The sequence below is a fragment of the Pinus tabuliformis genome, chromosome X (assembly GCF_031772625.1).
Source record: "Pinus tabuliformis cultivar Carrire ecotype Pingquan chromosome X, CPIR1, whole genome shotgun sequence".
Classification (NCBI taxonomy): Eukaryota; Viridiplantae; Streptophyta; class Pinopsida; order Pinales; family Pinaceae; genus Pinus; species Pinus tabuliformis.
The window spans coordinates 543867358-544011536 of record NC_142308.1 but is presented as its reverse complement, the minus strand read 5'-3'; the positions used below and the strand labels follow the sequence as shown (position 1 = coordinate 544011536).

The 144179-nt window shown below is 37.3% G+C and overlaps 1 pseudogene; it reads left to right on the top strand.

Annotated features, from left to right (window-relative positions):
• The first annotated feature begins 135336 nt into the window (after nucleotides 1-135336).
• Nucleotides 135337-136793, top strand: LOC149141139 (protein BIIDXI-like; annotated as a pseudogene).
• Nucleotides 136794-144179: the final 7386 nt, after the last annotated feature.

The window sequence follows — 144179 nt, the reverse complement described above, 5'->3', positions numbered from 1 at the left end:
TTAACTAGTCTCTCTGGTGATTAGGATCTAGGGTGTAACTCAGCTTAGCAATGACGTCCTTAAATCTTTCATTAACTCCCACGCAGTTTCACCTTCCTTTTGCTTCATTTCCCATAGCTCTGATAGCCCTTGTTGGTCAGTCTGAGGTACTTTGAATTCTTGTACAAACCCCCTATTGATTTCATATACTGTGGGATTCTGGTTTTGTTCCACCCATTTTATAAACCAACGCAGGGCTCTCTCCCTTAGCGTAGTTTGGAACTGTTTGGAGTCTGTTGCACTCTCCATATAGCTTCGTAGAGATACCAGTGTTGTTCTATGTCTTCATTTCCCCTACCCGTAAACTCTGGGTATCTAGTTAAAGATCCTGCCATGTTTAGTTGAGTATGCACCAATAACACAAATTCCTTAGTTCCAAGCTATTGAGATCCTTGCAGTCCAAAGTTACGAATACCTCTAATTCCCCTAGTGTTTACCGTATTGAAACTGACCTTATATGTCTTGTGCATGTTGTGTACCCATATTGCTTTAGCTAATTTAATAACAAAAATTTTCAGATTATAGTAAGGTACCAGGGGAAGGTCAGGAGGAATACTACCTGTACCTTGGGGGCATTGTGGCTGATTCCTTGGGGATTCTTCTTCTTAGGAAAATAACCTTCTCATGACATTGCCCATTTCCTCTTCCCTTTCCTCTTCACAACTACTCAACATTTGTTCCTCTGCTATCCTTCCCACAACCTGTAACGAAGGATCCTCTTTATCCTCTTGGCTTCCGTCTTTCCACCCACTAGTCCTGGTTTTTTTGACATCTCCCTTTTCTCTCCCTTCCTCTTGGGGTTTCCCTAGCACTGCTCCTACTTGGTGAGGTCCCATATTTCTCTTCTTCAAAATCTAAACTACTCTTGCTTTCCACTTGTCAGCTAACAACGCTCTCCCCTGCGCTCTAACATCTCTAGATTTCTGTAACCCTTCTACATCCATTCCTTCAGCAACATTTCTATTCCCCAACCAATAGCATTCTCCCCTTAGGTCCTTCCCTAGGTACTGGGGTTTTACGCTACCATCTCTGTGGCTGGTGAGGGCAGTAGTCCTTCTTCTACCATGAACATTTTAATCCACAATGACACTTCCTTCACCAACCTTCCTCTTAGCTCGAACCCGAACACCACTTCTGCCCTTGAAAAATATTGATAACTTTATGCAGAAAACTCGACTATATACTCCTCCATGGTAATCTTTATCCGAAAGTCAAATGCTCTAGTTAGATCGCTATCTACCTACTATAGGAATATAAGATCTGAGGAAGTCCAACTACTATTGGTTGGCATTATCCCTCTCAATCAATTCTGCGCTTTCAACCTTCTTAACAAATTTTACAAGTATTCTGGGAATTTGCACCACATGATCTCGTATTGGTCACTATCACTCTCAGCATGCAACGTCTCTTCGTTTACTTTGGAAACTAGTTTTCCTCTTTCAGTATCGTGTTCCGCTATAAATTGATCTACTCTGTTATCCCACCAATCTTTAATCTCCTTCTTGAATATCCTCGACACCATGTTCCGAACCAATTCTTGTAACTTCTGGTCCCAACAACGGAACCATTTGTTGGCACGAAAGAGTCATCAGGGGGAGACCCTGGGTTTAGGCGCAGAGGGCCAACAATGGCTCATTGTAGTCTAGGACAATGCTAGCATTTTCACCTTACCCAAAAGATAAGGAGTCTCACCCGAGGCGTGCCGCGACCAGAATGAAGAAGGGTTCATCATGGGGTCAAGGGTATGTCAAACATTAATATATAACCATCATCATACACCCAACTAATACAACAACATATTGTTTAATCACCGTGAAGCCACTACATGCCTATACTTGTAGAATAATTTAAAATTTAAGTGGGTCCATACATCATAAGCAATCATGTATATTGTATCAAGAAACCAATCTAGATCTTACTTCATATTAAGTCCAAGGAAGACAATACATAATAGACTGGGCTTAGCCACATATGATTACAAGGAATAATCAGTTATAGACTCTCTCTGCCTATGCCAGATTCAGAGGTTAAATCTTTATTCCAGACGCCTTCTCGCCTTCATCTCGACGCTCCTGTTCTATCACTCCGCAACCAACGAACCCACCAGCAACAACAACCTTTCTCCTTATGGGTTTCTCCTTTTGTATTTCCTCCGCCACTTGGATTGCTATTTCCTACTCAATTTTTCCTTCCCTTCGCTGCCTCTCCATTCGTCTTTTCCACTTGGCTGCCTCTACCTTCTGCTGAAACTTTGCCGCAACCACCCCGCAATTGCTTGTTCCTGCTTCCCACTGCAGTTGTCTTCACCGCAACCTTATCGTTGTTGCTGCCACCTGTTCCCTCTCTATTCTATGGAAAGCCAAAATACTCAAAATCTTTTACTATGCCCCAACAATTAAATTGATTATATAAAGACAATGTCATATGAAGAAGTGTCATATGAAATGGGTTATGTTTTTTTTGGGCATGTGATATTGATAAGCCATGATATTGGTCCATGGGATTATAACAAATCCTATTTACAAATATGGAAAAGTAAGTGTGAATATCCATGGTCAAGAATCTGGTTACATGTTTTTTTTAAATGTATATATGTTGAACTTATATATTAATTCTTTATATGATAATATTAATAAATTTATAATTTAGTTTATTTTTCCGATTTTTTTTTTTTTTTTTTTTTTTTTTAGCAACATGAGATGTATCATGAAGTAAGTGTTTTGATGTGTATCATGGATTGATGTCTATTAGGTATTTAACTTATATGGTTTCACTACTTATATTCATAATATAAAAGCCAACCAATCTTGAGAGATTTATGGTGATTTCAAATTTGTTGCAAATCTTAGCTATGTTTGAAGCATCTGAATTGAAGGGGATTTTGAAAGAATCATGTATCTCTTATGAAGACACATGACATTATTTTATCATCCCAAAAAGGAGTACATCACTAGAAGAATTCCCTCCTTAACTAAGCATCTATTATTTTATTTTTTTAAGTAGTTAAGGAGAGATTATTTAGAAGGGAGTGTTTATCCTAAAAGGTCCTATAGCAATCTATTTATTCAAAAAGAGAAGCATATTCAAGATATTTTTCATGTCGAAGAGGAAAAATGGCATTTCCAAACCCTTTTCCTAATCTTTTATTAATACTTCTTGGAGAAAAGATGATCTAATACCCTCTAATTTTTTCTAAATAATATTTTATTGTAAAATTAATTGAGGAGAAAAAGTTACAAATGATAAACTCTCTATTGTAGCGGCTACAACCACCCTCCAAAAGTTTGGCTTGCACTGATTTCAGAGCCTCCCTTGAAGAGTTGCACCTGATGACTACACACACTCGGGTTCACTTCATGAGCTCGTGTGGGTCTTTACATTTGGCTTGCTTGTCTATTCCACTCAAGTCTCTACATGTTGATGTCTAAGTCATGCTTGCAACCATGTTCTGGTTATGTTCAAAGTCTTCACTTCGTATGTGATTGTTGTGTTCTCCATGAAATCATTTGTCACACTCACACATAGAGTCACATTCACTGTCACACAAGCGTCATCTCGACCATGAACGATCAATCATGAGTGTCACGCTTGTCACTCGCACCGTCGATCAGCCATGTTGAACATGTGTGTGTGGATGGTTTGGTCATTTCGTCATCAAGTTATGCGAGTCTGTGTTCGTATGATCACCTATGCATCTTTCGATTGTTCACACACTTATTCATTTTTTCTGAAGTTCAAACAACTAAACTCCTCACTGATAGCCAGACCATCACCCTCCTTTCGACTTGATCGACTGCCAACTAGAATAGTGCAGAAACGCCAAGCTAGTTCTTTGAAGTTGCACTGCCCGCAAGCAGCTCAAGTAACACTCATGCTAGCCACCCGGACAACCAACCGGCTGTTCATCTAAAAAATTGCACAGTTCTCATGAGCAGGTCTCCCGCTTCCCATCAGTTAGCTCAACTCAAAAATTGTGCAGAGATGATCAGCAGGTTGGCCTCCCAGCCTTAGGGAACTTTTTCCAACCAATAGCCCATAGCAGCTGACTGCATGTTCTCTCCAGGAATTGCACAGTTTCTACAAGCAGTTATTCAGCATCTAACTGGCAGTTCCCTATGGGAATTGCACAGTTTCTACTAGTAGTTACTGAGCATCTAACTGGCAGTTACCTATGGGAATTGCATAGTTCTAGCTGCCAGTGACCCCAAAATCCACTCATAGTTCCCTCTTGGAACTGCACAGATCTGGCTGGTAGTGACCCCAGTAGCCAAATGGCAGTTCCGTTTGGGAATTGCGCATATTTGGCTGCTAGTCTCCCAAGCAGTTCCTTAGAAAAATTGTGCAATCCCTATCTTCTGAACCCTCATGCAGTCTAGCCCATTTCTCTAGAATTTTGCGTAAATTTGGTTGTCTAGCCCATGCTGACCATTTTTTCTGGAAAATGCGCAGAGCATGCCTGCCTTGCCTTTCAATAGCCCGGACTGTCCCTCCCGAAATTTGCGCAATGTTTTCTCCCTGCCGAGATAGACCTTGCTGTCAGTCAATGTCGACTTAGATTGTCCATCTCCATCCTTTAGTTACTCTTGCACAATTTTCGTCAGCAGTTTCCTGGAGCCATCATCCCGCATCATAACCCTGTTGCCTCTTCCAGTCACTTGCATCCCAATGATCATGTGTCATGGTAGACTAGGAGGTTTTGGATTTGATGTCGTCTTGTCATGAGTGTCTATAGATACAGGTCTACCAACAAACATGTCAAGATGACAAACATGATGAATGAAGGGAGCACATGCATATGGACAGGTTCACCAACGGACGAACAAACAAAGCATGTGAAGTAGACGGACGAACGAACAAAGCATGAAAAGCGGATAGATGCGATGAACATGCATCTTCACGAACAAGTGAACCTGTCAAGCCTTCCAACATGAAAGCAATGACCAACATGCTAGAGCTTCATCAAGCAAACCAAGGACCATCGAAGACTCTGTGCACTTCGCCATGCGAAGGTGAAGCTATGATACGCAATGAAGACATCCATCACTCAATAGCACTGTAGCTTGACATGCACTCCAACAGCAACATGAATGTACTAACATTGCCATGTCAAGTTATGTCGAGTCAAGTCATGAGTCATGTTGCCCACATCTCCAATATGGGCCTGTTTTCAATCAATGTGATGTAACGTGGAAGTCCAAGAGACCCAATTGTTGAACATAGAGTCATGTAAGTCAGAAAGTCATGGAAGTCAAATGGTCATGAGGGTAGTCGAACAACCACAAGGGTTAGTTTCACCCTTGGCTATAAATACCCCCCTCATTTGTACATGAGAGGACTTTTCACCTTAGTTCCTCCCACCTAGCCAAGAGAGTCTGTAATATTTTCTTTGAGGAGTAACTAGTGGCTCCAATGCCCCACTGACGGGGTTAGTGATGTATGGTGTGACGATGTGTCTTCGAACTTTCGCTTAATTCAAAAACCTGTTAACGGGCCAACACGTTTTCATACATGTATTGTATTTTTTGTAAGACTGGTCTTTAACACTTGTAATGCATGTTTCTTTAACCATGTGTTCTTGTTTTGGGAATATTTAGTGTTCTTGGATAAACGCCTAACCCTCTAGATCTAGTAGCAGATCTAGAAAAAATAGACAAAGTAATCTTAACCTTTTCTATAATCAATAGATAAAACAAGAGAGAAGAGAAACCTACTTGTAGTTTCGCTAGCTCCTTGTCTCCCTTGACCGATCTTGCTGCTCCTTCCCATACTTAAGTCACTTGGAAAGTACCTGCACAATCACAGAAACAAAAACCAATCAAAGCATAATGATCTATTGCTTATAAATAACATGGAATCGAAAACATGATATACATATGAATGCATTAACATATAACATAAGCATAAGAAAAAAGTATTGAAAAGTTTATTCATAAGAGGAAAGATTACAACCCATATGAGCTTGATCCAGTGTCATCCTTCCAATTCAATCCTTCATCACCTCATGAAAAGCAAGACACTTCAACAATATAATAATACTTACACTCAATTCTAATCTCATATCACCAGCATCTCCTTACTATTCAACAATTTCCAGCCCCCTGATCTCTTAGATGAGTGATCTATTTATAGGTGAGTGAAGGAGGTTATGCCATCAATGTTGATGATGAATGCCTCTCTAAATTTAGAAATCAATTCCATGGAAGAAGGGATAGGAGATTTATGTTACCTAATTCCCTTTCTCATCCAAAAGCAAGCTCAAAGGTGTAGGTGGCATTTGAGAAACTTCTAGAGGCTTCCAATGGATAAGGAATCTTCAAACCCTCATGGAAATTTGCCCAAATTCTCTCAGCATAGGTGACCAAGTGAGCTGCATAGCACCCTGACAGTGTATGGTTTGCAATGTAGTGCACCCTAATGAAGGCCTACCTGCGCTGATCTTCTTAGAGGTAGTTTTTGGATGTTTTCAGTGATGGAACTTCTTGGGAAGTAAGGCATTCTGATGATAACTTCTTTAGGGCATGTAAAAACTGCACTAGGGGTTGATGGGCCCTAATAGTATCGATTTGTAATTTGGGGTTGATGTGCCCAAATGGTTCCGCAACAGTGGTCCCCTAAAGCATGAAGTCGTAAATGTATATGTCAAGTGAAATGATTTATCACGAGGAGAGGAGGTTTCGACCGGAAGGTGACCTTCATCAATTACAATACATATATCATTATAATTTGATTTTTCTCATGAACTAGATGAGGGAGGCATACCCATGCTCAGCTTATACACTTTCATTACATATATGGTCCTCTACAGATATAGACCCACGAATGGTTGACCATAAATGTAAGGCCATTGTACATTTGATTTAGTACTCCTGAAAATATCGCAACCTGGATGGATGAAACTAGATCTGGGGTCTTCAATCTCGTCCAATCTTTCGTTCAAGTAAAAATCTAACCATGTGAATAGATGTTCTGAATTCGAACATGGAAAGACATCGTCTGATTACCAACCAATGATGTAAGTTGTTAACAGACGTGAGAGGAATCACCGATAATGATGATGACCCTCAAGGTACTACAGTACATTTCACATGGTGTGAATAAATGATTTGATGTCGAACACCATAAAAAGTCTTTTGGTCGAAGGCCATTGATGTCAACCTATCGCCGGAAGTGAGAAACTTGCCATATATGTATGCAAGCCTCAAGGTACTGAAGGGGTGTTTCTAAGTTAACTTCTTGGATGATGTGCTGATGTCGACAAGAAGCAACTCGTCGCAGGAGGGCCTTGATGAATCCCACATATACGACACGAAACAAGGTAAATGATTTTGGAGATGAGAATCGACTGACGACACAAGGTTCAGGAATGGCGGTCATGAAAACGAAGGTTTACGGTATTGCAAAGGATGAAGTTCGAACTGAATGACTTCTCTTGAACATATCGATGACACTGAATGAATTGGTAGCATTGACTCAAAACTAAGTAATCGATGGTATGATAGACCAATGCTGTGATAACCATCAAGCAGATAACCCAACCCAAATAGTCATGAAGATGAAGTGAAGGTGTAATGTTCAAGAGTGACTTGCTACCATAAAGTTTTCTCGACTTTTTCCTTTTTCCCTAGTCATTGTTGACCAGCACCTCTTTATTTTTTATCAAGCTTGAGGAGGATAACATATGCTTGTTGTATAATTCACCCTTCGGGTGAACCCATCGCTATTTGATGCTTTAACGAGTCTAGAGAAGGTGAAACTCAGTCTTGTCTAGATGGAAAAGTTTGTCACTATTTGATGTTTTTAACAAGTTTAACGACAAAGACAACTCAGTCCTTTTCATATTTAGAGAGTTTGAAAAGGGACGAAAAGGAAACTCCATAAGTTATTTTTTGTAAAATAATCTCTCAAGTCTGAAAAAGCATAAAATAATACAAGAGAGATATCGTTTCCAATCCTTTAACGAGCTGGAATGGACAAGCGCTCGACAATCTTTTCATTTTTAGAGAGTCTGAAGAGAGTTTAAAGGAGACTCTACTTTGAGGAACGAGTGGTGTCTAGGGTAGCAATTGGTTCCAGTGATGTTGGAACTTCTCAAAACATGTTGATTTATGTGAAGAAGCTGGCTAACAAGACCACTCATTGCAATTGTTCCTCAAAAAGGGTAAACATCCAAGTGAAAGCGTATAATCGGCCAAAGAGATGGTGGTGATGGGATGAAAGCAACCAAGGCTCATCTGATGAAAGAGGCCGATAGAATGGCAATCACGAGGGTTAAAATGGAAAATGGGTTCATTTTTACACAAGCTTGAACAATAGGGAATTATGCTTGGGTTCAGTTTCTTGTTTACACAAGCTTGAAATGAAAAACTATGCTTGAAATTAGTTTACATGCCCCTAGCATAATGAAAGGGAGAGTCTTATGTAACCAGATAGAAGTCACTGCGGTGAAGCAGGACGGTTATCCAACACCTCTTTGGCTTTGTCTAGATAGGGACAAAGGTGAATGGGGTGATTCCCTTCACATAACCTACAGGGAAACTTAACATTACCACTAGGTGCATGCCCCCCAAGCTTCATTACATTCACCTAAGTAGACTACTCGTGGCTATCAGGTGGATGGATGGAATGAAAGACTCGACTGAGATTTTATGAGATCTGATCAAAGACTTGACTTGGAACTTGAGACCTTGTTTCATTTTTTAATGAGCTTGACACAAGACAAGGAATTCTGCTCAGATTCCTTGTTTCACTTTTCAATGAGCTTGACACAAGACAAGGAACTATGCTCATATTCCTTGTTTCATTTTTTAACGAGGTTGACACAAGACAAGGAACTATCATCATGGGATCTGTTTCATTTTTTAATGAGGTTCACACAGTAAAAGAATTATCCTCATATTCTTTGTTTCATTTTTTCACGAGGTTGACACAAGATAAGGAACTATCCTCATGGACCTGTTTCATTTTTTAACGAGGTTGACACAAGACAAGGAACTATCCTCATAGGCCTGTTTCACCTTTTAATGAGGTTCACACAGTGAAAGAACTATCCTCACATTCCTTGTTTCATATTTTAATGAGGTTGACACAAGACAATGAACTATCCTCGTACCCTTGGTTTCATTTTTGAACGAGGTTGACACAAGTCCAGGAACTGTCCTCATACTCCTTGTTTCATTTTTTAACAAGGTTGACACAAGACCAGGAACTATCCTCATACTCCTTATTTCATTTTTTAACGAGGTTGAGACAAGACCAAGAACTATCCTCATTTTCCTTGGTTTCATTTTTTAATGAGGTTGACACAAGACCAAGAACTATCCTCATACTCTTTGTTTCATTTTTTTAACGAGGTTGACACAAGACAAGGAACTATCCTCGAAACTACTTGTTTCATTTTTTAACGAGGTTGACACAAGACAAAGAACTATCCTCATACTCCTTTCAATCACACTCATAAAAGGTCATGAAGGAGAGATCTGGTTCCATTGCCCCCAGTACGTGATGTACAACATCACTGAATTGATCGTCAGTTGATGTAGGTATGGAATAGGTTGCCACATAATTAACCCGTGGCAGGGATGATACCATTGGTACAAAAGGACCATTTAGGGAAGATGGTTGATTGGGAGCCATATTTGGACCGAGAAATGAAAGCTAGTCAACGGTGACAATTCTACCTTCATGCAGGAAACAAATCACTCGAAAGAGTGTTGAAACAATAGCTCCCATGTCATAAACATAGTCACACCCTAGAAGTAAATTGTAATATAATGGGCTTGGGACTACCATCACGTTCAGATAAATGAATTTTCCTCCCAAAGTAATAGGTAACTGAGGGAAGATCCCTAATGGTCGACTAGTTCCTCTATTAAAAGCCAACATATTTTGGGTAATAGGCACAAGCTGCGGTGAACCAAGCACTTGCCAAGCAGTTGAGGAAAGGATACTCACAGATGCACCTTCATCTATAATAGTACCAGATACAATCATATTACAAACATGTACTATGATCTGGAAAGGCACATAAGGAAGACAGAATCCTGCTAGTTGGTTCCAATCAAAGGAAGTGACTAGACTACTTGGAGGGGGTACCGTAGAAATGGGAGAATTAACCCCTTGGATTATAAGAACTGGAGGATTTTCCTCCTGTTTTGATGGAATAGGAGGACTACCCTCAAGATCATTTGAATTGGAAGAAACAAAAAGAACTTGAGTGGTATCATATTCACTCTCTTTGGGAAAGGAACGATTAGCTGAAGGTGATATCGGGTCAATTGTTACCTCGACCTGTTGATTTGGGTCAGGTATAGACTCACGGGATTCACTTCCAGAGAGAGTGGGTTTGACCGACGGATGATTTTGGTCAGTCAATTCATCAACTAGTGAAGGATTAAGGGATAGTCTCCTGTAACCAGATGGAAATCGATGTGGTGAAGCAGGACCGTTATCCAACACTTTTTGGGCTTCATCTAGATAGGGACAAAGGTGAATGGGGTGATTCCCTTCACATAAATTATGGGGAAACTTAACTTTACCCTTGTTTACATGAACTTTACTACCACTAGTTGATGGTGTGTCACCAGCATGATCTCCAGAAGTTGATGACATAGGATGATGTGAACGGGAAGACCATTCTTCTAAGATCTGAGGAATATCAGGACAATTTCGAAGAATATGGTCTCCCGCACAAAGTTTGCATGGATATCGAACTTTGTGAGGCTTGATGGATGATTTCTCATCAGATGTTGCATTCAAAGAAATGGTTGCTTGGTTGCCCCTTTGCTGAATTTGCTTCTTCTTCTTCTTCTTCCCTTTCTTCTTCTTCTTAGCCACCTGGTTACTAGTACCAATACTTTCATCGGGTGAAGAGGAAGAAGGGGAGGAAGAAACAAATGAGGAAGAAGGCAAAGGGTAAACTTTAGGATCAACTGGAGGTTGATTTTGTCCAGTTGGAGGTGTACTCGATTGCGGAGAAATCACGACATTTTGAACCAAGGAGGTTGAAAACAACCATACTGGCAAGCCAATGGTAAATCTTGGAAGGGACAATGTAGCCATATAAGGAGTACCAATATTTCCGAAAGGAGGAAAAGGACTAGGATTCCCATCAAAAGGGATTCTTGATCAGTGGACTCTAGATTTGTCACCATATGTTTCAACCTAAGATCAACTAAGGAGCGAGCGTGGAGGATGTTATCTGTGGTCAATTAATTTTATTTTAATCAAAGTAACATAACAAAACAAAAGAGGGATAATCTAGGCAAAAGGTTTACCAAGCAACTGTAAACTGTAGAATAACTCTTGGTGAACCAAGAAGTACGGGCAGACAATCTCCCCGAATGTTGTGTTCGGTGTATCACAGTTTACAAGGCGTCCGACTCAGTTACTTAAGGATTGATAACAAAGAGTTTTCCTCCCATATATACCCAAAGGTACGTGGAGGTCCAGTCCATATAAGCACTGTTTAATGCAAAACCGCACAGTGAGAGCATTCCCATATACTTTATGTATTGTAACACCGCCCTATATACCGGAAGGTACGTGGAAAAGCTAAGATATACTCAAGTACGTGGAATGAGGTATCACACTTGGAATGTATTGCAGACAAGTTAGCGACAACTGCTTTGTTTTACAACGTCGAAACACGTCTCTAGCCTAGACCTCTAAATGTTCTTCGTTATGTGACAATGCTCCATTAGGTAAATTCAGATAAATTTTAAGTTGATCTTCTTTAGAATTTTCCTTTCAAGGTTCACCATGTGATGTATGTTTTCAATTCCTAAAATGCAACTAATATGATAAGCATTCTTTCCATTCAATTTAACAATGAAAATCCTGGCTACTAGGGATACATCAAACAAGTACTTTTTATCAATAAAAAAATAGCACAAACTATATGCAATTCCCTAAACCATTCCTTTCAAGCATTCACAAACTTTAATATGCACAATGCATGTTTTTATTTTCAAATCCATTAATGCTATGATGAACAAAAAGGAAATATGCACAATCGATCAAAAAATCTCTTTTCATAAAAATGACAATTTTGCAATTTCTTTTCAGGGAAAGGAAGAATTTATGACACTTTCGATTTCAAAGAAATGATGAATTACAACAATTTCAATGAAAATACTAATCATATGCACATATAAATCAATTGATCTTTTATGAATGAAGACTTTACGACAATTCAGTTTTCGAAGGAAAAGACGAATTTACGACACTTTCTTTCGACAAAGATCAATTGATCAAAAACTAACTTTGACTATAGACTGATAATGAAAAAGAAAACATTAAAGAAACATTAATTAATCCAATCAAAGTAGGGCTAGCTAAGGAGATGAAGAGACTATTTTCAGAGATAAGATATCATTCATATTCAACAACTAATTCAAACAAGAGAAAATTGCAAAAACTTTCAGTTCCTAGATGGGAAACTGACCCTCAAGGGATCAGCACAGGCAATAGTTAGAGACAATGCGTTGAATCACTCTGTATCTATGTAGGAAGTGCACTAGAACATTATGTGTCCTTCATTAGACTGCGTTGGTGACAGTGAGCCATTTTGAAGGCGATTTTGACACAGTTTTGACTCAATTTTAAATGAAAGAAGACTGAAATTCAATGAACGATCACAAGTACAGTATGTAGAAATGTCTTAAGAGGTTGATAATCTACTAAGATGGATAATCTGGTCCCCAGTATGGTCACCAATTTGTTTCTGGATTATTTAGTGTTCTTGGATAAACACCTAACCCTCTAGATCTAGTAGCGGATCTAGAAACAACAGACAAAGTAATATTAACCTTTTCTATAATCAACAGATAAAATAAGAGAGAAGAGAAACCTACTTGTAGTTTTCACTAGCTCCTTGTCTCCCTTGACCGATCTTACTGCTCCTTCCCGTACTTAAGTCGCTTGGAAAGAACCTGCACAATCACAGAAACAAAACCAATCAAAGCATAATGATCTATTTCTTATAAATAACATGGAAATGAAAACATGATATACATATGAATGCATTAGCATATAACACAAGCATAAAGAAAATGTCTTGAAAACTTTATTGATAAGAGGAAAGATTACAACCCATATGAGCTCAATCCAATGTCATCCTTCTAATTCAATCCTTCATCACCTCATGAAAAGCAAGACACTTCAATAGTATAACAATATTTACACTCAGTTCTAATCTCATATCACCAGCATCTGCTTACTATTCAACAATTTCCAGCCCCGTGATCTCCTAGATGAGTGATCTATTTATAGGTGAGTGAAGGAGTTTATACCATCAATGGTGATGAATGCCTTTCTAAATTTAGAAATCAGTTCCATGGAAGAAGGGATAGGAGATTGATGTTACCTAATTCCATTTCTTAGCCAATAGCTAGCACAAAGGTGTAGGTGGCATTTGAGAAACTTCTAGAGGCTTCCAATGGATAAGGAATCTTCAAACCCTCACGGAAATTTGCCCAAATTCGCTCAGTGTAGGTTAAAGAGGGACCAAGTGCACTGCATAGCACCCTGACAGTGTATGGTTTGAAATGCAGTGCACCCTAATGAAGGCCTACTTGTGCTGATCTTCTTAGAGGTAGTTTTTGGATGTTTTCAGTGATGGAACTTCTTGGGAAGTAAGGCATTCTGATGACTAACTTCTTTAGGGTATGTAAAAATTGCACTAGGGGTTGATGGGCCCTAATAGTATCGATCTGTAATTTGGGGTTGATGTGCCCAAATGGATCTGTAACAGTGCTACATCTGAACTGATTCATTTTTTGTAATGCATCATCAATTGACGGAAATGTGTTGTATATGTTGTTGATGTTGTCTCGTCTGTGTCGACTGCTTTGCCGGACATCAGACAGGCCTTTCATATGAACCTTGCTGCAACAATTGTCGCACTCATCTCAGATTGATCCGTGAGTGTTGTACGTGTTATCTTACCTTGTATGTTGTGACAGATGCATCCGAGTGGACTACTCCACCAGAAGTTGTGCATGTCCTTTTGTGTTGTGTGTTCCTAGCCGAGTTGGGACTATTCCCTTTCAACCTGGAACTCACCTTCACCCTCTTCCCCTCACAGCGAAAGAACCATTGACACAAGTACACTTACACTCACTAGGCAAGTGAACCTCACTTATTGAAGACAAAGCGAACCACTATCCTGTGACGACAAGAAAGTTGAGGAAAATCCTAAAGACAATGGCAACTAGGCCATCACACCGGATGGGACTTCCACACCAAATGGTGTGAGGTCTAGTTGGGAATTCATACCGGGGTGATCCACTGAATTTTGGTGGGTCCAGCACCATCAAAATTTTTTGCACTAGGAGGGAAGCCAGTTTTACATGGCTGAAATTCCCCTCACACTCACTCATCAACCATCTGGTCAAGGCAGTAACTCCCAACCCTCTCTCACAACTCTGCAGTTGTTTACTCCTCACCTCCTAGAATCGAACATGAAATTTCATATCAACACCTTTTCTTTGTCTATCCCATCACTCGCTAGTTCACTAAAGCAGTTGGACTGATCCCAGGCATACAATATCTTCCACATGCATCTAAGAAGCTGAAGGCCACTCCCACAGGAGTGGTTGTATCATCGGTGGAAGACGCAGCCCTTGCTACTCTTGAAGGGTTAGAAGAAGCTATTGAAGACGGAGAGGAACCTCCAATCTTCTTTGAAGATGAACAAGGCACTCTTGTGGTCTTGGGATCGAACATCAATGTAGGAGGTGGAGGGGAAGTTAGCAGAGGAAGTGGAGGTGGAGACGAAGCAACAGACTCAGATTCGGAACCATCAGATTCAGACAGAGAGGAAGAAGATGAAGAGGACAAAGAAGAAGAAGAGATGGCTGAACCAAATCTTGAATGTATGACTCAAGGACCATTGGATCTCTCGGATGTTCTGCACAAGATGCCGAAGCGAGCGGAGAGGATGAAAATCAAGTTTAACCCTGACAGAGTGGTGAAGGGAAAAGACCACTTAGACAACTTCTACCTACAGCTGCAGACCTTTGAGGTATGTTATGAGGATGTAGCATGTAGACTGTTTTGATGTACCTTGGATGGTCAGGCAGTTGGTTGGTATCACAACCTTCCACCCAACTCCATATTGGTATCACAGCCTTCCACCCAACTCCATAAAGAACTGGGGTCTTTTCAAATGTGTGTTCCTTGAAAAGTTCACTGGTGACAAGATCCTAGCCATGCTACTCAAAAAACTGGGAAGCCTCAAGATGGAGGGAAAAGAGAAAGTGAAATATTTCAATCAGAGGTTTACACGTATCTTGAACAAGTTTGTAGCAGACACCAAACGTCATGACTCCATCACTGTCGACTATTACACATCTGCACTGCTAACCACCATTGTGCAGTTCGTCAAGTGAGCTGCAAAGCCAAAACTGTTAGAAAGCTACGAAGAGGCTATTGTTGTTGAAAAGGACTTGTGCACTAGTGGAGTTATCAAGGATGACGAATCAACGAAAGACTCGAAGGATGCGAGCAGAAATCCCCAAGAAACAGCAAGCAAGGGTAGAGACAAGGAAGCAATTGATATTGAGACCCTTACCCACCTTGTCAAGAACTTGACCAAAAAGATGTCCGAACTCAAGCAACGGAAGACAGACACATTCGTGAATAGTCACCTGCCTAGATAGAGGCAGGAAAGTAGATCATCAACCGGCTCATCAAGAAACAACCAGTTCAGCTTTAGATCTGCGCAGAAGCTTATGTTCCAACTCGATCAATGCGTTGATCCTAAGTATTGTTCCCTCCATGAAGAATTTCATCTCGAAAATTCTTGTTCAAATTGGATGCGAGTTGTTACCTTTGTCTATACTCATACACTCAATGCAGATGGCGACATACAAGAGCAACTGGAAGACACCGATAATAATGAAGAGGTTGTGCCTAATGAAGCACCAAGTTTTGGGCATGTGTTGAACGCATATCAATGCTCGCAAATAGTCTCGAAGACGAACACCGAGAAGCAGCCCCAAAAGAAAAATTATTGATACAATCTTAGGAGTAAAGGGGCTCCCTTGACACTTAAGGAGATGCAAGAGAAAGTGAGATGGCTGATAAAGAAGGATGATCCACCAGCTACCTCAAAGCAACAAACATAAAGCAAATCCGGAACGACAGCGGTGGATAAGAACACATCTGTGAGAAGCAAGTTGCAGAATAGTCCGCCAGATAGCACGAGCCTTCATTCCACCCCAGACACATCGGTGACTCTAACACCTCTAGATTACAACATAGTCGATGACATGAAGAAAACTCAAGCGAAAATCAATTTGTTTGAGTTAGCCAAAGTCCAGAGCCAACAATATATCCTGTTGTGCACATTGGGACAAACAGAAATAGACAGCGCAACCTCTACCAGCAAGGGAGCATGCACACCTCCAGGATCACTATCCACTATGCTCAATACACTCCGAATGGAAGAAGAAAACTCCGGTTTCCCCCCATTTCTGCTTTGATTCGAAGTTTTCAACTACAATTTCCACAACTATTTGGTTGATTCTAGCGCGACAGCCAATGTCATGCCACTCTCCATTGCCAATAAGATCAATGCACAATGGAGTGAAACATCCACATGAATCATTGAACTTGATAGAACATCAGTACCAACCATTGGTGAACTACGAGATGTGATCATCCAACTATCCCATGATAGTCGAGTCCACCAGTGCATCAACATAATTGTTGTGGACATACCAGAAGCATATGGTCTACTGCTCAGCAAAGACTGGTCTAGAAATCTAGATGGGTACTTTGCTAAGACTGGTCTCACTTGTGGCTTCTGTACAAAGGAAAAAGAAACCAAATTTGGGTGTTATTCGAGAGGTATATGAAACACAATTTCATTCCTATTGATGGCGAGAACAAATCGTTGGCCTTCGCAAAACTCATGTTTGGAAATTACTTCCTGGAAAAGACATTGGAGTGTTATCTTATTCAGCCAACCCCAACCCCATCAGACAAGCAGTTGGGATTCCTTCCTCGCCCAATTGATGATAATGAAACTTGTATAGTTTCTTTTTCTATTAGTGTCAGTAGTAGCAACAACGGTAGTAGCAACAATACTAGCACGCCACACAATTCATGTACAGACAAGTTGTGGACCATGAGTCTTGATAAATCAGGTACACATGACGACTCAAGGACCGAGTGCATATCATTCATCCAAAACAATGAAAAATGCATGATTTCAAGCTGTTTGAAGTTCGGAGTCACAAACAAGGATGTTGAAGCACTCATGTTGAACATAAGGAGGACCAACGCTATGAACGAATAGAGCAACTTGGGAATCCACCATGATCTGAAGGTGGCTAATATTAGTACAAGTTTCACACTACAGTAGCACCCAATCATTGACCGCTTGATCGAACAATACCAAGATGGGCTTACATGAGTAGATGATGTCCTAAGTACCCACTACATGTGAACAATCCAACATGAGGTTCTAGGTAAAGGATAAGACAAGCCATTAAAACAAAGACCAGGAAACACATATATGTTGTTTGCACTCCTCTCACCAAATAGATTGACTAATATTTTAAGTGGTTGAATTACTTGCAAAATTTGTCATAACATTTGGTGTTCTGATGTAAATCCTGCACATGATAAATATGGGAATATCCTCTTATGCATTGATTTCAAAAACTTAAACCCTTCTCGGAATAAAAACAACTACCCCGTGCCATCATCTGAGCCCATGTTTCACACAGCTGTTGAAACAGTTGTGTTGTATCCACTTGAAGGTCTTCCAGAATGCCACCAGGTTCTAGTAGTGGAGTTCGGTGGACCGGCACTGGTCCACGAGAAACTTGGCTCACACACCTATCATTTGCAATCACTTGATGGGAGGATTGATAATCATCCTATCAAAGGCCAAGTCCTCAAACATTAGTTCAGTAAGTTCGGCCACACCCGTGCCTTGTACATAGATTGCTTGCTGCTTGTTGTTTAATTTGGTTTGTTTTGCTCATTATCGTTGCTTTTTCTTTGTTGTACTTACTATTTTTTTTCACGTGCATTTCGTTTGTTTGATATATTACTATTTTTGTTTCTGGAAATAAGTCCTGCCAACTACTATGTTCTGGCTTTTGAATAGAGTATGTGGCTGAAATTTCAAGAGACTTGTGACACTGCAGCACTTGGCTAGTCTTGTGTCCATTTTCTCTGTGCTTGGTTACAACCTTTGGATGATGAAGTCATGACAGAAAATACAAACCATCTGTAAGGGAAGCTTTGGTCAAACCGTGAACCTTTGTCCACACTGGGAAGCCCCCTGCGTGTACTCAGCCTTCTGGGAAAAATCTAAATGAGAAAACCTATGTTAGAGGTCCTACATGCTTCTCTAAAGGAATAACATCTTCTACTCTCAATAAGTTAGGATCCCTCTTCTACACCAAAAAGAAATAAGTGCCTATGCACAGTTCTCCTAAAACATACAAAGGCGAAAGAAGAGAAAGGCTTCCTGTGTAGAGAGCTGAAGCATGCAACTCCACCAGGGTACTGATCAAGCTTGTTGGCAGTGGAGCAATGTGTGTGGTCCTTCGTGAATCCATCGGGGTACTGTCTAGGTTTGCTAGAAGCAGAGCAACACCAGAGATGAAAAATTATACTATGAAAATCTTCAACTCGCGAGCTAAACTACCCTTCCCGGATTCAAAACACTGATATCTAAGCTGAAATTTTGATTGTGTTTGACTGAGTTGGAAAAGGGTGAACCATGTATGTCCATGGGGTAAGTGGGGAAACTAAAGTAACCTACACAGCGATTCAATACTCCCTAAAGGACCAAGGCCGTGTGCTAGAAATGAACTAAAATAAAGACGCTGGAGTTCTACCAGCGTGTCACCAGGTGTTGTAGCGGCTACGACAACCCTCCAAAATTTTGGCCTGCACCAATTTTGGAGCCTCCTTGAAGATTTTTGCTTGATGATTGTACACTCTCGGGTTCACTCCATGAGCTAGTGTGGTACTTTACATTCGCCTTGCTTATCTATTGCACTCAAGCCTCTATGTGTTGATGTCTAAGTCATGCTTGCAACCATGTTCTAGTAATGCTCAAAGTCTTTGCTTCTACGTGATTGTTGTGTTTGCCATGAAAGCATCAGTCACTTTCACTATTACACAAGCGTCATCTTGATCATGAGTGATCATGAACGAGTTTCGCACTTGTCGCTCGCGCCATCAATCAACCATGTTGAACATGTGTGTTTGGATGGTTTGGTTGTTTCTTCGTCAAGTCATGCGAGGGTGTGTTCATATGATCACCTATGCATATTTCGACTATTCACACAGTTAGTCATTTTTTTTGAAGTTCTGATGACTAGACTCCTCACTAACAGCGAGACCATCACCCTACTTTCAACTTGATCGACTGTAAACCAGAACAACACAAAAACACCAATCTAGTTCTTTCAAGCTGCTCTGCCCGCAAGCAGCTCAAGTAACACTCATGTTGGCCACCCGGACAACCGACCCACTGTTCATCTCAAAAATTTCACAGTGCTCATGAGCAAGTCTCCCGCTGCCCATTAGTCAGCTCAAATAAGAAATTGTGCAGAGATGATCAGCATGGTGGCCTCGTAGCCTTAGTGCATTTTTCCACCCAGCAGCTCCTAGCAGTAGACAACCTGTTCCCTCCAGGAATTGTGTAGTTTCCATTGCCAGTGACTGAGCAGTCAATTGGTGGTTCCCTATGGGAATTAAGAAGTTCTGGCTGCTAGGGACCCCAGAAGCCAACTTGCAGTTCCCTCTAGGAATTGAATAGATCTGGCTACTAGTGACCCCAGCAACCAACTGGCAGTTCCCTCTAGGAATTGTGCAGATCTGGCTACCAGTCTCCCAGGCAGTTCCCCAGAAATATTACGCAATCCCTACCTCCCGACCCCTCATGCAGCCTAGCCCGTTCCTCTGGATATTTGTGAAAATCTGGCTATTTAGCCCCTGCTAACGTTCGTTCCAGAAAATGCGCAAAGCATGCCTGCCTTACCTTCCAGTAACCCAGACTGTCCCTCCTGAAATTTGCGCAATGTTGCCTCCTAGCCGAGCTAGAACTTACAGTCAGTCACTGTCGACTCAGATTAATGTCTGTCTCCATCCTTCAGTGACTCTTGCGCAGTTTTCATTAACAGTTGCCTGGAGCCATCATCCCACATCACATCCCTGCTGCCTCTCCTGGTCACCCACATCCGAATGATCATGTGTCATGGTAGACTAGGAGGTTTTGGATTTGATGTCGTCTCGTCATGAGTGGCTGTAGGTACAGATACACCAATAAACATGTCAATATGACGAACAAGATGAACAAAGGGAGCACATGCAGATGGACAGGTTCAATAATGGACGAATGAATGAAGCATGCGAAGTGGATGAACAAACGAAGCATACGAAGCGAACAAATGCGACGAACATGCACCTTCGCGAACAAGTGAACCTATCAAGCCTTCCAACATGAAAGCAAGGAATAACATGCTAGAGCTTCATTAAGTGAACCAAGGATCATCGAAGACTCTATGAAATTCGCCATGTAGAGGTGAAGCTATGATACACCATGAAGACATCCGTCACTCAACAACACTGTAGCTCGACATGCACTCTAGCAGTAACACGAATGTACTAGCATTGTCATGTCAAGTTGTTGGGTTGTGTTATATTATTTCCACAACTAGTCCATGTAGTTAACCGAGGGTTAGAGGGGGGGTAGAGCCCCCCATTCATTGCACCGATTGCATAGCAGAGGGGTCATAGGGGGTTTGAGGGGTGCAGGTAACCCCACTCTATGGGATCCGGGGCAGTGCCCTGGAAAATTTTGGTTTTGGAACCTATGTTAGGTTGGGCGGACCCACCTATGGTTTTGTGCATGATTTTTGCACATGTTTTTGGACGCGATGGTTTTCGGTCCATGGTTTTGGATGCGATGGTTTTCAGTCCATCGTATTGGATGCTTCAGAATGTATATATATGTATTGTAACTTTGAAAGGAACATGATGAAAAATCAAGCTGGTAGTCCCGATTTTGGGATCTAGGGGAAAATCTCTGTGTATATGTTTTTTATGTGTTATGCTCTTGCATTGTTTATTTTCCTTTTTTTAGAATTCATATGCAGGTAATTTCTGTATGGGGTTAAAACCTACACAAGTCATGTCGAGTCAAGTCATGAGTCATGTTTCCCACATCTCCATTATGGGCTTGCTGTCAATAAATGTGATGTAACGTGGAAGTCGAAGAGACCCACTTATTGAACATAGAGTCATGTAAGTCGGAAATTCATGGAGGTCAAACGGTCATGAGGGTAGTCAAACAACCACAAGGGTCAGTTTCACCCTTGGCTATAAATACCCCCCTCATTTGTACATGAGAGGACTTTTCACCTTAGCTCCTCCCACCTAGCTAAGAGATTTTGTAATCTTTTCTTTGAGGCGTAAGTAGTGGCTCCAACGCCTCGCTGATGGGGTTAGTGATGTATGGCGTAACAATGTGTCTTCGAACTTTCGCTTAATTTAGAAGCCTGTTAACAGGCTAGCACGTTTTCATACATATATTGTATTTGTTGTAAGACTGATCTTTAACACTTGTAATGCATGTTGCTTTAACCATGTGCTCTACATATGAACTAATTCATTTGTTGTAATGCATCATCTATTAATGGAAATGTGTTGTATATGTTTCTAATGTTGTCCTGTACATGTCAACCACTCTATCAGACATCAGATAGACCTTTCACCTAAACCTTGCTGCAACAACTGTCGCACTAATATCAGACAGATCCATGAGTGTTGTACGTCTTATCTTACCTTGTATGTTGTGACAGCCGCATCCGAGTGGACTGCTCCACCGGAAGCTGTGCATGTCCTTTTGTGTTGTGTGTTCCTAGTCGAGTTGGGATTGCTCCCTTTCAACCTGGAACTCACCTTCACTCTCTTCCCCTCATAATGAAAGAACCATTGACACAAGTACACTTACACTCACTAGGCACGTGAACCTAACTTCTCGAAGACAAAGCAAACCATTCTCCTATGCTGACAAGCAAGAGTTGAGTCAAATCCTTAAGACAATGGAAACCGAGCCATCACACTGGATGGGACTCCCACACCAAACGTGTTAGGTCTAGTTGGGACTTCATACCAGGGTGATCCCTTGAATGTTGGTGGGTCTAGCACCGTCAACACTCTCCTATTTGAAAATCAAAAGATCAAGAAAAAAAAATTCTCCTCTAGAAAGTTAAGGGTATCGTGAATTCATTTGTTGAAGAGGAAAGACATTGGTGAATTATGTCATAAATCACAAGACTTTGGGAATAAATCATATTTGATGTTAAGTATTTTATATCAATTTTTTTTCATACATATCTCTATTTTCACATTAGTTACACATTTTTTATGGATTGTTTTGATGTTAAGGGGATTTTTTAAAGAAAAAATCACTCTTTATATTCCTTGATGCACTTACTAGTACAATCACATTAGTAAATGTGGTTGATATACATCGTTTGGCATATAAAATGTGGAATATGATTATGATGTGTATATCAACCACATTTACTAATGTACTTTTGCTAGTGGATGACTGGCATGCATGGGGAGAAATAGTAGATGATGGTTGACTATAGTTGACTATGGCTATATTAATATTAATATTAATAGTAATAGTAATATTATTATACTATGGTCACCTTATATAGTTAACCTTAGTATTATTATTGTTGTTGTTATTATTATTAGTATTAGTCAACTTTATTAAACCTTATTCATAAAACCTAATATTAATATTATTAACATTCATACTACTAATATTAATATTATTAATAGTAATAGTAATACAAATATTATTATTGTTAATATTATTAATAATATGTCCAATCACATAATAATAATAATAATAATAATAATAATATAGTCAATCCTAATATTAATATTACTATTGTTATTATTATTATTAATAATAACCAACGTTATTAATATTAATATTATTATTCTTAAACATTTTTAAACCTTAACTATCACCAACTAAGGTTGAACGTGGTTGACTAAGGTTGACCTTGGTTGACTAAGGCTGAATTTGGTAAATCATGGTTGACTACAATTGAATATGGCCGAGTTACGTTGACAGAGGAAAACTATGAGTGAACAAGGTTGACTATTGTTAAATATGGTAAACATAGGGTTGACCAAGTTGGATCATGGTTAAGTATTTAAACATTGACTATGTAACGTACCCAACCTCTTCTTTCCAATTGAAGGAATGGGGTAATTTTATTTTTTATTTTCTTTCCTGTAACTCATGGAGATCTCAAAATTACCATGTGACCACTGGCTAAGCCTATTGGTTCTTAACCTTCTTAAGCCATTCATGGGTTGATTTCCCTTTGCTAATAGCTCGGCACCATTCCCCTTATTTCCACATGAAACGACCAAAGGTCAGGTGCTAATGCCCGAGCTCCCAAGCCTATTCTTATTCCACCACACCCCTAGTCCATTTCTACAATAAATGACCAAGTGTTAGGGCTTAACCCATATCCCTTCTATCTCGAACATGATCAATGGTTCAGAGTAGTTCTCCTGACATGTAAACAATGTCCGGGACCTCACCACTCATCGTACTTTAATGACTGGAATGCCCTTGGAAAATAGTTTGATTAAGATGCTCACCTCTAAATTGATGGCTCAAATCTATTTCGGGGGGGGTTCATCACTTGTTGTACTATAATGAGTATGGTTCCCCATAAGGTAGTTTGATAAGCCGACCATCCCTTAATCGACAACTCATATCTATTATGGGGTACCAACCCACTCAGGACCCACATGTTGTTGAATTTGTCGATCAACTAATCATCAGATCCACGTCATCCTAATGTGTCCCTCTATGTGCTTGGTTACCTATCGGCTATATGCACTGGGCTTACATGGAAAACGAGCCCCTCTGTGGGTCCTCCCTCCACCAATGAGAGCTTTTTCGAGCTTGCGTGGATGACCACGTAGTCATTCTTAATCATCTTGGTCAGTCCCTTATGGCACACTACCGAAATTACCCTTTACTTCCCATCAGGTTTCACTTACCAGGCTTGCGTGGATGGTGGGGCTATATGGCCTCTTCTCTGTTGGTATGACACAACCATATCATGCCACCTCATCCCACTTCCTTTACCCCGATGCCTCCCTTGTAGCTCCTCTTCTATTTTTTTCTGGGATCATATCTTTAGGTTGACCTAGAAAGTGGGCTAGTCCCTGACCAATGGCACTATGAAAATGGTGTGGGCCTAACCACGTACCTCATTTACGTCATCCTGCCAAGATTTACATGACATTTTCCACTGTGCCCTCTTTTCATGCTTTTGGGTTATTTGTCCGGGCTTATGTGGGTTGTGAGCCAACCCACCAGACAATAGCAACACCACCGGGCACACATCATCCTACCTCATCATCCCATCACTTTCATCTTGAATCCCCCTTGCTTGCGCCTTAAAGACATTCCGAGGATAAATCTCCAGGCTCCCACCTTCGGGCCAGATCGGTTACCTCACGACCAATCGCACACTGCCACCTGTCCACCTTGGAATCCTCAATCTTGGATCTCAACTCTCCAACTAAATTCCAATTCACATTTGGCTACGATATTACAAGATTCTAACCTCCCAGAACCTTTGACATCAGTTCCTCTTATGGGATCCATACGGTGACGATACCCCATCCATCAAGTGACAGACATCATGATGACTGATTAATTTAGCTTATGGGATTCAACCTGTCTGGGACTTTTATACCACATCTTCATTCTCTTGACCAATCATGTGGAAGGAAGATTTCGCCCCTCCAATAGGAAGCCTTCCCCCCTAAAGTTCCGATCTATAAAGGATAAGGTCATCCAACCTTTTATGTTATGAAAACAACTCACAAACAGATAGAAAAGATAGATCAATTACTTAAAAATTAGTCTCTTCGAGGTGGCAACCTCCTTTACATTACACAAATGAACAATGGATGATACAAATGACAAGACCTCCTTTCTATATATAGGAGTCTAAGGGGTCATAATATAATCACAGCCGACATAACAATAATAATGTAAGGGCACAACAATAACAATAGTGGGCTTCTATGTGGCACAATAATAACAATATGGGGACTACATGGGCACAACAATATAATAAGGGGGTTTCACTAATAACAATAAGGGGTTACACTAGTAGTATAGGGACTTAACATGCCCCTCTCCTTCAAAAATTTTTGTCCTCAACGCTTGAGTATTTTTGGATGCTTATGTATAAATTTTCATCCTCCCATGTGGAATCTTCAGCAGGTAAGTTCTTCCACTTGATGAGGTACTCTGAAATTGATCGATTTCGTAGCTGTCGGGTCCTTATTTCCATGAGTGCTTCAGGTTCCAATATGATTTTTCCTTCCTCGTCAAGTTTCGACAATATTGTTTGAACTGGGAGCTTGTCACCTATAACCTTTTTTAAGCATGAAACATGGAAAACTAGGTGCACTTGGGAAGATGCAGGAAGCTCCAATTTGTATGCCATAGTACCAATCTTTTGCAACACCTTGTAAGGACCATAGTGCTTTGGTGATAATTTATTATCCTTCTTATCTTTCTTGAGGGACATTTGTTTGTATGGTTGTATTTGTAAAACAACCCAGTCACCAATATAAAAACTTCTTTCGCTGCAATGTTGGTCTGCCTGTTGTTTCATTCGATTCCACGCAAAAGTGAGGTTATCCTTATTCTTCTTGATATTTCCTTCTATCTTGAGCGTTTGAGGAGTGGTAATTCCTACCAATGCATTACAAGATATGGTCGGATTCATTTCTTCTTTCTCTGGGTTTGGTTCTTGGTGTATCTCCTCTTCTTTTGATGTCTCTTGATCCTTTTCTTCCTCCTCTTCACAATCAAAGTAAAATAATTTCTTCTCAGCACACTTGTGACCTAATTTAGTGTATTTTCTATCACAACTGTAACAAATCCCTTTTGCTCTTTTTTCTTCCAATTGTTGTGGTGTCAACCTTGTAGGTTGTGGAAGGCTAGGGGCAACAACACTTCCATCTTTATAGTTGTGAGTGGTACTCTTCCTTCTTGCCCTAATTTTGCTTTCCATTTTTCTTGCCAACCTGAATGACTTCTCCAATGAATCAGGTTCCCGAAGGTGAACCTCATGTTCGATCTTATCCTTTAAATTCCCTATGAACACATCAATCCTATGCTACTCTAGAATATCATTTACCCTTATATTCAATTTTTTGGCAGTCCTCAAAGTGCTCTGCCATTGAACCCTTTTGTTTGAGATTTATCAATTGGCTAAAAAAGGTGTTGCTCTTTGTATCCTCATAATGTGCTATCATTTCCTCCATGAAAATTGACCAAGTGACAAGTGGCTTACGAGAAAAAAGCCCTTTATACCATAAAAATTGATTCGGTTCTAAATATAAAGATGCAATACGTACCTTTTGTAGCAGTTGCACATCATGTAGATCAAAACATTTCTCCATCTGTAGTATCCATGTTATGGGATCCTTGCCATCAAACTTCCTCATATCGATCTTTCGAATATGGTGGGTCTTCAATCCAATGTTATATTCTACGAAATCGTGATTAACATTTATTTTTTTCTCATCACGAGTTTCCTCTACTACCTTTTCGTCATTAGGAGTCCTTTCTTGTAGCATCTTTGTCCCACCTTCTTCAAACCTTCCATGTATTTCTTCAAATATTCCATGCCTTTCTTAAAATCTGCTTCCATGGCACATACAAAACTATTTGTCTTGTCTTCTATCACATTATTCAAATCATCCATCCAATTTTTCTTACTAGGTGTTTCTATTTTCTCTTTTCAAGCCATTATTTTTCTTTCTTTTAGGATCTCGATCTTGAATCTGTTGTATCTCTGAAATTTCGGATGTCCAAGGTCTGAAATTGTGATTTGCGGTAGCCCTCTACATCCTCTTTCCAATGCCACCAATCTGATCAATGTTGGATTCTTCAATAAAGAGTTATGCTAAATCTCATACGATGACTTGATTTTAGATTAGTTCAGGAAACCGAACTTGTACGACCTGCCACATGTCATTGTTTTGACCTTCAAACCTGAAAATTATACACAGAAAAGTACAGTCCATCTTTTTTCTGTAAATTCTTACGAAATTTCAATCTAATGCTGAGAGAGAAAGTTATGACGGTTTTCCCAAGGTCACCTGTTTGGAATGTAATTTGGGAGTTTGCCAAAACCCTAAATTTCTTGGACCATATCTTTGAAAATATAGCGAAACAATATCTTAAATTCGGGCCCGAGCTTCATCAAGATTTCGGCTCAAATGGCTTTTGATTTTTGATTTTGAAATGTCGCAGAAAAAAAGTTATCATGAAAATTCCATGATGATGTGTTTGGAGCAGTGAAACCCTAGAAGCCAAAGCTCTAATACCAAATGTTGTGAAACTAGCTCACAAAAAGATAGAAAATATAGATCAACGACTTAAAAATCAGCCTTTTCGAGCGGGAAACCTCCTTTTCATTTCAAAAATGAACAATTCTTGAATGATACAAATGAAAAGACCTCCTTTCTATTTGTAGGAGTCTAAGGGGTCATAATATAATCAGAGCTGACATAACAATAATAATGTAAGGGCACAACAATAACAATAGTGGGCTTTTATGTGGAACAATAATAACAATATGGGGACTACATGGGCACAAAAATATAATAAGGGGGTTGCACTAACAACAATAAGGGGTTACACTAGTAGTATAGGGACCTAACATTTTCTGTAATATTGGAGCTTCGTTCCTCTATGCTACAACGAAGTTCTTTTTATCCTTACCATTCTGCCATATCTCGGTTAAGTAACTTCGACTCTACCTCATGTAATATATTAGACAAATATCTCTGTAATCTCCCCGAAGACAAGCTCTACCACTACACTGGCTTCCTTGAGCTAGTCTTTTCAATTGTTTCTTTATCTCAGAGGTCTGGTAGACCTCCCGATATTCTTAAATATCTCACCATTCTGATAATTTCCAACTACATCATTCCACAACATTACCCCTCCTGAGCTTGGGTGTTAGGTATAATGAGGGATTTATAGCCTATGGGCCTTCCCTGCCCTCGAGTAGGGAATTCCCCACATGGCGATGTAGGTGATCCTATGACTATTGTTGGCCATGGGCTTAGCATGAGATTTCGAGAGGTTCCCACCTCATCTATCGCAAGCAAACAGTTCCAAAGTCTATGTTGACTCTGCAAGTAGCTCCGTTGTGCTACTCAAGAGTTTATGGGGCATTTGACTACTCTCAGGGATATGCAGCCCTCGTCACTTAATTCCCTATGGCGGAATGGAGGCTGCTACAAATTAAAGGTTGTAGGATTCGAATTGCCCCGAGAAAACTCCCCTTAACATTCATACACTACTTCCCTTCCAACATAACAGTTTGTAAGTGAATGCATAACTTGTAAATAATTATTGACTCTACTAGCCAAGAGTCCTCCATGTAATTTATAAATTAATACAAGGGTCTTATAACCCACTATTTAAAAAGGTTCAAATTAGGGTCCCTCGGCCTTGGTTATGGCCTAAATCATATAATGAAGTTCTTTCACTTTCATTATTGTATTATTCTAAGCATAGTTAAGAATTTTATCTAGATTAAGATTCAACCTTCGATCTATAGCTTAAATGTCATTGTTATGTGGTTTAATGCACCTCTTGTGCATTAGATACTTTGTGTTTTCTGTCAACCGGTTATAACACACATTTTGCTTCCAAATCAAACCACAAACACACACACACACACACAAATATTTCTCTCTCTCTCTCTATATATACTCAACACAACATACATATTAAGAGAATATCCCCTCAAAGATGCATCCCATACACAAACACTAACAACACCAATGCAGTCCATGATTTCCATAACCATTATGAACAACAATGCAACATGATCCATTAAGTGTAAATGAACATTCACATATACTTATCTTTAATTTTGTAGGGAAACTGAGTCTGGGACAAGGACTATCCACCCAACCTTAGGAAGCTACAGTCGCTTTTACTTGCAGCTACCACCCCTGAGCCAGATTCTAGAGTCCGAGGGGGAAATGTTTGCTTCCATGATTCCACACTAACTCCCAACTGAAACAGGGCACCATATGACCTCCTTCCTCAATCCTACCAGCTGATTACTTCTTTCTTTGTCAACACAAGGAGTCCAAAGGTGCCCCACCTCACCCCCAAGTGCACACATAGTGATTCACCCCATTATAGGGAGTCCAAAATCCACTATACCAGTAGGGAAATATACAAAAGTATTTGATCAAGTCTTCCTCTGCTTTTTCTTTAGAATGTTCTCTTCCAAAGTTCTTATAGGGCTCCAGAGTAGCTATCTCAACCCACACCTTCCATGGGACTCAAGATGTTACAAGGCTCTAGAGATTTCATCCTAACCCACAACCTCTAGTGACCCAAGCTATTACAGGTCTCAAGATACCTCTGTCTTAACCGACATCTTCCAGGGACCCAAGTTGTTACAGGGCTCCAGGGATACTATCTCAACCCATAGCCTCTAGGGACCCTAAGTTGTTACAAGGCTCCAGAGACTAACACTCAAACCACAGCCTCCAGGGAGAGAGAAATGATCCCCTTCTCTTCTCTCCTCTTCTCTTCAGCGCTTCTTGTTGAAAGTCTCTATTGGAGGCTTGATTCTAGTCCCTTCTTGGTCTACCTCCAAAAAACAAGGCTCTTCTCCCTTGCTACGATGGGTTTGATTACCTCTGTTGTTTGAAAAATGATTCCTCTGAATCGTGCCTTATCCTCCTGTTTGAATGCTCTCTTCAATGCCTCCTCCCTAGCCTATATGTATGTCACATTGTTTACTGTTGCATCCATCATGCTTTGCATCCCTTCATAAAAAAAATTCCTCCTTGCTTGTAGTGTTTTTTCAAGAAAGCATGGGTCTGAGTGATTTTCCTCAGCTCATTAATTTTAGTAACTAGTTCATTAACTTCATGTACCATCCAACCTTCAATGGCTATCCTAAATTCAGGTTTCTTCTTTGCACAAGAAACCACAACATCCCAAGAAACAATTCTCCTCCCCCAACTTTGGAATTTGTGTCCCTTTGACTCAGTCCCCTTTTCCTTTTTATTTCAAACATTGCAAAATATTTGCATCATAATTACAATGTGGTTCATATGAGAACCTTGGGTGGGGGTGTTACATTCCCCTCCCCCTTGAGGGAATTTTTCCCTTGGTGTTCATTTACGCATATACAACGCCAGAATCAAAGTAAGACACATACTATTTCATGAAGCCTTATACACAAATCTCTATACAATATTTACAATTATACATACTTGCTTTAATCATCAAACAAGAAATGATAATTAATCTTCATGGCATAAGCCATTTCCCATTTGGCCTCCTCTAGCCCAAAGTGCCTCCACTGCACCTTGAATTTCTCTATGGATCAATTCCATAGCATGAGACTCCTTCGGTCTAGAATTCACATTAGTTCTGGTTGGAACTCTCCCTCTGGTTCCACCTGTAGCACAAACCAATAAATCATGTGATTATAATCATGACCATACTTTTTAAGTAAAGGAACATGGAAAACATCATGAACTCTAACTAAAGGAGGTAATGCCAACCTATATTCTATTGGTCTAATCCTCTCAAGAATTTCAAATGGCCCACAAAATCGTGGTGCCAACTTGGCACATGTCCCCATCCTTAAGGAACTTTTCTTGGGTTTAATTCTCAAGTAAACATGTTCCCCCACTTGGAACTCTTTCTTCACCCTACGCTTATCATCATAGTGTTTATGTCTATCTTGTGCCACATTCAATTTTTTCTTTATGATCTGAACTTGTTGTTCCATGTCCTTTAGCATATCAGATCCTACATGAAATTTGTTAAATAGATCACTCCAGCTAATAGGAGTATTACAACTCCTACCATACAAGTGTCAAAGAGACTCATCTTGATGGACTCTTGGTGTCCGTTATTGTATGAAAATTCCACAAGTGGAAGATATTGTTTCCATTTCTTGGGTTGTTGCATTACATACATCCTTACCGTGGCCTTAAAGATCTGATTGATCCTCTCTATTTTCCCATCTGTTTGTGGATGATAGGTTGTAATAAATAACAATTTTGTTCCAAGTCCTACAAACAATATCTTCCAAAACTTGGAAGTGAATTTAACATCTTTGTCTGACACAATCTTCTTGGAAAACCCATGTAGTCTCACAATATCCCTGTCATACGGAAAGAGTCGTTAGTGCGGACACAACCGACCTCCCTAGAAGCCTAAGACTTTCTAGTGACAAACAAGACAAATAAGAGCAATCCTTCACTAAATATGCCTTTACAATATGAGAAATCAAGTGTTTAGATCCTACCTGTAATCTAACGCTGTTGTAGTAGTCCAGCTTCGTTGATCCGGATGAGCTCCTCCTTCCCTTCGAAACCTGCATTCACTAACAATCAAACGATTAAATAGCACCTGAATATCACATAAAATAAAACATATTTAACATATAGACCAAGGAGTATATGAAACAACTCATAAATAACAAATTGTTGAGAAGAATGGAATAATTTGTATTAAAAGGTAACAAAAGGAACCATTACAACCTGAGCCTTGGTGTTGTGAAAGTCCCTCCCAGGGTCCACAAGAGTTCTCCTTTACTCTGATTAGCTCACCCACTTCCAAATGAAACAAGCAAAGATGGTAATCTCTCCTCACAAGCTTCTACAAGGAAGTCCTAATTCCAGCAGCATCTACCCTTAGGAATGTTCAGCTTTCAACCTCTCCTCCCTGTGGCCCAATGCCTGTATTTATAGTGCTCTAGAGGAAGTTATTCAGGTCCACCATCAATGGGATAAGCCCCTCTTTGGATGGGATAGCTCCCCTCTTGATGGGATAAGTTCCTCTTTGGTAGGGATACATGAACCATCTGGAGGCGCTTCATACACGTCAAACAAGCTTCTAGAATGCCCTAGAAATGACCACAAGTAACTTTTTGGGAGTGAAACTTGCGCCTTTTGACCTTTACAGGAGTACGCACCCATTGCTTTACATACAGAGCGTACAAGTACGCAGGTATTGTGAACTTGGAGTGCGTACACGCAGGTAAGGCTAAGAGAAACTGCGTACCCAGAGATATATAGATTTTTAATGACTTTCTCTCTTTCTTGGAGTTTGACATGGAGAGCAGAGGTATGAGGCTTGCCAAGGAGGATAGTATGACAGTTGATGGAGCCATACTAACTGCAAATAGTCATGGTGACAAATTTTAGTGTAACAGATTGCCCCCTAAAGTGCGAAGCCTGTAGTAGATTAGGGTTTCATATCATCTAGGAAGGGTGAAGTACTTTATCATTTCAAGGATTATCTTGTGGAGAGCCCAGTCGGAACCTGCAAGTATTCAACACAAAATGCATATATATGATCATATCATCGCTGAGGTAGGCAGTCCCATACTCAGATTGAAAACTTTAACTAATTGACTATCTACTGCTCTGATACAGGAATGATTCTGCAGTACATCATAATCATAGACTTTTGTAGACACAGTATGGACGCAGCCATCTTTTTATGATTAGTCTACTGTATAATGAATACAAAACTCCTCGCAGCTTGGATGGTGGAAACTAGATCCAGGGTCTTCATTTCTACTTCCCGAACAGGTACGATTCTAACCATGCGAATAAATGAGTTGATGTCGAACATGGTAGAAACCACTTGATTACCAGTCAATGATGTAAACTGTTAACAAGCGTGAGAGAGACCACCAGTGATGTCAATGGTTCTCAAAGTACCCAGTACAATCCATGAGATGTGAATGAATGAGTTGATGTTGAGCATTTCACGGAATCCTTCGATCGAAAGTCAATGATGTAAACTATCGTCAAAGGCGAGAAACCTGCCATTGATGCATGCAGACTTCAAGGTACTGACGATTCCTAGGTCATCTTTCTAGATAATGTGCTGATGTCGATAGAAAGCGACCCGTTGCAGGCAAGCCCACAACACGAAATCATAGATCAAGTTGAAGAAATATAGCTGTAAGGACTGACTCAGGGATGGTCAAGATGGATGACGGGTATTTTGCAGATGAATGGTTTATTTGCAGAGACCTCTTGAAAACATAACGACACAACAGATGGCTTGGTGACATTTGACCCAAAGTTAATACCCGGCTGAAGACTTTCAATGTGGTTTGATCAACTGTGAGGCAAAGGATTTCCCAACCCAGGTGAATGCAAAGTGTCATGTTCAAGAGTGGTAATAAGGTTTCTTCTGAGACAAAGGATAACAAATGGGCTCATTTTTCTCTCTTTTCCCCCACCATTTCTGGCAAGTACCTCTTTATTTTTTACAAGCTTGAGGAGGATAACATATGCTTGATTATAAGCTCATCCTTCGGATGAGTCCAACTTAGTTTTGATTCGAACCCTAAGAAGGAGTGGTCCGGTCTTGTTTGTAATCGAACAGGTCCTTTACTGTGAAATTTTAACGAGTCCAGTATAGGAGAAACTCGGCGTTTTTCAATTTTAGCGAGTCTGAAAAACTTAAGAAGACTCCAGGGTTGAACTTTTTCGTAAATTTGTGTCCCTCAAGCCCGAAAAAGTATAAAATAATACTTGAGAGAACTGCTTGGTTTTTTACGACCAAGGAGTACTTTCATGATTAGTGTCTTTGACCTGAAAAGTAAAAAGCGATCAAGGACACGTCATTTTATTTCCAGTTTCGAATTTGAAACGACAAAAATCCGACAATCTTTTCCTGTTTTTATGGTCAGAAAAGGGTTATAAGGGGACCGTCTTTTAATTCCGTTTTAACGAGTGTAAAAGAAATGCTCGACAATCTTTTCATGTTTTAGGAGTCAGAAAAGGGCTTAAAAGATGACTCTGAGGTTTCACTTTTTCGTAAGTTTTAACGAGTTCAAAAAAATGATAAAAATGTACTCATATGGCCGACTTTCAATTTAATTTACGAGCAGGAAAAGACGGAAAGAACTCGACATTTTCATTTGTTTTACGAGAATGAAAGATAGCAAAATATTCTCGGGATTTTCATGAGTTTAACGAGTCTTGAAAATAACTGAAATTGACTCGATATAGGTTTCATTTTTACAAAAGCTTGAAACAGATAAAAACTATGCTTCAAAATAGTTTCATTTTTACACAAGCTTGAAACAGAGATAAAACTGTGCTTGTTGCCCCCTAAGCGTAACTGCTAGAGCGCATGCCCCCCAGCTTCATTTCATTCAACCAGTTGGATGAAATGAAGGTTGAGTTACGAGATCATTTGTAAGACTCGACCTAAGACTGTAAGAAAATTATGCAAAAAACTGAAATAACTAACCTAAATATACAACTTAACATTTATGAGATCTAGTCAAACTCTCGACTCAATTAGGGGGGATTTGTTTCATTTTTAACGAGCTTGACACAGGAAAAGAACTATAATCGGATTCGGTTTCATGTTTACGCAAGCTTGAAACGAAAAACTATGCTTGTTATAAGTTCACATGCCCCCAGCATAATGACGCAAAACGAGGTACATGCCCCCCAAGCTTCATTGCATTCAATGAGGTGGATGGAATGAAGCTTTACTTTCAAGATCTTGGAAAGACTCATGGGAGATGTTTCATTTTTTAGTGAGGTTGACACAGGAAAAGAACTATCCTCAAAACCCTTGTTTCATTTTTTAAACGAGCTTGACACAAGATAAGGAACTATGCTCATAACTACTCTACAATCTACCTAACAAAAAACGCTACTCTAAAAACCTTGATTCATTTTTTAATGAGCTTGACACAAGACAAGGAACTATGCTCTAAAAACCTTGATTCATTTTTTAACGAGCTTGACACAAGACAAGGAACTATGCTCATAAAATCCTTGATTCATTTTTTAACGAGCTTGACACAAGACAAGGAACTATGCTCATAACTTCTCTCTACAATCTACCTACTTAACCTACCCTTGTTTCATTTTTTAAAGAGCTTGACACATGACAAGGAACTATGCTCAAGACTCCATGTTTCATTTTTTAACGAGCTTGACACAAGACAAGGAACTATGCTCCAGAAGTTCGCATGCCCCCAGCATAACGATGCAAAGCGAGGTACATGCCCCCCAGGCTTCATTGCATTCAACCAGATGGATGGAATGAAGGTTTACTTTCAATATTTAACTTGAAAAGGGAGTTGTTTCATTTTTAAGGAGGTTGACACAAGAAAAGAACTATCCTCATACCTGATTCATTTTTTAATGAGGTTGACCCAGTAACAGGAACTGTCCTCATACCTGATTCATTTTTTAACGAGGTTGACTCAGTAACAGGAACTATCCTCATGCTAGCCTGTTTCATTTTTTAACGAGGTTGATACAGGAAAAAACTATCCTCGTACACGCTGATTCATTTTTTAACGAGGTTGACACAGTAAAAGGAACTTTCCTCACAAACACTGATTCATTTTTTAACGAGGTTGACACAGTAAAAGGAACTTTCCTCACGAACACCTGTTTCATTTTTTAACGAGGTTGGCACAGGAAAAGAACTATCCTCGCAGCATCCAGTTTCATTTTTTAACGAGGTTGAGACGGGAACAAACTATCCTCAGACTCACTGATTCATTTTTTAACGAGGTTGACACAGTAAAAGGAACTTTCCTCACGCTCACTGATTCATTTTTTAACGAGGTTGACTCAGTAACAGGAACTATCCTCGTACACACTGATTCATTTTTTAACGAGGTTGACACAGTAAAAGGAACTTTCCTCGAAACCTTTGATCATGGCTTCCAACTGGAAGAAAGACATGTCAATGGACACACCTTAATCATGGCTTCCAAGAGGTCTTCATCAGAAGGAAGAATACTTCTCTGGAAGAAACACATGTCAAGGGACTCAAAAGGGATAAGAACATCGTGTTCAAGTAATCCCATAGAGTTTTCCATGTCAATTACCGGATCTAAGTCAAAGGAAGATGAGCAAATAGTGGGAGGCTCACTTACATCGGTAACTGAAAACATGGGACCAGTTGCCACATAATTAACCCGTAGTAGGGTAGATACCACTTTAGAATCAGGAACATTTAGGGGTGTCATATTATTGGTAGTTGAACAAAGACTAGGGAACGAAAACTGGTCTACAGTCACAATATTTCCATTGTGAGGGAAAGACATCACGCGAAAGAGTGTCGATACGACAGCTTTCATTGCATAAACATAATCTCACCCAAGGAGTAAATTGAAATCCAAGGGACCTCGGACTACCATAAGATCAATACAGACAGTTTTACCTTCCAAGGTAATAGAAAACTTAGGAAGGATCCCTAAAGGTTCACTAATGGTTCTGTTAAAAGCTTTCAGATTTTGTGTAATGGGTGCAAGCTGAGGGGAACCCAAAGCTTTCCAAACAGTTGAGGATAAAATACTAACAGAAGCACCTTCATCTACCTGAGTACGATGTATGTCCCTACTACCAGCCTTGACAATGATTTGGAAAGGGATGGAGGAAGGAAGACGAGGTTCTGTCAGTCTATTCCAATCAAAGGAAAAGACCTCAGTACTTGGAGGGGGTTCTGTAGAAACAGGTGAAATGCCCCCCGGCATAGAAGAATCTGATGTAACAAGAAGAACCTGAGTGGTATGAAGTTCACTCTCTAAATGGAAAGTGGGATCGACTGAATGTGAAATTGAATCGACCACTTGATCAACTAATGGATCATCAACCTGAGTGACATGAGTTTCACTCTCCAATGGAAGAGTGTGATTGACTGTACTTGAATTTAGATCAATCAATCCGTCAGTTGACGGTAGGTTGGGAGAAAGTTTACGGTAACCAGTTGGAAATTCTTGCTGTGGAATAGTAAGGTTTTCCAACAATGTTGAGGCTTCATCCATGTGAGGGCAAATGTGAGTTTGATGACTCCCTTTGCATAACTTACAAGGAAACCTAACTTTACCCTTTTTCCCAGGAACCTGACTATCACTGGTTGATGGATCAATGGAGAGTTGATGAGATTTTGATGACCATACTTCCAAGACCTTTGGAATACCAGGACAATTGACAAGGAAGTGGTCACCCTTACAAAGCCTGCAAGGGTATTTGGGTTTACGATGCATGTCAGAGTTTTCCTCAACACAAGTAACACTTACAGTCGTGGTTGGTTGGTTGACTTCTTTCTTATCTTGCTTCTTCTTCTTCTTCTTCTTCTTCCCTTTCTTCTTCTTCTTAGCCTCCTGGTTACTATCTTCGAGGCTTTTACCAGGCGAAGAGGAAGAAATGGAGGAAGAAAAATTAGGCGAAGAAGGTAAAGGGTCAACAGAAGGTTGGTGATGTTGAGATGGTGAACTCTGTTGAGGTGAAGCATCCGGTTGAGATGGAACAATTGGAGTATTTTGGGCCAACGAAGTTGAAAATAACCATATCGGTAAACCTATTGTAAATCTAGGTAATGACAAAGTAGCCATATAAGGAGGACCAACATTTCCAAAGTAAGGAAAAGTACTAGGATTCTCGTTAGGAGGGGTTCCTAGGTTGATAAATTCCGGAACATTTGCCATTATATTCAACTTCAGTGAATTTTATTAACAATTTTAAAACTAAAATTAACAATTCACAATTCACACCTAACAATTAAAATTCACAATTCACACCTATGGTCTCTAAAAGTAAAAACAAACAAATTAACACGCGCTATCAAATCTAGGAGTCAAACCACACACAAACAGTAGCCTTCCGGACCGAAAACACTAGTTGGTGATGAAATCCAACATCGCAGAATTTAGTACAGAAATGGCGGGTGGAACAGTTACCCCGGCAACCTGCTTAATGAATAGACTGGACCAAGTTCCTCCACTTTAACCGTCTCGAGTGAAGTGAACCCCCCAGAAAATCCAAGTGAGTCTAGCCGACGTCTGCTCCAGGTACAGTGGGATCTTCCCTCCACCGTCACCTTGGGTAGAACCCTAAAGATAATGGTCACTAAGGTCACCAACAGCAACAAATACACCTGGGGGAACAGTCTACGATCCGATAGCACGCAAGGGCAGAGTATCAAGCTCAATCCCCTTGCCGGCTCCTTGACAATAATCCAAGGTTTACCGACAAGTGACCCCAGGCTCCTCGACAATGGTTAATCCGAGGTTTACCGTTTGTAGTACGTGCGTATCTGGCGTCGTTCCCAATGAAGGAGGATTGATCCCCTCATTGGTTCGGACACGATCGCGTGCTTCTCCTTTAAGAGGAGCTTTCCCAGAGTATAAATGTAACAGTTGGATTTATCCTATCGCAAGATAAGCTACTTGTTTGGTTTTACTGTCTTGGAGAGTTAATTACTCTCCTACTCCAAGACACTAGCCTAAGCTATGTTGGTGTATCAGAGCCCTAGAAATGTAAAAATTACTAGATGAATTTTAATTAAGCGCTGTGTTATTTAGGCTGTTATTACTCAAAGGGGTAAATGGATATGAAACCAATGGTGTTATGACCCGACTCAACTGAATGCAATCGAATATGATAATGTAATCTTTTCAATTCGATGAATCCTAACTAAAGTAAGGAGAGAGTTTCCATTCACTTCCAACAATGCAAAAAAATTGATCACTAAGAGAAAATATAACAAATTCTCTAATGCACTAATTTCATCAAGAAAAACTAATGCAAATCAATTCCAAACCATTTTTTTATTTTTATTTTTGTGTAAATTCAAATCAAAGAAAACTGATCTAAATCTACGATTGATTTTTCAGAATGTAAACTATGCAATTGTAATCTATGCACAATTCACTTGAAAAGTATGCAAATGTAATCTATGCACATTTTTCATTCATATTCTGAAAATGAGAATTCTAATTATGCAAATGTGATCTATGCAAGAGAATTCTAAAAAACAAGACGATTCTAATGTAATCTAAGAACCAATCAAGTGCAAGTCGAGAAAATTGGGTGAGAGTTCCAAAGATCAAAACATAAAAACACTCAAAGGCGATTAACACTCATACACAATTTAGCCCCCCCCGGCGAATGAGGGGGAATTTTTTTTTGCAAAAACAAAAGCAAAAAGATGCAAAATTGTGAAAAGACTGAGACAAACCTCCAAGTAATGACCAAAGGAAATCAAATCAAGAATTTCTCAAAAAAGAGACTCAAAACACCCAATTGATGAAAGCTTAGAGAAGGAATGCCAGTGAAATTAGCCAAGATGAAAGCTTCTGACAGGTGAACAGTGGATCTGGGCAGCAAAAATAAGCTATAAACAAAATCTAATAGGAGAAAAAGGAAAAAATGGAAATTTTCTAAGCTTTTGACAGGGGTACGCAGGCAGCCTGTTTGCACAGGTGCGTGTATGCTCTGTGCACAAAGCTACAGTGCGTACAAGTACGCACTGTGCTTAACGCAGAGGCTGTGTACTTCTAGCAAAAACCAAGAAAAGTAAAATCTAACTTAACCCTAAGCTATTCCACCCAAATTCACAGTCAATCAGTCAAAAACCAGAAAACAAACGACTTTTCTCAAATCAAAGTTTCACACAAAGGAAAAATCATTCACATCAATGGAGTTCCCTAGTATGGTCGCCATTTTGTCATACGGAAAGAGTCGTTAGTGTGGACACAACCGACCTCCCTAGAAGCCTAAGACTTTCTAGTGACAAACAAGACAAATAAGAGCAATCCTTCACTAAATATGCCTTTACAATATGAGAAATCAAGTGTTTAGATCCTACCTGTAATCCAACGCTGTTGTAGTAGTCCAGCTTCGTTGATCCGGATGAGCTCCTCCTTCCCTTCGAAACCTGCATTCACTAACAATCAAACGATTAAATAGCACCTGAATATCACATAAATTAAAACATATTTAACATATAGACCAAGGAGTATATGAAACAACTCATAAATAACAAATTTTTGAGAAGAATGGACTAATTTGTATTAAAATGTAACAAAAGGAACCATTACAACCTGCGCCTTGGTGTTGTGCAAGTCCCTCCCAGGGTCCACAAGAGTTCTCCTTTACTCTGATCAGCTCACCCACTTCCAAATGAAACAAGCAAAGATGGTAATCTCTCCTCACAAGCTTCTACAAGGAAGTCCTAATTCCAGTAGCATCTACCCTTAGGAATGTTCAGCTTTCAACCTCTCCTCCCTATGGCCCAATGCCTGTATTTATAGTGCTCTAGAGGAAGTTATTTAGGTCCACCATCAATGGGATAAGCCCCTCTTTGGATGGGATAGCTCCCCTCTTGATGGGATAAGTTCCTCTTTGGTAGGGATACATGAACCATCTGGAGGCGCTTCATACACATCAAACAAGCTTCTAGAATGCTCTAGAAATGACCACAAGTAACTTTTTGGGAGTGAAACTTGCACCTTTTGACCTTTACAGGAGTACGCACCCATTGCTTTACATACAGAGCGTACAAGTACGCAGGTATTGTGAACTTGGAGTGCGTACACGCAAGTAAGGCTAAGAGAAACTGCGTACCCAGAGATATATAGATTTTTAATGACTTTCTCTCTTTCTTGGAGTTTGACATGGAGAGCAGAGGTATGAGGCTTGCCAAGGAGGATAGTATGATAGTTGATGGAGCCATACTAACTGCAAATAGTCATGGTGACAAATTTTAGTGTAACAATCCCTTATGAATATTTGTGCTATATCACTAGCAGAATTGGTGGATTTCACTGCCACAAAATGAGCTACTTTACTAAGTTTATCCACCACTACCATGATTGCGTCATGTTGCTTTGATGTTTTGGGAAATCTTGTAATGAAATCCATAGATACTACCTCCCACTTCCATTCCGGAACAGGGATAGGCTGCATCAATCCTACCAGATGTTTACATTCGACCTTTACTTGCTAGCATTCTATTCATATTGCTACAAAATATACCACTTCTCTCTTCATATTTGGCCAGTGATATTAGTTTCAAATGGCTATGAGGGTATTTTGATACCCTGGGTGGCTTGAATAAGGCTTAACATGGAATTATTTCATTATTAGCCTCTTCATTTCATCACAATTATGCACATAAATTCCGCCTTTAAATTTGACTAAGTCATCTTCAGTGAGATTATACCCTTCATCCTCACCATTTTGCTGCAAATTTTCTTTCAGTTGTTGATATTTTTCATCCTGTTGTCCAATGCTTTTGATTCTTTCTTCTAGATCTGTTGCATACAAACTTACCATTGCCAAGTGATTTACTTGGATTCTTCTGCTCAAGGCATAAGCCACCTTGTTTTTCTTACCTTTTATATACTTAATCTCAAAGTCAAACTCGTTGAGTGTGTCCAACCATCTTGCTTTTCCTAACATTCAAATTCGGCTATCTGAACAAATATTTGAGTCCACTATGCTCTAACATGAGCTTGAACTTCCTGCCAAGGAGATAGCGCCTCCACATTTTTAAATCATGAATTATAGAAGCCAATTCTAAATCATGTGTCGCATAATTTTCCTCATGCTTATTCAACTTTATGGACTCATAACACACTACTTACCCTTCCTACATTAAGACCCAACCAATTCCTTCTTTGCATGAATCTATACACACCACGAAATCCTTGTCAGGATCTATAATTCTCAGCACTGCCACATTGGTGGGAAATTATTTTAACTTCTCAAAGCTTTTTGCACATTGTGTAGTCCACTCAATTTTTTTCCCTTTTTCTTGCAAATATGTAATGGGATGGCAGATTTTGGAGAAATTCCAAATAAATCTCCTATAGTATCCTTCCAATCCCATGAATGATCTAACCTCATACACGTTCTTTGGGGTTGTCCATTCCCTTATGGCTTTGATATTTTCAGGGTCAACTAATACGCCTTCCTTAGAGACGATGTTCCATAGGTAATGTTTCTATGACTAGAAGAAGTCACAATTTCTAATATTTTCATAGAGCTTATGTTCCCTCAACAGTTGTAGCATTTCAGCCAAATGCTTTTCATGTTCTTCTTATGTTTTTGAATAAACTAGTATGTCATCAATAAACACTATGACAAAATTATCTAGGTAAGGACATAGTACTCTGTTAATCAAACATGTGAATGTGGAAGGGGCATTGGTAAGACCAAAAGGTACCACTACAAATTCATAGTGCCCATATCTCGTTCTTAAAGCATTTTATGGATATCGTCCTACTGGATTCTCACTTCATGGTAGCCTGAGCTCAAGTCAATTTTGGAGAAAAGTGTTGCTGCTTTTAACTAGTCAAAGAGGTCATTGATCCTTGGTAATGGGTACTTGTTCTTGATGGTTACCTTATTCAGATGTCGATAATCAATGTACAATCTAAGGGTTCCATCTTTCTTCTTCACAAATAATATGGGTGCTCCCCAAGGAGACACACTTGGCCTTATATAACCCTTGTCAAACATTTCTTTTAGCTATAATTTTAGCTCAACCAACTCTAGGGTGCTCATCGTATATGGACCCTTCTCTTGGTACCATATCGATAGAGAAATCTATTTCCCTGTGAGGAGGTAATCCAGGAACCTCCATTAGAAAAAAAAATTGCATAATGTTGCAAAATAGGGTACTTTGAAGTAATTCAACTTCCTTATCTTCTATTTCTCTACTAGATTCCTCATTCATGGAAACTCGTATTGCAAACAAAATGCATCCTTTTCTGTTATTGCGTTTGGCCTGTATAGTAGTGATCAATCTCACTGATACATGCTTTTTCTTTCCTTGCAACACTCTTTTTCCTCCCTACTCATCCAGGCATTCTATCACTTTTTCATATCAATCTACCTTGGTCTAGTGTAAGTACAACCAATCCATGCCCAATAATATTCCATACCCACCCATTGGCAAGACATTCAAGTGGGATTTTGTGTGCATGCCACTGAACTCAATTGCACATGACTTTACCCATGGTTGATCCTTCTCCTTCTGCCTATTTCCAATTGAACTAGCCAAGTTTCTTCATGCAAGTCCTTGCCCAATCTACACTTCTCAACAAGCTCTGGGTTGATATAGCTATAATTAGAACCTAGGTAAATTAAAATAGAAATTACTTGTTTTTGTAGCTTACCATCCATGTCAATGATGGATGCTTGGTGATCTGCTTGGTGATTATCCACCACTGGATAAATCCTTAATATACTCCAGGCTACTTCACCCACTATACTTGCCCCTTGAGCATTGTAAATATTTGGTCCAATATTCTGTTGATGTGGGTAGTTTTTTCTTCCGTGGTTCCCACCATATGTCCAACACTTGAGTGGTTCTCTGCCTTCAACCTTGGGTTGTGCTGACGTTGGTTGCTAAACATTTTTCTTGAAAACAGTATTGGGTCTTTGTTGAAACTATTGTGCCCAAGATGGGTGCTTCGCTTCCTTCCCATCTATGTTTTTCTTGGGCCAATTATTATTATGTCTATCATTTCTCTTGGCCTTCGAGTTACTCCTAGCTTCAGGTCTGTGCTTTACTTGTTCATAGAAGTGCTCTAATTTCTTGGTAGCATCCTTCAGGGTTTGGGGTTCCAACAATTCGATTTTATCCCTGAATGAATAAGCAGCTCACTAATGAATATATGAATCTTTGCTTTCTTGTCCTTGAGGTATGGTACATAACTCAATGGTTCCAAGAACTTGGTGACATACTCATCACTGGTTAACTGACCCATTTTTACTTCATAAAACTCTTTTATTTTATTATCATACCATTGTTCAGACATGTATTGTTCTTTGAAGAGCTTCTCAAACTCCTCCCATATCAATTCCATCTCAATAATGGCTCTAACATTATTCAGGTCTTCCCACCTAATGTTGACTTTCCCTTTTAAGTTGTATGAGGAAACTCTATCCTTCATATTCTCAGAACAGTCATGTATTCTAAAAAAATTCTTCATTCCTAGTAACTACGCTTTTGCATCCTTTGTCTTCTTCATATCCCCATCAAACATAGGTGGATTTTCCTTCTTAAATTCTCCAGGCATGTGCTCCTTTTCTTTGATTGTTATGATGGTGATGGCGAGAATGGTGATGCCTCTGGGTAGCTGAATTAGATGGTTTGCTTGAATAGTTCACTTGCGTGCTAGTTCCTCCTCCTAGAGTGCTCAAAGGTTCACCTCCTTGCATAGTGTCCTCACTCTCTTTCCTGTGCCTCTTTTTATACCTACCATCATATGTTCCATTGGTGTTTTCTTTAGTTTCCCGAAGGATTTTCCTATCTCTATGACTCACCCTCCTCTCAGATTACCTTTGCCTCTACCAATCCGAGAGACTTTGCAGGATGATTGCATTGATATATGCTTGCCTTTCTTGGGCTCTTACCATCCTCTCATTGTCATCCTTAATATTCTCACCTCATCCCTTAGGCTTCTCAAGGTGTCCATCCAGTTTGGGGAATGATCCCCCCCCCCCTTGGCCAACTGATCTCTCTTCTTAATTGCTTGGACCCCATCACTTCCATGTTGTGACTAATCAAAATTGTATTCAACCATTCTGGTCCTCATCAGTGTAGTGTTTGTTTCTTTATGATTCTTGTGATGTGTTGTCAATCACACTCATTATTAGGCATTTCAAAATAATAAATCCAAAACTCAGGGTCATGATTTAGAAGGAGATTATGTTGTGACAAAAAAATATTGTGAGTGTGCCAATAGATTTCCAAATCATATGCATCAATATTTCAATCCCTTCATCATGATAATCAAAACAAACATCATATTTATGACCTATGCCCATTAAACCAAATAGAACAACCATGGTCCTATTCTCAGACAGCTTTCATTAATGTTGGTTACTCACAACACAGGGATCAGTAGATTAACTCGACTTTTAACACTAGATAGTTAATTAGTCTAAATTATTTTCTCCATTTTTTTTATTATCACTTGTTCGTGATGTAGCCCATCTAGTCCAGTTTTGAACATGGATAACTCTGATACCACTATGTAACGTACGCAACCTCTTCTTTCTAGTCAAAGGAATGGGGTATTTTTTTCCTCTTTCCTGCAGCTCATGGAGATCTCAGAATTACCATGTGACCATTGGATAAGCCTATAAGCGCTTAGCCTACTTAAGCCCTTCACAGACTGATTTCCCCTTCTTAATGGCTCAACAATGTTGGCATTTTTTCCACATGAGATGACCAAAGGTCAGGCACTAAGGTTGGAGCTCCCAAGTCCCTTCTTATTCCACCGCACCCCTGGTCCATTTCTACACGAAATGACAAAGGGTTAGGGCTTCACCCGCAACCCTTTTATCCCGAACATGATCGATGGTTCGAAGTAGTTCCCATGCCATCTAAATGGTGTCTAGGACCTCACCACTCATTGCACTCTAATGAGTGGGATGCCCCCGGAAAGCAGTTTGATTAAGTCACACACCTTTAAATCGACAACTCAAATATATTTCGGGGGTGTTCATCACTTGTTGTACTATAATGAGTGAGGTGCCCCGAAAGGAAGTTTGATAAGTCGCTCATCCCTTGATCGACAACTCAGATCTATTACGAGGCACCAACCCAATCGAGACCCATGTGATGCTGACTCTACCGATCAACTACTCATCAGCTCCACATCATCCCACTGGGTCCCTATAAGCACTTGGTTACCCATCAGCTTCTTGCATTGGGCTTACGTGAACAACGGACCCCTCTATGGGTCCTCCTCCACCAATAAGAGTTTTTATAGGCTTGCAGAGATGAACACGCAGTCGTTCCTCATCATCCCATTCATTCCCTTATAGCGCTCTACCCAAAAGGCCCTTTGCTCCCCATTGGGTTTCACTTACTGGGCATGTGTGGATGGTGGGGCCATATGGTCTCTCCCTCATTAGTCAGTGACAACCATCTCATGCCACCTCATTCCGCTTCCTTTACCCCCATGCCTCCCTTGCAGATCCTCTTTTATTTCTTTCCAGGATCATATTGTCGGGATAACTTGGAAAGTGGGCCAATCCCTAACCAATGGTGTTATGAAAACAATGTAGGCCCAACCACTTACCTCATTTATGTCATCCCGCCGGGCTTTGCCCAAAATTTTCCATTACACCCTCTTTTCATCTTTTTGGGTTATGTGTTCAGGCTTATGTGGGTTGTGGGCCAACCCACCAGCCAATAGAAGCACCACTAGACACATGTCATCCTGTCGTGCCATCTCGGCGCTTTCATCCCAGCTCTCCCTCTCTTGCCCCCGAGTAGCGAATTCCCCACATCGCAATGTAGGTGCTCATGTTACTATTGCTAGCCATGAGCTTGGCACGAGCTTCTGAGAGGTTCCCACCTCTCCTTCCACACACCAACATTTCTAGACTCTACGTTGACTCTGCAAGAAACTCCCTGGTGCCACTCAAAGGTTTTCGGGGCATTTGGCTACTCTCAGGGACATGTAGCCCTCATCGCCAAATTCCTTGTGGTGGGAATGGAGGTTGCTACAAATGCAAGGTTGGAGGACATTTAGGTAAAGCCGCAGGGCTCAACTAGCCCTAGGAAGACGCCCTTAACATTCATACACTGGTTGTTCGCTGTCAGAACAACTTGTAAACGAATTCATAACTTGTAAACATTTACCAATTTTTCCAATAGAGGGTCTTCCATGTAATTTATATATTAATACAAGGGTCTCAAAACCCATTGTTTAACAAGGTTCAAATCAGGCTCCCTCGTCCTTGGCTATGGCCTGAATCATATCATGAAGTTATTTCACTTTCATTACTGTATTATTCTGATCATAGTTAAGCATTTTATCTATATTAAGATTCAACCTCAGCTCTATAGCTTAAACATCATTATTATGTGGTTTATTACACCTATTATGCATCTGATACTCTATGTTTTCTATCAACCAGTTATCACACAATTTTTTCTTCCAAATCCAAGAAACACACACACACACACGTATATTCAACATACATATGAGGAGAATATCTCCTCAAAGATGCACCACATACACAAACACCAACAACACCAATACAGTCCCTGATTTCCAAGATCATTATGAACAACAATTCAACATTACCCATTAAGTGTAAACAGAGATTAAAAGATAATTATCTTCAAGTTTACAGGGAAACTAAGTTTGGGACAAGGAATCTCCACCCAACTTAGGAAACTACAACCAATTTTACATGCAACTACCACCCCCGATCCAGATTCTAGAGACTGAGGGGGAAATGCTTGCTTCTAGGACTGCACATAAACTGCCAACTGAAACATGGAATCCATAGGACCTCCTTCCTTAATCCTACCAGTTGATTGCTTCTTTCTTTGCCAACACAAGGAGTCCAGAATCAACTATACCAACATCACAATATCCAAAAGTCTTTGATCAAGTCTTCCTCTGCTTCAGGATGGTCTCTTCCCAAGCTATTACAGGGATCCTAAGTAAGTATCTCAGCCCACAACCTCCAGGGGACCCAAGCTATTACAGGGCTCTAGTGATTTCATCCCAACCCACAACCTCAAGGGGACCCAAGCTATTACAAGGCTCTAATGATTTCATCCCAACCCACAACCTCCACGGACCTAATTTGTTACAGTGCTTCAAAGATCTCTGTCTCAACCCACAACCTCAAGGGACCCAAGCTATTATAGGGCTCTAGGGATCTTATCTAAACCCATAGCCTCTAGGGACCCCAAGCTGGTACAGGACTCCAGAGACTATCACTAAACCAACAACCTCTAGGGAGAGAGAATTGATCCCCTTCTCTTCAAAGCCGCCCACTAAAATGTTTTGCTGGAGGCTTGATTCCAGTCCCTTCTTGGTCTGCCTCTAAAAAAAAGGCTATGATCCCTTGCTGCGATGATTTTTATTGCCTCTGTTGTTCAAAAAATGATTCCTATGAATCACGCCTTCTTCTACTATTCGAATTCTCTCTTCAATGCCTCCTCCCTAGCCTATATTTCTGTCACATTATTTATTATTGTGTCCTTCTTGTTTTGCAACCCTCATAAATTTTTTTCCTCCTTTCTTGTAATGTTTTTTCAAGAAATAATGGACCTGAGGGATTTTCCTCAACCCATTAATTTTAGTAACCAGTTCATTAACTTCATGTACGAACAAACCTTCAATGGTTGTCTTGAATTCAAGTTTCTTCTTTGCACAAGAAACCACAACATTCGAAGCAACAAAACTCCTCCCCCAACTTTGGAATCCATGTCCCTTTGACACAATCCCCTTTTCCTTTTTATTTCAAACATTGCAAAATATTTACATCATATTTACAATGTGGCTCATGTGAGAACCTTGGGTGGAGCTATTACAAACTATAAAGGTTGACTCTGTTTGTCTAATGTGGTTGGCTATGTTTGATTACTGATATTAATAGGAAATTATGTTTGACTGAAGATGAAGATTGTTGACTATCAAACATAGTAAAACACGCTCAACCATATTAGTAAATGTGGGTGACTTGTTTTGTAATGTCACATTGCTATGTTGGATAAATTACAACGTAATGTGACATTGTGACAACGTTTGTCACAAATGCAATGTTGGATAGATTTATATAATATTTCGACATTACAACATGTTTTAGTATTAATATTAATCAATAATACTAATAGGCAATTATGTTAATTGAAGTTGAAGAGTGTTTCCTATCAAACATAGTTGAACATAGTCAACCACATTTAATAATGTGGTTTATTAATTTCATAATGTCGCATTGCAACGTTGTATAAATAAGAAATCTAATGTAACATTGTGACAGTGTTTGTCACATTGCAATGTTCGATAGATCTCTGTACCATTTCGATGTCACAATATTAATATTATTATTATTATTAGTCGACTTATTAATATTAATATTGTTATTATTAAACGTTTTTAAAATCTTGGTTTTTGATTGACCAAGGATGACCTTAGTTGACTAAGGTTGACAATGTTTGGCTTTGACCAACCATCATTAAATATAATTGAATATGGTTGATTTATGTTGATTGATGACAACTATGAGTGAACAAGGTTGACTATTGCTAAATATAGTAAACATAGGGTTGACCAAATTTGATCATGGTCAACTATTTAAACATTGCCTATAAAGGTTGACTTTGTTTGACTATGTTTGACTAATGTTGTTGATTATGTTTGAGAATTAATATTAATCAATAAAACCATAGGTGATTATGTTTGACTAAATTTGAAGAGTGTTGACTATCAAACATTGTCAACCATAGTTAAACATAATTGAATAGAGTCAAACTTAGTCAACCATATTAGTAAACCAAAATGTTTTAAATAATAATATTATTAATATTATTAAATATTTTTAAACATTGACTATGGGTGATCATGGTGTAACTATGAGTGAACATGGCTTGGCTAAGTTCACCATGGGTGAACATGGTTTGACTAATTTGACCATGGTTGACCATAGTTTTCTATGATAAATTATGGTTGTCTACATTGATCACAAATGGCTATGGTTGATTGTGTTTTACCATGGTGGCCTAGGTTGACCATATTTGACCATATTAACCATTGTTGGTGATGTTCAACATGGGTTGACCATGGTTTTCAAAGGTTGATTATGGCGACTATGGCTGACCAAAGATCACCATGATTGACCATGTTTGACCTAGGTTGCCCATAGTTCAACATGACTGACCATGGTTGATAATGGTCAACCATGCTGAATAGAGTCAACTATGGTTGACCATGGTAACCATTGTTAACTATGGTCATAATGAACCATAGTCAACCATGGTGATGATAGTTGATGATGGTTGAACATGGCTAGACTATGGTTGACCATGTGTCACTATTGTTAAATATTGCTATGTCTTGACTAGGTTAATAATTTTTTGACTATGATTGACCATGGTTGATTATGATTTTCCAGGTTGACACTATTTAAACATCACAACCTACATTTTGACTATGAATGGCTATGTTTAATAATTGTTTCACTATGGTTGACCATGGTTGACTATAGTTATTCATTTTCACCATGTTTAAACATCATTGACTATGTTTTGACTATGAATGACTATGGTTAACAATTGTATGCTTATGGTTGACTGTGGTTTGACTATGGTTGATTATGATTAAATATGGTTGAACATGGTTTGACTATGATTGACAATTTTTTGACCATGTTTTGACTATGTTCAAACACAATTGAATATGGCTAATTATAATTGACCATGGTTTGAATACGACTTGACTATGGTTGACCATATTTTGACTATGGCTTGTCTATAGTTGACCATGATTTGACTATGGTTACCATTGTAATGGTAGTTGTTAATAGTTAACCATGGTCTAACTATGGTCAACGTGTTATTCATACTATTAAATTTATTAATGTTAACATATTAACATGTTTTCCTTACCATTATACTATTTCGGAATCTTTTGCATTTACAATTTGCTGTCTATTTAAGATAAATTTAATAATATTTTGTAGCGCAGTGCGTCAAAAGGTTTGTTTATTTATTTTAAATTTTATTACACTGCGATTTAAGAATTTTGTATAAAGATATTAGTTGTAAATGACTTGATTCAAAAGAAATTTAGTAATAGTTTCCATGATAAGTGTGTGTATACATATATTTCCTATTTAGAATATGTATAGTATTCCCCCATTTTCATTTAAGATTGGATGCATTGTTTATGATTACTTGTTCTCCTAATAAGTGAGGGAAGAATTTAACACAATATTTCATCTCCCTAAGTGAAGGGTTATTACTTACCTGATTTATTTCATTATGCATAATTATGCTTTATTATAAATGCAGTTGATTTGGTTGGCTTAACAACAACAGTTGATTCAGTTGGGTCAGTTGAAGCACCACCTGTATAAGCATATGTATAAGTACTTGTAGAAGCACCTCCACTAGCTTCGATAACACCCCCACTAGTTTCATTAGTAGTTTTCGTACTAGTTCCACTAGAGTGAGATCCAGCCCTTTCTATAGATCCAGCAACATCACTGGCATATAGAGTAGAATGAGTAGAAGCACCAGGAGCACAACAAGATTCTTCCTCAAGAGCATCTTTCTCACTAGTGATTTAGAGGCATAGATATACTCCAGCTTCTCCCACATCTCTTGTGCTTCAGATGCTTCAGAGACATTTAGAATCACTTGATTTTCTAGACACGATTGAATAGCAAAGATAACCTTTCTATCTATTTTATTCAACTCATTTTGTGTCATTCCAGCTGGTCTCCCTATAATTGTTGTCCAAATATCTCTATCAAGATCCATCTTCTTTTGAAAAATAAATAGAATACGGTGTACAATTTGTAATCACCAAGTGATAGGGAAAATTTTAAGGATGGAAATTTATTTTAAAGTTTAGAAACCTTGGTGAATCTTATTATTCCCTAATAAGAAAATTGTAAAATGTTTGGTGATATTTTTACAAAAACATTCAAATTTCAAATGATTTTATATAGCCTTTATAAAGTTTTGGTGATAGTTTCAATAAAGTTTTGGTGATAATTTTAATAAAGTTTTGGCGATTTTTAACGTAAAATGACTTTATCCTATAAAATTTTGGTGAATCAATTTTAGGAAAAATGGAAATTGGCGAATGTTTTTTTTTGGAAAAAACATGGAAAATTAGCCCATCTGTGAATATGAGCTCCTAAAATTTTCCATGGCGAGTGACAAGAGAATTCTTTCCATCACTACTAAATGGGATGGGTGTTTTGGTTCGTTGCTTCAAAGTGTGCGCATTAGAGAGTTATTGAAATTGTAGCTTGTCATAGGACTTTGGAAGTATCAAATATGGATGATGGGTGACAGAGCTGTTAATCACTTAGTAATGATCGAAATAGGGTAAACTGTGCTTTCAAAATCCATTAAACTATGCTTTAAATTTGCATAGGTTCCTTGACATACGATAAGATAAAAATCATTCATATATATATATATATATATATATATGAATTTACAAAATTGTAAATTTCTCTTTAATTATTGTAATTTAAGAGACCATTTCTCTATAATCAACATTTTATATCAATGATGTTTTGCAATATGTAATTGGTGTGTCATAGAGGATTATTTCCATCACTGATTGGAAGTATCAAATATGGATGATGGGTAAAAGAGACCGTAATCACTTAGTAATGATCAAAATAAGGTAAATTGTGCTTTCAAAATCCATGAAACTATGCTTTAAATTTGCATAGGTTCCTTGGCATATGAAAAGATAAAAATTATATATATATATATATATATATATATATATATATATATATATATATATATATATATATATATATATATATATATATAGATATCAAAATTTTAAATTTCTCTTTAATTATTGTAATTTAGGAGGTCATTTCTCTATAATCAAAATTTAATATCAATGATGTTTTGCAATATGTAATTGGTGTGTCATAGAAGATTATTTCCATCACTGTTAAATGTGATGGATCTTGTGGTTTATTGCTTTAGTGCATCATTATTGAATAAGATGGGTATTTTGGTTTGTTGCTTCACTACGTGACCGGGGACTTAGATTTTGTGATTCACTATTTCAATGCAAGACTGTCAAATGAGATGGGCTTTGTGGTTTGTTGCTTTTATGCTTGACTGTTGAATGAGATGGCTTATGTGATTCATTTCCTTGATGCATGTGGTACAACATCGAAATTGTGGTACAATAATAATATTAAAAGTTAATATCTTAATATTAGTTAATTAAATAACTTATAATGTACACCGATGTAAATGAGAAAGCAAAGGCATGGAAAATTAATAGGTAAACCTTAATCTTTCAACTTTTCACCATTAGATATAAAATCAGAACCTAAAAATGTAATGCAACCAAAACCCTAACCATAATATCTAATAAATAAACCCCAATCTTTCAAATTTTCACCATTAGTTGTAAACCCAAATCCTATTGCAACCAAAATCCTAACCCACAAAATTTTTTCCCGTGTTATCTTGATTGATGGGACATCTTATCTTCATCTATCATTTTTGTTGATCATAGATAGGAATGCAACATCTAATCACTTGAGGAGCGATGTATGTAGAGACCTAGCGAACTTGTCTAGCAATACTACTCCACTCCATTTTGTAATGAACATGGGGTCCTTAAATCCTTTATCCAAATGAAATTTCTTGGCACCAAGATTGGACCAGTTTAAGATCCATGGGGCCATTAGCTTATGGTTGGCATTATTCACTATAGTTTAAATGTAACATAAGTTGGGTTATATATTGTGATATATAATATTGAATCTGATATATATTATAATATATAAATGAATATTTATGGACTAGGTTACAGATTGATTGAAAAATATCATTTTACAACCATGTTTTCAAGCCCCATTTCCAAAACATTTGTGGGGTCTGCATATGCCCAAAGGATATTATGTTTATATTAAACCTCAAAGAATTTCAAGTACATGGAAGAAAGCAAATATTAGAGAAATTCTTCAGCCAATTTATGGACAACAAATTTGTAGCCTCAATTGTGAGCAACCACAAATTCTTGTTCCCCAAATATAGTGAAAGTTGGGATTTTCTCTACTTCTGCATTGAAATTAGTAAAATAGTAATCACTTCTGCAATGAAATTAGTAAATTAGTAATCAGTAATGATTATGATAATGATTACGATGTATATGTAAATTATAGAAATACAAATATTGAAATCATATGTGCCATATCAAAACCATGCAAAATATAATCTATTTCCAACTCCAATGACGTTGATGGAACACTAATGTAGTATATAAACAACATTAAACTAAATTAGATGCTACGAAACAATATATCAATTCCTCAATTAGTCTTAATCTTTAGAATACTCTGAAATTTTGATATTTAATTTCTTCTGATGGTGAAACAAAATTAGTCATTGTCCTCCATCGACCATGGTGGAAGCAACTTCAATGGACAAAGTAATATTACCATAATTCATTGCTAAGTCATATGAATCCACTGCAATAGAACCAAGTACTCGAGCATTGCAGTCGTACATGTACAACCTTAATCAAAGTTGGAAGATTGAAACCTCATAAAATTAGTAAATGAAACTTGGGCGATTGAAACTTGAGAACATTAGTAAGTGAAACCTGGGCAATCCAAACCTGAGAACATTACTAACCAAACCTGGGCGATCCAAAAATATGAACATTAGTAAATGAAACCATTTGTCTTGAGAATATGAACATGCAGTCATTTCATGTTTCTTAATCTGGAGAATGAGGGGACGAGAGGGAAGATGTTTTGTAACCTCAAGCATGTTTCATAAGCCATTTTTAATAAACTAAATAACTAATACATGCTCCTGTCATGTGTAAATTTGAGAATTTGTAAAATCAAGAAAAGTAGGAAACTAAAAAACTATTTGAAAACCTTTGATTTATTCATTGGATCATATCCACGATTAAGAATATTCTCAAATTACCAAATCTAAACTATTCATTATTTGTTATATTTTAAAGAATTGAAATTTCTGAAGACCTATTTTGAAATAGACCAAACCTATTGACGTAAATATTGTTAATGAAGATTAAGACTATTGCTCACTCTCATTTAATGAAAACTGCTATCTCTTTACTTTATTGATTGTTTTATACTTTGGTTGATTTTGAATTAATTATGACATGGTATATTAATGAACATATCATATATTTATTTAGATATAATATGATTGATGATGTTCATTTATGATATAATTGGTTCATTTTCTTTTTCTATTATAAACTTATTTATCAAAGTAGTGCTTTGACTCCATTCTCTCTCTTAAAAAATATCATTAAGATATTTTCAGATATATAATAATAAATAGATTAATAATTTAGCTTAAACAAAATCCTTACGAAAAAGGCTACTAGTGTAAAGTGTAACGGGGATAATGTACTTATATCTAAAGAGTTTCAAGAGTTTCCCCCAAGTTTATACCTAAGAGTTTGTACTTATATTATGGGAAATCTAGAAGATAACAATATGGTACGATTGTTGGGATAATGTCACTTTCCTAAAATTTGTATATTTGCTACATGATTTTATGCCCATAGTATTTCAAATTCACTACCATATGAACGATGTGGGCAAAGGCTTGGCCCACAAGCTTTACCAAGAAATTTATGGGTTGAACAAGCACCACTAGAGATCATTATCAATACGTTCCATGAATTGGAAGGAGAGCATGTGAATCAACCACAACCCTTTCAGAGGGTTGCCTACATGTGCAGTTGGGCAATGATGACACTAATCTTTGTCTCTTTTCTCATTCCATCAGCTGATGTCCTTCAACTCTAAAAGTTGCTATGTACGTTCTCTGTTGGTGTGGACACCACTCCAAATGTCTGGGATTCCCAACCCACAACCTCCAGGGACCTAATTTGCTATAGTGCTTCAAAGATCTCTGTCTCAACCCACAACCTCAAGGGACCCAAGCTATTACAGGGCTCTAGGGATCTTATCTAAACCCATAGCCTCTAGGAACCCCAAGCTGTTACAGGACTCCAGAGACTATCACCAAACCAACAACCTCTAGGGAGATAGAATTGATCCCCTTCTCTTCAGCGCTACCCACTAAAATGTTTTGCTGGAGGCCTGATTCCAGTCCCTTCTTGGTTTGCCTCTAAAAAAAGGCTATGATCCCTTGCTGTGATGATTTTTATTACCTCTGTTGTTCAAAAAATGATTCCTATGAATCACGCCTTCTTCTACTATTAGAATTCTCTCTTCAATGCCTCCTCCCTGGCCTGTATTTATGTCACATTATTTATTGTTGTGTCCTTCTTGTTTTGCAACCCTCATAAATTTTTGTCCTCCTTTCTTGTAATGTTTTTTCAAGAAAGAATGGACCTGAGGGATTTTCCTCAACCCATTAATTTTAGTAACCAGTTCATTAACTTCATGTACGAACAAACCTTCAATGGTTTTCTTGAATTCAGGTTTCTTCTTTGCACAAGAAACCACAACATTCGAAGCAACAAATCTCCTCCCCCAACTTTGGAATCCATGTCCCTTTGACACAATCCCCTTTTCTTTTTTATTTCAAACATTGCAAAATATTTACATCATATTTACAATGTGGCTCATACGAGAACCTTGGGTGGGGCTGTTACAAACTATAAAGGTTGACTTTGTTTGTCTAATGTGGTTGGCTATGTTTGATTACTAATATTAATCAATAATATTAACAGGAAATTATGTTTGACTGAAGATGAAGATTGTTGACTATCAAACATAGTAAAACATGCTCAACCATATTAGTAAATGTGGGTGACTTGTTTTGTAATGTCACATTCCTATGTTGGATAAATTACAAGGTAATGTGACATTGTGACAATGTTTGTCACAAATGCAATGTTGGATAGATTTATATACTATTTCGACATTACAACGTTTTTTATTATTAATATTAATCAATAATATTAATAGGCAATTATTTTAATTGAAGTTGAAGAGTGTTTCCTATCAAACATAGTTGAACATAGTCAACCACATTTAATAATGTGGTTTATTAATTTCATAATGTCGCATTGCAACGTTGAATAAATAAGAAATCTAATGTAACATTGTGAGAGTGTTTGTCACATTGCAATGTTCGATAGATTTCTGTACCATTTCGATGTCACAATATTAATATTATTATTAGTCAACTTATTAATATTAATATTGTTATTATTAAACGTTTTTAAAATCTTGGTTTTGATTGACCAAGGATGACCTTAGTTGACTATGGTTGATAATGTTTGACTTTGACCAACCATCATTAAATATAATTGAATATGGTTGATTTATGTTGACTGATGACAACTATGAGTGAACAAGGTTGACTATTGCTAAATATAGTAAACATAGGGTTGACCAAATTTGATCATGGTCAACTATTTAAACATTGCCTATAAAGGTTGACTTTGTTTGACTATGTTTGACTAATGTTGTTGATTATGTTTGAGAATTAATATTAATCAATAAAACTATAGGTGATTATGTTTGACTAAATTTGAAGAGTGTTGACATTCAAACATTGTCAACCATAGTTAAACATAATTGAATAGAGTCAAACTTAGTCAACCATATTAGTAAACCAAAATGTTTTAAATAATAATATTATTAATATTATTAAATATTTTTAAACATTTACTATGGGTGATCATGGTGTAACTATGAGTGAACATGGCTTGGCCAAGTTCACCATGGGTGAACATGGTTTGACTAATTTGACCATGGTTGACCATAGTTTTCTATGATAGATTATGGTTGTCTACATTGATCACAAATGGCTATGGTTGATTGTGTTTTACCATGGTGGCCTAGGTTGACCATATTTGACCATATTAACCATTGTTGGTGATGTTCAACATGGGTTGAACATGGTTTTCAAAGGTTGATTATGGCGACTATGGCTGACCAAAGATCACCATGATTGACCATGTTTAACCTAGGTTGCCCATGGTTCAACATGACTGACCATGGTTGATGATGGTCAACCATGTTGAACAGAGTCAATTATGGTTGACCATGGTGACCATTGTTAACTATGGTCATAATGAACCATAGTCAACCATGGTGACGATAGTTGATGATGGTTGAACATGGCTATACTATGGTTGACCATGTGTCACTATTGTTAAATATTGCTATGTCTTGACTAGGTTAATAATTTTTCAACTATGATTGACCACGGTTGATTATGATTTTCTAGGTTGACACTATTTAAACATCACAACCTACATTTTGACTATGAATGGCTATGTTTAATAATTGTTTCACTATGGTTGACCATGGTTGACTATAGTTATTCATTTTCACCATGTTTAAACATCATTGACTATGTTTTGACTATGAATGACTATGGTTAACAATTGTATGATTATGGTTGACCATGGTTTGACTATGGCTGATTATGATTAACTATGGTTGAACATGGTTTGACTATGATTGACAATTTTTTTACCATGTTTTGACTATGTTCAAACACAATTGAATATGGCTAATTATAATTGACCATGGTTTGAATATGACTTGACTATGGTTGACCATATTTTGACTATGGCTTGTTTATAGTTGACCATGATTTGACTATGGTTACCATTGTAATGGTGGTTGTTAATAGTTAACCATGGTCTGACTATGGTCAACATGTTATTCATACTATTAAATTTATTAATGTTAACATCAATGTTAACATATTAACATGTTTTTTTTTATACTATTTCAGAATCTTTTGCATTTACGATTTGCTTGCTATTTAAGATAAATTTAATAATATTTTGTAGTGCAATGCGTCAAAAGGTTTGTTTATTTATTTTAAATTTTATTACACTGCGATTTAAGAATTTTGTATAAAGATATTAATTGTAAATGACTTGATTCACAAAAATTTTAGTAATAGTTTCCATGATAAGTGTGTGTATACATATATTTCCTATTTAGAATATGTATAGTATTCCCCCATTTTCATTTAAGATTGGATGCATTGTTTATGATTACTTGTTCTCCTAATAAGTGAGGGAAGAATTTAACACAATATTTCATCTCCCTACGTGAAGGGTTATTACTTACTTACTTGATTTATTTCATTATGCATAATTATGCTTTATTATAAATGTAGTTGATTTGGTTGGCTTAACAACAACAGTTGATTCAGTTGGGTCAGTTGAAGCACCACCTGTATAAGCATCTATATAAGTACTTGTAGAAGCACCTCCACTAGCTTTGATAACACCCCCACTAGTTTCATCAGTAGTTGTCATACTAGTTCCACTAGAGTGAGATCCAACCCTTTCTATAGATCCAGCAACATCACTGGCATATAGAGTAGAACGAGTAGAAGCACTAGGAGCACAACAAGATTCTTCCTCAAGAGCATCTTGCTCACTAGTGATTTAGAGGCATAGATATTCTCCAGCTTCTCCCACATCTCCTGTGCTACAGATGCTTAAGAGGCATTTAGAATCACTTGATTTTCTAGACACAATCGAATAGCAAAGATAGCCTTTCTATCTACTTTATTCAACTCATTTTGTGTCATTCCAGCTGGTCTCCCTGTAATTGTTGTCCAAAGATCTCTATCAAGATCCATCTTCTTTTGAAAAATAAATAGAATAAGGTGTACAATTTGTAATCACCAAGTGATAGGGAAAATTTTAATGATGAAAATTTATTTTAAAGTTTAGAAACCTTGGTGAATCTTATTAATCCCTAATAAGAAAATTGTAAAATGTTTGGTGATATTTTTACAAAAACATTCAAATTTCTAATGATTTTATATAACCTTTATAAAGTTTTGGTGATAGTTTCAATAAAGTTTTGGTGATAATTTTAATGAAGTTTTGGCGATTTTTAACGTAAAATAACTTTATCCTATAAATTTTTGGTGAATCAATTTTAGGAAAAATGGAAATTGGCGAATGTTTTTTTTGGAAAAAACATGGAAAATTAGCCCATCTGTGAATATCAGCCCCTAAAATTTTCCATGGTGAGTGACAAGAGAATTCTTTCCATCACTACTAAATGGGATGGGTGTTTTGGTTCGTTGCTTCAAAGTGTGCGCATTAGAGAGTTATTGAAATTGCAGCTTGTCATAGGACTTTGGAAGTATCAAATATGGATGATGGGTAAAAGAGTCGTTAATCACTTAGTAATGATCAAAATAGGGTAAACTGTGCTTTCAAAATCCATTAAACTATGCTTTAAATTTGCATAGGTTCCTTGATATATGATAAGATAAAAATCATTCATATATATATATATATATATATATATATATATATATATATGAATTTACAAAATTGTAAATTTCTCTTTAATTATTGTAATTTAAGAGATCATTTCTCTATAATCAACATTTAATATCAATGATGTTTTGCAATATGTAATTGGTGTGTCATAGAGGATTATTTCCATCACTGCTTGGAAGTATCAAATATGGATGATGGGTAAAAGAGACCGTAATCACTTAGTAATGACCGAAATAGGGTAAATTGTGCTTTCGAAATCCATGAAACTATTTTTTAAATTTGCATAGGTTCCTTGGCATATGATAAGATAAAAATTATATATATATATATATATAGAGAGAGAGAGAGAGAGAGAGAGAGAGAGATAGATAGATATAGATATGAGTTTACAAAATTGTAAATTTCTCTTTAATTATTGTAATTTAAGAGGTCATTTCTCTATAATCAACATTTAATATTAATGATGTTTTGCAATATGTCATTGGTGTGTCATAGAAGATTATTTCCATCACTGTTGAATGTGATGGATCTTGTGGTTTATTGCTTTAGTGCATCATTATTGAATAAGATGGGTATTTTGGTTTGTTGCTTCACTACGTGATTGGGGACTTAGATTTTGTGATTCACTATTTCAATGCAAGACTGTCAAATGAGATGGGCTTTGTGGTTTGTTGCTTTTATGCTTGACTGTTGAATGAGATGGATTATGTGATTCATTTCCTTGATGCATGTGGTACAACATCGAAATTGTGGTACAATAATAATATTAAAAGTTAATATCTTAATATTAGTTAATTAAATAACTTATAATGTACACCGATGTAAATGGGAAAGCAAAGGCATGGAAAAATTAATAGGTAAACCTTAATGTTTCAAATTTTCACCATTAGATATAAAATCAGAACCTAAAAATGTAATGCAACCAAAACCCTAACCATAATATCTAATAAATAAACCCCAATCTTTCAAATTTTCACCATTAGTTGTAAACCCAAATCCTATTGCAACCAAAATCCTAACTCACAAAAACTTTTTCCGTGTTATCTTGATTGATGGGACATCTTATCTTCATCTATCATTTTTGTTGATCATAGATAGGAATGCAACATCTAATCACTCATGTATGTAGAGACTAGGCGGACTTGTCTAGTAATACTACTCCACTCCATTTTGTAATGAACGTGGGGTCCTTAAATCCTTTATCCAGGTGAAATTTCTTGGCACCAAGATTGGACCAGTTTAAGATCCATGGGGCCATTAGCTTATGGTTGGCATTATTCACTATAGTTTAAATGTAACATAAGTTGGGTTATATATTGTGATATATAATATTGAATCTGATACATATTATAATATATAAATGAATATTTATGGACTAGGTTACAGATTGATTGAAAAATATCATTTTACAACCATGTTTTCAAGCCCCATTTCCAAAACATTTGTGGGGTCTACATATGCCCAAAGGATATTATGTTTATATTAAACCTCAAAGAATTTCAAGTACATGGAAGAAAGCAAATATTAGAGAAATTCTTCGGCCAATTTATGGACAACAAATTTGTAGCCTCAATTGTGAGCAACCACAAATTCTTGTTCCCCAAATATAGTGAAAGTTGGGATTTTCTCTACTTCTGCATTGAAATTAGTAAAACAGTAATCACTTCTGCAATGAAATTAGTAAATTAGTAATAAGTAATGATTATGATAATGATTACGATGTATATGTAAATTATAGAAATACAAATATTGAAAGCTTATGTACCATATCAAAACCATGCAAAATATAATCTATTTCCAACTCCAATGACATTGATGGAACACTAATCCAGTATATAAACAACATTAAACTAAATTAGATGCTACAAAACAATATATCAATTCCTCAATTAGTCTTAATCTTCAGAATACTCTAAAACTGTGATATTTAATTTCTTCTGATGGTGAAACAAAATTAGTCATTGTCCTCCCATCGACCATGGTGGAAGCAACTTCAATGGACAAAGTAATATTACCAGAATTCATTGCTAAGTCATATGAATCCACCGCAACAGAACCAAGTACTCGAGCATTGCAGTCGTACATGTACAACCTTAATCAAAGTTGGAAGATTGAAACCCCAAAAAATTAGTAAATGAAACTTGGGCGATTGAAACTTGAGAACATTAGTAAGTGAAACCTGGGCGATCCAAACCTGAGAACATTAGTAACCAAACCTGGGTGATCCAAAAATAGGAGCATTAGTAAATGAAACCATTTGTCTTGAGAATATGAACATGCAGCCATTTCATGTTTCATAATCTGGAGAATGAGGGGACGGGAGGGAAGATGTTTTGTAACCTCAAGCATGTTTCATAAGCCATCTTTAATAAGCCAGATAACTAATACATGCTCCTATCATGTGTAAATTTGAGAATTTGTAAAATCAAGAAAAGTAGGAAACTGAAAAACTATTTGAAAAATACCTTTGATTTTATTCGTTTGATCATATCCATGATTAAGAATATTCTCAAATTACAAAATCTAAACCATTCATTATTTGTTATATTTTAAAGAATTGAAATTTCTGAAGGCCTATTTTGAAATAGACCACACCTATTGACGTAAATATTGTTAATGAAGATTAAGGCTATTGCTCACTCTCATTTAATGAAAACTGCTATCTCTTTACTTTATTGATTGTATTATACTTTGGTTGATTTTGAATTAAAAATGACATAGTATATTAATGAACCTATCATATAATTATTTATATATAATATGATTGATGATATTCATTTATGATATAATTTGTTGATTTTCTTTTTCTATTATAAACTTATTTATCAAAGTTGTGGTTTGACTCCATTCTCTCTCTTAAAAAAATCATTAAGATATTTTCAAATATATAATAATAAATAGATTAATAATTTAGCTTAAACAAAATCCTTACGAAAAAGGCTACTACTGTAAAGTGTAACGGGGATAATGTACTTATACCTAAAGAGTTTTAAGAGTTTCCCCCAAGTTTATACCTAAGAGTTTGTACTTATATTATGGGAAATCTAGAAGATAACAATATGGTACGATCTGCTCTTGCTAAAATCATAGGATCTTAGCATACCCGACTTGCAGGTGGTTGGTTATGCTCTTGGTGTTATAGTGGCAGCAATGAGGTTTGATCCTGGGTCTCCCGTGGATTAAACTTGATAGTTACCGATTCACCATGTGGTTAAAAAAAAAAAAAAAAAAAAACAATATGGTACGATTGTTGGGATAATGTCACTTTCCTAAAATTTGTATATTGGCTACATGATTTTATGCCCGTAGTATTTCAAATTCACTACCATATGAACGATGTGGGCAAAGGCTTGGCCCACAAGCTTTACCAAGAAATTTATGGGTTGAACAAGCACCACTAGAGATCATTATCAATACGTTCCATGAATTGGAAGGAGAGCATGTGAATCAACCACAACCCTTTCAGAGGGTTGCCCACATGTGCAGTTGGGTAATGATGACACTAATCTTTGTCTCTTTTCTCATTCCATCAGCTGATGTCCTTCAACTCTAAAAGTTGCTATGTACGTTCTCTGATGGTGTGGACACCACTCCAAATATCTGAGATTCCCAAGGTCAGGAGAGTTCAAAAGAAAATATTTCTAGAATCTGTAATGAACATAAACTTCACCAACAAAAACACAAAGTTCAGACATACAAAATTCGGACATTCTCCAAATTAACATTCATCATCTACTTAGTGTGTGTCACCTGCCATTGCAGCATGGGGAATCGAACCATGGCTGGAGATTCATGAGAGTCGATTCCCTTCTTCCCGTTCTTGATTCTGAGAAGGCAAGATGAGAGAAGAAGGCGGTGGGGTTATGAGGTTGTTAGGGAGAAAGCGATAGAGAAATTATATCTGTCACATATATCCAGTGCGACAACAATTTGACAGAGTCCTCATCATGATTGAATGTTACGTCTATGTATCATTACACGTACCTCTGCTGTCACTTGGGGATCGACAATAACGTCATACCAACGCTTAATACATGGACATGAGCTCTGTGCGAGGTGAGTCTTGAAAAGTGCAACTGTTGGTAGCACCATTTAACACGTATCACATCGTTGGTGTGTAGAGATTCAACGTTCTCAACTGCAATCTGTCTTCCATGTGCTGCATGTGAGTGGCGTCAGGGTGTTTGTACTTCAACGCTGTTGTGTTTAAGTGAAAATGTATTCTGCAGATCACCACAATTCCATTCTAACATTCTATGCGACTCTGTTACGGAATGACAGTTATGGAAACTTGGGGTAAAAGCAAGGCTTCACTAGCACATTCCCATTCGGCGACTTTGTTATGGACTGACTAGTAAAAAGCAAGCATTCATGAATCATCACCATCCTGTCTTGTGATCGTTATATCTCATACCGCCAATTTGAACATTAATGAAACAAACATTAATTGGATCTTCTGCCAGTTTGTTGGTCCTTTGTCATGAAGGGTGGGTTTGATTTTTTGGCTCTGTTTAGGTCAGGCTTCAAGGGAGTCCAGTCGAATAGTGTGGAGTTACTACCAGTTACGGGACTATTACATGTAAGTCGTTTCAACCTATCATAATTTAGTTGTCAAATTAATGGTGGAATAGTTATCATTGGTTGCCATCAGCCAAATAAAGTGTGGCTTTGATTCAAAGAAAACCATACCACTTAAATTAGTCTACTTATGCTCTATAAAGAGCAGGTTTTCACTGTGCCAAATACCTCTAGGTCTTGAACCATTAAACTAGCTCTTAACCGAACCAATTTTAGGGGATATATATTTGTTTTAATCTAAATATTTAAATGATATGTTTTAATTCTAATTTCATAAATGACTTTAAATGATTTTTTAATAACATTTTATAAATTTAATTTAACTAATATAATTGGAAAACAAATTTAAAAAAAAATAATAATTTTTTTACATGTCAATTGGGATTTTTTTGAGTGGTTGGATGGAATGGTTATTATCCTACTTAGGTTCAAATCTCCAATGGCTTCAGGTCTATGAATATTGTTGTATTGACTTTAAATTTTATGAATATTGTTGTATTAACTTTAAGTCTTGTGAACTTTTAAAAAAATATACTTGTGGACTGACCTAATATCAACAATCTTACTCTAATTTTCAACTTGAAAAAAAATAGTTTAAAAAAAAATTATAAATCAAATTTAATTTTAAGTAAATATCATCATCAATAAATTTAAGAATAAATAAATAAAAAATACTAAATCATGACAATGATAACACCAAAAACGACTTATCTCTCGACTATTTTAAAATGTGATTAGTATTAATTTTTAATTTTATTATTATAAATTTTGATTCTATATGTTTTCATTTATTGAATTAAAGAAATTATATAATAAATTAAATGTCAAAATAAATTTATTAAAATATTATAAAAATTTCAGTTTACAAAAAGCCTAATCTCGAAAACCCAATAGGTTTGATTATTATTTTAACTCCCTTTTTCATAAATCTTGTTTTAATTTCTCTTTTCATAATCCAAAGGAATTTTTATTTACCACGTAGAGTCTTCGTCCTCGCGCTTGGATGTGTGAGGAAATGTGCATATGTTGAATGTCTACAATTCAACATTAATGTTTGTAAAGTATAAGGTATTATATAATTTGAGAAGAGTTTTTGGTAAAATTATAGAGTAGAATCTAGGCTTACTGTTTTAAACCAATCAGTAATTCTTCTCAATTTATTATAGATCATAAAAATTTGAATTTATAAATCACATAAACCTGAAAATTTAGATATTAGATATTACATAATGTTAATATTATTTTAATTGAGCTATAATACTACCAATTCAGAAAACAATATATTTAAAAAATAATTACAAATTATTGAATTTGTTATTTTCATTATCAGTTAAATATATGAAATACTAAATTATAATATATATTTTAATAAATTGATAGGAAATGTAACATAAAGGTATATGTAATAGGTTTATAGTTATTGGTTTTTTTTTTTTTAAGATTATAAATAAAATAATTAAATAATTTTACTAAAAAATTATATAAATTTTTATATCTTAATTATTTTTATTTATTAATATATATTTAGATTTAAAATACAAATGTAAATTAGGGAAAATTTAATATATAGATTAAAATAAATAAAATTATCAAAGTTCATATTATTTAAAATAAATTTTCATTAAGTTGAGAGGGTATTCTCCAGTAGAGTGGGAGGGTTATTTATGATTTTTTTAGTGTTTAATGTATGTTTTTTGTAAATGCTTTAAATAAATAAAAAAATTAATTATACTAAAATAAAAATGATTAAATACATATTTCATTAGTTATAATTAAAAGTATTATAAAACATTAATAATCTTATTTAATCTAATATGAGAGTAATGTGGCTATAATTAATATACAATCCAATATGAAAGCAATGTGGTAAAAGTATTTTACTTTAACCCTTAGAGTTATAAATAAAATATGTAGATGTATAAAAAAATTAAAATAAAAATAAAAAATAAACTTTTATTTCTCTTATAAATATTTTACTATAAAATTTAAATAAAAGTGATTAATTTTTTTTACGTGTAAACTTTTATTTAAAATTTTTATTCTAAAAAACATTAATTTTGATCTTCTTACCTTTTAGTAGTTTGGATGGATCTATAGTAATTTTAAAAATCTCTCTACATCTCTTCTTACCTTTTCGTAGATCTTATAGATCTATATTAGTTTTAAAAATCTCTTTACATCTCTATATATACAACGACAATTATTAATATCTACTACAACTAATATAAACTATATAATTACAATTAAATTAAATTAAAATTTTAAATTTAAACATTACAAAATAATTCAATGTATATGAACAAGTTTACAAACCAATATTAATAACTTATTCGATAATTTTTTTATTAATTTATAAATAAATATTCATTTTATATTATTTTAATATATAACACTATTTAAATGGACCAGATAACCATTAAACACATAGAATATTTTATATTACAAATTCAAAAGTTAATAATTAGATAATCAAGAATATTTTATATTACAAATTCAAAATTTAATAATTAAATAACTATTAAACCCAAAATATTTTATAAAAAGTATATTATATAAATTCGCTAAATTTTCTGAAACAAATATTAATAAGATATGTTTAAAATTTTTCAAACAATTTTTTTTAATAAATATTAATATTAAACATTTTAAATAATTTTCCTCATCCAATAATTTTAACTTTATATTAAAAATAAATATTTTAAATTTAAACTTTACAAAGTAATTAAATTTAATCATTACACAGTAATTCCATATATATTAACATGATTACAAAACAATATTAATAACTTATTCAATATTTTATTTTTAATTTGTAAATCAATATTTATTTTTATATTATTTTACTATATAACTCTATTTATATAAATATTTATTTTTATATTATTTTAATATATAATTTTATTTAAAGAATAAGTTAAAATTAATTTAGAAAATAATTATTAAATACATCATAATATTTTATATAAAATATAGGATACAAATTAATTTTATTTTTTTTATTTTTTTTCTAAAGCAAGAGTTGTACTTTCTTTTCATTATAAACAAAGACACAAGTTACATATATACAACTACCCAATAGGCCTGAGGGTTAAACATTAACCATCCACTTAGGTCTTGGGACCCAAGCTAAGGACCTATTAAATACCAGAAAAACCACACCAACGCCACAACCCACCGAACTATTTGGAAAGAACTAACTGTAGAGAATCATATCGGGTCAGAGAAGGGTATATTCTTTGATTCCGAAAACGGACCCGATGAAAAATTAGACACCCAACTGAACTGATTTCGGGTCCGCAATGTAGAATAAACATCACACATATGGTCCGCCCGAAATCTCTCTAAGTCGTCCTCCCTGCACAACATGCCCGGAAGATAATCATATATCTTGACCCAAAAATCGGGTGCTCTGCCATTACAACCCGCTCTAAGAAGCCTGCGAGATCTTCCGCCCAACAGACCCCTGAAGAGATTCTTTGATCTGAGCCTTGTATTCTGACACCTAAACCAACAGTCCTGGAAGATATCGCACAGCAAAGTTGACCGAGGTTTAACGTGCCACTCCTCAAATCTGCACGACCAATCAAGACCATTGATCCAAACCGCGGGATCCAACGGTTGACCATAATATCGCATCGCCCAAGTTAACCAGACGTTAATGTGTGATAAAGGGTGGTTTTCCAAATCCTCCCTCTGCCACGTGTGGGAAGATGTATGGGATCGCTGCAAAATCGCTAAAACCACTTTCCCTGTTAAAGCTGTGCGAACATCCAAAAACAACCAAGGAAGCGGTTTTTCTCTCTAAGACCCAAAAAAATGAAGATTCCGGCTGCCGATGAAATAGGGATCCCTTCCAAGTCTGCTCGTCTTTCTAGCCTGAACATGCATTCCCTGAAGAACAATGCTGACTATCTCACTGCTACTCAGGTATCTATCACTCATCAGTGTTCGTCCCCTCCTCAAGGACCTGTTAGCTTGAAGCTGATAACACATGCGAAGGCCAAGAAATTAAGAGCTTGCCTCCATGGCTCTGTGTCTGAACACTCTAATATCTTCCTCCTCTTGTTCACTGCAAAGAGTTTTTAATCTGCTTTGTCTCAACTCCTGCCATCCCATCGAAACCTTGACTTTTGTGTTGCTGACCCCCTGATTGGCTAGCAGATCTGCCAGCTTGTTGGCCTTTCTACGAACATGCTGGAAGCTGACAGTGCACAAGTTTTGTAGGTGATCCTGAATTCTCTGGAAAACCCTGATTAATTTCCAGTGTTTGGAGACTTTCTTCGGCGTTGTTCCACTATTAATTCTTTTCACTGAGTTAATAACTAGCTCTAAATCGGCTTCTACTATCACATTGCAGCAATTATCCTAACTTAGAAAATCCAGGCATTGCTCCAAAGCCATTAGTTCAGCCACGTTATTAGTAGCTGTACCTAGGTGACAAAGGTAAATGGAGATAATACTTCCTTTGGTATCCCTGAGTACTCCCCCATACCCAACCATTCCCGGGTTTCCTTTAGACGCTCCATCAATGTTGAATTTTAGATATCCTTTTGGGGGAGGATGCCAGAAATCCTGCTCCCTATCCCTTACTGTAACCTTTCTATTAAGACCTTGAGGAGTTAGTTCCTGCAGCCCTAGCTGTCTGAGAATTTTCCTTTCCAGATCTGAGGGAGGATTATTATGGTGGTTGCAAACTGTGGAGCCCACTGTCTCCTTAAGTTGTTTCAAAATAGTCTCAAATAGGAGATATGGGGGATTTTTTTCCTCCTTGAATATTCTTTTGTTCCTCTCCTTCCAAACATTCCATATAATAAAGCTTGGTGTAAGGGTCCATGCTGAGTTGAGAATTTCATGATCTGAGAAATTTCCCCTCCAACTAATGAGGGTATTGAAGATGCTTCCTCTGTCCCTGTCAGATTGTTGAAAGATTTTGGCAAATATGTCCCATAACTAGGAGGTGAAATAGCAGTTTTTGAGAATATGTTCCATTGTTTCTTCTTGCTCTCCATAAAGAAGGCACCTAGAAGGCCCCAGAACACCTCTCTTCCTAATATTGTCCCAAGTCAAGATTTTCCTGTGGTAAACCAACCACATGAAGAGTTTGATTTTCATCCACCCCTGGTGCCTCCAAAGCTTCTGCCAGATTTTGTCCAAAACCTGGGGATTCAGCTCAAGGAGAATGCCTTTGGCTTCTTTGAGATTAAAGGTGCCCTCTTTATTATTGCCCCATCTTAGTTGGTCTTGCCCCTTAGAAACTAAGATCAGCCTTTGTTCCACCATTTTCCTTAGCTCCTCTGTTTTATTTTTCAAGTGGATATTATTTCTGCAATCAATATTCTTCCAGATTCTCCATTTCTCCATCGGCTGAGTATTATCCTAGAAGTCCATTACTTTAATTAAGCCTTGTGAATCTATCTCATGTTTAAGATCGAGGAAGTTCTCTTTTAACAGTATTGGTTCCTGTTGCCAGTTATCTTCCCAAAAGAGAGCTTGATTCCCTTCTTTGATTTCCCAAAAACTATTGTCTTGAACTAATCTTCTATTTTCCCAGGCTTTGTTCAAGATGTATGAGCCCTTAATGTTTCCTGACATTCTTATGAGATCACTAGTTTGCCAAGATATAACATATTTTTCTTTCCAGATATTTTCCCAATGAGTTTTTGGATTCTGAACCCAGCGCCACCATAGTTTGGCCCCTAAAACCTTGTTGAGTATTTCCTGATTGTCCAAGCCAAGCCCTCCATGGTCTTTGGGTCTGCAAATTTTCTCCCAAGACACTAAGGCCCATTTCTTCTTCTTCTCCTCCTTACCCCAAAGGAAGTTTCTTTGTATATTTCTGAGTTACTGAAGGACTCCTTTTGGAGCTGGGAGGGCAGATAACATAAAAATAGGGATGGCTTGCAGAACAACTTTAGTGAGAACCAACCTGCTTGCAAGATTTAAAGATCTAAAGGTCCATTTACTGACTTTATCCTGCAACTTATTCATCAAGGGTTCCCAAATTCTTTTGAGCATTGGTTTATCCGTTAGAGGGATTCCCAAATATTTTGAGGGAAGGACATCCCTTTGAAAACCAAGAATTTTGGAACTACTCCTTTGTATTTCCATATTGGTATTAAAGAAAAAGATTTTTTATTTAGAGAGGTTAACTTCCATACTTATGGCCATGGCAAAAACATTCAGAATTTGTTTATAAGTTGTAGCTTCTTTGACAGTGGGGATTCCTTGTAGCATTGTATCATCTACAAATTGTTGATGGGTAAGATCCTGACCATTCTCAGAAAGTAGAAGGCCTTTAATCTTGCCTGTAACTTTAGCCTGCTTGATGGACCTACCAAGTCCTTCCATCATAAGAATGAAAAGAAATGGAGAGAGTGGGTCTCCCTATCTGAGGCCTCTGGAAGGACTGAAAATCTTAGAGGCAGAGCCATTCACCAAAATAGAGAAGCTCAAGGAGGTAACTAAGGCCATTACCCACCTAACCCAATTATGATCAAAACCAAAAGCAATAAGTATCCTTTTCATATAGGTCTAGTTTACTTTGTCATAAGCTTTGGCTATATCTAATTGCATGATCATTCCGGCCTGCTTTTTTCATTTTAACGAGTGAACTACCTCATGAGCTTGAATGATGTTATCTAAAATTTGTCTGCCTTCCACATAGCCTGATTGTTCCCCTGAAACTAGGGTAGGAAGCAAAGGCTTAAGTTTATTTTCCACTACTTTGGATATTATTTTGTAAACCACATTGCAAAGAGCTATGGGTTTAAACTTATCCGGAGTTTGAGCATATTCTTGCTTAGGGATAAGGGAGATAAAGGAGGTATTCAACACTTTCAAAATGGTTCTGTTCACCTTGGAATCCTCCACCACATTCAAGATATCCTGTTTAACAATATTCCAGCATGCCTTGAAAAAATCCACATTAAAACCATCTGGGCCTAGTGCTTTTCCATTCTGCATTTCTTTGAGGACATCATCTACCTCCTTTTCAGAAACTGGCCTATTTATATTGAAATTATCCTCTCTGGATACCATCTTTGGTATATTTCTAGTTACCTCACATATGAACTATTCTCTGTACAAATTATTTTCCTGAGTAATGCTTCGGAAGTGCTGAACTAACACCGCTGCAATATTCTCATGGGAGGTGAGAAGATCCCCTTCTTTTTTCTTGATTGAAGATATTCTGTTATGCGTTTTATTTTCCATGGTGGACCTGTGAAAATTTTTTGTGTTACGCTCCCCTTCCTTTAGCCATTGGAATCTATATTTTTGTCTCCAAAAGACTTCCTCTTGTCTGCACAGATTATCCTATTCATGCTGATATTTATCCACTTGATTTCTTTTGTCTTTATCAAATCCTTCATTCATTAGAGCTTGGTTGAGTTCCTTCATTTTATTTTCAACTGATTTTTTCTCCGCAAAAATATTGCCCAATTCATTTGTGTTCCAATCCTTAAGCCTGAGTTTGATATGCTTTAATCTTTTATGAAGAAGAAACATTCTTGTTCCTTGAATCTGTAAATCTTTTATCCACCAATTTTTAATATTGTTGAAGAAATCTGGGTGGGAGAGCCAGATATTTTCAAATCTGAAAGGTCTGTTTCTGAGAATGCCCATACCCTTGATCTCTAGTTGAACCGGTGAGTGATCTGAGCCTCCAAAGGGGAGAACTTCCGCTATTACTTCCTTATTTGTTAGCATCAAATCCTTTGGGATCAAGAATCTGTCTAACTTGGAGGCTACTTGAGATTCTCCACCACTTTTATTGTTCCAAGTAAAGAGGCCAGTATTCATTTCAATATCTACTAGGTTCATCTTGTCTATAAAGTTTTGAAATTCCAAAGAGTATTTACTTAGGATCCTCATTCCTCCTTTTTTCTCAGAAAGAGATTTGATCATATTGAAATCCCCTCCCATGATCCAAGGTATTCCTACATGTATGTCCCTAAGATCCACCAGTGAGTCTAGGAACTTGAGTTTGTCATCTATTCTTTGAGGACCATAAAAATTTGTGACCAGATAGTGGTGCCTATCCCTTGCAGGTTGGATGACGACTGATAGCCTCAGCATCTATTATACTTATTATATTCCTGGTAGCCTTAGCATCTATTATACTTATTTTTTGAGGGTTTCAAAGAGTGAGGATTCCCCTCGCGGTGTCCTCTACTTTAACTTCTAGAAACTCAAATCTACTGGGTCATTTACTGTGGATTTGTCTAATTTTTTGAATGGAACATTTCATTTCTTGGATAAAGATAATATCCGGCATATCTTGTTTCCTTCTATTACTGAGTATTCTTTGCTTTCTTTTACTCCCTAGACCTCTTATATTCCAAGATGTAAACTTCATAATTAAAGATTTGTGAAGGAGTAGCTGGCAAGATCTTTCATCTTACCTGAATCTATCATTATCTTGCCACACTCCATCAAGAGTTCATTCTGCTTTTTCCTACCTCTTTTCTTACCTGGGTTTCTTGTTGCTAGTCCCAGAGTAGTTTTTATCGCTTTCACTCCTCTGTTTTCCTACTTATCTATATTTTTTCCTTTTCCCAATGCATTAGATTATGCTTTCCATAAAAACAATTGTTTTATTCTATTAAGTTATTCTTGGGGTACCAAATCCACTCCTCCCGTGGTTCCCTGAATCAAGAACCCTTCCAGATCTAGGTTTTCTTTATCAAGTATCTCTTATAACTCATGGTCTTCCAGGTCCATTTCACTCTGGGTCATATCCTGATCCATCTCGAGTTCTGTTTCACTCATCAGGGTTTCTTTCTGATACTCAGTTTCCTGGTTTTGGTCACATTCTTCTTCTATTCTCTTTTCTCCAAGATTTCCTTCTATAGCTTTATCTTCCTTTGTGATTTCGTCATCTTCCTCTAGAACTTGGAACTTGTTTTGACTGCACTTGAGCCCTTCATCTTGATGTTGCTTTGGTCCTTTCTTGCTTCCTTTTCCTCGATTGACCACTTTCTGAAAGCTATCTATTTCCTTCACTATATTTGCCTTGCTGTTATTTACTACTTTCCTGAGTGGACAGTCTCTAAATAGATGCCCATGTTCATGACATCTACGACATCTGAATGGAATATGCTCGTAGTATACTGTTTGCACCCATTCTTCATCAAAGACTTCTAGGATCACTTCATCTGGTAAAGCTCCTGATAGATCCATTTCCATACATATCCTATCAAATGAAGTGTATTTCCCTCTTCTTGTGGCTTTAGAAGCTTTGAAAAAATGACCTAATTTATTGCCTATGGCAGTTAACGATTTGTTTTGCTAGTAATCAAGAGGTAAAGAATAAAGTCTTACCTAGACTGGTACCAAGGTAAAAGTCTCCCGTTCCGGGACAAAATTCATCATCCATGGCCTCATGTAGAGTCCAGCTGCCACATAGAAGTAGGGTCCTCCTTCAAAGACTTTGTCCTTATCTTTAATATTCGTGAACACCACCGTAAAGAAACCCTTTGACCCAAGATGAAGGTCTATGCTCCCTTTAGGTTTCCAGTGATATTTGATCCATGTCTGTAATGCTTTTTCAATGGGCCATAGTCCCATGAACTTACAGATAATAGCATATGTCCACATGTGATCCCTGTGTGCCTGCAGGGTAGGGTCATTTAAAACAACTCTTGGAGTGATCTCAACTTTGGGTTTGCAGGGTCCCTTTTGTTTCTTGTCTTTAGTGCCCTATTTTTTGTCTTCTCCCTCCTTGTCCTTTGTGCCATTGATTTCCTTGGTATTGCCTCCTGCTGTCTCCTCTTCCATAGTTCTTTTTCCTTCCTTCGAAGCCCCTTTAGTATTTTCTAGAGGTTTCTTACCTCTACTAGCCATGACCTCCTTGAAGGAGGGAGATGCTCTCCCTCCTCTGTGACCCTCCATGAGAAGCGTCATCTATAACTCGCAGAAACCCTAGACGTTCACTATCGCTATTCAAAAAACGTCTTCTTTAAGGATGTCAACAATATCGGATACAAATTCAAAAAATTAACAATGAGATAATTATTAAATATATAAAATATATGATAATAATGACAATGATGATTAACTTCCATTAAGATCAATATGGTTTATCAGAACTTAAGAAACTAATTAAAAAAATTTAACATATTATTTCTATGTTTGAAAAGAAATGAGAGAAGCGTTCCCAAATCACCATAGTTTTGTTGCATCAATAGATCAAGAAGGTTGTTTGTGTGACAAATATTTTGAAAATTAGAATAGATTTGACTATATATTGGGCAATCTAAGAGAAAGTTCTTTTCATCTTCAATTGTCATAATATCACACAACTAATGGACTCTTTCTTCCCATGGCGTTTTGGGAGTAGACCAATGCCCAATTTCACTATGAAGCTCATGAAAGTTAGTTCTTATCTTATAAATATTCATTTTCTTCTTAACACTAGGCAAAATAGATAAATAATTCTGGTTTTTAAGGTTAGATTTGATCACCTCCTTTATAATATCTTAATTTCCGTATTCCCTCTAACTATTTATCATTCATAAATTCTCCTTAAATTTGGAAATAATAATATTCTTAATATTATCCTTATTCTGTAATATGTTCACCTCCTTTACTCCAAATGGTCTAGATAAGATTTGGTATCCTTATGCCATTCTTGTTTGAGCTGAAGGTGGGGGTTTTGGTTATAGTTAAAAACAATTTTAGGAAATCCATTGGCTTCCATGTTGAATTCTTCTTATACATGATATTCATGTTCATAGCCATGTTTTGAATAGGGGGAATGCTAGCTTCAATGAGGAGGATAGGGTAGGCAGTACATCCTTTAATCTCGAGGTTGTAGGTTATAAAATGCTTTTGGATATGCTCAATCTTCCTCCATGATTCTCTAGATATACTGCGATAGAAACCTCACAACCATATCAAATAACAGGGATGGCCAAAGTCTCAAAGATGAACCTTTTTTAATCCCAAATCAAAAGATCTTTGACTTACAATTGTTTTCAAGCCCATAGTAACCTTTTCATCCTCCACTTGTCGTTTTCTTAAAGTTATAATTCAAATTGAGCCAACGATTAATTTTGATTTCTAGATATTTGTATGAATGAACTTCCTCCAGGTAGCTATTATTGTAAATGAAACTGTCATAGGCAATATCTTTGTATTTAATTATCATGACTTTATTCTTGTCAGTATTAACAATCATAACCATCTTGGAGCAAATTTTTTGGAGGATTCTTAGTTTATTGTTGAGATCGTCATGGCTCCTTGCCAAAAGAACAATATCGTTAACATAAAGGAGAAGAGTTATGATGGTGCTAATGAGTATGGGGCCAACACATCCTACATATTCTAAACACTTTTCAAGATGATCAATGCAAATGCCGAAAAGGGTGGGGGATAAGGGACACAGTGTCAAAAGATTTTCTAAAGTCCATAAAACAATAGAAGAAGTTAGCCTTATCATTGTGGCATTCATTTGTAATGATCTTGAGAGTAACAAGATGGTCAATAATTGAATGATGTCTCCTAAACCCAACTTGGCCTCTAGCTCTTTTACCATGGTTTTAAGCCATAGGCTAATTTTCATTTCTAAAATAATCCCATAAAACTTCACTAAAATGTGATTGATCATAATAGTTTTGCAACTAAAGGGAATTATTTCATCCCCACTTTTAAAGATAGGCACAATAAAGCTTTGTGTGCAAGGCTAAGAAATCCTTGCTTCATTATAAAATTGAAGAACTTGTGAATGTGTGGGATGAGGACAAGCCCTTCTTTTTCAACAAATTTAGTTTGATAGCCTTCAATATCCATAGCTTTCCCATTAGCGAGGTGATTAATCCCAAATTCAATGTCTTCAAAGAAAAGGTATCATAATATGTACAAGCATTCAAAATGGTGCCCCTAAAATTAAGGTATTCATAAAATATTTTGAGGTAGATATTCAAATTCTTTAAGGGAATCACATTATTTTTTTAGATTTATGAATTAGTATTTTCCTCCAACACTTTTTGGGATCAACTTTAGAAAGGTGAAGTAGCTTCTCTTGCTTCCTATTTATATAACATATTTTCTTTCTTTTAATAAGACCTTTGTACAAATTTATCTTATCAAGTTTTAAGGTTTCACTAGGAGCATCCCTAATTGACTTTCTAGCAATTTTACAATCATTGTCATACCAGGGGTTGGCATTTATATTATTCTGTTTATATGTCACCTCAATAGAGAACTTACCGATTAGTGGAAAGGGTTGTAGTAAAATGATGATAAAGGTTCCCGATGTTATTCTTATAAGTTAAAAGGTATAAATCCTTTTTTAAATCCTCTAAGAAAATATTCAATTTACTTTTATCAAAGAGTAGGTGACTTTGGCTATCATAATTCTCTTACATGTGGCTAGTGTGTTTGTCAAAGTTTAGACTTAAGGATAAAGGTCTATGATCAAAATCATGATCATGGTCATTTAAGAGGTGAAATTTACAATTTGATTGGAGATAGGGATATCAAATATCACATAATCCATGACACTACTACCAAGCCCATGAATACAACTCATTTTGTTGGAATTTGGCCACTTGGTTATGCCATTACAATTTATAAGGTCTTGTGAACTACATAACTTGATTAACTTTGTAGCAAATAAATTCTCGGTATGGTATTTAGAGTTTATTTTGAATCTATTAGTTAAATCAAGGTCCTCATTTAGCTAAAGACGGTTAGGGTTGGTGTCATTCTTAGAAGAATACTTTGGTTAGTTACAATTCTAGCATAGAAGTCTCCTAACAAGCAAACATTACCTTCATTCCTTAGATTATGAATACCCTGTTCTAAGGTGTTATAGGAGAAATTCTTATCTAGGTTGCTTTTATTATAAAAGATAGAGTTGATAAGTGCAAAATAAATTAAAAAAATGCGATATAAATCCTCTTAGCATTAATAGTTAGGACGAATTTGATCCAAATGTATCGATTGAGGGAGTCTATCTTATGAAGCCAAGTGTCAGGGGGAACATTGTTTTTAATATAACAAGCTATACTTCCAATTCCTTTGCAAGAGAATTTCTTGTTTCATGTTAACCATAAAATGAATCCATCTATGTGAGGGACCTTAGACTTCTCATGTTGCCAAGTTTTGACTAAGAAGACAGTATCAATTTTACTCCAGATCCAACTTACCATAGGGATTGTATGCCATGGAAATCCATGATAGTTCCAAAAGAGGATGTGAGGTGTTCCAAATCCCTATTGATCACTCTCATTTTGGTCTTTATCCCTAATAATAGCTTTCCTATTTCTAATGATTTCTCATTTTCCTTCTTCTTTGGCTTCCTTTACCTTTTGAACCTCTTCCTTAATTCAAATTGGTCTACTAGAATTAGATCCTCATTACTAAATATTCACGCCCCTTCTAGGCTAGGAGATTTATTGAGTATGCCATTTTTTATGGTCACTGCAACTTACCCTAACACAAATCAATCTATCTTTATGCTTGAGTATCTTTCTCAACCTTTTTGTTTCTATGAGATAAATTGTTTCAATTTGTGACTTATTTTTTAGTTTTCCTTTTACTATTTCTAACATGTCTTCATCTTTATGCTTTTTTATACCATCAATTATAATATTCAAGGCTCTTTTATTGTGCTCATGTTCTAGCTCATTTAGTTTCTTTATTTTCTCTTTGATGGGTTTGATGTCTAATTTATTTTCTGTACTACTTAGAGACAAATTATTATATAGTTTTTCTTTTAACTCTTTAATGTCGTCTCTCAAGGTGCAATTTTCTTCAATTGTTGATTGTATTTAGTTTTGCATTTCTTATAACCTATCTTTCAGTTTTTTGTAGTTAAGTGTAGAGCCCTAAATTTTTAATTTCTAGCAACCTAAATTTGTTATGAAACACTATAACTAATTGCTACATAAATTATTTTATAAATTTTCTTTTAACCCTTTAATCTAGTCTCTCAAGATGCAATTTTCTTCACTCCAAAAATTATAAATTCACTCCCTATTCTTCACTGAAAATAATTCTTCACCTCAAAGCCAAAAAAATAATTCACCACAGAACTTCACGTCAAGACAGAAAATAATTTGCTAAAATTTTTTCAAACAAATATTATCACCACGAATTTGAAATTTCAAAAACAAATATTAATATCATATATTTAAAAATAAATATTAACACTATATGCTTAAAATGATTTTCCACGTTCAAGATGTATTAATTTTATATCCTAGTGTAAATCAATAAACTGGATAAATGTTGCAGTAAATAAATTAACCTTTTATTAAAATGTTTTTTAAATAATAAATGTAATGCTGATTTAATAAAATTATTAGATACAATTAAAATTAGACTATGATGTGAGTTTCGAGTATGGTCGATTACTATATCTAAGGGATTTCTCAAATTCTTAATCGACATAGGTTCTTAATAAATTTATCACAACTTTGGGTCGATTACGACTAATTTCTTTCTTGTATTTTGAGGAAAATTTGCTTCACAACCAAATATAGGTTTTTTTATAAATTTATCATAATTTTGGATTGATAAAGACTAATTTATGGTATTTTGAGGAAAATTTGTTTCACAATCAAATAGTTATATTTCTAAGTGTTTTGTTTTGTTTTGGTTTTTTTTTTAATAAAAAAATCATATATTTTTAATATTATATCTATATCTATATCTATTTATATATATATATATATATATATATATATATATTTAAAATTAAAATTACAAATTTTTTTATTATATTTAAAAAATTAAATTACAAAGTTTTTTTTGGATGGTTTGGTAATTAACACATTGATTTATTTTTTTAATCTGAAGAAAAAAAATATCGATTTTATATATCAAATATAGAAATCAATGCATGTTTCATAATTTATCATCATTTCCCTTTCAAAACTTGGAAGGGAGAAGACCAAGAACTCTATAATAAGTAAAAATTAACTAAATCTTTCTCTAGACAAATTTATATCATAATATTACAAAAATTATGCCAATGTCCACATAAAAACTATGTTGAGATAAAAATAGCAGTCATATATAATATACTTAGTTAATGAGCATGGTGCCTTCCTCCCTCACCAAGCCATCCTCAGTAAAGCTAAAATCCATGAAACCAGCAAGAGCATGAAAACCTTGCTTGGAGAGGCCATCTGCCACCATGTTTGCCTCTCAGAATGTGCGTTGAAATGTAATAGTCTGAAACTCTTGTTTTAGCAGCCCAAATACGATTCATCCAAAATTTGAGGTGAGATTGTGCAAAATTAGAAAATCCCAGGATACCATCAATGAGCGACTTTGAATCGCCATATATGTGGATATGTTGAATATGTCTTATTTTGCAAACCATAGCAGCCCCAAGAGAGCCAAAACTTCAGCTCTGGTGTTCGTTCCATTGCCACCCTGCCATAAAAGTTTGTAGTGGGAACAAAGAGACAACCTGATCCAAGCTCCAAAACCACACATTCTAGCCTGTGTAGCCACATCAAACATACATGCAAGAAAAAGTATATTAGTATGAGGTACCCATGACCTAGTACCTTGGTCCATATGTACTTCACCAACTTGTGTGTCAACCCATGCTAGAATGTTGGAATAGATGCGAGCAATATTGACTAGGGTACCATTAAAAACCCAGTGGTTCTGAGCTTTCCATAGCTCCCATATAATTAAAAAGGTATGCTCTTATTTTGCCCCTTTCTCATGATCTAGAAAATAAGGCATTGATCCATGGAATTGAAAACTCTACAAGGGAGGTTTGAGGATCTGGCACCAAACTACAAAGATACCAAACACTAGAGGAATAGGTGAAGGACAGATTCAATGGAACTAGAGTAGAGAGGACACCAACCCAGGCCCTGGTGGCCCCTTTTGGACAGGTTATCCCACATCAGGATCTTGTTGTTCCAAACTAACCATATGAAAAGGATAATCTTAATAGGAATTAACTCTTTCCAAGCAGATCTAAACCAGTAAATGTTAGATAATGAAAAATAAGAACTGATGATATACTTGTAGATCTTTGCTACTGCCACTAAACCTTGTTGTATTTTACCAAACCATGTGAGTACATCTCCCCTCTCGTCTTTGTATAAACCTTCCTGTCGAAGTTCCATCATATAGTCTTTCCAGTGACCCACTTGTGGCCCAACTAGTCCAATGTCATCCGCTTCCTTCTAGACAGGGTATCACCCATTCCACCTCTTAATAATCTGATTGAGAAATATTAGTCCCTTGGAGTGAATTACAATAATATATTCACATGATAGTTTGATTGGTGGCCTGACCCTATAAATTTAATCAATGTAGATTAAAATCTTTGTACCAGACCCAAAATACCATCTGAGAAGTTGTAAAAACCATCCTTTATCTTATAAAAACTTTTCCATATGTAGGATCCATTTCTGATACCAATACTGCCTTTCCAAAACCAGTCATCGAAGGCCAACTTCCTTAGGTATTTATGTTTCATGATATCCTTCCAAATCCCGCTACCGAATAGTGCTCTTCAAAGAGATTTAATTAGGAGTGCCCATCCGAAAATATTCATATTCAATAATCCCCAACCTCCAAAATCCTTTGGCCTCACTATCTTTCCCAACTGACCAAATGATATTTATTTCTCTCTCTGTTACTAGACCAAAGGAAACGAGTGATAATGGATCAAATATTCTTTATAATAGTCTTCGGGAGGGAAAATAAATGAGACCAATATATTGATAATTGTTGTAAGATTGATTGGATCAACACATATCTCCCTCCCAAAGAGAGTCACCTGTGAGTCCATTTGTCCATCCTATGAAGAAACTTGTCCAGGAGCCATGACCAGTCTCTAATCTTATACTTGTTCAGTTTCAAATGATATCCCAAATAGGTCATACCATCCTCCAACTTATTAATCCCAACCCCGAATAAATAAAAAATGTATTCTGCATCCCCCACCCCCACATTAGGATACAAAAGAAAAGATTTGTTACCATTCAAAATCAGACTCGAAGCCTCCCAAAACCTCTTAATAATAGCATGTAAAGTGACCCATTGTGCTCTTGAAACCTGTCCAAAGGTGAGAGAATCATCTATAAAAAACAAATGTGAAATATCCATATTCCTTTCCATGCTAATACCTCTGAATGTGTTGACACATATAGCCTTCATGATCTTTAAGTTGAGACCATCCATGACCATAATGAAAAGTAAGGGTGAAAGAGAGCGCACTTGTCTTAATCCTCTGTCTGCTTGGAAGAACGTCAATGGAAAACCATTCATAATGACAACAAAATTGGTTGAGGTGACGTAGGCCATGATCCAATCTACAACGCGTACATCTAGTCCCACCTTGGTAAGAATGAGGCGAAGAAATTCCAAATCAACACAATCATATGCCTTTTCTAAATCTAATTTCAAGATTACTGCTTCCATCTTTTTGGAGTGAATGGAGTGTAAACACTCCTAAGCAGTGGCAATGGCATCATGTATCAACCTGTTTGACAAAAATCGAAACCGGTCATGAGTGATGTGATATGAGAGTTTATCTTTGATTCGACCAACAATCACTTTTGAGATGAGTTTATAGGAGATGTTACACAGGGAGATGGGTCAGAAGTCCAGAAAAGAAGATGGATGCGAGGATTTAGGTATGAGAGCAAGAAAGGTAGAATTAATGTATCCATATATGAGACCTGATATGTGGGATTCCTCCACCATGTCTAGAATATTCTGGCTCATCAAGTCAAATATATATATATATAATTCTACAGTCCAACCATCAGGTCCTGGGCATTTATCCTTCGAGAAGGATTTCAGGACCATTTGAATTTCCTCCACTGAGACCAGGCGATATATGATCTCATTATCAGCTTTTGAGAACATTTTAGGGTACTCCTCAATCCCCCACAAAATATCTTCTATCTTAAAACCATCCTGAGCAGAGTGGAATTTTTCAAAATACTTTACCACCTCCCTCTGAATCTCAGTGGTGGAGTATACAGTCTCTCCATAATCAGTCTTAATGCCCAAATCGTATTCACATTCCTCCTGTGGTTTGCATATTGATGAAAGAATTGAGTGTTTTGGTCGCCTTCCTTTAACCAAATAGTCCTTCTCTTAAGGCGTCATATTGTCTCCCGAATATGTACAATATTTCTCTTCCTTTCCTCTAGATCTTTAAGTCTTGTTAATTCCATGGTGGAGGGGGCGGTATTTTCAAGAGCCTTCCCCAGTCTGTCGATTTCCGCAATAAGCTTCTATAATTCCCTTTTTAGATATTATTTTTTTATAGCATTCGCAAATGCAGACTTGACTCTTCAAGGATTAAAGTTTCTTAGAGATCAAAGCCATAACAGAAATACTAGGCTCTCCCTAAACAAAACTCCAGATAGAATTAACCAAATTATTAAAATCACATCCTCCAACCAAGCCCAATTGAACTTAAATGAAATCCCTTGACGAAAGTCCTCCAACTTCCATTTTAACATGATCGGGGTGTGATCTAAAATGTATGACCGAACCACCCAAGAATGAAAATGACCCAGAGTCTCCAAAAGTTTGTCTTTGACCAGGAAGTGGTCCAATCTATTACCAATGTGATCTTCGCCCGACCTACCATTATTCCAAGTAGGAGAAACAAGAGAAAGAAGAATATCCACTATATGATTACCAGCAAAAAGATCAACAAGGTTCCCCGCCAAGGGGTCCATTCTGCTTCGAGCACCCTAACATTCCTCCCTTTATAAAGTAGCTTTGAAATTACCTGTGATTATAAGGGAGCTAATTTTCAATAACCCACAGGCATCCAACTGATCCTAGAATAACATGTCTCTGTAAGGGGCATACAAGTTGAGAAGATGAATACGGCCAGAGTACCCTCGTAAATTCCTTGACAAAAATATGTCTTCAAAACATTTATAGGTTGTCAAATTATCCCACCTAGGATTTGAAAGTGCCACAAGTCCACCCGATAAGCTATAAAAGTCAGCCACAACCATATGCCATGAATGATAGATGGAGAAATAATATTTGATGTCTTTCTCTTTGATAGACATCGTCTCCTACATCAAAATGATGAAAGGTCATACATATATGATCATATTCTAAGGTAGGATCGTTTAGTGGCGTCCCCCAAGACACAAAGATTGAGAGAGTGGATGTTCATCAGGGGAGCTTTGAATCGAGCACATTATCCCTAAGGGCTTGCGAAACAGAGGAGGAAAAAATGGTGACATCTCTGAGATCAGAGTCTCTCTGAAAGTCCAGAAGCTTAGCAGATGATCAACACTTGAAATGTAGACTACCCCACTCACCTTCTTGACACACAGTGATGTTCAATGATGAATCAGGGTTGATACACAGGACAAAAGGTGTCACCCATGCCTTGTGGATGGAGAGCTTCACTGAGTCCAAAGACGAGTTCAACATCATGAATTCCAAGTCATTCCCCACTGAATTGTGGGCGAGGAATCAAAGGGAGCTTCAATTAGGGGAGGAGAATACGATGGCAAAAGCAATGACACAATAGGTTCACCATCAGAGGGTAAGAGAACTGACTCATCAGAAGGGGGGAAATGACCTAAATGATAGCCTCAAAGAGATTCTAAGAGGGGATTAATCGACAAACTAGACACAAGATCATGTTCAGGCATCGATGTGGCTGAAACATGGGAATTTTGAGATCCCCCACCAAGAACATGAAAATCTCCCAAATTCGAAAGATCCTTGAGAGTGGGAGAGGAAATTGGGGATGAAGGAGGAGAGACAGTAGAAGTGGAATAGGCAGTAGAATAAGCATCCATCTACACATCATGGAAATTAGAGCTTAAAAAACTAATAATCACAAAGCCCTTTTTGGATTGTTTAATAAGCCATGTTCTCATAATGTAGGAATACACATTCCTTTATAGAGTCTTTAATTCTAACTATGTTATGCTTTTGTCATAGAAAATAAATAACTTTAGTTTGTATTATGTAAAAATTAATATTCTAAATGTTATGTGATTAAATGTTTATTAATGGAAAATTTTATTATTCCAATTTCCAATTTTTCAAATTCATTTTAATAAACAAATTTTTATTATTTTATTTTTAAATTGATATTTCTTATTATTAAATTATAATTTCAAAAATTATATAATTTTATGTGAGAGATTCTAAATTCAAAAATTGCAAATAAAGACGTGGAACTTGTTCTAAAAAATAAAAGTGAAATCGAAATTATCAAAACACTAAAAAAATTCTTCAACAAAAAAGTGGTGCAAACTTATATAAATACATGTTAATCTACTTTGAGTTGTTCATAGAAGTCAAGGGTTCAAAACATCACTTCTTTGTAACTATCTCCATTAAGATTTAAATCATTGTATATTGGAACATATATGTTTTTTCTCGAAGAAAGACACATAATTTTATTCACCATAAATGAAATAACAAAATTACATTTTGTATATGTTGAACACATTCAGGAGATATGCCTCATGACGTTGAGCTGTAAAAAAAAATATAAAATGAAATACAAAGAAAATCAATTCGAAGTTAAGTGTGGAAATAATCACCTAAATTCTCTTTTTTGCCTTTCTTTTTTTCACTTCCTGCCAACCCTCCGAGATTGGTTCAACAAGAACCATTCCTAGTTCCCTTCCTATTATCTTTGGTGAGGCTTATTTGTCGGACTCTAAACTCACAGATAAATGTTGTCTTTTTTCCCCCCATCCCGTCAACTGCCTAGATCTTAACTAAATCGATGCCCTTATATATGTGGGTTGCTATTTCGGATCGAGCCTTTGCACCGCCTTCTGCTTGGTTACCTTATTGTGCATGTACATATTCTTCTACTTAGATTGGTAGATTCTCCATGGTTTCTTCCTCTTCTTCATCTAAGATATGAGGATCTGATACCTACTATCCTTTTGGCTTATTGGTGTACCTCTTTTTGTTTTTTGTCAGAGGGCATGTGCTTTGCAGATGACCCGTTTGAAAACATGTTCGACATATGAATGTTGTGTTCTTGTAATCTAATACTTGGGTCCACTAAAAGTTTTTGTGATTCAACTAAATGTGGTTAGGTGGACTCTTTCATAAGGTCTATATCTACACATATTTTGGCAAAATAAAATAAGCCTTTCTCTATTTTTTCTAGGTCTATATTTTTGGATTTTCCAAGAGTATTTCCAATATCCTCTAGGACCTTATTGTGCCTAAATAGAAGAGGGAGAGTTGGGATTCTCACTCAAACTGACATAGTTGTGCCCACTATATTAGTAGCATCAAAATTTAGGAACCATGGAGTAATGTAAAGCCCTAGTCTACCCCAAAACCACGGTCCTTCATTCAAAACATCAGGGGGGTCCAGGGGGGACGACGAAGAATTTTATGAGCCCCCCCCCCGGGCAAGGGTTCGGGGGAAATGCACCCGAAGCTAAAAATAGATGAAATTTTACCTTGTAAAATATTGTAATTTCGTAGTCAATCCAGGTCGCTCATTAAGCGGATGATCTGACGATAGAAGTTATGTTAATTTAAGGTTTTTCCACTATAAATAAACCCTCGATTTATATGAGGGAATTGTATTGTGGCTATGTATGATTATTTTGAGTGAGAGAGAGAGAGAGAGGAGACTATGTGAGAGCGAAGAGGAAATTAGAGAAGATCTGTTGTAGGTTGTATCTCTTCATTTTATTGGATAATATAAAAGAAAGGACTAGTTGTTTCACTGTGGACGTAGCCCAAATTGGGTGTACCACATATATATGTGTCTCTCTTGTCTTATGTGTTTCTATATTTGTGTTTCCACAATATTTTGTGTATTTCGTTGCTTCGTTAATTAATTTCTAACAAATAGGTGTGCCTATTTTGAAACACGACTTTCATAAATTTAATTTAATTATCAAGAATTATTAGGTAAACGGTAGGGATTCAACCTCCATGAAATATTCTAGAATATTCTTAGTAGTATACACAAATCAAAGGCTGCTATTTATCTCCAGAGTAGTTATTCCCATTTTACCCTTTTAATTAAATTTATTATATAAAGAAAATATCATATGAAAAAGTGTCATATGAAATGTGCTATGTTATTTTTTGGGCATGTGGTATTGATTGTAACACCGCCCTCCCACATTTACCCAAGCAATCGGCTAGCCGGGGTAAACATGCGATGAGAGGCCACTATGATATGATTTGACCTCCTACATCACGTTAAGGGGGTGGAAATGATGGAAACACACCATACAAACATTAATCATCAACTACAGGACCCTCAGGAATGAATCCAAAGCTTTAGATAGCTTGCCTTGGGGTCCCACTGAACTTTTGGACAACTTAAGCCTCAGTCACTCTCATGCTATAGTCATGAGGGCGACCAGAAACCCAAAGTCAATCTCACAGGCTTGCCTTCCAATGACCAAAGACCAAAATTGTCAGTGCTATACTAATGACTCCGGGATTTGAGCCACTTTTTCAGGCCCAGAGCCTAGGTCAATGGCCAGAATTGAACCATCTCTCCTAATCATCAATAACATGGAAATGATAGTACTAAATAAATCACTTGTTCAAGACCTTGACTAGACCTCTACTAGCCATTACCGAAATTTCGTCAAACATATTGTAAATGTCTAATCTACAAGTGTAATTAATAGTTCTGAGCATAGGGGTCTCATACTTAGCTGAGAATCTCTAAGAACCATTGATGCCTCAATACATCAATTGTCATTCCATCCATTAGGTTATAGATACATTGATCATTCAATTACAAGTAAAAACATGATGAGAGCCACACATGATTGTTGTCATAAAACACATACATAACTAGCATAATAGCAACAGAAATACTCCTGAGAGTACAGTCATATATACCACATATAATCCATCAAAATGCTCATAGAAATTTAAGGAGAAATACCTTTTCATTAATGATGCAAAATCCAAACCCGGGATGGGCTTCCATGTTCCAACCAACCATAAAATGGATAAGCCAAATCTCTCTTCAGTCATTCACCCCCATGCCATATTCCAAGCATGAATGTGGGATCTCGTAGAACACATCAATCAAAACTCATCCAGGGCTTCCAGAGATCATCCACCTCAACCCATCAAACAGTGATTCCACCTCACGGTCAGACGTCACAAAACCATCACCAGATTGGTCTCCATCCAAGCCTTCCAGGGCTTCCATGGCATTTGTTCCAACCAAGGCTTCTAGGACTAGTAACTCAACCCACAAATGCCACCAGTCTTTTAGAGTTTTTTTCCAACCAAGGCTTCTAGGACTAATAACTCAAACCACCAAGGGCTTCCATATCTTTTGTCTAACCAAGGCTTCTAGGACTAGTAACCAGACCCAGGATGTTATAGGGCTTCCAGGAACTAATAACTCAACCCAAGCTAAGGAAACATGAGAACCAAGCAAAAATAAACAATGAAAATAAACCCATAATCACCATGGCTATCCAGGAAATGGCAAAGCTAGGCAATCCACTATCAGTCCAGACAATCCTCCATTCCAGTGACAGATCAAAACCAAGAAACCACATGCATGTGCCATGCATGCCTCTTTCCCTTCCTTTTCCTTCTTGCTCTAAAAATCGAAGAATGCCACACCCACCAAGAGTGCTCTAAGAAAACTCTAAGTCTCCAAGAGTATGATAGAGAGAGAATAATGAGAGAGCTCCAAAACTCAACTAAAAAAAGGTTACCAACTGGTCCTCAGAAGCCTTTTTATGAATGAGGTCTCTGTTTTCTTCATTTCCCATTATTTTACTTCAATTTCCTCCTCACATGCAACATGTGACCTTTCACCTCCCTTTTCTCCTAATTTCCATTATTTTCATAAACAATTGTGCCAAAAATGCCATTTGCCTTTCCAAAGCCTTAGTTATTGCCTTTGCCAATTTACTTAGCCATAAACAATCACAAGTGATCCCCATCACTAGGATTCTACCCACCATTCAACTTGGAATAAGTGTACCATCATTCGTGGCTATTATTTTTCCTTTATTTAGTTTTATTACATGGAATTTTCACCAGGGTTATTACAGAACCCTCCCCTTTGGGGAAACACCATCCTTAGTGTTAAACAACACCTATAACCACAAAATTTTTCTAGAAAAATATATTGCCGATGGAGATTTATAACTTAGCTCAATATAATATTTACCATGATCAACCTGTTGAAAAGAAAACCAACATGAAACATAACAACATGACATCATAACAACATACCGCATAGCGGAGCTTTATAACATAGCTCATGGCATATTTTCATACATATACATATGTACATAAACCAACATCATCAAAACATATACCACAACATATACCAAAATCACACCAAAACACCAAACCAAAACTGCTTTGCCTCAACTGAAAAACAAGGAAGGATACATAGCTCGCATCTAGTCCATCATCTCCTATGTAGCTTCATCAGGCCCAAAGTGCTTCCACTGCACCTTAACCTTCTCGATTGCTCAGTTCTAGAGCATGAGCACCTTTTTCTACAATATACACTGAGGCTCCAGTCAGAATTCTCCATTTGGTTCCACCTGCAATACAAACTTATCAATCACATGATCAACATCCTTAACATACTTCTTAAGCAAATATACATGGAAAACATCATGAAATTTCACTGTCGGAGGCAGTGCAAGTCGATAGGCTACTGGCCCAATCCTCTCAACAATATTGAAGGGTCCACAAAACTGTGGTGCTAGCTTGGCACATGATCCAATCCACAAGGAGCTCTTCTTTGGTTTGATGCGCAAATACACCTGTTCCCCAACCTAGAACTCCTTTGACAACCTATTCCTATCTGCATAGCTTTTCTGCCTATCCTGTGCTGCCTTTAGATTCTTCTTGATCATCTACATTTCATGTTCCATGTCTTCCAACATATCTGGTCCAATCAATACATTGTTAACCAGATCACTCCAACTAATGGGAGTGTTACAAATTTTTCCATACAATGCCTCAAAATGACTCATTATCAAAGATTCTTGATACCCATTTTGGTATGCGAACTCTACCAATGGAAGGTATTCTTCCCACTTTCGTTGTTGATGCATCACATACATCCTCAACATGTCCTCCAATATCTTGTTGACCTTCTCTGTCTGTCCATCTATTTGCAGATGATAATCCATATTGAAGGCCAACTCTATGTCCAAACTTACAAACAACTCCTTCTAAAACCTTGAAGTGAACTTCACATCCCTGTTTGACACAATATTCTTCGGAACACTATGCAATCTAACCACATCTCAGATGAATACCTGTGCTACATCGCTAGTTGAAAAATTAGACTTCACCAGTATGAAATGTGCAACCTTCATCAACCTATCCACAATAACCATGATGGAATCATGATGTCTCACTATCTTCTGTAAGCCTGTAAAGAAGTCCATGGAAATGAATTCCCATTTCCACTCTGGGATCACGATCGGCTGTAGCAGTCCACCTGGATGCTTACATTCTTCCTTCACTAGCTGACAATCAAAATAGCCACAAAATTTGCTACATCCCTCTTCATATTCAACCAATAGTAAAATATCTTCATTGCAATTAACGTCTTCTGATAATCTAAGTGACTTGAATAAGGTTTTGCATGAAACTCCCTCAAGATCACCTTCTTGAGCTCACTGTTATCCGATACATATATCTTGTCTAAGAACCTGACAAACCCATCTATTGTAAGACAATAACCCATACCTTGTGCACCTGCACCTGTACCTGTACCTGTACCACTACGTGTACCATCACCTGCACCTGTACCTATGCTTTTTTGCAACCTGTGGCACAATATCCATATATTTGACATGCTGCTGACCTGCTCGTAAGATCCTATCTTGTAAATATGTCCCATAGAAGCTCATAGTTGCTAAGTGATTTACCTGTACCAGTCTACTGAGAGCATCTGCCACTTTTTTCATTATTGGCATTATGGCTAAAGTGTTGTCCTTGATGGCAACCCATTCAGGTGATAGATCACAGTACCTCAAGTCAGCAACAGAAATTGATGATCAGCTATCAAATATTGAAGAAAATAAGGGGTACACAGGTACACCTTACAGAAGGTGCGTACACGCAGGCTGGTGTTACATAAAGTGCGTACATACCCGCAGTTATCCCGTTCAGGAGGTGCGTACCCCCAGTTCACTTACTTCAAGGCAGAGAAAAGCACACGTGGGGTTTCTTATGTTTAACCCTTGGTATTTAGCCGACGGTATTGTGTTATTATGGTTTTGACCCGTGGTATTGATCCATGATTTGAGGAAGAGCTTGCCTATATAAAGCAAAGGAGATCATTTGGCTTATAGATGCTTTTGGGTTGAACATCTTATGAGAGCTAGATCTGAAATATTATGATCTCTTGGGAGTAATGTCTAGATCTAAATAAGGTGAATCTACTGATGGATTGAGATCTCTTCGGCACATGATCAGATCTGTAGATCTGACTGTCTGGGTTATTCTTGAAGTCTTGAAATTATCTATACCCGAAGGTACACAGGTACAGTGAAAGAAAAGAGCGGAGATACGCAGGCACAGAAGCGTCACAGGTGCGCAGATACGCAGGACCAGAAGCGCTGCAGCTGCGGAGGTGCGCAGGCAGTTCATTGGACACAGAGCACAGGTACGCAGGAAGTCTTTGAGGCACAATGCGTGGGTACGCAGGTGCTCAGTTGGGAACATTGCGTACTGTACGCAGGCATTACATGGGTGAAGCTGCGTACTTCTCTTGAAATATATTTAGCTGTCCATGTTTATCATTGCTGTGTTCTGGGTTTTGAAGTGATGTCTGGTTTCTGATATTATGACAGTATTCTGAGAAGTGATAGAGTTTGTTTCAGTTTTTGATAGATGAATGGATCGGGTTCATAATGACTTATCTTCATGTGATCTGATGGACTAGATCTGGTTGATGACTCACTTGTATATGTATGGATCTAGTGCTTGGGTGATTCAGAAGCTTGTTTATGTTGTTGTTGGGTCCAGTATGAAAATTGGATGAAATGTGGCCTTTCAGATTATGTGTTGTGCTTCAGTGTATCCAGTCTGAAAATTGATGAAACGTGGTACCTGGAGGAGAGAAGATTGTAGGTCAGCACCTACGTACTAGTATCTAAGCTAGTACAAGAGCTAAAGGAAATATTTGGAGCATTGTAGCAGGTAGCAGCCTGCGTACTAGTAAATGGATCGGCTAGTACAAGAGCAAAGGGGGTTGTAGCTCCCGTGCTGGTATAAGACTACACCAGTACAAAATATTGTAAAAGGATTTTCTTATTAAAGAAGATTGAGATGACTTGCAGCAGGTGGTTTTCTCCCGCATTGGGTTTCCACCTTATATCATGGTGTTCATGTGTGTGCCTTATGTGTGATGATCTATTCTATGTTACTGCATTTGTTAACTGATAATATGGTTGATAATGTTCTAATGCACTCATTGAAGATCAATTAACATAATCATAAGAAGTTGTGGAAGTAGCATATATGAATCAGAGTTTGGAAATGAAAAGTTTTATAAATGTCATAATACTGATTCACCCCCCCCTCTCAGTATTATTTCCAACACTATTTGCAGATGATAATCCATATTGAAGGCCAACTCTATGTCCAAACTTACAAACAACTCCTTCCAAAACCTTGAAGTGAACTTCACATCCCTGTTTGACACAATATTCTTCGGAACACTGTGCAATCTAACCACATCTCAGATGAATACCTGTGCTACATCGCTAGTTGAAAAATTAGACTTCACCAGTATGAAATATGCAACCTTCATCAACCTATCCATAATAACCATGATGGAATCATGATGTCTCACTATCTTCTGTAAGCCTGTAAAGAAGTCCATGGAAATGACTTCCCATTTCCACTCTGGGATCACGATCGGCTGTAGCAGTCCACCTGGATGCTTACATTCTTCCTTCACTAGCTGACAATCAAAATAGCCACAAAATTTGCTACATCCCTCTTCATATTCAGCCAATAGTAAAATATCTTCATTGCAATTAACGTCTTCTGATAATCTAAGTGACTTGAATAAGGTTTTGCATGAAACTCCCTCAAGATCACCTTCTTGAGCTCACTGTTATCCGATACATATATCTTGTCTAAGAACCTGACAAACCCATCTATTGTAAGACAATAACCCATACCTTGTGCACCTGCACCTGTACCTGTACCTGTACCACTACGTGTACCATCACCTGCACCTGTACCTATGATTTTTTGCAACCTGTGGCACAATATCCATATATTTGACATGCTGCTGACCTGCTCGTAAGATCCTATCTTGTAAATATGTCCCATAGAAGCTCATAGTTGCTAAGTGATTTACCTGTACCAGTCTACTGAGAGCATCTACCACTTTTTTCTCTTTACCTTTGATATATAAGATCTTGAAATCAAACTCGCTGATTGTAGCCAACCACTGCGTTTTTCTACCATTCATATTCAGATGGTCAAATAGATATCACAGACCACTATGATCACTCATAAGTACAAAATTTATGCCAAGAAGATAGTGTCTCCACATATTCAATGTATGTATGATCGTTGCTAACTCCAAATCATGTGTTGGGTAGTTCTGCTCGTGCTCATTTAATTTCTTTGACTCATAACATACCAGCTATCCATCTTGCATAAGGACTCCACCAAGTCATCTCTTGCAAGCATCTGTGCATACGATAAACTCTTTGTTTGGATCTGCAATCTGTAACATTGGTGCATGTGTCAACAACTGCTTAAGTTGCTCAAAGTTAGCCTCACACTCCTCAGCCCATTCAAACTTCTTACCTTTCCTCTGCAATGATGTGATAGGATAAGCAATCTGTGAGAAGTTCCTGATGAACCTCCTGTAGTAGCCTGCCAAACCCATGAAATATCTCACCTCATCCACATTCTTAGAAGATACCCACTCCATGATGGTCCTTATCTTCTCTAGATCTAATGCAATTCCCTCCTTGGAGACAACATGCCCCAAGTAGCGTACCTCAGTTTGAAAGAAACTACACTTGATGAGCTTAGCATACAACTAATTCTCTCTCAACGACCTCAACACTGCTGCTAAATGTTTGGCTTTCTCTTCCTCATTTTTAGAATATACCAATATATCATTAATGAACACAAAAACAAACTTATGCAAATACGGATGAAAACACTATTCATCAAGCTCATAAATGTAGGTAGAGCATTAGTTAAGCCAAATGGAACAACAACAAACTCATGATGCCCATACCTAGTCCTCAATGCGGTCTTGTAAATGTCCTCCTCTTTGATGCATACCTGATGATATCTCGATCTCAGATCGATCTTCGAGAACATTTCTGCTCCCTTCAACTGGTGGAACAAGCCATCAATCCTTAGCAATGGATACTTGTTCTTGATAGTCACTTTGTTCAATTGCTTGTAATCAATGCATAGTCTAAGAGTACCATCTTTCTTCTTCACAAACAATACCGGTGTGCCCCATGGTGATACACTTGACCTAATATACCCCTTGTCCAACATTTCCTTCGGTTGCAACTTTAACTCAACCAACTCAGGTGTGCTCAACGTGTAAGATGTTTTTGATGCTGGAGCTGCCCCTGGTACTAACTCAATAGAAAAGTCTACCTCCTTGTGAGGTGGAAACTCTGTAATGTCCTCAGCAAGTACATCTTTGAAATGCTGTAAAACTAGGTACCTGCTCAACACATCTATATCCTCAACTTCCTTACCCTTATTGCTAGAAATGTGCAATGTGAATAACTTACACCCTTTCCTGTGACTGCGCTTTGCTTGCATATCTGTCACCATCCTAATTGATGTAGTTTTCTTCTTACCCTGTAAGACTCTTGGTTCTCCATTGTCATCAACACACTTAATAGCTTTATCATAACAATTTACCTTGGTTTTATAAAAAATACAACCAATCCATGCCCAACAACATACTGTATGAACCCAACGGTAATACATTCAAATGTGTTGCGGTACACATACCATTCAAATAAAATGCACAAGCTCTTACCCAATGATGAACTTGTTTCTTTGTACTCATAACCATTTGCACTAACCAAGACTCTGCATGCAATTTCTTACTCAAACTACACTTTTCCACCAAGTCAGGACTAACATAGCTATTATTAGATCTAGGGTTAATCAATAGAAATAACTTAATCACAAAGCTTATCGTCCATATGAATGATAGATGCTTGATGCTCTACCTTCTTGTTATCCAATGCTGCATAGATATGCGTAATACTCTGACCAACATCCCCAACAGTCTGTGCCTCATGTGCACTATATATTTAACGTCTACCACCTTGATTCAACGGAAAATCTCTCATGTGATGATCCTTATCAAAAATCCAACACTCTATAGGCTTCCAGCCCGTCTCCTTGTTTTGTTCTCTTGATCAGAATACCTCTCCTTTATCTGATGCATTGAACTTCTTAGGTGGTGCGACATTCTCCTTGTTACCTATATCCTAAGGTCTTGCTCTCTCTCTGTCCCATTTTCCTTTGTTCTTTGCATTACCTCTCCAGTCTAGCTTAGTCTCGGTTCTACGCTTCGATTGTTCATAGCAATGCCTTAGCTTATGAATTGCCTCCTCCAATGATCTAGGCTCATCGAACTCCATTCTATCTTTAAATGCAACCAGTAACCCACTAACAAACCTCTGACTCTTGGCCTTTTCCTCTATGAGATAAGGAACATACCTCAGTAACTCCAAGAACCTGTTGGTGTACTCATCATCTGTCATAGATCCCATATTTAGCTCATAAAATTATTTTGCCTTGTCATTAAGGTCTCTCTCTCACAAGTACTTATTCTTGAATAGTTGCTGAAACTCACTCCAAGTCAAATCCTCCTCATGAATGCATCTGAAATTCTTCACATCTTTCCACCAAATGTCTGATTGACCTTTGAGACTGAATGTAGACACTCTAGCTTTCATGTTCTCTGAACAGTCATTCAACCTAAAGAATTTCTGCATGCCAAGCAACCATGCCTCTGCATCCTATGGATTCTTCATCTATCCATCAAATGTTGGTGGCTTCACTTTCTTAAACTCATCTGAAAAATATCCCCTATCTCTTTTCCTGTAAGGATGATACTAATGATGATCATGCCAAGCAACCATGCCTCTGCATCCTATGGATTCTTCATCTATCCATCAAATGTTGGTGGCTTCACTTTCTTAAACTCATCTGAAAAATATCCCCTATCTCTTTTCCTGTAAGGATGATACTAATGATGATCATGATGCTTATCTGAATCAGAACTAGAATCATACATGTGTCTATCCCTTCTCCTATCTAGAGTGTCCAACCATCTGCCATCTCTAATTGTGTCATCTCTATCTGATTTGTGACCACCATGCGATTGACTACCATATGCCCCATTAGTTCTATCCTCCTTCTCATAGCTGATCCGACGTGGTCCCTGTCGTTGCAAATCTGACAAACTCTGAAGTATTACTACATTTACCTTTGCTTGTTTCTCCTGTGCCTGTATGATTCTGTCATTATATGCCTTACAAATCCTTATCTCTTCCTTTAAGCTTCTCAGTGTAACTACCAAATAGGAAGGGTTCCCAATACTAGACTTCTCTTCGGATTCATTGGGAGAGTCTTTGTAGTCAACCATCTTGCTAGCCATTTGATATTTCTTCCTACAAGGTATATCATGTCATCTAAACCAACGCACCTTAGTATAGCCCGGGGAGGATACCTTGTCTGCAAGATCAACAAATCAATGTGATACATGTATAACATAATCATGATAACATATAGAAACATAAAACGTAAGCATATGACCATGCAACCTTCATTCTAGCTAGGATCCAGCCATCAATGCATGATCTCAATAACAACACACACCACGGCCTCATGCATGACAACCACCACTACATCACTGTACACTTGACCACATGCAAACATGAACATGCATAAGCGATGCATAGCCATCCACACATATGCATAAACACATATGATCAAGCATGAATGACTGATACTTGAAATCAAACCTACAAGAATGATACATGCAACCAAGCATACAAAAATGTAACCAACAAGCAAGATCACAATCAAAATACTACAATGATACATGTAAGCAACATAAATCAACATGTAACCAGTCATACACTCATGATGCTACATCCCACCACAACAACCTTAAGTTTCACATGCCGACATCACTACAACCATGAAAAACATCATGCAAACGCAACAAGCACATGGAATGCAAGTGTGAGGGACACACATGAAACTGACATGCATGCATGGACAACACATAGCCCATCCAGTCTGAGGGGTGAACCTAGCTCTGATACCACTCTATAACACCCTCCTCCCACATCTACCCAAGGAACCAAACAACTAGGGTAAACATCCTATGAGAGGCCACTATGATATGATTCAACCTCCTAAGCCACGTTAAGGAAGTGGAACTGATAGAAACACACCATACAGACATTAATCATCAACTACAGGGCCCTCAAGAACCAATCCAATTCTTTAGACAACTTGCTTTGGGGTCCCACTGAACTTTTGGACAACTTAAGCCTCAGTCGCTCTCATTCTATAGGCATGAGGGTGACCAAAAACCAATGTCACTCTCACAGGCTTGCCTGCCAGTGGCCAAAGACCAGGACTGTTAGTGCTATGCCAGTGACTTCGGGATTTAAGCCACTTTTTCAGGCCCAGCGCATAGGTCACTGCCTAGAATTGAACCATCTCTTCAAGTCAGAAAAATAACATGGAAATGACGGTACTAAAGCAATCACTTTTTCAAGACCTTGTCTGGACCCCTACTAGCCATGACTGAAATGTCGTCAAACATATTGCAAATGTGTAATCTACATGTGTAATTAACAATTCTAAGCATAGGGGTCTCATACTTAGCTGAGAATTGCTAAGAACCATTGATGCCTCAACAAATCAACTTCCATTCCATCCATTAGGTCATAGATACATTGATCATTCAATTACAAGTAAAAACATAATGAGAGCCACACATGGTTGTTGTCATAAAAGACATACATAACCAACATAATAGCAAGAAAAATACTCATGAGAGTACAGTCATATAGACCACATATAATCCATCAAAATGCTCACACAAATACAAGGAGAAATACCCTTTCATTAATGATGCAAAATCCAAACTCGGGATGGGACTTCCATGTTCCACTCGACCGTAGAATGGCTAAGCCAAATCTCTCTTCATCCATTCACCTCCGTTTCATATTCCAAGTATGAATGTGGGATTTCATAGAACACATCAATCAAAACTCATCCAGGGCTTCTAAAGGCCATCCACATCAACCCATCAAACATTGATTCCACCTCATAGTCAGACATCACAAAACCATCATCATATTGGTCTCCATCCAAGCCTTCCAGGGCTTCTAGAGTGTTTGTTCCAACCAAGGCTTCCAGGACTAGTAACTCAACCCACAACTGTTGTCGGGCTTCTAGAGTGTTTGTCCAACCAAGGATTCCAAGACTAGTAACTCAACCCACCAAGGGCTTCCAGAGCGTTTTTCCAACCAAGGCTTCTAGGACTAGTAACTCAACCCAAGTTATTACAGGGCTTCCAGAGTGTTTGTCCAACCAAGGCTTCCAGGAAATAATAACTCAACCCAAACTAAGGAAACATGCGAACCAACAAAAAAACAAACAATGAAAGTAAACCCACAATCACCATGGCTATCCAAGAAATGGCAAGCTAGGCAATCCACTACCAATCCAGGGAATCCTCCATGTCAATGACAGATCACAACCAAGAAACCAAATGCATTTGCTATGCATTCCAAAACTAGTTAAGGAAACATACATGCAACTCAGTACTTGCAAGAAAATCTGATGTAGTTGTTGCTCCATATGCCTTCTTGCACTTTCTTGCTCTTCCTTTGCCTTCTTGCTTCAAAAGTCCAAGTATGCCACACCCACGAAGAGTTCTCCAAGAAAACTCTAAGTCTCCAAGAGTATGAGAGAGAGAGACAATAATGAGAGAGCTCCAAAAATCAACTGACAAAAGGTTATCAACTAATCTTTAGAAGGCTTTTTATGAATGAGACTTCTATTTTCTTCATTTTCCATATTTTTTTCTTCACATGCAACATGTGACCTTTCACCTCCCTTTTCTCCTAATTTACATTATTTTCATAAATAATTGTGCTAAAAATGTCATTTTCCTTTCCAAAGCCTTAGCCATTGCCTTTGCTAATTTCCTTTGCCATAAACAATCCCAAGTGATTCCCATCACTAGGATTCTTCCCAACATTTATCTTGTAATAAGTGTCCCATCATCTGTGGTTATTATTTTGCCTATATTTACTTTTATTACATGGCATTTTCACCAGGCCTGTTACATTGACAAGCCATGATATTGGCTCATGGTATTATAACAAATCCTATTTACAAATATGGTAAAATGAGTGTGAATATCCATAGTTAAGAATCTGGTTACGTGTTTTTTGAAATTTATATATGTTAAACTTATATATTAAATTTTTTATGATAATAATAATAATAAATTTATAATTTAGTTATTTTTCTTTTTTAGCAACATGATGTATCATGAAGTAAGTGTTTTGATTTGTATCATGAATTTATATCTATTAGGTATTTAATTTATATAATCACACTACTTATAGTCATAATATAAAAGCCGAATTTTGGTGATTTCAAATTTGTTGAAAATATTAATTACATTTGAATTGAAAGGGATTTTGAAAAAATCTTTTCTCTTATGAAGACACGTGGCATTCTTTTATCATCCCTAAAAGGGCATCTCACTCCCCTAAAGAATTCCCTCCTTAACTAAGCATGTTTTATTATTTTTTAAGTAGTTGAATGATTATTTAGAAAGGAGTGCTTATCCTAAAACGTCTTATAGCAATCTATTTATTCAAAAAGAGAAGCATCTTCGAAATATTTTTCATGTCGGAGAGGATAAATGACATTTTCAAAACCTTTTCTTAATATTTTATTAATACTTCTCGGAGAAAAGATGATCTAAGACCTTTTAAATTTTTCTAAATAGTATTTATTGTAAAATTAATTGAGGAGAAAAAGTTACAAAAGGATGAACTCTCATTTAAAATCAAAAGATAGAGTAAAAAGAATCTCCTCTAGCTAAGGGTATTGTAAATTTATTTGTTGAAGAGGAAAGACATTGGTGAATTAGGTCATAAATCGCAAGATTTTGGGAATAAATCATATTTGATGTTAAGTTCTTTATATTAATTTATTTTCTTACTTATTTTTATTTCGACATTTGTTGCACATTTTTATGGATTGTTTTGATGTTAAGGGATTTTTTTAAAGAAAAATGACACTTTTTGTATTCTTGGATGTAATTATTAGCACAATTATATTAGTAAATATGGTTGATATATACTGATTGGCATATAAAACATGGAAAATGATTTTTATTGGTGTATATCAACCACGTTTACTAATGTGCTTGTGTTAGTTGACAACTAACATGCATGAGGAGAAATAGTAGATGATGGTTGACTATAGTTGACTATCACTATATTAATATTAATAGTATTATACTATGGTCACTTTATATAGTTAACCTTAGTATTATTGTTGTTGTTGTTGTTATTATTATTAGACAACTTTATTAAACCTTATTCATAAACCCTAATATAAATATTACTAATATTGATATTAATAGTAATAATATTATGATTAGTGTTAATATTATTAATAATATATCCAAACACATAATCATAATCATAATAATAATAATAATAATAATAATAATAATGATAATAATAATAAAGTAAATCCTAATATTAATATTACTAATGTTATTATTAATATTATTAATAATCAACATTATTAATATTAATATTATTATTCTTAAACATTTTTAAACGTTAACTATCACCAACTAAGGTTGAGTTTGGTAAATCATGGTTGACTACAATTGAATATGGTTGAGTTACATTGACTGAGGACAACTATGAGTGAGCAAGGTTGACTATTGTTAAATATGGTAAATACAGGGTTGACCAAGTTGGATCATGGTTAAGTATTTAAACATTGACTATAAAGGTTGACTATGTTTGACTAATGTGGTTGACTATGTTTGGTTATTAATATTAATCAATAATATTAATAGGAAATTATGTTTGATCGAAGTTAAAGATTGTTGACCATCAAACACAATCAAACAAAGTCAACCAAATTAATAAATGTGGCTGACTAGTTTTGTAATGTCACATTGCTATGTTGGATAGATTGCAATGTAATGTGACATTGGGAAAATTTTTTGTCACGATTGCAATGTTTGATATATTTATATATAATTTCGACATTACAACATATTTTGGTATTAATATTAATCAATAATATTAATAGGCAATTATGTTTAACTGAAGTTGCATAGTGTTTCATGTCAAACATAGTCGAACATAGTCAACCATATTTAATAATGTGGATGATTAATTTCGTAATGTCGCATTGCAACGTTGGATAAATAAGCAATCTAATGTAACATTGCGACAATGTTTGTCACATTACAATGTTCGATAGATTTATGTACCATTTCGATGTCACAATATTAATATTATTAATATTATGGTTAAGTATTATTAATATTATTATTATTAAACATTTTTTAAATCTTGATTGTGATGAATCAAGGATGACCTTAGTTGACTAAGTTTGACAATGTTTGACTTTGACCTATGAGCGAACAAGGTTGACTATTGTTAAATATGGTAAACATAGGACTGACCAAATTTGATCATGGTCAACTATTTAAACATTGATTGTAAAGGTTGACTTTGTTTGACTATGTTTGACTAATGTTGTTGCTTATGTTTGACTATTGTTGAAGAGTGTTGACTATCAAACATTGTCAAACATAGTCAACCACATTAGTAAAACAAAATGTTTTAAACCATATTATTATTAATATTATTAAACATTTTTAAACGTTGACTATGGGTGAGCATGGTGTAACCATAAGTGAACATGGCTTGACCAAGTTCACCGTGGGTGAACATGGTTTGACTAATTTGACCATGGCTGACCATAATTTTCTATGATAGATTATGGTTGTCTATATTGATAACAAATGGTTATGGTTAATTATGTTTTACTATGGTGACCTAGGTTGACCATGTTTGACCATATTAACCATTGTTGGCCATGTTGAGCATGGGTTGACCATGGTTTTCAAAGATTGATTATGGTGACTATGATTGACTAAATATCACCATGATTGACCATTTTTGACCTTAGTTGCCCATGGTTGAACATAACTGACCATGGTTGATGATGATCAACTATGTTGAATAGAGTCAACTATGGTTCACCATGGTGACCATAGTTAACTATTGTCAAAATTAACCATAGTCAACCATGGTAACAATAGTTGATGATGGTTGACCATGGCTAAACTATGGTTGACTGTGGCTAGACTATGTTTGACCATGTGTCACTATTGTTAAATATTGCTATGTCTTGACTAGGTTAGCAATTTTTTGACTATGGTTGATCATGGGTGATTATGATTTTCCATGTTCACACTATTTAAACACCACAAACTATGTTTTGACTATGAATGACTATGTTTAACAATTGTTTGACTATGGTTGACGACGATTGACTATAGTTATACATGTTCACCATGTTTAAACATCATTGGCTATGTTTTGATTGTGAATGACTATGGTTAGCATTTGTATGATTATGATTGATCATGATTTGACTATGGTTGAAATGGTCTGACGATGATTGACCATTGTTTGACCATGATTTGACCATGTTCAAACATAGTTAAATATGATTGACTATAATTGACCATGGTTTAATCCGGCTTGACTATGGTTGACCATAATTTGGCTATGACTTGTCTATAGTCGACCATGATTTGACTATGGTTACCATTGTAATAATGGTTGTTATTAGTTAACCATGGTTTGACTATGGTCAACATGTTATTCGTACTATTAAAATTATTAATGTTAATATATTAATGGGTTTTCCTTACTATTATATTATTTCGAAATCATTTGCATTTATGATTTACTTGCTATTTAAAATAAATTTAATAATATTTTGCAATAAAGTGTGTCAAAAGATTTATTTATTTATTTATTTTAAATTTTATTACACTTAGATTTGAAAATTTTGTATAAAGTTATTAATTATAAATGTCTTGCTTCACTAAATTTTCAGTGATGACTTCCTTGATAAATGTGTGTATATATAGTTAAGGAAATGAAATATTGTGTTAAATTCTTCCTTCACTTATTAAGACAACAAGTAATCGTAAACAATACATCCAATTTTAAATAAAAATGAAAAAATATTAAACATATTTTATATATATATATAGATAGATAAAAGATGCATTGTTTAATGAAAAATACTAAACCTATTATATTATATTATATTATATATATATATATATATATATATATATATATAAATAATTTCCCATTTTTCATTTTAAATCAGATGCATTGTTTACGATTACTTCTTGTCCTAATAAGTGAAATAAGAATTTAACACAATATTTCATCTCCCTAACCATATTTTCCATCTTGTTTTGAGAAACAGATAAAAGATGGCCTACAATTAATCAGCGAGTGACAGAATTATTTCCATCACTATTGAATGAGATGGGTGCTGTGGTTCGTTGCTTCAATGTGTGTGCCATTAGAGAGTTATCGAAATTGCATGCCATAGGAGTTTGGAAGTATAAAAAATGGATGATGGGTAAAAGAGCCCGTAATCACTTAGCAATGATCAAAATAGGGTAAACTCTGCTTTCAAATCCATTAAACTACGCATTAAATTTGCATAAGTTCATATATATATAAAATATAGTTTAGTATAGGTTAAAAAATTGAAAATTTGTCTTTAATCATTGTAATTTAAGTGATCATTTAATATCAGTGATGGTTTGTACTATGTAAGAGATGTGTTACAAAAGATGATTTCTATCACTTTGGAATGAGATGGATTTTGTTATTCATTGCCTCAATGCATGCGATACAATAATAATATTAAAATTTAATATTAATATTATTTAATTTAATAACTAATAATGTATATCGATGTAATGGAAAAGTAAAGGCATGTTTAATGTTTCAATTTTTTACTATTAGATATCAACTGTGAGTTTAAGATGTGTAATGTAACCAAAATTTTAACTATAATGTTTAATAAATAAATCTTAATTTTTCAAATTTTCACAATTAGATGTAAACTCAAACTCTCTTGTAACCAAAATCTTAATCCACAAAATTTTTATATGTGCTATCTTGATCGATGGGACATCTCATCTTCATCTATCATTTTTGTTGATCATAGACATGAATGCAACATCTAATCACTCGAGGATTGATGTAAGTAGAGATTGGGTGAACTTGTCAAGCAATACTGGTCCACTCTATTTTGAAATGAACATGAGGTCCTTAACGCCTTTATCTAGGTGAAAGTTCTTGGCACCAAGATGGGATCAACTTCAGATCCATGGGGCCATTAGCTTATAGCCAACATTATGCACTACAGTTTAAATGTAACATAAGTTTGGATATATATTGTGATATATACTATTGAATCTGATAGAGATTACAATATATAAATGAATATTTATGGATTACGTTACAGATTAATTGAAAAACATCATTCTACAACCATGTTTTCAAGCCCCATTTCCAAAACATTTGTGGGGTCCGCATATGCCCAAAGGATATTACGTTTATATTAAACATCAGAGAATTTCAAATACATGGAAGAGATTTGTGGGGTCCACATATGCCCAAAGGATATTATGTTTATATTAAACATCAAAGAACTTCAAATACATGGAAGAGAGCAAATATTTGAGAAATTCTTAAGCCAATTTATGGACAACAAATTTATAGCCTTGATTGTCAACAACCACAAATTCGTATTCCTCAAATATAGTGACAGTCAGAATTGGCTCTACTTCTGCTTTGAAATTAGTAAAACAATAATCACTTCTGTAATGAAATTAGTAAATTCGTAATCAGTAATGATTGCAATGTATATATAAATTATCAAAATAAAAATATTGAAAGCATACCTGCCATATCAAAATCATGCAAAATATAATCTATTTCCAATTCCAATGACGTTGATGCATTATATAAACAAAATAAAATTAAATTAGAGGTTGCAAAACAATATATCAATTCCTAAATTGGGCTTAATCTTCAGAATACTCTCAAATTGTGATATTAAATTTCTTCTGATGGTGAAACAAAATTAGTCATTGTCCTCCCATCGACCATGGTGGAAGCAACTTCAATGGCCAAAGTAATACTACCAGAAGTCATTGTCAAGCCATATGAATCCATTGCAACAGAACCAGGGGCTCGAGCATTGCATTCGTAAATGTACAACCTTAATCAAAGTTGGATGATTGAAACCCGAGAAAATTAGTAAATGAGACTTGGGCGATTGAAACTTGAGAAGATTAGTAAGTGAAACCTCACCGATCCAAACCTGAGAACATTAGTAATCAAACATGGATGATCCACACCTAAGAACATTAGTGAATGAAACCATTTGTCTTGAGAATATGAACAAGCAGTCGTTTCATGTTTCATAATCTGGAGAAAGATGGGATGGGAGGGATGATGTTTTGTAACCTCAAGGATGTTTCATAAGCCATTTTTGATATTCTAAATAACTAATACATGCTCTTGCCATGTGTAAATTTGAGAATTTGTAAAATCAAGACAAGTAGGAAATTGAAAAACTATTTGAAAACCTTTGGTTTTATTCGTTGGGTCATATCTACGACTAAGAATATTCTCAAATTACCAAATCTAAACCATTCATTATTTGTTATATTTTAAAGAATTGAAATTCCTGAAGGCTTATTCTGAAACTGACCACACCTATGGACGTAAATATTGTTATTGAAGATTAAGGCTATTGTTCACTCTCATTTAATGAAAAATGTTATCTCTTTACTTTATTGATTGTTTTATGTTTTGGTTGATTTTGAGTTAGTGATGGCATGGTATATTAATGAGCATATCATATAATTATTTATATATCAATATGATTGATTAAATTGATGATATTCATTTATGATATAATTTGTTGATTTTCCTTTTCTATTATAAACTTATTTATTGAAGTATTGTTTTGACTCCGTTCTCTTTATATATATATATATAAGATTAATATATTTTCGAATATATAATAATAAATATGTTAATATCTGAATTTAAACTTAGTAATATGGTTCATCTTCATAATAAATTTAATAATTTATTTTAAACAAAACACTTACGAAAAAGGTTACTATCTTAAAGTGTAAAGAAGATACTGTACTTATACCTAAAGAATTCCAAGAGTTTCCCAAAAGTTTGTACTTATATTATGTGAAATCTAAAAGATAACAAGATGGTGCTATTGTTGGGATAATGTCACTTTCCCAAAATTTGTATATTGGCTGCATGATTTTATGGCCATAGTATTTCAAATTCACTCCATGTGAACGATGTGGACAGAGTCTTGGCCCACAAGCTTTACCAAGAATTTTATGGGTCGAACCAGCACCACTAGATGATCATTATCAATACCTTCCATGAATTGGAAGGAGAGCATGTGAATCAACCATAACAATTTCAGAGGGTTGCATACTTGTGCAGTTGGGCAAATGATCCAGTGTCAGGAATGGGTTTTTGTCTCTTCTCTCATTCTATCAGGTGATGTCCTTCAACTTCAAAAGTTGCTATGCAGATCCTCAGTCTTGAAAAGTGCCAAGCGTTGGCACTACCATTTAACACGTAACACGTAGCACATCGTTGGTGTGTAGAGATTCAACGTTGTCAACTGCAATCTGTCGTCCATGTGGTGCATGTGAGTGGCGTCAGGGTCTATGTACTTCAACGGTGTTGTGTGCAGGTGCAAATCTATTCGATGCGAGACTGTTACGGGCTGGCAGTTATGAAAACTTGGGGTGAAAGCAAGGCTTCACTGCCACTGTACAGTAGCACATTCCATTCTAACACTGAAGGCGACTTTGTTATGGACTGACAGTTAAGAAACTTGGGGTAAAAGCGAGCATTCATCACCATCCTGTCTTGTCTTGTGATCGTTGTATGAAGGTTGGAATTTGATGGGTAAATTGTTAGTTATGGGGTGATTTGCTCTTCAAATACAGGTTAAAAAATTACAAAACCGTCAAAAATCTACTTTGAAATTATAAAAACAAGTTGGAAACTCTGAAAAACGTCAAATTTGACAAGCTAAGCAACACAGATTATTTTATTTTGTAATTTTTCTTTTAACTATCGATCATAAAAATGGTGAACTCTACCCTAGCCAGTTCTTTTTCTTCTTTCTTTTAATATAGCGCGAAAACCGTGGGCCTTAGCCCCCTTGGTCGGATCCCTGTTAGTCTGCTGGCCCTCTGTCATTAGGTTGGGTTCAATCTTGTCGGCCTTGGTCAGGTTTTGAGAATAAAGTTTAATAGTGTGCATTATGGTTTGTTATATGATCTATATATATATAAAAGAAAATTATCATAATTTAGTTGTCAAATTAATAGTGGGACAACTATTATTCACTGTTATTAGAGAACAAGGAAAACGACACCATCTAAAACAAGAGCAGGGTTTCATTCCTGCTAAATACCTCTACATCTTGAACTATTAAACAAATTCTTAGCAAAAACAATTTTAAGACGTGTATATATATGTGTGTGTTTTTCAATCTAAATATTCAAATGTGATATTTTTTAATTCTAATTTCATGACTTAATTTTAAATAAAATTTTATAAATCTATTTTAATTAATATAATTGAAAAACAATTTTAAAAAAGTTAAATAATTTTTATATGTTAATTGGGATTTTTTAGAGTGGTTGGGTGCAATGGTTATTATCTTTTCCATCCAGATTCAAATCTCCATTAACTTCATGCTTAAGTAAATATACTTGTAGGCTAGCCTAATACCAACAACCTCACTCCAATCTTCAACTTGATCTTAACAATAATAAACAAAAGATAATAGACTTATCTCTCAAAATGATTTTAAAATGTGGTTATTGTTAATTTTTATTGAATATATATATACATATATGAATGGTTTATAATATTGTTATTTTGGGTTTGATTTCTTTAGAACTTTAATTATTGTAATTTTTCATTGAAATGTATATGTTTTCTTCATTTATTAAATTAAATTAAATATATAATAAATTTAATATTAAAATAAATACATTATAAAATATTATAAACATTTCGGTTTAAAAAAACTTAAAAGTGAAAGCTCAATATGTTTGAATAATATTTTAATTCCCTTTTTATAAATCTTGTTTTAATTCCTCTTTTCATACATCTTGTTTTAATTCCTCTTTTCATAAGGACATCGGAAATTTTATTTATCACATAGAATCTTCGTCCTCACTCTCAGAAGTGTGAGGAAATGTCCATATGGGAATGTCTAAAATTCAACATTAATGTTTGTAAAGCATAAGACATTACATGATGTTAATATAACGAGTTACATTAATATTAATTTAATTTATAATACACTTAAAAGATAAGTACAAATTATTGAATTTGTTATTTTCATTATCATTTTATGTGTTAAATATATGAAATACTATAAAATATATTTTAATAAATTGATATGAAATGTAACGTAAAGGTATATGTAATATGATTATAATTATTTATTTTAGTTTTTTTTAATATTATAAATAAAATAATTAATAATTTTACTAATAATTATATAAATTTTTGTATTTTAATTATTTTTTATATATTAATATATATTTAGCCTTTAAAATATATATAAGATATGGAGAATTTTAAAATTTAAATTTAATATATAAATTAAGATAAATAAAATTATCAAAGTTTATATAGTTTAAAATAAATTTTTATTAAGCTGAGAGGCATTCCCCTGTTTAGTAGGAAGGTTGTATGTGATTTTTCCCGGGTTCAAAGTGTGTGTTTTTATTTAAATGCTTTAAATAAAAAGAAATTGTTGGATATAATAAAATAAAAATGATTAAATACATATTTCATTAGTTATAATTAAAAGTGTTATAATTATAACATGAATAATCTCAGTTTACTTAGTCTATTGTTAATATATAGTCCAATATGAAAGCAATGTGGTAAAAGTATTTCATTTTAATTCTTGGAGTTATAAAGAAAATAAGTCAATGTATAACAAATGTAAATAAAAATAAAAAATAAAAGTCATATTTTTCTTATAAATATTTCACTATAGAGTTTAAATAAAAGTGATTAAATTTCTTGATGTATAAACTTTGGTTCAAGTTTTGCATTCTAAAAAAAAGTTTGCATACCTAGAAATTTAATCCTCTTTAACCCTTAGTACATGATAGATTTATATTAGTTTTAAGAAATTCTCTATATCTATATCTATATATACGACAACAATTATTAATGTCTACTACAACTAATATGAACTATATAATTACAATTAAATTAACTTAAATTTTTAACTTTAAACATTACAAAATTCATATATACAATGACAATTATTAATGTCTACTACAACTAATATGAACTATATAATTACAATTAAATTAACTTAAATTTTTAAGTTTAAACATTACAAAATTCATATATATCAACAAATTTACACAACAATATTATTTTTTTATTAATTTATAAATAGATATTCATTTTATGTTATTTTAATATATAATACTATTTAAATGAATTAAATTAACTTAAAACAGCAATAATTAACCATTAAACACGTAAGAATATTTTATATAAAATAATATTTTATATAAAATATATCATACAAATTCTAAAGTTAATAATGAGATAACCATTAAACACATAAGAATATTTTATATCAAATATATTATACAATTCGCTCAAATTTCTGAAGCAAATATTAATAGCATATGCTAAAATTTTTGAAACAAATATATTTTTTTAATAAATACTAATACTAAAATTTTTAAATAATTTTCGGCATCCAATATTTTTAAATTTATATTATAAATAAATATTTTAAATTTAAACATTACAAATTAATTCCATATATATTAACATGATTACCCAAAAAAAAATTAATAATTCATTTATTATATATATAGATATATCTTTAAATTTATAAATAAATATTTATTTATATTATTTTAATGTATAATTATATTTAAAGGATCAATTAAAATTAACATAAACTAGCAATTGCACTGAGAGGTGCAAAGAACACTAAAAGGAGAAGTGGGGAATGTGGAAAGAAACTATTTCTTTGTGCAACATTTTAAGTTACATCATCGATGTCACCTTATGGGGTGCACAATGCCACACTGAAGGGAAAGAAGATTCTAACCTCTACACCTCATGAACCACTCCAGTCCTTGCAATTAAAGGGGGCAGTGTCAAGGGAGATGTTTTATTATGTGGAAGGTGAGTGAGCAATGGTAATAGTGATGTGGTTTGGGTGATGTATGTGTCTGACTTGCATTTAAGTGCTTACCATCAAGAGTGACCAGAGGAGTTGAAGAAATTGTTAGCCCAAAGTTGAATCACATAGATAAACAATAGTGATGTAAGCAAACATACACAAGGACTTACACAATGGTTCTTGATTCACACTTTTGTGCATCATTGTGAAATGTGTTGTATGAAATACTTGTAAGTGGTGCAACCATGAATTTGTATATATATATATATATATATATATATATATATATATTTCTTTTCATGGGTGGAACTATGAAAAAAATCGTAAAATGCTTCTCCATCATCATCATAACGGAAAAGAATTCCATGGAATCCATTACTATGAGTTAGCCCTACACACATTGTCATACACACACATGCCGATGTTTCAAAAGTTCCTTTTATAAATAATTCCAAGACTTTGTCTCTGGTTAAGGGTTCAATGTTCTTGGAGTACTTAATTGACCCCATTCTTCCTATTACCTCTATTTTATGATTGGAGATTAAGGTTTTGCTTGAACTATCATTGCCAAATCTAATGCCCACTTCATTTTCTAAATTGATTGGAATCAATGTGATACCATTATCTAACCTTTTTTCTCATCCTCTTTTGTGGAGGCATTTTTCTTTATGTTGATTTTGAATAGTTTCTTTCTCTTTGCTAGATTTTCATCTAAAGTTTTGTTGAAATAATCACCAAGTCAATGTAATACCATTAGCTACCCCTTCATTTGGGCTTCATAATTCCCTCCATTTTTTTTTAGAAGTTTTCCTTTGCTATCTTCAACATTTCTCGTTCTCTTAACTTCATAAGTTTACAATACTTTGTACTTCTTCATAATTGTATGAAATAAATGTTAGGATATTCCGACACATGGGAAATAGTTAAGTATAACTTGGTATAGTGTAGAGTTAGGTAAAGTGTGTTTCTTTACTATGTACATTTGTAACTTACAATCCGACGGTCACGATATGTTCTAGACATGAAGTGATCCAACGATTCATTCTCTCCTTGGTATTACCGACACTTGATTTGTGGCTTAACACCCGATTGGTCCATGATCTATATTTAAAGAGCATGGAGGGTCATTTGTAGGGTAACCGTTCATGTGAGAAGCTTATGTAAATTTTCATTCTTTTATTAATAAATTGCTTGAAGTGGCCGGGTTGGCTCAGACCATGGACTGTTTCCCTCTTTGAGGGTTTTAACCACGTCAAGAATATTGATGTATTAATCTGTGATTTGTTTGTCAGCGGTGTCCTTTGGTGTTCTCTCTGAGGAACTTACCCTATAAATTCCTACATGGTATCAGAGCTATTTGAGAGCCGCATCCATTGGTGATCCAAATCCGAAGCCGGTACAACTGTATCCGACTGTCGTTTCCTAGATCTACTGTTTCTGACTGCTTTCGGGCCGAGAGGACTGCTCTATTATGTTAGGAGCATCTGTTCCAGTTAGGGACCCCTTTCGTTTCACATGAAAAGGTTTCTGGTTGCCCTAGCTATGTCATTTTTTTTTTCTATGTAAGCTTAATCTATTAATATGATACAAAAAAGAAGTTACAGTGAGGCCTGGCCTCAGAAGTTCTGAGCCTCAGTCATCACACAGTAAGACTGTCTAGTGTTGACTGCCCCAACAGAGGCAAAACCAGTCCAAAAAAATAAAATAGCCCACGAAGGGGTTACCAGTTTGATCACAAAACAGCAAAAACATTTTAGACATTGCAGAGTCCTAAACACAAGCTTAACCATAACTGCTCAGTCAATAAGACAAAACATCCACCTGGAAAACTCGACACCTGGCTGTCAATTGTTAGTCTTAGAGGTTGTCCGGGGCTGGTTCTTCCACAATCAGACACGCATATTTGTCTGAATCGTCATCCTCATCCGAAGTGCCATGGCCATGTGCTGGATGGACTCCCTCAATGTTGCATGCACCCACACGCGTTCCTGATGTGTTGCCATGACAACTGCCTGAGGCCTGCGTGTTACTAAGCCTACCTTCCTTAGCTTGCTGGCTGCCAGCCATCGCTTTACCATGCAGGGTGGCTCTATCTTCATCTGCTCGCTGTTCACCGGGGTTGCACCTGCTCCTGTTGCTTGGTTCTGCTCTGTTTGGCTCATCATTGTGCTCAAACAGAGGAGCTGGCGGTTCAATTTCTTCAGTGAAAGTGATTGTAATGGTGGCTATGATTACGGGGCGATTCAGGGAGCTACAAAATCGAAATTGCGTGGTATGGGGAGCTGGATGCAGAGGTAGGGGGAAATTAGCAGTGTGAATCGTCGCATCTCCTCTTCCTGTGCCATGGAGCTAGGCTCTTCCTCGTCTGCTGCGGGTGTTTGGGTAATGCCCAATGAAACTAGGTGGATTAGGGTTGTCGGCTGAGGAAGCAGGGGAGACCGAGTCAGGGTTAGACATAGCAGGTGAGCGAGTGCACCCACCTCGAGTGCCACCTCTCCTACTTCGCATACGATGGCGGACCATGGTGGGGTTGAAAGTAGGGATAATAGCAGAGGGGATGGTGGAGAAACTACGCGAGGAATGGATAGATGAAGTGTAGACCTGAGCTAAGTTGCAGAGACTGGAGTGGGAATGATGGAATCCATTGCCCAGGTCAATGCAACTTAACAAACAGCATCAACTACTTGTTACAGTGCACACACAAGGCTCTCCAGCCTATGGAGGACAAACATAGTGAATCGGGGCAGAGGAATTATAGAGTAGTTTGCAAGCTCCATAGTTATGAGTGATTTGGTTCTGTCTCGGCCTGTGCATTCATTAAATGGCGCCTGCAAGGTGCCTTGAATGCAATTCAGGTTGGCATGGGGGAAGTTGCAGGGGGCCATGTGGCTAGCCCTTCTGCCACCTGGCTGTCTCATCAACTTAATGACTTTGGTAATCACCCGCATCTGGGTGCGTTTCTTCTTCCTGTACCATTTCAATCTGCACCAATTCATTGTATTCCTGTAACTGAAGAGTAGTGGCCATAGTATTAAGTGTGCCTGCATGAAAGGTCCTTCCACTGTCTACCCCAATGTTAGCTATAAGATCTGCTACTTTGTTTCCATCCCTACGTGAGTGTTTAAGGTTTACTGCTCTGTGGGTTGAGAGCCATTGTTCAATGAGCTCTAATCGTTCTGCCAGTCTCCAACTGCTTCCAACCTTGTATGAAGGCGTCCCCTGCAGGATCTGATTAACCATGTTAATGAGAATTTGAGAATCCCCTTCAATTATAAGTGGGAAGAAATCATGGAGATGTGCAAGGAGAAGCCCCTGCCATATCCCTTCTAATTCCGCCGAATTATTCGTATCCCAACCAATTGAGCCTAAGTAGGTTAGAAGAGGAATGCCCTTGTGATCCCTGAAGACTCCTCCATATCCTGCTTTGCCTGGATTACCTTTAGACGCTCCGTCAAAGTTAAGTTGTATCATATGCTGGGGTGGAGGAGTCCATCTGTCTGCTGTCTTTCCTTGTGAGGAAGTTTTACCCTGATTTGCTTGCATATGGTTCCACTGAAGGTTCCAGTTTGCCCATATATTCTGTTCCTGTGGAATGGTGGGATAATCTTCTTCGGACCATGTTTGAAGCATCAAGGTTTCTCGCAGGTTTTGACACATATTATTCCATAGGACTTCTAAAGGGGAGGATTGGTCCTTGAAGATGCGTCGATTCCTTTCTTTCCAAACAGTCCACATGAGGAGACCTGGGATAAGTTTCCATAAAGCATTTACTAGTTTGCTTTTGTAAGGACTGTTTGCCCAAGTGCGTATAGTGTTGGGGATATCCTCCTTAACTCGTCCATATTTTTGGCAGCTGAAGCTAACTTTTTCCCAAAGTCTATTTGCCAATGGGTAGGAATTTATTAGGTGCTCAGTGGTTTCTTCCGCCTGTTTGCAGTTGGGACACATAGAAGGCCCATGAAAGCTTCTTTTCCGTAGGTTGTCCCAAGTGAGAATTTTATTTTGGCATAGCAGCCAGAGGAAAGTGGAAACTTTTGGCCAAATGGTGGGAGCCCATACTTTGTTCCATAGTGGGTCTTTGACTATTTGATTTCTTATAGTTAAATTGTAAGCCTCTTGTGTAGTGAAGGTTCCTTTCGCCTCATAACCCCATCTGATTTTATCCCTCTTGTCAGAGTAGCGAATTTTCCTATTTGAAAGCTCTGTTTCCAGATTGTCCTTGATGAGCTGTGTGCCTTGCCTGATGATGTGGTCCGAGTTCATCCATTGCCTGTATCCTTGTGTGTGGGTAGGCTTCTAGTATTGATTTACCTTTGCCATCAGTTGCCCTTCCCAGTCCTGTATTTGTTGGGGTTCGATCAGGTCCTTCAACTTGGGTCTTTGCTGCCAAGAATCTTCCCAGAACTACACATTATTACCATTCCTAATTTCCCAGAAGCTGTGCTGTTGAATTAAATCCTTGTGCTGTTTAGCTGCATTCCAGATGAGAGAGCCTAAGCCAACTTCTGTGAGTCTGATTAAGTCATCAACTGGTCGATTATTGGCATATTTTGTTGTCCAAAGGATAGCCTAGGGAGAATGCAGTTTCGAGATCCATTTCCACCAGATGCGAGCTCCCATGACTGCATTACTATGTTGAGGATCACGAAGCCCAGTACCTCCATAGATTTTCGGGAGGCACACTGTATCCCATTTAACCAAAGCCCATTTTCTCTTTTGGCCTGTGTTTCCCCACAAAAAGGCTCTTTGAAGATTTTTAATTTCTTTGAGAACCCATTTTGGCGCTGCCAGAACTGAAAAAAGGTAAAGCGGCATGGATTGTAGCACGACTTTGATTAAGACTAGATGGCTTGCCATGTTTAGAGCTCGGTAAGTCCAGGAAGAGAGACAGGCTTCCAATTTTTCCAAGAGCAATTGCCAAGATGAGTGCTTTAAAGCAGTGTTTGTCATGGGAGCGCCTAGGTATTTGGAGGGAAGAGTAGCTATTGTAAAACCCAGGATCCGAGCTATTGAGGCTTGGGTTATAGCAGGGGTATGAAAGAAAAAGATCTGGGATTTGGTCTTGTTAATGCACGCTCCAGAGGCATCCGAGAATTCAGACAAAATGGTTTTTAATTTGAGGGCTTCCTGGATCGAGGGATGGCCAAACAACATGTTATCATCCACGAATTGTTGGTGGGTGAAGGCAGGGGTGTTGGGAAAGGAGAGTCCTCTTAGTTGCTGGGTTTGAAGAGCTTCCTTGATGCATCTTCCCAGTCCTTCCGCCATTATGACGAACAGAAAAGGGGAGAGGGGATCTCCTTGTCGGATACCTCTGGAGGGGTGAAAGGGGGTGGAAGGGATCCCATTGATCAAAATGGAGAAGAAGGAAGATGATATAAGACTCATGACCCATCTGACCCAAGGGGGGGAGAAGCCAAAGGCTATCAACATTTTGTGAATATACTTCCAGCTTAAACTATCAAAAGCTTTGGAGAGGTCGATTTTTAGGAGCATACCTGCTTTTTTGGATTGCTTTAAGGAGTGTATAATCTCATGAGTGAGAATGATGCCATCCATGATTTGTCGTCCTTCCACATAGCCTGATTGCTTGGGTGATATGAGTAAAGGAAGCAGAGGTTTTAGTCTGGAAGCAATAACTTTGGAGATGATTTTGTATATGACATTACATAGAGCAATAGGCCGGAATTTGTCCGGAGTTTGAGAATGATCTTCCTTGGGGATGAGAGCTATAAAGGTTGCATTCAGAGAGGGAAGCAACCATCTATTAGTTCTGGATTCCTCAACGACTTGCCAGACCTCTTCTTTGATGAGATCCCAGAAGCTGTGGAAGAAATTGGATGTGAAACCATCGGGGCCAGGCGCTTTTCCTTCTTTGAGTTGTCGCATGGCGTTCTCCACTTCCTGTAAAGATATTGGCCTGAGGAGGAGCTGATTGTGTTCCTCTGTTATGATCTTTGGGACATTCTTAGTAATTTTCTCAATAGCCTGCAGTCTATCTATCTGAGGTTCTTGGTGTACCTGCTTGAAATGAGTAAGAAACTCTTGTACTATATCCTCATGTTTTTCCAGCCGATCCCCCTGCGGATTCTGGATATAGGTGATGTTGTTATGCATTCTTCTTTGGATAGTAGTGCGATGGAAGAACTTTGTGTTTCTTTCGCCCTCTTTAAGCCATCTGATTCTTGACTTTTGTTTCCAAAGTATTTCTTCTTGCTTTGCTCTTTCGGATAGTTGTATTTGTAGGTGTTTTTCCAGCTCTGAGTTTTCTTCAGACCTTCCTTCCATGATGATCCTCTGCTGTAGTTTTTTCATTTCTTGATCTAGAACGCTTTGTGCTTGGAAGATGTTGCCAAAGGTATTTTGATTCCATTGTTTAATGTTGTTCTTGAGATTTTTGAGTTTTTGTTGGAATTGATACATTTTTGTACCATCCGGGGGTTTGAAATTTTTCCAAACCGCATTAATCAGGTTGTTAAAATCTGGGTGCGTCATCCAAAAAGCCTCAAAGCGGAAAGGCCTTCATGTGGTGTTACCCGGCCTTTGCCATTGAAGCGCGATAGGCCAATGATCTGATCCTGAGATTGGTAAGATCGACGCCATGAAATCCCCACCTAGGTGGATTGCATTGTCTGATAGCAGGAATCGATCCAATCGTGAGGCGATTTGATGTGCACCTGCTCGTTTGTTATTCCATGTGTATATTCCATTGTTGGATGACATATCTATGAGCCAGTTATCTTGGATGAAGTTTTTGAAGTGAATGCTTTCATTGTCCAGTTTGGCCCTGCCTCCTCTTTTTTCTTCTAGCCTTGTTATCATATTAAAATCTCCTCCTGTGATCCAGATTGGATGTGTTCTTTCAGAGTTGATCAAAGCTAAAGTATTCAATATGTCTATCTTATTCATTGCTTCCTGGGGGAAGTAGACATTGGTTAGGTGACCATGTACATTTGTCCCTGTAATATGGAAGGTTGCTTGAATAAAATGCTTACTTGCATGAATATTATCAAGTGTGATAGCTCGTTCATCCCAGACTATTGCTAGTCCTCCTGATGCACCTGAGGCATCCACCGCTACCGCTTTGCTGCCTGGCCACGCTTTTGCAAGTGTCTGGTCCAGTGTTGTAGAATTACATTTGGTTTCTTGCATGAAGAAAATTTGGGGTTTCTCCTGTTGAATCATGTTTTTTATCAGTCTATATTTCCCGGGGCTGTTGAGCCCTCTGATATTCCATGATATGAGCTTCATGATGCACTGCTAGGTAGGGGATTGTAATACTTTGTAAGCTTGGAATATCTTCCCGATTCCACCAGCATTTCCCCAATGCGGATGGTTCTTTGTAGATCGGTTTTCCTGCCTCTTTTTTTATTGTCTTTAGTAATATTTTTACCATCCCATTGACTCCCAGGTTGGATGCCTAAAGATCTTTGCTGCTGTGCTCTAGAGAGGATGACTTCTAAGCTTTCCAGTTGCCTCTCTGGGATTTTGTCGTATTCTTTTTTCTTGCAAGCTTGCTCTAATCCCAGTATATCCATATCTCCAATGTCGAAGCTCTCCGGCTCCTCTTCCATGTGTTGGGCCTCACTTCGTTCCGTTGTTGTTTCCGTTACAGTCATGGTTTCCTGTTGCACGTTGTCAACCTCCATGCCCTGAATATTCCATTTCGAGGAATGACTGGGAAAGGCAGAGTTAAGATCTGTAGATTGTACAGACTTTTGGGCCATCTTAGAGCTCGAGGGGGTGGAATGAGGAGTCATCTTGGGGATTTCCTCCGAATGGTCAGGGATTTCATAGTTATTTAGTTCCGGCTGATTCAGGGTCTCAAAGCTATTGCTTGTGGATGGCATAGAGGTATTGACTACAGGTTTTTTAAGGCTAGAAGAGGGTTTTTTGTGATTCTTTTTACGGTTGGTGACTTTGGTAAACCCATTTGAGTCAGATTTGTCTGGATTGGAGGGGGTCGAGGTTTTCAGATTTGAAGGGCAGTCTCGAAAGAGATGGCCAAGGGCATGGCATTTCCTGCATCGGAATGGAACATGCTCATAATCTATTGATTGTATCCATTCAAAATCATCATGGTACAGACTTACCGCGTCTAGGAGAGCTTTGCTGAGATGCATATAGACACAAATTCGGGCATAGAAGGTATATCGCCTGAGTTTCGTCTCCTCCGCGATTTTAATGAATTCCCCTAAACCGTTCCCGATATCTTGCAGCGAGTCTTCATCCCAGTACTCCAAAGGGAGGGAATAAAGGCGAATCCACACTGGTGCCCAGCTTAAATCCTCTTTGTCTGGATTGAATCTTTCAATCCAATCTCTCAGATATAAACCTGTTGCATTGAAAAAGTAAGGTCCTCCATCAAGGACTCTATTTCGATCTTCTATACAGTTGAAAATCACTGTAAAGAAGCCTTTAGGCCCCAACTGCAAGGTAATGTGCCCTTTTGGTTTCCACTTGGCTGCTATCCAGCCATGCAAAGCTTTCTCAGTGGGCCAAAAGCCTATAAACTTTCCAATCAACGCATGATCCTTCATGTACTGGATTTGAGTGTTGATCCGGTGGCTTGGGAGCTCAATCTTAGGTCTTTCAGCTGCTATAGGCTTACAAGTTGCTGACGTCGCCTTGGGAGCTTCATTCTTGTTCGTATTGTCTGGCAAAGTTTTGGGTTCTGTTCGGCATCTTCCTGGTGTTCCTTCCTGACATCTTCTGTGTGCATTGGAGTGTTTTCAGTGACATTGGGGGGAGGCGCCTTATCCTCCCCCTGGGGGGTTTCCATTGCTTGCGTACTGATCCTTTGTCGTGTAGTGTTTGTCTCGTTACTGCTGAGCGAAGACAGAATACCGTGGTCTATGCAGGTCTGTCGTTTGCAGGTCTGACTCAAACCCTAGTCGTCCATGATCGCCTCCCGCAAAGACCCAGAAATTTTCCTAGCTATGTCATTTTTAATATCTGGAGGTATACAATTTTTTTTTACAATTTTAGTTATTCATCTCTCTATTTATTTTGGTTTATTTAGCTCTTTGTTTTTTATTACCGGATCTATACCTTTCATTTCTGCATATGCTCTTTGCCCCGCGACTCTGTGCGATCTGGGAAAATTAGAAACAGAAAGGAAGGATTTTTCTCATGCATATGCTCTTTTCCGCCGCACCTTAGTGTGATCTTGGAAAATCAGAAACGTTGAGGAAAATATTTAGTTTCCGGCGAAAGCTAAGTTCAAGCCATAAGGTTTGTTTTTTTTGTATGTCCGGGTTGGGTTGTGTGTTTTTTTTTATTTTGTAGGAAAAAAGAGCTTTTTCAAGTAAGCACGCACCCCAAAGCTTCAGTGATTAAAAAAAAAAACCTTCCTCTTTTCCAAAAATTACCAACCTTTTAAACTAGCTCACTTGGTCCAAAGTTACTTTATGAGAATAGAGGTCTTGGGTTCAAGTCTTTCTTTTTGTTGAGTTAATTTTTCAAAAAGCACATGTAACTTATGTTTTAAAGTTACTTTATGTAAAAGTGTTCTCACCCATTATAAAAAGTGAGTCACTTATAATTCTAAAGTCTCTTTATCTTTTATTTAAGTTACAATTTAGTAAGTAGCTCATAAAGTACCATTGTAAAAGTGACTTTCACTTATTTATAAAAGTGGGTCACATAATTTTTTTTTTTAAAGTGAGCTAATTAGATTAAGTTTGGAAAGGGGAAGATTTTTTTTTTTTAAATATAATATTATCATTCACTTCTGCACATTCACGCACTTCATCGGCATCTTCAACAACTTTTCTTCAAAAAGCCATAAATTCTTCATCTGGAAGTCGTTTTCAGAGCCATTTTTTTTTTAATCTGCCTAATTTTTCAAGATCTTTCCATTGGAACACTTAATTTCAACAACTATAGCTTCAGTTTCTATTAAAATGGAAATTCCATGCCAAGTTATTCTTTTTTTTCCGAGGAAAAAATACCGCGCTTTTCTATTAATCGAGAAATAAAAAAGCTACAAAAAAGAATGTTTAGACATTCAACTGAGTTTTCTTGTGCCAGAGAGATGTTTACATCTCCACAGTGTTTATCCCTTTACCATAACTTATAAACAAGAGGCTTTTGTAAGCACTCCTGTTCACGGCTTGTAGCAGCCCAATCAAAAAGATTTTTTAAGTTCAAAGACTGTCACCATAATACCTGGGCCTCCTTTTAAACAGGAAAACAGCCCAAAACAAAGTTCATAGGAAAAAGAGAACAAAAAATACAGCACTGTCACTGCTGCCACCGGAGAAAATCAAACAAGTATATACTGATGAGATAAAAGGAAAAACAGTAGCTAGAGATATGGGGGAAGATCCGACACACGGATCTGATCCTGAACTTGCTCCGTTATCCTCCAAGTTCCCAGAGCTTGCTGTAGACCTGTTTTAGAATACCGGTCGGCTTCTTCATTTTTATCCCTGTAAATGTGAGAAATGGAGAATATATTAAAATGGGTCTTTAATCTTTGGACTTCTTCTAATAAAGGCATCAGCATATAATTTCTGCAAACAAATTTCTCATTGACCCAGTTAACCACATTTGCCGAGTCTCCAAAAATCTGAACTGTGAGGATATTCCTATGAATGAGCCAGCAGAGCAGCATTTTTAGAGCTGATAATTCAGCGAAATTGTTTGTACCCGACCCAAGGCCAACAGATGCTTTTAGGGAGTGCGAGGGGTTAAGGTGAATGATGATTCCGGCACCAGTGATATTGTTCTGAGCTGCCCCGTCAAAGAAAGCCCAGGGGATGCCCTCTCTGATAGCAACATCCGCTCGCTGATTTTGATGGGATTCCTCCGGTTCAGGTAAGCTAGCTAGAATGGCCGCGGCTTGCAATGCAATGACATTCACGGGTGTGATCTTTTCATTAAAAATGCTACCGTTACGAGTGATCCAAATACCCCAGCAGACGATAGGAGGGAGATTTCTCATGTTTTTCTCAGGATAGTGAGTCCACCAATATTCCCATGCAGCAGATAAGCTTACACCTTCCCAATTCCCTGAAAAATTCAGAATCTTTTTTGTTTCTGCCCATACTGATTTAGTGAAAGGACAACTCACAAAAAGGTGCGAGACAGATTCGGCATCCGATTTGCAAAGAGGGCATCTGCTCGGCCCCAACTGAAAGCGAGCTTGTAGAACATCCCACGTGGGGATTTTGTTCTTTAAAGCACACCAAAGGAAGATCCTGGCTTTTTTGGGGCATTTTAACTTGAAGAGGGGCTTCGCCCACCATACCGGAGCCTCCCACCCCTTGTTTTTCATCAGAAAATCATAACCGGCCTTTGGGGAATAACGACCAGTTTCTGCATGAGCCCAAACCAGAGAGTCTGGAGAGTCCTTTATCCTGACATTTGTGCGATTAAGTTCCTGAACATACCCTTTCCATTCCTCTCTCCAGCGAGGATCCAAGTCCAAGTCTTCAGCTGTCTTCCAGCCCTGCCCCCAGATGGACGATAAGCCCATATTTGCAATCTGATGCAGATGTGTTAATCCTTTATTATCAAGCTGCTCAATCAGACCAGGAGATAAAACAAAACGCTCATTACACCCAACCCAGGGGTCCTTACCAATCCGCACACATTCACCGGTTCCCACTTGCCAAGCTAGACCTTGTTCAATGATTTTAAAAGCTTCCGTGGTTGCCTTCCAAATGACCGAACAATTTCTCCCTTTTTTGTTTGGACTTCTGATCCAATCTTCGAGAGGAAGTGGGTCTATATATTTCCTTTTGACCACCCTGGTCCAAAGGTTCTCAGTTACTACAATTCTCCATCCTGATTTTGCCGCCAAAGATTGGCAGAAGTCCACAAGCTGCTTCACCCCCCAACCTCCCCATTCTTTTGGTCTGGCAATTTTGTCCCAGGCAACCCATGGGAGCACTGAGGTTTCCTTTGATCCAGACCACAAGAATCTACTGCAAATCTGCTTTATTTTATGAATAATTCCTTTGGGGATCCAAGTCAGCGCTGCCCAGAAAACAAGAATGGCTTGAAGAACTGAATTGACCAGAGTCAGTCTACCAGCCCTTGATAGCCACTTGTAGCTCCAATGTGATATCCTCTGTTCGATTTTTGCTACTAACCAGTGCCAATCTTGTTTTCGGTAAGACGATGGCTTTAACCAAAACCCCAGATACTTGAAGGGAAGGTCCATCAAGCTGGTTTCAAAAGGCAAGATGGAAGTAATTGCAGTTTCCTCTTGCCTGGTGAAACCTTCCATAATAAAGTGAGACTTTCTGGCATTTATTTGAAGGCCTGTAGCTTTCAGAAACAGGTCAATGATATCTTTAAGAACTTTCACTTCGTTTAAGTTCCCATTTAGAAATAACAAAATATCATCAACAAAAAGTAGATGAGAAATGAACAGATTTACAGCAACCTCCAAACCTGTGAACAAGCCTGAATGCTTTGCTTTTAAGATTAATCTGCTGAGACCCTCAGCTGCCAGGAGGAAGAGGAGAGGAGAAAGTGGGCATCCCTGTCTCAGGCCTCGTTGGCTTTTGAAAAAATGTGAGGCCGCCCCATTTATCAGCACCGCAAAGTTAACATTTGTAATGCACCCCATTATCCAGTTTATAAACTCCACTTTGAACCCAAGATGAGTCAGCAATAATCTGAGAAACGACCAGCTGATCCTATCATAGGCTTTAGAAAGATCAATTTTTAGGACAGCCCCTTTTTTCCTTGCTTTCCTGATACTGTGGATGGTTTCCTGCGCTACCCCAATTGCTTCGTGAATTTGCCGTCCGTCCAGAAACCCAAACTGCTCATTTGAGATGCACTCAGATAGAATAGGCTTTAGACGCAGCGCAATGATCTTTGCTATTATCTTATAGATTGTATTGCACAGGGAGATAGGCCTAAAGTCTTCAAAGGAGACCGGATTCTCAGTTTTTGGAATGAGTGCAATAAAAGTAGAATTGAAAGAACTGAAAATTTCACCTTTTTTCCTGGATTCCTCCACCACCTCCGTAAGCTCATCGCCAATAAGATCAAAAAAATGGATGAAAAGCTCTATAGTCCAGCCATCCGGCCCCGGACTTTTGTCTTTAGGCATAGCCTTTATCGTACGCTCTACTTCCTCCTTATCCACTTCCCTAAATAGCAAATCTGCATCCTCCTCTTCCACAAATCTAGGGAAAGCTTGAGCAGTTCTGATAATTTCAGCTAAAGAGATCCCCCCAGGGTCAGCAAAGAGGGATTGAAAATGATTTTTCCCCAGAGAAGAGATTTCTTCAAAAGATGACACCTCCCTTCCCTCTGGGTCTTTCATCTTCCAGATGGTGTTGGCATTTTTTCGCCCCTTTGCATAATTGTGAAAAAATTTTGTGTTTTCATCCCCTGCTTTCAGCCAAATGGCCCTACTTTTCAGCCTCCACTCCTCTTCTTTATCCAACAAAATCTTTGCTCTGCTTTTTTCTAAAGCCAAGATTTTCTCTTTCGATTCCTGAGAGACATAGGCATCTGCTTCGGGATCCTCCAACAATCCGAGAGCCTCCTCGATTTTTACCAATTCCTCATTTTGTTTTCTTCTCCTCTCCGAGGCCCATTCAATGGTTGCTCGTTTAAGCCTTTTCAGATTCTCCATAAAATGACCTCCTTTGTTGACCTGAGAATTTGGACCCAGATGTCTCCAAGTGCTCCTGAAAAGTTGTTGATAAGACTCCTCCTGAAGCCAAGAAGCATTGAATTTAAAAGGAGCGGCCGGTTTTGCAGGGGGTTTTGAAAATTCAAGGAAAATTGGGAAATGATCCGAGTTTCCCCCATCCCCCACCCACTGCCTGAACAGAGGGATATATGCAGCCAAAGTTTCATTGATAAGAAAGCGATCCAATCTCTTTGCAATTCTCCCCTCCCCCGTTCTCCTATTCCTCCAGGTCGGCTTTGCCTTTATAATGTTTACATCAATCAATTTTGCATTCTGGAGAGCCTTTAAGAAAAAATATGTTAAAGGATCTTCCCTCGCACAAGGACCCCAAGCTTCCGCCATCCCCAAGGAGAAATTTAAATCACCCCCAATAATAAGATTTTTGTTAAGCAGAAGTTCTTTAGACAAAAAATCAGTCCAAAAAGGGGCCCTGCCCTGACAAGGCCCATATACATTAATAAACAACAGAGGTTGATCAAAATCAACCGAAAGTACCTCCAAACCAAGAGCATGATTCGAACCCCAACAATTTTGCACCTTAAATCTCCCGTCCTTGAAACCAATGGCAAGACCTCCTGAATGACCAGCAGCATCTAATGCAAAGAAAACCCAACCCGGGAAAAGGGATCGAAGAGATGCTTCAACTTCAAAGCTCTTGCCCAAGGTTTCCTGAAGAAAAACTACATCCGGAAAATGACGAGCAATGAGATCTTTTAGAGCTAGTTTTTTAGGCTTACTAGCTAAACCCCTACAGTTCCAGGACAGACAGATCATTTAATAACCATCTCAGGGGTTTTCGCTGCTCTAAGCGCCCCAGGAATCGACATTTGTTTCCCGTCAGCCACATCAAATTTTGCCTTCACTTGTGCCTTCGAAAGAAGGGATTTCCTACCTCTACCTTTCTTTGCAAAGCCCTTAGAAATCTCAGGGCTGAGGCCTCCCACCGACTCCTGAAAATCATTTGAGTGAGCAGGACGCTTATGAAGGGATCTCAGATTATAAGGACGAACGACAGATGGGCTACCCGTTCCCTGACCTTTTCTAGGAGACTCCTCACAGTTCAGATTTAAGGACGGAATAGCTTCTGATAAAGATTCTATATTTTGAAGGGGATCATCTAAATTTGGCATCATAGAAACATCCGCCACAAAACCATCACTACTCGATACAGAATTTACAGGGAACAAAGGAGGAGAAGGGGACTGCATACCGGAAGAGGGATCCTCCGATGGGCCGACCGGATCTGCTACAGGAGCTTCCCGTCTTGGCTGGTCTTCTACTTCATCTTGTACCGGAACCTCTTCCTTCTGTTGCACACCAGCTTCTGTCCGGGGAATAGAGGCCTCTTTCTGATGTTCGGCCTTCGAGTCTTCGTCCTTCCTCTGAGCTTCGTGGGGTCCCGACAGATCCTCCCAATCCTCCACCTTATGCTGTGCCCACTTTCTTCTTTTCCCCAACGGGCAATCTCTCGCTAAATGCCCGTATTCGTGGCAGCAATGACATCTGAAGGGAAAAAGCTCATAATCCAACAGCTGCTCATATACATAGTCCCTGTACTGTAATGTAAAAGATTCAACAAGCCCATCCGACGGATTAAGCCTAACTAGAATCCTTGCGACTGCCCTTTCATAGGTATGTAAATAAGATCTATCCACATCCAGGAATGTGCCCAAATGGTTCCCGATTGATTTGAAGACAGAGTCCACCCAGAGGAACGGCGGAAGGTTTGGTGCCCTAACCCAGACAGGAATTTCATCAACTTTCTCCTTCGAGGCATCAAATAGAGGAGTCCATCTTTTGAAAAAAACCGGTCTGCTCCCGAACGCCCAATTCCTTTCCTCCACCCATTCCATTGCTTCCTTTGAGTCAAATTTAACCATAAACCAGCCTTTTACCAGGGTATCTGTCCTGAAGGATTTTGCCGGAGTTTCCAGCCACTGACTCTCAGCCCACTGCCTTAAAAATTTTCCAGAAACATATCTCCCTCTAGCCCTGCCGACAAGCGTGAACTCAGCCACTTCCAAAACGTCTTCTACTTGAATGTCCATGCCTAGAACCAGATTTGTGACTCGCTTCTTCTTCCACGACTTCGCCTTTTTTCTTTTGTCCCCTACTTTCTCCTTTGCCGTCTCCGATTCTCTACCACCAGAGGTAGTGAACGAAACGCCTTCATCCTTCTCTTGGGCAGCCCCATCGTCCACATTGCTTTGCAAACCCTTAACAGGTGGAGCTTCAATCAAACCCTCCACAGGGCTACCCGCCTCTCCAAAAGCCGATGGGCCGCCTTCCACCGGGATCCCAGAGCACTGGGTGTTCGTAGTAACCCCCGAAGACGATAAGTTGCCAAAACCCGAGAAACCCTTTTCTCCTTTAGGGCGATGCTGCAACGATTCATTTGTAAAAAGCTTCCTATTTATTTCCGGCTGGGCGCTTCGGCCACCCGAGCCCTTCCCAATGCTCTGAACTCCGCCCACCGACCTCCATACACCGTGAGGTTGGGGAAAATTGATTATGTCCTCAAGTCCGCCTGAAGAAACGAAATTTTTTGCAGGAGAGAGCGACTTACCAACAGATGAAGGGCATAGTTTTTCAAAGAGCGAGCTTGGGCTTGAATGGAAGCTTATTTCCTCCGGCACCCTGCCTCCTCCTCCAAAACCACTTGCTAGTTCGAGACTCTCTTCCAAAAGCCCCTTTGCCGGATTTTGACGCCACGAAACTCCACCCGGGAAAAACGCAGTCGATAAGCTGGATGATTGCCCGATAACCTCACTAATGTTCTTCTCCGTGACTTCCTTGCCCCAAACAGTAAGGATATCTTCAGGAGCGGGGTCCAGGTCAACCGCTTCATGTTGAATTACCATAGTTAAATCCCCCGTAATTACTGCAACCGCCTTAACCCTGGAGCCCGAAGAAAACTGCAGAAACCGCCTCCGAGGTCCGTTTCGAGGAGAACCGCTGGTGGAAAGCCGTCACGAGATTTACCTTCACCCAAAACACCACGGACGGGGAAACCGTAAAAAACCGGAAAGCTGAAAACCCCGTTTGACGCTGACGCAAAGCCGTTTCTATTCCTGGTCCCAGCTGTCGCCTTCTCCCAAAAAACCTTCCCGATCCTTCCTTGATGGCGAAAACAGCTAAACCTAAGCCCGTACCCCCGTTGACCACTCTGCGCCACCTGCATCACCTAGGCCATAGGCCTAGGGTTCCCGGATCAAACCCTAGCCGAGCCATGAGTAAAACGAAAGAGTTGTTCCCTCCCATGCCAAGTTATTCTTGACAGCGCCAACTACTTCCAATGGTGGTCCTACATTGTGGATTTACTTAGAAGTAAAGGTCTTTATAGAATAGCCTCAGGCCAAGAAACTAAACCTAAAGATGAAGATAAGGAAGCCAAATGGGAAAATAGACAAGATCAATCACATGGGTTGATAGGGATGTCTATTTCTCCAGACCTTAGATTCCATATCGCAGAACTTGATACCCCTAATGAAGCATTGAAACAACTCACTAAATTTTGTGGAATTAAAAATGAAATTAGGGCCCATCAAATCGAAAATGAGTTGCTTACATTGGACCCCAGTAATTTTTCTTCTATTTAACATTTTTTGTCCAAGTTCAAGACCCTTAGACTTCTCTTGGAAGGTGTTAAGGTTAAGAAAGAAGATGGTAGCCTTATCTATTCCATTCTTACTAAGTTGGGACCAGCCTACTCTGTGTTTGTTTGCACCTTCCATCCTACTAGAGAAGCCTTTATTTATCAAGGACAAGACTACAAGTCCCCCTCTTTTGATTCTTTTGTGATTCTTTAATAAGAGAACAAGAAAAACTCTTACATCTTGGTTTTCTTAATCTTGGAAACTCTTCTAAGAAAGCCTTAGCTACTCAACAACAACCAAATTCAAAGAATCCTAAGAAGAAGTATCCTAAAAAGAATGGTCCTGAACCAAACAAGGGTCCTAAGCAATTTCATTCTCAAAATGAAAAATCAATTCAACAGAATGATAAGGAAAATAAAAGCAAAGGGAAGAAGACTGATAGGCATTGCAACATTTGTAATCAAGATGGCCACTTCGAATCCAAATTCTTTAAGAAGATGGAAGCATGGAAGCAGTAATGAGAGAATCTTATGTAAATTTTCATTCTTTTATTAATAAATTTCCTGAAGTGGTCGCATTGGCTCAGGCCGTGGATTGTTTCCCTCTTTGAGGGTTTTAACCACGTCAAGAATACTGGTGTATTGATCTGTGATCTGTTTGTGAGCGGTGTCCTTTGGTGTTTTGTCCGAGGAACTTAGTCTTGTCCTTGATTCCGATTGGGCTAGTGACCTTGATGATCGGAAGTCTACTACAGGTTATGTCTTCACTCTTGGTTCTAGACCTATTACATGGGCTTGCAAGAAACAAAGTGTCATTTCTCTTTCTTTAGCAGAAGCAGAGTATCGTGGCACCGTAGAAGCTAGTAAGGAAGCCTTGTGGCTTCATCAGAGTTTAGCTTTCAGCAGCTATGATAATCAAAGTGTCATTCAACTATGCAAAGATACAGTCCAACATCAGCACAACAAACACATTGAACTACACATGCACTTCATCAGAAAGCTCATTCATGACCATGTTCTTGAAGTGCAATATTGTTCAACCAGTGATCAAGTTGCAGACATCTTTACAAAGGCTCCCATAGAGGCGAAGTTTACTAAACTTCGATTTATGGTTGGAGTTCAGGAAATTGCCACTAAGGGGGGATAGGCTCTAATACCTCCTTCCTTGTCCTATTGTGTCATATTTGTACATCCTTCAATCCTATCCCCAGTTGTTCTTAAGGGGGGGTGTTAGGATATTCCGACACATAGGAAATAGTTAAGTATAACTTGGTCTAGTGTAGAGTTAGGTAAAGTGTGTTTCTTTATTATGTACACTTATAACTTACAATCCGACAATCATGATATGTTCTAGACATGAAGTGATCCAACGATTCATTCTCTCCTCGTTATTACCAACACTTGATCCGTGGCTTAACACCCGATTGATCCATGATCTCTATTTAAAGATCATGGAGGGTCATTTGTAGGGTAACCGTTCATGAGATAAGCTTATGTAAATTTTCATTCTTTTATTAATAAATTGCCTGAAGTGGCCGCGTTGGCTTAGCCCGTGGACTATTTCTCTCTTTGAGGGTTTTAACCACATCAAGAATACTGGTGTATTGATCTTTGATCTGTTTGTGAGTGGTGTTATTTGGTGTTTTGTCTGAGGAACTTACCCTGTAAATTCCTACAATAAAGTGGCATCACCTCATAAGTTTACATTTATACTTTTTACTTCATAATTGTATGAAATAAAGTGGTATTCTCTTTGCTATTATATTTTTAATATATTAATCTTATTGCATTACACTCTTCATTGAACTATGAATGTAATTTGAATTCTTTTCACGCTATTTTTTGTTTATTTAAGGTTTTAGCTTTGTCACTTCCCCATATTATTTTGAATCTCCTCCATTAACTTTTCACGTAGATATACTTTTTCATTCATGATTAAATATGAATTGAAGATTGGACAAACACTATACATTCAATAATAGAATAATAAATGTTATATATGTTGGAATATACATTTTTTGATCTAATATGCTCTATAGGTTAAGCTAAAATACAAACCATTAATATGAAATGTTGAAATCGACACTATTGGATTTGAAATGTTGAGATATATGTCATTATACAATATATATTTTAAGCATAGTTTAAGTCTTCTACATTTTGGTCATTTTCCTGGAATATTTTCCAATTAATTTGGATGAAATCTGATAAGGATTTGTTGAAATCACAAGATTGATATTGTAGTTTACACAATCGAAGTGTTGTTGGGGTTTCTAATGCCATTGAATGCATTTATGTATTGAAAAATGCATTTTAAACAATAAAAAATTACAATCTCGCCAAAGTTTGTATCATTGGATTATGATGGAAAAGAATAAAACATAAAATAATTAGGTTGTCTATATTTATGATTTGACAATGTGTATCATAACATATAAATATTCTATTATTTTATTGCATAAATTAAAAAACATACACAACATTTTTTATTTTACTAAAATAAATATTTTGTATTCTACTATTGAGTAAATATTTTTTAATTCTACACGTGAGTACATATTCATTTAAAAAAAAATGCGCTTGTAAGAAATGGATATAAATTTCCTACCCCTTTTAAACAATCTCCCCAAAATTTGTATTATATTTTCTTTTGTATTTGGTAGAATTAATAATTAGAATAAGTTTGTATTTGTTCGGCCCAGGGTTGATTCCATCCACTAATCTATAACCTTCAATGTAGATTTTCCGGTAGATTCACAACTCATGTAATGTACTAAAACACAAGACAAGATTCTAATCCTCTTTAAATAACGGAAACCAAGAATTGATGAAAACAATAATCGGTAAGAGGAAGATAATCAAAGACACAAAACACAATTGTTTCTCTAGGGAAAGCCACTGCTAAAAACCCCGACTATCTATTGCATTAATCAAAAACCTGAGTGATAATACAAATCTTGTTCTCACAAGAAAAATTCTGCACAAGTATGATGAACTCTCCGCCTCACAAGCCCGCACTGACTAACACTTAGCCAATTTCTGCTGCCAATTGAACCCCTATTTCCTTGCACAATTCCTAAGAGGAATAACCCATATTTAATTGGGAATTCCTTCTTCCATAACTGCACAATCCAAATATAGGTCCTCTTCTGATTGCATGCATGATTTGTACAACTCGGATCATTCTACAACTGATAGTACACTATCCCTACACTCTAGTCTCAATTGGGTATTTCTCTGAACTGACATGCATGAGTTTCTTATGAGGGAATCTTTAGTTAGATGGAGTAGCACTGAGGATGCACCAGTGCACCAACTCACTACTAATCCTCTACTAGTTCCACAAACAGTTAGAACTAGTTTAATTGTCTATAACTCAGTCAAACTGAGTTATCTAATTACAACTCAAATAAACTCATCTTGGACCCTAAAATTTAGGGATAACATATACATGACTAAAAAAGACTTCCAACTCGAAATTCCTAAGCTAATTAAGTTAATTAAACTTAATTAACTATTTACCAGTTGTTGTGAGAAAAGAATTTGATTTTAATTCAGAGTTTAATTCAAGGAAAACCTAAACTGGAATTTCTTGTTGTCATTTCTCAACACTCCCTCTCAACAAGAAATGGATTATGAGCTACCCCGATCCCGTCTCTGTGAAACTAGAATTTACATCTTGACATTGCCTTTGTCAAAATGTCATCATCTTGCTCCTCCATGGGAATGTACTCCAACAACATAATCTATCTCAATACACAATCTCTGAGATGATGATATCAGATATCAATATTCTTGGACCAATCATGAAAAACTGGATTTTTAGAGAGTTTGATATAAATCTGATTATCACAGTAAATTACAGTTGGATCCATCTGCTGACCAAACAAACCAACTAGGATCTTCCTCATCCAGATGGCCTCACATGCTGCCTAACTTGCAGCCATGTACTCTGCCTCTACCGAACTGAGTGCAACCGATCTCTGTTTCCTGTTGTACCAAGAAACTGTTGCTAACCCAATACTGAAGATCCCTTTGATGTTCTCTTCCTGTCGAATGGACTCCCTGCCCAATATGCATCGGTGAAGCCTTGAAGCTTCACTCCCTCTATCCATATGTACCACAATCCATACTGAGTAGTGCCCTTGAGGTATCTCAACACATGCTTTTCCACCTTCCAATACAACTTGGTAGGCCTAACCATCACTTGACTAAGCTGGTTAACTGCATAACACATATCCAGTCGTGTGTTCACCAAATACATGAGTGAACCCACAAGCTGTCTGTAAATAGTAGCTTCCACTACTTCCCCTGAAGTAGCATCCTCCTTCCTCCAGTTACCTGCTAGAGGAGTCTCCATGGGTTTATTTCTCTCCATGTGGAACCTCCTGAGTATCTCATTGGCATACTTACCCTGAGACACAAACAATTCCCCATCACCCTGCCATACTTCCATGCCCAGAAAGTAATGCATGAGCCCATCCTTCATCTCAAACTATATTACAAGGTCCTCCTTGCATGACTTGATCAACTGATCATCACCTATCAGAATAAAATCGTCAACATACAAAAATATGATCAACAATTTACCTTTCACCACTATGTGGTATAGGTTCGCATCCACTTCACTCTTGGTGAAGCCTGACCCGGTGAATTAGATATCGATCCTGGTGTACCAAGAACAGGGTGCTTGCTTCAGCCCATACAATGCTCTCTTGAGCTGGTACACATGCGACTCATGGTTGAAGGTCTCAAAACATGTGGGCTGCTATATGTACACCTCTTCCTCAATCGTGCCATTAAGGAAGGTTGTCTTTACATCCATCTGATGTATCTTCCAACCCATATGAACTGATAGTGCTAATGTAGATCTGATCGATGAGTACCTTGCAATAGGAGCAAAGGTCTCATTATAGTCAATCCACTCTACCTGTGAAAATCCACGGGCCACAAACTTGGCCTTATGCTTCTCCACACTACCGTCTACAGCTTGATTTACCTCGTAAAGCAATCGGGAGCTCACCACTGACTTTCCCTTCTGTCTCGGCACCACATCCCAAACACTGTTACGAACTATGGAGTCATACTCTTCCACCATGGCATCAACCCAAATAGGTTTCTGCACTGCCTCCTCAAAGGGAGATGGCTCTGTCTCAACACATCCGCTCATAGGAGCCATGTATCTAGTGTACCTCTTAGGTGACCTCCTCTGCCTGTGCTAAGATGTGGGTGCTCCCACATTCTCCCATGCATCATGCAATAACCTGTCAACCTCTCTGGTGTGCTTTCTCCCATCTTTGGAAGACTCTGCCTGAATGGATGTCTCCACTCCCAAATCCTATGCATGTGGCTACTCCACATCAATCTGAGGCTCCTCAACCTTAGAAGCCAAAATCTCCTCAACCACATGTAGCTTAAACTCCCTCTCAAGGGAAACTTGGATGGACTTCTCCTCATCGAATTTTACATCCTTGTGAACCACTATCGTCCTGTTGGTCGAAAAGTACACCCGATAGTTGTGATGTGTATTAGTGTACCCCACAAATATCCCCAAATTTGCTATCGGCTCAAGCTTCTTCCATGCATCTTTGGTCACATGGAAATATATCGATGACCCAAAAATCTTAAAGTGACTAACATCTGACCTCTTACTAGAATAATCATCCTCTGGTGTCTTCATCCTAAGAATCTGACGCGAGTTACAATTATGAAAATAAACCACTGTGTTGCATGCCTCAACCCACAAGTGAAGTGGTAGGCCCTGATCATGCAACATCACCCGTGTTACCCATATAATGATTCTATTCTTCCTCTTAGCCACCCCATTCTGTTGTGGGTTATGGGGTGCTGTCAACTCCTGTTTAATCCCTTCTACTGCACAAAAGTTCTTAAACTCATTTGATACATTATCACCACCATTATCACTCCTCAGAGATTTAACCTTTGTGCCAGACTCTTTCTCAACCAATGCTTTAAATTCACAAAACTTTATGAAAGTTTTATCCTTCTTTTGTATGAAAAATATCCAACATTTACGAGAAAAGTCGTCAACAAATATAACATAATACCTATGTTTGGATGTGGATGCTGTCAAGAATGGTCCACACACATCTGAATTGACTCACTCTAGAATTGCCTCTGCTCGAATGTCTCTGTCGTGAAAGGTAGCCTTGGTTTATTTTCCCAAAGTACATCCCTTGCATGTTTCAACTTTCTCTAGCGTACCTTTGGGAACACCAGTAGAGATCTGCTACATGATTTTCAAATCCCCATGATGCAAGTGACCTAATCGCCTATGTCTCAACTCTACATCTTCTCTAATTTCATGCTCAAAGCAACACAATCCTCTACCTCCATCTTATAGATATTCTTAACTCGAATCCCTATCTTCTTTACTTGACCCGTGGCTATGTGTCGAAGGAACGCCTTTCCTTTTGAGAAAATCACATCATAGCCTCTATCCTCAAGCATGGCAACCAATACTAAGTTCTTCTTCAACCCGGGCACATACATAACATCCCTCAAGGTGAGAGGATGACCTTGATCCCTTTGAAAAGTAACTGTGCCCAATCCAGTAGCACTCTACCTCTCATCATCACCCATCTCGATATGCATCTGGAGATCTTTCTCCTCCAAGTCATTGAACAACTCCTTGTCACCAGTCATGTGGAATGAAGCTCCACTGTCAAGGTACCATACACTACCCATCATTGATGACACCATGCATGCAATGAGAGTAAATTCCAATTTGAATTGAGAGGCCAAAGCCTCACCTGCCACTCCTCCTGAGGACTTCTTCTTGGACTTCTTGAGCAGACAATTTGTAGAAAAATGGCCCAGCTCGTGACAATGAAAGCACTTAACTTTTGTCATGTATTTCTTCTTACCTCCATGGAAAGAATCCAATTTGGAATGGGATGCCTTCCCTTTCCCTTTCCTTGCCTTACTCGCTAAGGCACAGTTTTCCTCATCATCAGTCTTTGATGAGGAACCATCTCTAGTGTTCCTTCTGATCTCCTCCTACATCAAATCCGACCATAGTCATTCCCAATATGGTAGCTTCTCCCTCCCATTGACAGAGTCCTAATAGCTATTCCAACTCTTAGGAAGGCCTAGGAGAGCTAGGCTCACCATATCATCCTTGACAACGATTATTCCAACACTTCCAAGCTCATCAAGAGAGTGAGTGAGCTTGGTCAGGTATTTTGGAACGGTCTCGCCTTTCTCCATATTGATTTTTCAAAGTTTGTCTTTCAGTGCCAACTTCCTATGGTCACTACTGTTTTGGAATAGGTTCGTCAATGCTTTCCACATAGCATACAATGTTTCCTTCCCATGGAGACTCGAGACAATGTGCTCTCAAACTCCCTCAAGGATTATGCGCCTCGCCTTCGCAACACACTTCTTCCATTCAAACAGATTTTGTGCATCCGATGCTACTAGCTTAGGAATGTCTTGATCAATGAATTCTTTCAAGTCATTATCCTCCAACACAACCTCCATTATGTCCTTCCAGGCTATATAATTCAAGCTTCCTTCAAAGGCATACTCAAGCTGCAAACCATATAACGTCATCTGTTGATCCTGAAGTATGTATTGCAAATTCGAATTTCACCTGTAACCCAAAAATTAAAGCTTTGAAATATCCTCTAGTATATTCTCTTCATCTCCATACCATGTAGATTTTCTTGTAGATTCATAGCTCATGTAACATACTAAAACACAAGACAAGAATATACTCTACTCTTTAAACATCGAAAACCAAGAATCGATGAAAACAATAATCGATAAGAGTATGTTAATCAAAGACAGATAACAAAATTGTTTCTTTGGGGAAATCCACTGTTGAAAACCTCGAATATCTATTACATTAATTAGAAATCTGAGTGATAATACAAATCTTGTTCTGACAAGAACAATTCCACACAAGTATGATCAACTCTTTGCCTCACAAGCCTGTGGTGACCAACACTTAGCCAATTTCTGCTAACCGTTGAGCCCCTATTTCCTTGCACAATTCCTGAGAGGAATAACCCATATTTAATGGGGAATTCCTTTTTCCATAATTGCGCAATCCAAAATTAGGTCCTCTTCTAATTTCATGCATGATATGTACAACTCATATCATTCTACAACTGATAATACAGTATCCCTACACTCTAATCTCAACTGGGACTTTCTCTGAATTGACATGCATGAGTTTCTCATGAGGGAATATTTAGTTAGTTGGAGTAGCACTAAGGAGTACATACATCAAAACACATACATGCCAGAATCAAAACACATACATGGCAAAATCAAAACACATACATGCTAGAGTTAAAGGCATAAGGAAAATATCCAAACCTACTCGAACCTAACCTAACCCAACACATCACCATCAATAATTTCATTGTAGAAGGCCGAAAAATGTCATGAGGTGATCAACACGCATCTCATTGTATGGAAAAGGTATTAACTGGTCAAGGCTTCACATTTAGAATGAGTCATTCGGATTTGTAGATTTCAGGCTGAATATACAAAGGACTTGAAGTGTTGTGTTGTGAATCACCCTACTCTATCCTGATTTTTATTCATTGAGAGAGTTGCTATGGTTTGTGGAGACTCCATCTAATTCGTTGAAAATTCAACTTATTTCACATGGTCTCAAACCTATCAATGTTGTAGTAGGCTCGCCTCTTCTCTCTGCTCCTTTGGAAATTTCAACCACAGGTCGAGGATCCTCTGGTGTAGGTTTGATAGAAACATTGTTGCAGTGGAAAATGGTTTGCTGGTGAATGGAAAATTTGAAGAGGTGGGTATTGAGAATAGAACATTAAGGGAAAGTGCCTTGGATTCATTACCTGGGTGGAATATAGAAGGCACAGTGGAATATGAAAATGATAGGGAGAGGCCGGGCAACATGTACCTGGTTGTTCTTGATGGTAAGCATGCTGTGAGGTTGGGAAATGAGGCTCAGATTAGCAAGCAGATAAGTATTCAAAAAATATCCACATATTCTTTCACATTTAGCACGACGTGAACCACGCAGATGGAATCACTCAATGTTTCTATGCCTTTGTCGACTCTGAACATGGATTTGTAGAATTTGTATAATATTTATGGTTGGGATGCCTATGCATGGGATTTACAAGCGCAAGCTGACAATGTCAAGGTTATTTTCCAAAATATTAGTTTGGAAGAAGATCCAACTTGTGGTCCCATTCTTGATGCCATCACCTTGAAATGGATTTCTACTCCTGAAAAACTCTGAGACAATATTTTGGTTAATGAAGATTTTGAGGAAGGGCCATGGATGTTTTCCAATGAGAGATTGGAAGTTCTTTTGCTAACAAAGCTGGACATGGAAACATCATCTTTATCAAGGTGGACCATAGAGTCGAGCAAGGCAGTGTGGTATATCGACTCTAATTACTATAAAGTTCCTGAGGAAAAGTGAGCCATTGAGTTTCTTTCCAGAAAAGAAGGTATTATTTAGCAAATGGTGGAGACAGATTCAAACAATAAATATATGATGAATTTTATTTTGGGATATGCTAGCAATGGCTGCCAAGAACCATTGGCAGTCATGGATTTCACCGAAGATCAGTCAGAGAGTTTCCACTACAATAATCCTCTGACAAACGACATCTATGAGCCTAATAATGTGACCTTTATGACAAAGGCCGAATGGAACTTCACTGCATTCCACAACCTATATTACAATACGAAGCTTGTAGATAGGAGTTCTCTGTGTGGCCCTGTGATTGATTCAGTAAAGGTCATTGATTTATCAAAGACTAGTGCTCTTGCAATCTTTTCTGGATTCTTTATTTCCCTACTATTTCTGGTGAATGCATTGATGATAGCATTCACACTAGGAAGTCTGTAAATTAATGTAGGAATAGAATATTATTAGTGTCAGAAATCATTTGTTGCTTGTAGTGTAGCAAAAGTGAAAATGTAGTGTATGTGTTATGGTTTTTAACAATTTTGACGAAAGTGTCTTTTAGTGGTAGTGTTTCTCTAAAGTTTAAAGGGAAAGGACTGCATTCAACTTTGGAATTAACTGGTGAAGCAGAGATGCCTTAATTGTAATTATTATGGAAGTTGTGCTATGAAACTATAGATGATGATGCTATTTGTTGTTTAAAAGGTTTGACAACAATTGTCGATTCCGATCAAGCATCTGAGTGAGTCAACATAACTCTACTTTTCCAACATCTTGCTTCATGCAATATGCAAAATATTTTCAAGAGAAAAGAAATGCATCCAAATAACAAGGAAATGCATGAATAAGGCAAGATCTGCATCAATTAACAAAAGAAATCCAAGGCCTTAATTGGTTAAGAAATCTAACCATCTCTTTCCAAACCATTTCAATAGTGCTTCTTTCAGCTACACTTGATCATGTGTATCATCCTAACCCACACCAATTATGGAATCCTTTTTTCCATTCTTGCGAAAATATCTCTCCACCTTTTTCAAATTTTGTGGATGAATTGTTGGATGCAAAGTCCAACACTTGTCTACAAAATGACCCTACTTATGGCAATGAGTGCAAAATAATTGCACCTTCTTTTCAACATGGTTTCCATTATCCAATGGACCTTTGGATTTTTGTCTCTTTTGGTTTGAAAGTTTCCTGTGTATGGCTATCCTCTTCCAACACCTCAAAATAGTATGGTTATTCAAACCACAAAAGAAACATGTAATTTTTCTCCAAATCTTATATGAAGATTTACCATGTTTATCATAATCAAAAGAAACTTGATTACAAGTAGATTTATACCCTGCACATTCACCTTTATCGCCTTCTTGAGGAGGTGAACTTGATGAGGCAATGGTTCTCTTTGGAATACCAACAATGGTTTCAATGACCTTAGAGATTTCAACATCCTCTTGTTTGCCATTTCCACTAGTTGCATGCTTATGAGCATCTTCTTGCAAAGTGGGTATAAAATTTTTTCATTCCTCATGAATACAAACTTCAAAAGCTTGAGGTAATGAACATGTGATGAAATTCCTTCTTGGAACACCTTCATGTGCCTCCTTGGCTTTGGATCATTCTCCTTCATGTTTTCCATAACCAAGACCCAAATACCTAGGCCTTTCCTCAACAACAATTGTCTCAACTATGCCTTGTGCATGTTTGCCTAACCCTTTACCTTCATAACCCATCTTCATCAATAATTTGGACCTTACTCCTCTAGTGTGTCTTTAAAAAGCCCCAAAAAATTCATTTTGAGAGGAAATTCAAGATAAACTTGAATTACATACCTCATTTTCATGCACATACTTGACCAGGGTTTCCTTGGCATCATGGAGTTGAATCTCCATCTCATTCATATTTTCAAGAAGCTCTTGCTTCTCCTCCTTCATGGCCATCAACTCCTCTTGAAGTTTAGTGTTCTCCTTCCTATCTTCATTCATCTCTTGCAGCAGATCTCTCATGATAATAAGCTCTTGCAACATCTCTAAATCAAAGAGTCTTGTTAAGAAAGATGGATTATAAACATCACTTGTTGAAGCTTCCATCAAACTTTTAATGCATCAAAAAGCTTCACAAAGCTTCAAAAAGTTTCTCAACAAAGAAGCATCTCAAACCATCTTCAACTTACACACATAAACATGCACATAGTTAAATTCTCCTTGCACAAATGCAAAACCAATAACTAATTTTCTAGCTAACCTTGGCAAACCATCTCAGGGTTAAAATGAGCTAACAGTGCTATGATACCAAATTGATATGAAATTTTGGGAAAACTTGTTAATGTTATGCAATCTCCCTCATGAGTATTAAAAATCTGTTTAGGATCGTCTCAAATTAAACAAAATGTGAGGATTTATGTGTCAAGTATTGAGTGTCTTTTGTGAGCAATTTATGAGGTTAATTAGTTGTTTAAAAACACACATACAACAAGCAAATTTCAGAGAAATAAAACACATCAATCTCATAACACAAAGCTGATAAAGGAGTTCACCCTCTCCTGGGCTACATCTCCTTGGACCTGCTTCAATGGTTAGGCACTCTTTGGATTAATGGTCAATTCTCTGATTACATGCACCTACAGTGATCCAATGGCTTTTCAACCTACTCCATTGGATTCAGAAGACCCAAAACCCAAAAATTGGTTTCCAAGATCTTCAATTGGACTTCAGCTGATCTAGGCTTAACTTGCTCTCTTGGTGGCCCTAGGCTTCCTTAAACTTCAATGTAGAAAAATCACATATAAAAGTGCCTTTCTGCCTCTGCAACCTATTCCATTGTGTTCAAAGAATCCAAATTATCTAGGAATGTCTCTTTTTGAGACAAAATTGGTCGAATACTGCCAAAGTTATGGCCTCTTATGTTTTCCCTAGGAAATCTCCACTAAATCTGGAAAAAATCCAGTTAACTCTGCCAAAATTGGCGCAATTCCAGATTTGGTGGACCCGCCAACCTGCCACCAGCTAAATCCCACTTAATTAAGGGCTAATCATGGCTTAATTAGTGTTAATCCTCTGTGGTTAGTGTTAGCGCTATCCACTGGTTTGCAACTTGGTCACATGGGAGGTTAAGGTTAGCAGTTCCTCCCCCAAACTCAAAAGTTTAACACTTTAAATACAAAGTGTGCCCTTAGTTGGTTAAGAAACATTAGCATGACATAATGGTAAGTCTTTGGGTTTGTGTAGGCAAGGTCATGAGTTTGATTCCCCACCTTGCCCAAATAATTTTACATGACCTTTGAGAGGGCACATGGTAGCCTCTGGGCTTGCCACATGTCACCCTCTCATTGGTCCACCCAATATGCCATATACCAATCATGTGCTGAAAAATGTAAAAATTTGATTGTGCCACCTACAAGAATATTACAAGGAATATTCCTTGGAATATTCTTTTTACTGACTCAGCTGTACAGATGCCTAGTGAGCATCCCAGTCACAAAATTTTGCTTGTTTGACAAAATGGACAGTAGGCTCTATCTTTCTAATATGAACTCTGTTTTGAGTGAAATGGGTTGCGTTGGGATCGTACCGCCGAGACGAACGCGGTCGTTTTAGGTTCTGAGCGATTCTGAGAACTTTCATTTTTGAGCAATTTTTTGCCCCTAATCCAAATTCGGATCACTCCTTCCCACGTACAGGCTTTTGGACCTACAAAATTTGGTTATCTAATGAAAGCTGAATACTCTTCTCCTTCCCAAGTTATTTCAATTGACTCTACTTGGAAAAATATCCATGACAACCACTTGGGTTCACTAACATGCCTTGCCTTGCAAATGGCTTGGCACTTCAACCAATGTTCTCCTTTTATTGCTGACCCAATCCAACACTTACTGGTTGCTTTCTAATTAAACACGCTGTTGTACCAAAGCGATCCATGCTTGGAAAGCTGACCGATGGCCTTCCCACTAGGAATCATGTTTTTCCTTTGCAACACATGCATTCGATGCAAGCTTCTCCTTGGAAATCACTTTTCCAAGTTAAGCCCATCTAAGTGAACTACACCAATGAGTTCCAACATTAGTAATAACAAGAAAAGAAATGACCATTCTTTTACCTCCACAGTTCCAAGTTCCACATATGGAAGAATGCGTTCGCCACCTCTTTCGCTTCTTGTCGTCAACACATCAAATGGTCTACAATGGCTACAATTTTTTTTGGCATTTTTTTCCACTTCCACTTTTTGATTCCATCATCCTATAGTATTAACATGCTGCTCATGTCATGATTTGAGAATGAAGGCTAATCATGAGCCTCTTGCTCAAGCACAGACCTTCCAAAATCCTACGACATATTGTCACAAGAAACACCATTAACCTTGAAAAACACTCATGCAAGAATATAACTTGATGACCTCTTCCTTTTGCTTCTTCAAAGAAACAAATGTCACATCATGTGAACATCGCCATGTACTCTTACATCTTAGTGTATAAACCATTGACTAAACACAAGTTGACAAAACATGCTTCTTCAAACAACTGACTTTTAAGTCAATCAAAATCATGTACAACAACTTGACGATTTACAACAAGAATTCCTCATTCTCATGAAATAATTCGTCACATCTCCCTTTCATATTTGGAGACAAATTCAACTCTTCCAAGTCGATATAACATACATGAAACAATCAATAGACCACGCAAGCTGACACTCATGCATGTGCAAATGATCAACATTCTCAAGTTGACAACATACATATTTAACAAAGCAATCAACCAACACAAGTCAATTACTCATGCATGTTCAAGCACAATGAAATTATTAAAAATTCCATTGTTCACACACAAACTCTCATGCATGTATAACAATTCTCAACTCTCTCACAAGTACAAGAATCCCATTGGTATGTACGAGTACTTAAAGAGCCAAAATGACCAAATTTGTTGCAATAAAGTGAGTCAACATACTCCACTTTCGAACACCTTCCTAGCGAAAAAATGCAAGTTCAAGAATTATGCAACATGCATGAAAATTTGTAGTTGCAAATTGCCATGTTTGTTGCATCTAAGTGAGTCAACATAACTCTGCTTTTCCAACATCTTTCTTCATGCAATATGCATCATAATTTTAGGAGAAAAGAAATACATCCAAATAACAAGGAAATGCATCAATAAGGCAAGATTTGCATCAATTATCAAAAGAAATGAAAGGCCTTAATTGGTTAAGAAATCTAACCATCTCTTTCCAAACCATTTCAATGGCACTTCTTTCAGCTGCACTTCATCATGTGTATCATCCTGACCCACATCAATTATGGAATCCTCTTTTCCATTCTTGCCAAAATCTCTCTCCACCTTTTTCAAATGTTGCAGATGACTTGTTGGATATGAATTCCAACACTTGTCTACAAGATGACTCCTCTTATGGCAATGAGTGCAAAATAATTGTGTCTTCTCTTCAACATGGTTTCCATTATCTAATGGACCTTTGTCTTTCTATCTCTTTTATTTTGAAAGTTTCCTGTGTATGGATATCCTCTTCCAACACCTCGAAACAATATAGTTATTCAAACCACAAAAGCAACATGTAAATTCTCCAAATCTTATGTGAAGATTTACTATGTTTATCATAATCAAAATAAACTTGATTAAAGGAAGATTTTTCCTTGCACATTCACCTTTTTCGCCTTCTTGAGGAGGTGAATTTGATGAGGCAGTGGCTCTCTTCAGAATACCAACAATGGTTTCAATGACCTTAGAGCTTTCAACATCCTCTTGTTTGCCATTTCCACTAGTTGCATGCTTATGAGAATCTTCTTGCAAAGTGGGTATAAAAATTTTACATTCCCCATGAATACAAACTTCACAAGCTTGAGGTAATGAACATGTAATCAAAATCCTTCTTGGAACACCTTCATGTGCCTCCTTGTCTTTGGATCATTCTCCATCATGTTTTCCATAACCAAGAGCCAAATACCTGGGCCTTTCCTCAACAACAATTGGCTCAACTATGCCTTGTGCATGTTTTCATAAGCCTTTACCTTCATATCCCATCTTCATCAATAATTTGGACCCTATTCCTCTAGTGTGTCTTTAAAAAGCACCAAAACATTCATTTTGCGAGGAAATTGAAGATAAACTTGAATTCCATACCTCATTTTCATGCACATACTTGGCTAGGGTTTCCTTGGCATCATGGAGTTGAATCTCAATCTCATGCATCTTTTCAATAAGCTCTTGCTTCTCCTCCTTCATGGAAATTTCTATGCTCCTATACTAATAGGTGTCATATTTCATGATTAACTAATGAAATGCCAAATATGTTCATCCTTTCCATGCTGCAAAGGTTCCATATTTTGAAAAAACCAAAAAAAATGAAAAAATGAAAAGAGGGTATGCCCTAAAAGAAAGATCAAAGGGAAAAAAGAATAAATTGGTCAAAAACAAAGAAAATGAACCCCAAAGAAAGGACCAGGAAAGTGTGCTAGTCCAAAATGCCACTACTATCCTATTTTTTGTAAAGAAGTTCAATGTGTGCACTTAGGTGACTTCTGTCACAGTTGATGGATAGCCAAACAGCTCAATCTTGGCCAGTCCATGTTTAAATTTCTTGTTTTAGAGATAGAGAGTGAAATCTGTCCAAACAGTTCAAGCTTGGCAGATAAGTAGTTAGGTAGAGAAGCAAGGGTGCTCAACAGTTAAATATAAGCCCCCGGAAGAAATAACGTCAGACTTAGATCTAAAAGAAAAGAAGAGAGTAAGGGTTTGCTAGTTCAAATGCACCTAAGGAAAAGGAAGAAAAAATGTTAGGTGTAATAGGCTGGGTAGGCAGTTTGATGTTGCAGAAGCAGATGGATAAGCAATTGTGTCTCTTAAAGGTGATTTATCTCATAGATATCATAAGTGCCATGGCAAGGTGGTTACAAAACAGATGAAGCATGACTAACTTCCCTCCTCATTTCTTCAAGAAAATTCAGTAACCTCCCCACAAGAACATTGAGATCTGCGCAGTGCTCCTAAACACTTCATTTCATGAAAAGACTAAGTGAAACTCTGTTTTTACTTAGGATAATAAAGCCACATTTCTTGTGTAAAAATGCTTTTCTTCAATTTTGCTAGGTTTTCCAAATTCATAACTTGGATACCTTTCACTCCCCTAAGCCTAAGTTTCACTTTTTGACTTAGTGCTTTTGTTTGAATATATTTCTCATTTTAACATACTAACTTTATTATATTTTTCCTATATAATATTTCCCCCCCCCCCCGTATTATATAAAATGCATAAAACCCCAAAAAATGTAAATATCCTGACCCCCAGCTTATTATAGCCATATGGTAATGTTTATGGGAGTTAGTGGTCCATTCGGGGCCATTAACAACCCTCCACGCATAAAAAACATTGGAATTCATTTAACATTTGGTTAAATGAATAACCGAACCCACAGACCTAACCCCAGCAAATACCCTGCAAACATTATAAAACATTGATCTATATGGTGGGTCCCCGCACCGTAGCCTCCGTCGTTTCCTGTTCGCCGCCAATCGTTGGATCGGGGCCCGCCCATCCAATGGCTCCGATCCATATCGCAAGCCCTCCTGCGTCCAATGATTAGCGCCCAGCGGATGGTGGTTTTTCCACCATACCCTGGGACAGGTGGCGGCTTCCCGCACTGCTTGCTGCCCCCCCCTAATACCACCATTGCCCAAAAGCGGTGCGGGGGCCAAACTGCTTACTGCCCATGCTCCCTCCTCGCTGACGTCACCCTCGCGTCATCTTCTGATGTCACAACCACGTCAGAACTACGTCAGCACCACATCACCTCGCTACATGACAAAACACCGCGTCATGCTGA